This window comes from Felis catus, chromosome B1 (assembly GCF_018350175.1).
Source record: "Felis catus isolate Fca126 chromosome B1, F.catus_Fca126_mat1.0, whole genome shotgun sequence".
In the NCBI taxonomy this organism is placed as follows: domain Eukaryota; kingdom Metazoa; phylum Chordata; class Mammalia; order Carnivora; family Felidae; genus Felis; species Felis catus.
This window is the reverse complement of record NC_058371.1, coordinates 155,782,115-155,926,293: the sequence shown is the minus strand read 5'-3', so window position 1 is coordinate 155,926,293 and position 144,179 is coordinate 155,782,115. Positions and strand designations below refer to the sequence as shown.

Here is a 144,179-nt window from a genome sequence, read left to right as displayed (position 1 = left end):
CCCAATGATGCTAAGGGAAAGTTCAGAAACTAGAAAAGAGAGTTGATACATACACATTTTAATTGCTATCATTTTCATTGATCCACTACTGAAATCTGATCATAATATATATTACATATATATATTATATATTATATATATATATATATACATTTCTAGGACCTTTAAAAGTAAAAGTGGTTTGTAGTGTCATATTAATTTTAAACAATATCATTATAAAAAAGTAACTGGCTATCTCAGAAAGTTATAAAATAATGTACCAATATAAAAAGTTATATTTACAGAGCCTTGTAATTTAAAACCATTCTAGCTTGGGTAGTCAAATAAATATTGGAAAATGAGGAGTCAAGAATTCAAAGAAAAATAGCCAAATCATTGTTCATTTGATTATATTTTCTTGTACCAGGTAATATTTCATGGACCTCTAAGTCTTATATCTAGTCAATAAATATGAATTATTATAAACCATGCTGTAAACTATGTACATTTTATATACTGGCATTTATTATTATTATAATTTCTTACAGTCATAAGCTCCAAGGTGGAGAAGGGTCTTAAAAAAAAGTCAGGAAGTTGTCCAAAGTCCTAAAGTGAATCTCAAATAAAATAATCAAAATCACATTCTTATATAGTTTGTTTTTGTTCAAAGTATCCGATTCTAAGTATGCTTTATGTATAAAGAACTAGAATAGTCTTTAGTTGCAAGAAATTATCTAGTATCTTTTTTCCCCAAAGAGGAAATTATTCATTGGTAACAATGGATTACAATCCTTCAATGAGCTTTCATTCAGTTCTGGGTAGAGACACACCAGAAAATATTCATATATAACAGTTTGTTTATTATTAACATTTGTTTTCAATTTGAGAGAGAGAGAGAGAGAGAGAGAGAGCTCAAACAGGTGGGAGAGAGGGGGTAGCGAGAGGGAGAATCTTAAGCAGGCTCTATGCTGAGTGCACAGCCAGATGCAGGGCCAATCCCACAACCCTGGGATCATGACCTGAGCCAAAATCAAGAGTTGGATGCTCAACTGACTGAGCCACCCAAGCGCCCTGATACTTCTATCCAAAAGGGTTTTCTTTCTTTTTTTTTAATGTTTATTTTATTATTTTTTGAGAGAGAGAGACAGAAACAGAGTGTGAGCAGGGGAGAGTCAGAGAGAGAAGGAGACACAGAATCCGAAGCAGGCTTCAGATTCCGCACAGGCTTCAGCACAGAGCCTGACACGGAGCTCGAACCCACAAACCATGAGATCATGACCTGAGCTGAAATCGGAAGCTTAACCGACTGAGCCACCCAGTTGCCCCTCTGTTTGTTTTTTCATTCTTGTATTTGTGATAGGCTAGGAACCAGCCTGCCTTGGGCCAGATGATGGCATTAAGAAACAAAAGATGGACCTAGAGAACACTGGCAAATCAAGAATGGCAGAACGACCTTACTGGTGATAGGGGAGACCTTTGATTATAATTTGGATTTGCCCCCAGGCTAATAGTTAAAAAATAAAATCAAGAAAAAAAAAAAAAGAAGAGGAAGAAGAAGCAGCAGCAGCCTGAAAGCCCCGCTCTCATGGTCTCCTTTTACATGATAGATTCCCTGGTCTTCAAGGACTGCATTGATGCCTGAACTTGGAGTTTTCCTCAGGAGGAATTAAGGCAATCAGCACAGAGGCTCTCCCACACTTCAATGTTGACCTCTCTTACTTTTTGCCTGTTTAGTGGTTAATTAAAATGAAAGAGAACTTCAACCAAGTATAAGGTGTCATTCTAAGGAGTCTTCTAACCTGGACTCACCATCCTCACCTCGCAAAATATATTTCATAGGCTACTTTACAGCTACTTTGCAATATCTTCAATCAGTTGGGCTTCAGACTTCCTAGCATCTGTTTCCATGACATGACTATGACCAAGGCAAGCATATTAATAGCATCATCTGATCTTGAAATATACCCAAAATCAGTTATGCTTTTTTAAACAATAATTTATAACCCTTACATATACTTACTATTTTCTATGTCTATGGAAATTAACTGGCACTGCAATATAATGTATTATTTATATCGCTCCTAGAATTTAAGCTCCCTGGTGCTTAGATTATAGTAATTTACAAAATTGTCTTCTCTTATATTGCATGACCAATAAGTCATCACAATCCTTCTCTTAAACTTATTAATGTGAAAAATGAAACAGGATAGTAAGAAGTCCTGAGACCTGTGAGAACCAGACTAGGAGAGAAATGTCTACCTTTTGCTCTAAAATTTGCTGTCTGCCAAGACTGGAGTTGAGTATTTGTTTTGTATGAAAAACTTAAAGATTATGAAATTTATATGGAAAATAACCATATGTAAGAACAAACATTAACAACAATGATTTGGTTTGTTTGTTTAATGGCCAGTGCCTGAGATATACTAGAAAACTTGTACATGATGAAGACAGTATAAAACTAAATCAGGGACATAGGATAATCTACTTATTTCAAGTAAGCTCTAGATTTAGCTCCTATTTTTTTTTTTCCTGGCAGCCAAGGCAATAAGGAAAATACAGTAAATATAGATTATCTTGTGGGACAAATGGGAATATCCAACTGCATTTTGAAAGCAAATACATTCTTTGCACTCAAGTCTATGCAGCACCCACGCTTGCTTCCTAATATAACATTATCATAATGAGTAAGATTTTCAGATAGGATTTTGTAATAGATATAAAATCATTTTTCAAAAGGCCACATCTTCTAATAAGCACTGGTATAAAATATCCAGGACGTGGAATGAAATGATACCTCAAGAAGGCCTTTGTATGAGTAACTCAAATAATATCCAGGTATTTTAATTTATCATGCCCTAAATAAATACAAGGGGTGTGTTTAGAAGAACTACTTAGAGAGAATGACATAGTTGATCTGTTCTTTATATTCTCGCTTTCAGATTTCACATGTTTGCACAAAGATTTTGGCAAGCACTAAATTACATGACTCAAGGTCCAATTTTCTATTTCTATAGAATTCTATCATGAAAAATGGTTACAAGAGTCATATCTTATATTTTCATAGCTCTTTAAATTTTCTGAAACACTTTATATCATCTCATCCAAAAAAAAGAAAAAACCTTAGATTACAGACATTTTTAAAAATCTTTTTATGTTTATTTATTTTTGAGAGAGAGAGAGACAGAGTGCGAGTGGTGGGGAGGGGCAGAGAGAGAGGGACACACAGAATCCGAAGCAGGCTCCAGGCTCTGAGCTGTCAGCACAGAGCCCGATGCGGGGCTCAAACTCACAAACCCTGAGATCATAACCTGAGCCAAAGTCGGACGCTTAACCAACCGAGCCACCCAGGTATTCCAGATTACAGACATTTTTATTTTCCATTTTACAGCTGGGAAAACTGAAGCTTTAATAAAGGTGGAATGTCCAAGATCAATTTATTTCTTTAACTGATGTTAGCAGTCTATTCACTGCCTTTTTATTTTTTTTTTCTTATTCTAGGCATGGTGTTTGCAGTGGGGATATATTAATAAATGATGACAAGATAGATGTGGTCTCTAAGCTGGGCCCTGCACACAAATCTCTTTCATCATCCACATTATCTGAATTCCCTCTGTAAGGACCAACACAACCTGCATCTTTAGGCCATGCTCAAACTTCTATAGAGAGGTCTGAAATATAGCACCAAGGAACATTTACTGAAAGTCTGTCTCTACTTTTTCTTATCTAAGATTTAATTATTTGTCAGTTGTAAGAATCAGTCTTGTTGTTCACCTAATTTCTTCACATCATTGTGAATGTGAAAAGCATAATCTTTTGAGGTAGATCCTTATGCTCAAGTATGAGGTGAACCACTCTTACCAACTTTCAAGAGTAGGAGAGTATCCCTTCATATACCCGAGATTCAATGACCTCATCAATAAAAAGCATTTATTAACAATATCTGTCTCAAAGGATTTTCACGATCAGGTTTAATATATTTAAAACACTTAAAACATTGGGCACACAATAAATGTTCATTAAAACGAAATGCTTATTATCACATTAGCCTCTGTCTGCATCATAGCAACACATGGGAGTCTTGGCTCGTGTCAAAATTTAATTTTCTCCAACTCAGCTTAATTACTCAAAATCTAGTCTGCTCAGATGATGAAACACTTCTTCTCACCCCCACACCAGGGTTATGCTAGTGGCCTGCCTTCAGCCACCTGTAGTGAAGCTCTTGGTTATGGAGGTTATGGAGGTGAAGCTCTATGGTTATGGAGGAGGCTGAGGATATAAGGTCTTCTGTCATCAGTTGTCTCTGTTCATGAATGCCTCTGACTCTGAGATGTCCCCTGCCCCCATCCCTCTTTTGGGCTTTGCTACCTCTCTATTTTAGCACCCACAGATTTCCATTTGCTCCCCTTCCATTTTTTTGCTACCCAGAATGAGGCTTTTTTCTAGACAAGAAAAATATCCATCTCATAATGCTAGTTGTAAATCCTCTTCTCACTTTGGGGTTGAATTGTTTGGAGAAAAAAACATCATGGAGACCACTATTTTGCCCTTTCTTCACCCATCTCCAAAATAAAGGAAAGAAGGAAAACACATCCTGTAAAGCCTCAAAATATTATTGGATCTCATAATCCTGGTCCTTCAATGTCGGAGACCCAGTGGCCAAGTGTACCACTCTCTGTGGGTGCTCCACCTCCATTTAAAAAATGTCAATTCCCGACTCTGCCATACCATCTGCCTGCCTATGTCAGGAGCACTGCACCCCACTTACCTCTGAAAAGTCTGGCTCCGAGCAGATATGCTGTGAAGGATTTCTCAGGCTTGACCACAGGCAATCAGGAGGGCATCACCTGGCAGCGCTCCTGGGGAAGATGCCCCCACAGACTTGTGCACCGCGGTCTCTGGAGCTGCATCTGAGGTCTCAGCTAACCCACCCTGGGCGGCCCACCCTTCCGCAGCGCCGCATCCCTAACCCAGGAGCGCCCCTCACGGGCCTTTTATAGGGACCTTCAGTGGAGGCCTCCCCAGGTGCCTCCGCTGAGACCTCCTTATGGGGAAGGGAGTACTTTGAAGCACTTTTCTCCACTCTCAGTGCTTTCCTCCACTCTCAGTGTTTTCCTTCACTCTCGTACTCCGTTAGTCCTTCTCTCTCCCTCCGCTCAGCCCACGGGTCCATTAAATGGCAGGAGACTTTTGTACAGGGTGCGTCGGGAGAGAGGCAATCCCCACCTTGGGTGCTGATCCACCTACTCCCTATCTGGCAACAGTCTATGAGAAAAGGTAAAACACTGTAGGAGCCAGCACTCTCTCCTGTTCAGCCTCTTGCTTATACTATCACATTAAGTGATTAAAGGTGTGGCTGTAACTTTCACTTTGGCTAGTAGCCTTAATCAACTACTCTGATACCTGGCAGCTTGGCTCTCTCCAGTTAAGCCCAACTCTCGACAACTCCCATGCTGAGAGCAGGTCTGGGCTTCTGTCACTACATTCCCTGGACCTACGGTCTTTCTACTTCATTTAAATTCTTTACACCTGCCACTATGTCTATGGCCTCTTCTCCATTTCCTGTATATAAATCTGAATTTCAGTCCCAGGATGGTTTGCCCTTCTCCTCTGAAGATGCCACGGACTTCACCAGTGCTGCCATGAGACTACAATATGTGGGAGAATAAGCAAGGATTTCTCTTCCAATTCTACCAGTTTCATCTATATAAAAGTATATATGCTTTAGATATCATAAAATTCCTTTACGTTTTGAAAACATAGAAAAAATTATATGGGCCGATTATCTGTAGGTAATAACACTTGTTTGTTTCCCTCCAAGGAATTTCTCATGTAGTTTGTTGTGTTGAAATTTACATTTGCTTTGGAATCAGAGCAATGTCAATTCTGATCTCAGCTCTTCCACCTCCTAGACTAATTTCCCTGAGTCTCAATTTTCCTAAATGTAAAAATGATTAATATCCCTTCCATAGGATTACTAAAAGAATAAAGATAAATAAAAATAAATAAAACCAGTAACATACGTAATGTACCTAGGAATGCACTTAGCCCCAAGTATACACTCAACAAATGTTACTAACATTTCTTTCCTTAAATGATGAGTAAACAAATACGTCTAAGAGAGATGATAGAATTTTTGTATGAAGAGAGGAAGTTTCATTAATTTATTATCTTAATAAAATAACTTGTTGATCGATTGATTTTTGATGGCACTCTATCCTGGAGTGTCCATAATGGTGAATTAAGTATAAATAAACTCTCAAATGTCCTTATGAATTAACATTCTAGATAGATTATTTTTCACTGATGCTCATGCTCACTTTGGGTGTTGAAGAATAACTGCCTAATTTTTTTTATTTTTTAGAATTTTCTTTCTGATTCTAACATGGTTACCACTATAGCTACACTTTAAGTAAACTTTAGTTCTTCATAGTAGGGTATGTCATTAGGACACAGTGGGATCCATGCCTTTCTATATGCTATCATATGCAAAAATAGTTTTGGTTCTTTTAGTAGTTATGTCAGGATCTTCAGATATGAATTAAAGGACAGAGTAAGGAGTCACCCAGTTCCATATCATATTAAATTAAAGCATAAAGTCTCAAAGACTTCTTTCCTATTCTGAAACTTGACAGTATTATGATATTTGATTTGAAGACTAATTGAACCCTTAGCCAGCATTATAAAGCTTGACCAAAACACAGGCCCATTTTATGGAATTGATGAAATGTCAATAAATATTCTTATCTGCTCGTTATTGAGATGAGAGAGTATGATAGTCATACTTAGTAGAATTCCACCAACGATATACTTGCAATCAACAATTCAATAAACTTCTTTTTTTCAGTTCATTTATTTATTTTCAGAGAGAGAGAGAGAGAGGAGGGACAGAGAGAGAGGGAGAGGGAAAATTCCAAGCAGGCTCCAAGCTGTCAGTACAGAGCCTGATGCGGAGTTCAAACTCATGAACAGTGAGATCGTGAGCTGAGCCGAAATCAAGAGTCAGATGCTTAACCGACTGAGCCACCCAGGTGTCCCCAATTTAATAAATTTCTTAATAAAAATAACTTGCTAAGCAAAATGATATTTTAATGGATATGCATTAAAATGGCTCTAGAAGTTAATGTAATGTCAGATATCTTTTAGCAGTTAACCCCACACCAGGCCTTCAGCTCCAGGGAGAAAATGGGCTTTCTACAATTACTGTTCTTTGGGTCACACTTCTTTCTTTTATTTTTTCAACAATAGGCACAGTAAAGACTTCCAGTAATTATTGAAGTTTAAGTAAAACCACATTCCCCCTTTTGCTTCTCAAACCCTTCCAATACTTTTACAACATATTCCTTGTGATAATTTTTTCTCTGTTTGAATTTGTGCATTTGTTTCCGTTTTTCTATCTGGACAATAACAGATGTATTTGTAGTAGTTGGTGGGTGATATATACCATCACATCATCTATCTCTAACATAAAGGGATTGTATCCAAGGGATTAGGAATAATGTTTATTAACGTAAAATTAAATGATTTTAATCTTGTTGGTTTACAAAGTAATTCTCCAAGTATTACCTTATTTTTATATTATTTTTATATTGTTTGAAGGATATGATAATAAGTAATATTTACAAATACATACATTGACATGTGTGACCCTCAAGAGATTAATTGATATGTGATGTGATCACACTGCTAATTCATTTATGGAATAACTATGGCATCAAGCACTTTCCACCACCAGACATGGGATGCTGCCCCTGGTATCACAGCATATCTGTAACTGGGAACAGGTGGCTTTCTGTCCATGACCAGGTTGAATGCTCCACTTTCCCTGCCCCCTTTACCAAACCCTGAGTGCTGGTAAAAAGTCGCATATTCATGCTTCAGCTGACATAAAGCTTGTAAGGTCTTGCTTAGGTTCTATGTTGCAGGTAGATTCTACCCAACTAAGGCCAATAAAGTAGAAAATTCTCTAAACCTAAGAAGGGGGTCCATATGCTTAATTGAAAAAAAATGGGGGAAGGAAGGGAGAGAGGGAAGGAGAGAGGGAGAAGGGAAGGGAAGGGATAGGAAGGGAAGGGAAGGGAAGGGAAGGGAAGGGAAGGGAAGGGAAGGGAAGGGAAGGGAAGGGAAGGGAAGGGAAGGGAAGGGAAGGGAAGGGAAGGGAAGAAGTGGACAAATGTTCTCTATAGTTAATACCAAAGCCTGTTTTTTTTTTATCTGAAGATGAAAAGATGAGTAATGGGGCACCTGGGTGGCTCAGTGACTCTTGATTTTGGCTCAGGTCATGATCTCACAGTTTGTGGGTTTGAGCCCCACATCAGGCTTCATGCTGTCAGGGAAGATTCTTGGGACTGGGATTGGGATTCTTTCTCCCTTTCTCTCTTCCCCTCTCTCACTCATGGGCACATGCACACACATGCTCATACTCTCTCTCCCAAAATAAATAAAGTTGAAAGAAGAAAGAAAGAAAGAAAGAAAGAAAGAAAGAAAGAAAGAAAGAAAGAAAGAAAGAAAGAAAGAAAGAAAGAAAGAAAGAAAAGATGAATAATACATCATTACTAGAGTAACAGCAAGCATTTGGGGGTAGGAATGGTACATTACTCATCTTTTACATTACCAAACAATATAATCCTAGGACCAGCACGTAGTTAGGGATTTCCTATAGAATTCATATCTAAGTTCTGTTATTCTGCATGTGAATAAACGGTAAACAGATTAAACTGTATTTATCTTCTTTCTTTTTTCTTAGCGTCTAACTCTATTCAGTTTTCCCATGTTTCTAGATTCTAATAAAAAAGAGCTGATGGGGCTTTCGGTGGCTCAATTAAGCATCTGACTCTTGATTTTGTCTTAGGTCATGATCTCACAGTTCATGAGTTCAAGTCCCATGTCAGATTCTGTGCTGACAGCTCAGAGCCTGGAGCCTACTTGGGATTCTCTCTCTCTCCACCCATCCTTTGATCTCCCTCCCTCTCTCTCTTTCAAAATAAATAAACTTAAAAAATAAAAAAAAGCTGATAGATATAGTGACTCAAAATAGAAAACCTTTTTTTTCCCCCTCTATCATGTAATAACCAGCAAACTAAATGTCTCAGGTGTAATCATTGGGTAATATAGTATTCTTGCCTGGAAGATTGTTCCTTCGTGTCACCGTTTCATTCCAGTTGAGTTTTACTGCACATAAACAGGACTTAAAACCTCTCTCTTCTTTCATTCTCTTTTTTCATCTTTTCTCCCAATATATGAAATAGATAAGGAGTATTTTACACAAAATATTAGTCTAGAAGGATGTCTGATTTCGTTACAAACACAGCAGGGGCTAAAATACGAACAAGTACTCTCTAACAGCCATCCCTGTTGAAGTCTGTACATTATTTTAATGATGTTATTTGTACTCGATCACACCTGAATTCCTTATTCAGAAACTGCCATCTCAATATGTTTAGAACCTACAAAATCTATTTTCTTTTCCCTAAATTACATTTCATTTTTGTACTAACCATATAAACATAATGCTACTACTAATATAACTCTTTTATTATATTAATTAGACTTGCTTGTGAATATATTATGCAATTAAAAACTCTAATATTATAAAAATAATTTTTCCACTAAAAAGGACTTTTTTAAATAGCATTGGCTTTGGAAATAATTCCTAATTACATATTTTGTTGTATGGCTTTTTAAAACCAGTTTCATTTAATAATACTATATGTGGTGGTTGTATTAATCATAATATATATAACAAAATAAATCTCTTAGGTTTTTATATATATAATCTGAAACTGACTTATTTAAGGTCATATTCCATTCTGTCTAATCGATTCTAGTCCTGTTTCTAGTTATCTCACAATACACACTTACCAAAAAGAGAAGAATATAAATACAGCAAGAGAGAAAAGAAAAGAAAATGGAGTAAAGAAAATAAATTGTATAGTCCTACTGTTACATAGAGAGCTATTTAACCTCAGAACCTTCACGCCCCCTGGCTAGATTTCTCCAAGAGACAACATCTTGAAAACTAATTCCATTTCCTTAGAACTCTCTAAAAGCTTCAATTAAATTGTGTACATACTCAGAAGCTGAACCAAAGGTCACCTACCCAAGCAAACAGGGAAAACACATAATTGTAAAACATTCAATAAATGTGTTTTAAACAACTGCAGAATGTGCCAGGTTAACTTCCAAATTATATAGTAGAGTGAGGGTCTAGCCTAGAAAACCAGCACATATTTTGTTTCCCTCCTTCAACCTCCTCCTTTCCAGTCGAGCCTACATTTCTCAATCATTAAAAAATTCCCGTCACTATTTAATGTGCTTCTTTAAAGTCCAATGAATTATGTCCATTAGCTTCATCTAGATAAGCTCATTAATGAATATATTATCATTATAATTGGCCCTGGACTCCTGAAACAAACAAAATAAGTGAAACATTGAATCTTTAACTACCTCATGTTCTATATTGTGCTTGGATTGCTGAAATATGTACCTTTTCATAATCAAACAAAAACTCATTTCAACAAAGTCAGGAAGAAGAAATAATAAATAGATAGGGAGAAAAAATAATAATCTCTTCACAGCAATTGTTTCTACAAAATTTGGAAGATCAGAGAGCTGTCACTTCCTCTAACATTATTTGCAATATTTTTGTAGTCAAGCCTACTACTTATCTACTTTGTTAGTGAAGTATGTGTTTTTGCAAAGCCATGGCAATAAAGACAAAACATAACTATAATGCATCACATTGTAGACCTACAGTTTTATCATCTCACAACATGTGACAATAGAATAGAGCTTATATTTTAGAAAGTTGCATAAGTATGGGCAGTTTTACAAGCAAATATTATACACTTCTCACTGTCTAATAATTAGGAGGGAAATGAAAGAAAATGTTGTTTTAGGAAGGACATTTAAGCAAAATTGTAAAAATAATTATCAAAGCCTTAATATGAAAATGAGAGATCACGTTGTCCTAAATAGATATGCTCAGTTTCTCTGAAGATCTCTGAAGGCCTATGGCCTTCTGTCTGTTAAAGAGTAAAGGATCACACTAGATAATGAACTGGCATGGACTGCTTGTTTCCTTTTATGAAATCAATCCAGAAAAGCTACCGGAGCCAGAGAAGAACTTGGACTTAAACTAGGAATTAAAAGGAACAACAACAAAACAACAAAACCCCAGCAACAATAGAAATGACAACCCCCTGGGGAGACAGACCATTTTCTTCCACTGGTAGGTGCTAGAGGCAGGAAGAATGAGGGTCAGCGGGCCAACCCAGAGGCAAAGGCAACCATCCATGTCAGGAAGTGGAAAGCAGAGTTTTATATTCTGTTTTTACCTCTCTCCAGCACAGACTTTAGAAAGTCATACTGGGCCCTTTCAATCAGACCAACCAACAGCAGCATTCCAGACATTAGCACAGAAGTCCATGGGAGGATTATCAGGTGAGCACAAGTCCTGCTCCCTACTGAGACGAGAAGTTGAAGGATTGACCAGAAAACCATGAAAATTCATTCCTCCACTACTTCCTTTTCAAATATCCAGTATGATTAGATTACAGCTTGGAGACAATACTCCCACAAAGCTGCTTCTTAGTAAGGATTTATAATGATACCTCACTCAAGACAATTTTTGGCAGAGTGTGGCTTTGGAGTCAGCCACTCTGGCACTCGGTGTTCAGTTTTCCCTAAACTCCTTGTGACCAACACGGATAACTCTTGACTTTAGTCCTTCCTAATACACATTGCAGACAGTGTGGCTGATAATTCTCCCTAGAAGGGCATGAAGCCACAGGTCAAAGTAACTGGACACTTGAGCTACATGACTACCTTAAATATGAAGTAACTTACTAGAAAACATATCACTCCGAACAGAGTTACTGAAATGGGCACACAAGTTATTTAAAATAATACGTTTGTACATAAGTGAAGATGGGAGCAAATGTAAATCAGAAATAAATCGCAATCATGAATCAAAAAGAAGAAAAATGGAGTAAAACAAATGAGACAATATAGTGCATAAGTAGTAAGATGCAATCTGCTGAAGAACAAATTAGTGAGTCAGAATATCAGATGCATGAACTCTCCTAAAGGTAGCAGGAAGGGATAAAGAGACATGGAAGGTATACACAGAGAGATAGAGATGCTAATATCAGATAACAGGAGCCCCAGAAAATTAAAAGCATAAAAAAAGACAAGTGAATGATGAAAGATCACAAATCTAAGTGATCTATACATTGACAGAGGGGATAGATAATGTGAAAGGTGAAAACACTAAAGCCCATAGAAAGTGATCACGTATAAAAGTGCAAGGATCAAAGAATGTCAATGTCAGTGGATACAAGGAGACAGCATAATATTCCTCAAATAGTAAAGGAAAATAGTATTGAGCCAATAATTTATAATTTAAATGGGTGGCATAATTGCAGTAACAAAAATCTCTGAATTAGAAGGCCTTAGAAAAGGTGCCATACAGAGACCTGAACTGGAAACACTTGGGAAATAAAACTCAAAAAATAAGAAAACTTAGAAGACTGGTATTTGAACCTCAGACAGCCTGCTTATAAAGTCCTATTCTTTTCACTCTACCATAATGACTCTATATTGATAGTAATATTATCTATTTTAAATGTATTTTTATTTAAAGCATGGTACAGAAGTTTTTAAGTTCTTAGGAGGAATTACATGATTATTTAAAATTTGATCCACTTAAATGACTTCGTTATATATTAATTAGAACACCTTTCACTAAACTGATATGATTATAACATTATGATCCTGGTATAAGTAAGTGTGTGTCTGAGAATGAATGGGAGACCCCCCCAAATAATTGGGGGAGCAGCTAATTTTCCAATTGAACTGACCATAACATTTGTGTAGCCCTTATCATGTGCAAGATATTGTGGTGTATATAATGTGACTGAGGGGACATGATGGTTTTGATGGCACAGTCATAAAAAAGATAGGCTTTTTACCTCTTATTTGTCAGCCCACATAAGTCCTATTCGTTCATCACCAAAATACATCCTAACTACAACCATGCCTTACAACTCCACTGGCACCATTTTGTTCCCTTATCACTGCTTCTATGGTAGTAATCTAATGCTTTTCTGTACATCTACGCATGTTTTCCATCTGTATATTTTTCCTGCAATCAGCTTGAGTGATCATTTTAACACTTTGCTCAGATGGCAGCATTCTCCTACTCAGTCTTCTCCAGTGGCTTTCCATACATTAAAATAAGCATGTTTTACATACACAGCACTGTTCTAAGTGCCAACGTGCACTAACTCGTTTGTTCCTGAAACATACTTAAGATCCTGATAAATAAATTAAGGCATAGAAATATTAAGCTTCATACCCAAAGTTATCTAACCAGTAAGAGGCAGTCAACTTTGAAGTTCATGGTCTTTCCTTCTACTTCAGTTCTATCCAAACTGGCTGACTGATTAATGCATTCTCCTCCACTATCCTGTTACTGCTGCTCTCTTCACATTAGACTCCAACTCTTTGCTGGACACATGGATGCTTCACATAAAAAACACACTTCCAGCCTCTCATGGGGCTAGTTATGGCTATGTGCCTATGTTATGGCTGAAAGATATAAAAATAATTGTTCTGAGGAAGCTAAATGAGAAACTTCCTTACCAGATGTCAAGAAGGTGTCTTTGACTCTTCTTTTCTATCTCCTTATCCTTTCTGATTGTTGGGATGCAGACATACTTGGGCAGTCATCTTGGAGCTGGTGGAAGAGACCTGTACTTTTAGAATTAAGGAGAAAGTCAGAAAGGACCTGGCTCCCTGATCATAACCAGCCCTGGATATTCTACCTCCAGACTTCTCTTACTTGAGGCAAAAATGAACTCTATCTTGCCTATGCACCATTATTTATTTGTTTTTTTGGTCACATGTGGCCAAAACACTCATAACTAAAGAAATTCAAGTGTAAATGTTGAGTATTTAAGTTAGATGTAAGAGGAGTTGAATCCATTTACATTAGATATGAGCTAGCTGTGTAGCACTGAGATATAAATAGCACATAGATTTGTCATGAAATGGATGAATATTTAGAATCCATACAGATATCATTATGATATTTCTTAAACCAATGAAATAAATACACGGATGAGATTATCATGTACAAGATATATGAAAGATCAGGATGTTTGCATTATGTTTTCAATTTCTCAGATAGGTATCAAAGCTAATAATAATAAAATATATACTCAGGACTTAGTATATGCTGGGTACTTTTACACATATCGTAGGGATTGATTTCTTTGATATTCACAACAACCCAATGAGTTAGGTATTACTTTCATCTCCATTTGAGGAAGGAAACTGAGGTTCAGAGAGGTGAATAACCAAAAACTAAAGCATTTATAAGCATTGGAAGTGCAGCTGAGGCCCAGCCCCCTGACGGTGTGTACATACAGGCTTGATGCCTCTGTCAGAGAATGCATAATTCTGGTTTATCATGATTACTTGTTCAGTGTTGGTTTTTCTTTAGTTTGTCATCTTCTCCAAGCTAAGAGATAAGCCTTATGCAGCAGTAACATCAGAGCCAGTAATGTGCCTTGCACTCAGGAGTCACTGAGTAAATGACTTTGAGTGAGCAATGGGGTTAATTGAGGCAAGTATCTCAATTCTCACTTTCTTAACACAACCAAAGCAATGGGTTTTAAAGCCATTTCTATTTTTAATATTAAATGCATTTCCAACATTTACATTGTGTTTGTTTGTTTGTTTGCTTGTTTGTTTTAGGCCATAGTAAATCTATCTGTTACCATCAGTGAACTAACAAGTGACACATGTACTACGCTGCTTGACACAATCAAAAATTATCTTGGGGTTTTCATTTAAGAACATAAATCTATATACATTAAGCATTAAAGTCTGATTTCAATTAAAGCATGCAACTTGAGTATGAGATAGTGTAGAGGAAAAGTTTGCTCCAAGGAAAACCCTGTCAGTAGTATTTCTATGATGCTGATTACTTTTAAAATGTTAAAGCAGCCTTTAGAAGATCATATGTTCAGTTCTGGTTTTGTGGACTTGTATGACATTGGCTTTCTTCTTCTTCTGAATCCATTTATTTTTTTGTTCTGCTTCATGTGGAGGCCACTTCATTAATCCAGGCAAGATCCAAAAGATGCTGGGAGTTTTGCTCATTTTTGCCCATTTATTCAGCTTTACACCCACTTCCATGCATATAGCCACAGCGTCACACAGCTAGATTTTTGGAGATGCCAGTAAATTGCACAGTTGCTTCATAGTAAATAAGAGGCCACATACCACACTCATCACTTCCCCCTCTGCCTTTGTTCACAGAGTTGCATATGTGGAAGCAAAAACAGCCGGTCTGTGTTGTCAAAAGTCAAATGCTTTCAAGCAGTTGCCCTGGCTCAATTCCTACCTCCTAGCAGATGTATGAATATTATCCCAGCCCTCCATTACAAATCAGAAGCTGCATACTGCCAAACAGAGCCAACAAATTCCAAACCCAATTCTAGAAACTGAAGAATGAAAGACTCACAAAATTAAAATAAGTCCAAAATAGGGTTCCCAGCGAGATAGTCGGAGCCTTATCAAGGTTCACCAAACTCATTCCACGTATAAACACCACTAACCAGTGCCAGGGGCTAGGGACACACTAGTGGAATAAAAAGGCCTCCATGACCCTTTCAGAAAATCCTAATAAAGTCCTCATGACCTCCATTTGCCAAAACAGAAGCATGATGAATAAATGCAAAGCACTATATACACTTAGACTAGCAACATTTTCAAATGTGAGCACTAAAGAAAAAAGAAGAAGAAGAAGAAGAAGAAGAAGAAGAAGAAGAAGAAGAAGAAGAAATGGTGGTGTCTGTGTGCCTTAGTCAGTTAAGCGTTTGACTTGGTTTCTCCTCAGGTCATGATCTCACAGTAGTGGGATCGAGCCCCTCATCAGGCTCTTCACGGGGCCTGGAGCCTGCTTGGGATTTTCTCTCTCCCTCTCTCTTTGCCTCCCCTCCCCGTCAAAGAAATAAACATTTAAAAAGGCAAAATGAAAAGAAAAGGTTCACACGGCAAGATTTCCATTTTCCTCCTGTAATGAGTTTGAAACTTGTGAGATCCCCAGATAAAAGACATTTTATTTCATTCAGGCCTGGACTCTTTTTTTTTTAACTTTTCTCGATTTGGATATGGAATATATACCACCAAACCTCCACTGGTATCATCCCATACATACTTGAGATTCCCCAAGAGGACCCCTTTCTAAAGTTTTCTTGGAAGATCCATACCTAGCCTATAGTAGCAGAAATTCTGTTAATGCAGGCTCTCTCCCAAAACTACTGTCTTGATGCAGTACTCACTACAGTTACAAAGTCTTCACCAGCCTCTGAAAAATCAAAATCATGACGTATAGACAAAGTGAGCCTGGGTCACATCTGGAGAAAACAAAACTAGAGGAAGGGACCTCTTACCAAGCACCTACAATGCACCAGCACCATCCTAAGCATTTTACATTCTATTAAGTAATTTAATCCTCTGACCAATGTCTTAATATAGTTGTTATTATTATTGACTTCTTTTTTTTCACAGATGAGGAAACTGAGTCCCAGAAAATTTAAGCTAACGCCTAAGATCACAGCAAGTCGTGAGTGGTATGTCCGGAATCAAATGCAGGCAGTCTCATTCCAGAGCTGAGTCTTTTCACTACTACCTATGCTACCTCTCTTTACTAATGACAGCTAACATTAGTTAAGCACTTTCTAGGTCTTTCCTAAGTGCTTTGCGGAAGTGGGATCATAAGCAGCCATCTCTCTTCAAGCCATCTCTCATCTGCTCAGCAGACTGAGAAAGACACTTCCTGGAAAGTCAAGTCATGTTAAAGTGGTGGAAACTGCTGCAGACACCAATGTATCTTTGCAGGATGGACTTTAGCAATAGAAAGGCAAAAATATAGGGGAGCTGTATTAAAAAGGTATCTTTGGTTTGTATCACCCAAACTTTCAGTTAACCATGTCCCTTACAAAGCTAAGAAAAATAGTACTAGATTGATATTTCAATTTACTATGATTTACTATTTTGTTAATAACTGCTTTATACTACTTGGCAACCCCTTCTTGTATGCCCAGTTTAATATTTAAATATGAAAAGAAAACTACTTTGGGCCATCTGAAGGAAAATTTAATCTGAATGCAACGTGGTTCCTGTTCATTGCTTTTTAAACTGAGTTTATTCAAAAATGATTTCAATCGTTGAGTTCAGAACTTTGATTAAGTTATAATTGGAATGAGGCTATGGATAAGAAATGTCAACACAGGGAAAAAGAGGTGGGTCCATAACTAAAGATGTAGCAGGATTAAAAACTGCTCTTAAGGAAAGAAAATGGTTTTCATTGCTTTCACTATATTAAACTCATAGTAGAAACTTGCTGAGTCCACGACACTAGGAAAGTTGAGAATGAGAACAAGACAGGAGATGAAATTGTTCTGCATGAGAAATAATAGCAATGTGAGGATTTGAATTTGGTAGCCTAGTGGAAATAGCAAAGGATATCAGGTTAGAGAAAGAGGCCCAAGGAGATGGTGAGAAGCTGAGGTCTAATGAAGCAAGAAATTCCCTATGGCATAGAAGAGATGATAAATTTTCAGGTTAGTGGTTTCTATTTGAATTTGAAATTTTCTTCTTCCTTGGGCTCTAATTACCCTTTGCTACCCCTTTGGTAAGTGTTGGTAATATGCAATAACCTTGTGTAATGATTTAGGAAAATGAAGGGAGAAATCAAGCTGTCTGGGTCTGGCATGATAGCAGCTGCAGAAGTTTAGAGTGATGATGAGAAAATGGTGAAGACATGAGGCACCTGGGTGGCTCAGGTCATGATCTCCTGGTTTGCGAGTTTGAGCCCCACGTTGGGCTTGCTGCTGTCAGCACAGAGCAGGCTTCGAATCCTTGGTCTCCCTCTCTCTCTCTGCCCCCCCCCTTTCTCTATTAAAAATAAATAAACTTAAAAAATAAAAAGAAAGAAAAGAAAATGGTGAAGCTGGATGAAGCGTCCTGTAAGTGGAGCATTGTAAGCCCTGTGAAAGTGACTGGAGACATAAAGGTGGCCCCAGAGACTCAGCTCAAGCTCAAATAATCTGTCTGAGAGTCAAATAAGAAAGAAAGAAAGGAAGGGAGGGAAGAAAGAAGGGAGAAAGGGGGAAAAAAAGGAAGAAAGTTATTTTGCCTAGGAAATTTTAATTATTTTCACAAAGGGGCTACAAAGAATGATACACACTCCCCTAACTCATGTCCGTCCCTATGAATAAATATAGAAAGCACCTAAAAAACACCTGCAACTCACAGAGCAAATGATTCCCACAGTAGTTACTGCATCAAAACAGAGACCTAGATCTCAAGCTAGAAATACAATAATCACATTATCATATTTTCTCTAATAAAAACAGTGACCTCAATCTACTGGTTTTATTCAAAACAGAGTGGAAACAATTATTACATTAGGCCTATAATTGTTTATTTTTGTCTGCCAGTAACAAAGCATCATGTACACGAAGGAAACAAAACACATTTTAAACAGAGTTGACACTTTTAAACTCTGGCTGTGCACCAGCTTTCATTTAGTGACCAGGATCCCCAAAATCACATGCATACATGGAGTAACAAGAATATATTTTTGAACTGATGGTGGGGACCTTTTACGCATGTTAGATAAAATAGAGTCATACAGTGCAAACTATTTCTATCTAGGAGATAAGAAGTACACAGTGTTATATTTATGAGGTCATGAAACTAGGGGATATAGACAAAAATCCAGCTTTAAATCATTAATAGTAAAAAAGAAAAGGAAAAAAAGAAATAAAAGGAAAAGAAAAAGAAAAAAGAAGGAAAGGAAAAGAAAGGATGAAGGAAAGAGCTTATTATCTGTAAGTGTTCATTTTTCAGGGCTCATAGCGAGGTAAAGCATAGGCCAAAATAATACATAAAACTACTATGCCATAACAAACAGACTTTTTCAACTCTATGTATATATTAAAATTGAATATCTTAGACTTCACCCACACCCCAGATGGATGGTGTTTAAGTCTGTTCAGGCTGTTATAACAAAAATATTACAGACTGGTGGCTTAAACAGCAGACGTTTATTTCTCACAGCTCTGGAAGCTGGAAAATCTAGGATCAAGGTGCCAGCAGGTTCCATGTTTGGTCACTTCTGGTTCACAGATAGCTCTCTGCTGCTGCGTCCTCACATGGAAGCAGAGGCAAGAGAGCTGTCTGGGGTCTCTTTTATAAGGTACTAAATCCATTCGGGAGGGTTCCACTGTCATGACCTAATGACCTCCAAAAGGCCGTGGCTCCTAGTACAATCACAGTGAAAGCCAATATTTCAACATATGAATTTTGGAAGGACACAAACATTCAATTTAAAACAGATGATGACACATAAATAGACATGAAGTTGTCAGTTTCTAGTGAAGGAACACACAGCTGAGTCAAAGGCCGACCTACCGGGGATAGTGTGACTGCCCATCGCACGGAGGTAAAACTGATTATGTCTGTAATTTAGCAAGGAACCAGGCCTTTCCTAACTCAGTGAAAACACAAGCCATTTGGCGGATATTATTTTCCTTGGAATTTCATGTTATTTAAAAATGAGGAATTATCTCCAGTCCTGCGTCCTCGCCCCTCCATTACTGTAGTGACCGAATGTCACTGCACACTCAATTTCTGAATCTTGAAGAGAGTGTTGAGTACTCATTTCATCAGGAAGACACATAGACACTTTCTTTTCTGGGCTTCAAATATCACATGCTAGCAGTTTTGGATTCATCAACCCTGTTTATAAAACCTATGTCTCACACCTCTCTGTACACATGGTAATTTGGAAATGAAGCATTAGTTCATAACAATTTAAATTTTGTTTTACAAATCCATAACCAAAAATGCTAATGCTGCAGACCTTGTCTCTTCTTCTGTTATATTCAGGACCAGTAATGTATAGCCACTTGGAATAAAGATTTGGTAGTTTTTTGTATTAAGTTGAACATAGACTATCCGATGACACAGACATTCTACTTCTAGATTTTTTTACCCACAGAAATAAAATATACGTGCAGTTCCCCAACGACTTGTTCACAATAATTATAGTAGCTTTATCCCCTATTCCAAAAAGTGTCAACAACCCAATACTATGTGCTACATTCATACAAGAGAGTGCTACTGTAGAATAAAAATAAGCAATTCACAGAGAGACACATTAATAATTTTGCAGAAAAAAAGCCATACCCAAATGAGTACATACCATATGACTCAATTTATATGAAGCCCTTCAGCAGGAAAAATTAATCTATGGTAAAAAACATACGAAGAGTATATGTCTCAGGGGATGGGTTGTATTTGGAGAGGTAAGAGAACTTTCTGAGTAATGACTTTTGTTGTTTACCTACCTTCTTCCCAATAACATATTGTGGTTTTTATTTTTATTTGCTTACTTAACTTACATTCTTACTTACTTATTGTTATCTCTCTCATTCCTAATTCCAGAGCGCGATCTCAGTAATTGTTGAAATGGTAACTCAAGCAGACCAAACATGACTAAAAGAAGGAATTATAATCCATGCTTGGGCAAGCACCTTCTCTCTTGACCTTCCACTGGACACAAAAAAATAAACATTGCCATAGATACTTCCAGCAGCTGTTTTAAGAATATGATGGGAACCAACATAAAAATGAAGTCCACAAGTAGGATGATAGCACAGAGATGTAGAAAGAACTTGGATTTTTGGTCACAGCCCTAACCATTAACTCAGTCAATTCTGGAGACTGCCCTAGTCTGTACTTCTTCACATTGGAACCTTTACATATTCTAAACTGTAGAGCAATTTGAGTGAGATATTCTGCAGACAGCCAAAGCATGCTAAATGGAATGGCTCCATTTTCCATTTGTGATTCTTGTTAAATTATTTCACTAAAAATATTCTAGAACCTGGGTTTGATATTTTATTTTGCCTCATGCAAGATTTCCTCAACTTCGAGGAAATTTACACACTCCAGAATTTTCAATTATGGCCTGACCCAGCCAATCTCTAGCAAAGAATGGGGGGAAATTTATCTCTATAATCCCAAAATAGCTTGTAAATGCAGTTTTCCTGGCCTATGTAAATGATATCTCCATACTTCCATTTGCTCCTGCCAAAATCTCTGGAAATATCTTTGACTTTCTTTTATATCCTCACAAACAACCCATCAGGACATCCTTCCAGGCCTGCCTTCATAATATTTCCATACTATTGTTATGTAGATGAATGTTCTTATCCTTAGGGGCGATACACTGAAGTATTTAGGAATGGCATTTGTGTTTTTCTGTAAAATACTTTTAACTGAGTTGGGCTAAAAAAGAAAACAGTTGAATGTGTATAAATGTATACATACATACTTACATATATTCATAAATGGTTGGCTGGATTTATGACCTGGTTTGTCTGACCTTGAAGCCATTATGCTAAATACTTAATAGAGAGCTTTCCCGGTTTAGGTGAGATATAATGAGGTTAAGAATTAAAGTAATAGAACTATGACTGGAAAGGAGAGGATTGATTTATCATTGGAAAATTTTGAAGAATAGTTAGATATGGAAATAAAAGACGAGTTAATGTTAAAGTTGGTCTTAATGTTTTAAATCAGAATAATTATAACATTGTTGGCAGAGATCACAAAAGTGGAAGGATTAAGAGCATGGGGGTGAGGTTGATAATGATTTAAAACATGTTTCTCAAAATATTCATTCCCGATGAAGTGAAATATAAATTACATCAGGGCATTTGGAGAGAAAAGGTGAGATTGAAGAAATGGATGAGAATAGTTTGAGATATATTAATAAGTTATATAAAGAAAGATATAAAATATAAAATCACTATTACTCAGATAATGTACCTGTGCTTATGTAAAAAGGAAAACCACAAATTTCTTCTCTGAAAGATTATTTGTAAGATGTACGACCTTACAAATGGCATGAATAGAACAAATGATCAATATAGTATTTGTGGTTGATGATGATGCTTTTTTTGAAGAAATATCTATATCCAATATTTAGGACAAAGCTTTACATTTTTTCTCCCAAGAAGTCTAAATTATAGCCATAATTTCTGGGCAATAGATCTGTAGTGATTAGGCGTAAATGTTTTAGATTTACAAAGTTAATGTATTGCTCAGCTACAGTGCTGGGTCGTATTCCCTTGGCCATAGGGAGTGAGAATGTACACCAAATGCTGTTTCTACATACACTGGTGTCAATGTGCCCTTCTTAGTCAAATGTGACATACATTCTGGCTCTTGAACTTGCTTGCCCAGTCCATCTGCCATGATGGCAATGTGCCCATTCACAAGATGCTCTGCCAGGTTTATCTGGACAAAGGTGTAGCCAAGGAGAGGTTAGAAAGGGAGTTTGTTTCACATGCAAATAGCCATACAAAGGGGAAAAAAATGTGCCTGATCTCTGAAGGCTCTACATCTGAATTATGAACACTAAAATCATTTCACACCTCTTGATCAGGATAAATTCTCACCGTCAAAAGGAAGATCCAGTTTGTTCTTCAAAGTGTTAATCCCAGTCTCTTTATTTAAACTGTAGGAACTAACTGCTAACCCTTCAGCACATCATTTTGGACTTTAAGAGCAGTAAGTCCTTGTAAGAGGACTTACTATAAAAACTGTATAATAACATACTATATATAATAACTTACTATAATAATAACTATAATAAAATAAAAGTTACGTAAAATTAGGATTGTTGTAGAAGAGTAACAGAAAACTCAATAATCACAGTCTTCTTGACAGTGGAAGGAGATAGTGTTTAAATTGGGCATTCTACAATCTTTAGCTTGCTCCTTTTGCTATTTATAATTGTATTGGTTCCTCACCTTATTTTTCTATCATATGAGGTCATAGGGACTCCACCACCATAAATAGGTCACACAATTTCCAATGAAAGAATAACATTCACTTGAATAATGTTTTACTGAAAAATCTAGTTGTCTGAGAGATAATCATCATCCCCTTTTCTATCAGGAAAAAAAGAGGTTATTTATGGTATTTGGATATAATAATTATGTAGGTGGCCAGTTACCGGAAATAAGTCATTCTTGCTGGCTTTTCTATGTTTCTATGTTTTCAGTATTACATTCTATAAATTTAGTTGACTAAATAGCTACCTATTTCTGCCAAATTATAGGTTTTACTTATTTAACCATTCTTATTTAACTATTATTTTACTGGTGACTATAAAATTCACCAGAAGCTCTTAGTGCACCATTCAGAACCACAGAAAATGCACCTTCCACATTCTTACTAGCTAGCTTCTTTTCATCTTTCAGAGAACCTCTTCTGACTTAAATGGCTTCTTTTATTATATTATTACATCTTACTGATTTTCTTCAGAGCACTAATTATTATTCAAGCATATATTCATTTGTTTATTTACTTGTTAATTATATCTCTTGCAATAGATTTTAGCTTCCATATCTAGGGTTGATATCTATTTTAATTCACCAGTTTATATGCAGCATCTAACCCAGTGTCTTATGCTCAATAATTATTTCAAATGAATACACATATGAATAAATATGATCTTATATTAAGAAACGTTAATGAGGCTTCTGTCTTTCATTGTTCAAAATTGCTGTATTACTTCAGGATTCTTAGTTGCAGACAACAAAGTCCACTTTAGCTGACTTATGCAAAAGAGCCCTTATTATAGCCTCTTACTAACTCAAAGAACTTTGGAAAAGTCCGGGGAACTGAACTTTATGCTAAACAGTCAAAATGACCCAACTAGAAGATATGCCTAACACTATCACCAGAGATGTCACTGATGCTACCATCTGCTGTTTGACAGTCATGAAAACCAAGTGTTCATACATTCACATAGCAGAATCTTCTTAACAGGCCTTAATAAAAGGCCTCCAAGACAATTCTCATAAAAAGAAACAACTGGCCTTTGTCCCAGATGTTTGTTCTTGCCTTCCTTCTCTCATATATGTGTATCTATTTGGTGGAAGACAGTCTCATTGGAATCCTGACACATTGAAATCTAATAAATATGGTATTTGTTTATTTTTTTAGACTCTAGTTTAAAGGAAGGTATGCTATTAGAGAGACAACATAGGTTGAGGAAGCCAATCTACAATATTTTCCACAATCTCTGTGTTTTGGTACAGAAGAGAAGAGGGTGTAATGCAATCAGAGAAGGGAAAGAAAGCCAATGCAGCTGAGGCACACTAGGGTGACTGAGTACGTACATCTTCTCACTAAATTCTCACCACAGTCCTGTAAATCAGGCAATCAACTATTTAAACCCACTGATTTGACTCTAGAACTGAATACCTAAAAATTTACCTATATTTCTTTTATTGTTACCACTGACTTGAACAACATGAACACTTAGCAATTATTTCCATGTTATATAAAAATGTAGAGACAAATAAATGTCTCGGGACATTAATAACTTAAAAAAAATTCCAATAGTAGAACTCTTTTCCAGGCCCTTAGTTGTCCTTTATTTTAGGATCTAAATTTTTAAATCCCCATTATTATCCATTTGTAACCCCTGAGTAGTCTCACATGATTCCAGAAAATGAGCTGTCAATGTTAGTTCGTCTTGTGGGAAATGGTCCAAAAGTATCCTGTTGGTCTACTTAAACTCAGTCATGCATAATTTACTGGATAATCACTGGTGTCCTAATCAATATCTCTATCTACCTACTCACTAATCCAGTTCAAGAACTATGTGATTTAACATGCAACAGACTCAAGACTAGCCCTTGGCAAAATTGAAATCTGTCTGTGTTACCTTCACTTTTCTCTTTACCAACTATCTTTCCCCAAACTCAGACTATTGTTCTTATATAACTTAAAGAAAAGAAAAAAAAAAAGGACTTCAAAAGGATTTTTTTCAAGTCCTCTCTCTCAAAGTGAGGAAATCAAGGCTTAGAAAAAGTAAGTAACTGGCTTAAGGCCCTTAAATTAAACAATGACAGGGTCAAAGCTAAAACCTAATTTAGGGCCTTCTGATTCCACATTCCATAACACTGCTGATGGTCCTACTCTAAAATGTTCCTAGGATTGTCTGTGAATCCTGGCTGGCTTCATGCTACAAGTTACTAGTTTAAAAAAAAAAAAACACTCTGCCAGTGGGGTGATGGGATAAGTAAATTTCTATCCATTCCATTCAGTTCCAGCTAAAGAAATACACATTTGTCTTTAAGCAGCCAGGAATACTAAAAAAAAAATCACTGAATTTCTAGTCTAGTTCTGGAACTAACCAGCTCTTATCTTGGGCAAGTAATTTCATCTCTCTGGGCCTTAAAAGCAAATTATTTATAAAACAAGATGTTGTAATTGATGGCCTCTAAATTCTCTCCCAGCTTAAGAAATTCACGAAACAGTAGCCTGCTGCTGTATTCACTACAAATGTGACCTCAGGCCAATGATGGCAAATTCACATGTTAGGTACAACAGCCATTTATCCCATACTATCCCAAGACAGTATTAGTTAATGCCTGTCGTATCCATGTAATCAAACACTTTCACTCTCAAAATTACTTTGATTTTAAAGACAAATTTAATCACTTTATACATACATGTAGGTAAGATCAATGCTGTGTCAGACTGAAATATTTACATATCAGACTACTGATAATAATAAAAATGATTTCTTTTTTTAAAATTTTTAATGTTTATTCCATTTTTGAGAGAGAGAGAGAGAGAGAGAGAGAGAGAGAGAGCGTGCGTGAGGAGGGGAGGGGCAGATAGAGAGAGGGACACAGAATCCAAAGCAGTCTCCAGCCTTTGAGCTGTCAGCACAGAGCCCAATGCGGGGCTTAAACTCACAAACCAGGAGATCATGACCTGAGCCGAAGTGGGATGCTTAACCGACTGAGCTACCTAGGTGCTCCTAACAACAATTTCTACACTTATAAGAACAAGCATGATGTCTTGGAACCTTTTTCTACATTATGTCGTGTTATTGCTAAGAGGATGATCTCTTGAGTCAGATTGCTGGATTGACTTACTAACTACCTAAGTTACCAAAAATCTGTTTCCTTACCTAAATAAATACAGACAGTGACAGAGAAGAGGTCTTGTTATAGGATCTAAATTAGAAATTCAGAGCAAGTGCTTCAGATAGTGCTGGTAAATAGAACTTATCAATATACATTAGGTATTATTATTCCCAAACAAATATATGAGGCAGATCACACCAGACCTATTTTTACAGACACTCATCTAAGCTTTCTGAAAGGTTTAAAATCTTACCTAAGAGGTGAAATATTTTCCTTCATTCAACTTTCTAATGAGCTCAGCTCTTTCTTCTCATGGGCTTATAGATTACATCCTCATTGCCTCAATCACTCTTTCTGTCATTTTCCAAATGGCTGCCTCCATTACAATTTAGAGTCTCAGTTTAAATGCCCCTTCTTCAGAGAAGTACTTTCTGATCCATCAATACCAACTGAGCTACAAAACCCAAGTCCTATTACTTTCTGTTACATTGCTTTATTCTTCTTTTTCACAGCATGGATCTCAATGTGCAGTTATTTTATTTGATAGGTTGCCAGTTGGTACACATTTTCTCCACTAGACTAGACACTCAAGAAAGTCGAGAATCTAGTCAATCTTTTTCATTATGGTACACCAAATATTAAAACACAGTACCTGGAGCATAATAAGCACTTTAATAGTTTTTTTAAATTTAATGTTTATTTATTTTTAAGAGAGAGAGAGAGGAGCAGAGAGGAGAGAGAGAATCCCAAGCAGGCTCTGTGCTGTCAGTGCAGAGCCCAACACAGGGCTCGATCTCACAAACTGTGAGATCATGACCTGAGCTGAAATCAAGAGTCGGACGCTTAACTCACTGAGCCACCCATGCGCCCCAGCACTTTAATGAATTTTTAAAAGGAGTTTGGGTGTGCGTTTGTTCAGTGAATAGAAAAATTGTAAGTGCCTAATTCAGGATTTACATCTACGTCTATTCATCTCACGTTCTGTCCACACTATGCAACATGCTTTGGCAGCTCCTTCCTTATACCGCACCTCTATGTTAGTTGATTAACTCAGGAAATCTTGTGGGAACATTAGAAAACCACTAGAAATAAGCTTGCTACTATATTCCTTAAAACACAATTCCTGGGGCGCCTGAGTGGCTCAGTTAGTCCTCTGACTCTTGTTTCGGCTCAGGTCATCAACTCACAGTTTGTGTGTTCGAGCCCCATGTCAAGCTCTGTACTGACAGTGTGGAATCTGTTTGGGATTCTCTGTCTCCCTCTCCCTCTGCCCCTCCCCTGCTCGCTCGCTCTCTCTCTCTCTCTCAAAATAAATAATAAACATTTTTAAAAAACCACACAATTCCTAGTTAATCCTCTAGTCTGTCTACAGATAGGACAAGAAATAGTTGTATTAGGTTTAGCCTCGTGAAGATACCATTTTGTAGCTCAGTATCAGTTAAATAATTTCTAGCCCAGGAGAATTATTCATCCATTTATAAAGATGTGTCTTCTTGGGATTCAATTTTCCACTATATACATAGCTAATATGGTTAGGAAAAGAAAATGATTTAGAGGCAAAGAAAGAACTAAGAAATAAGAACAAAAGGAAATTCTGCAAAGGTGGGTATTTATCACAAGTATCTGGGAATAAATGAAAGAAATTAATTTTTACTAAATCTTACTTGAGATTTTACATCTGTGCAAATGATATTATGAATTATAATTTTCCTTTGTTTTATTCTGATTTGTTTAGGTTAGGTTAAGAGATAATGTCTGTATTAATACTGCATTGATATAATTCAAGAATCATGGGGCACCTGGGTGGCGCAGTCGGTTAAGCGTCCGACTTCAGCCAGGTCACGATCTCGCGGTCCGTGAGTTCGAGCCCCACGTCAGGCTCTGGGCTGATGGCTCAGAGCCTGGAGCCTGTTTCCAATTCTGTGTCTCCCTCTCTCTCTGCCCCTCCCCCGTTCATGCTCTGTCTCTCTCTGTCCCAAAAATAAATAAACGTTGAAAAAAAAATCATTACTATATGAAAGATAAAATGAACTAAGGCAATTATATCTGAATAAACAATATTTAATGACCAAAAATAAGTAATATGTGAGATGGTCATGATTTTACCTCTTTTTAGCAAAAGTTACTTTTGTTCCTTTATTTTTTTAGTAGGCAGTTGGCAACCTAGTTTCATGGTCTCCCAGGGACTGGGTTCTTTAAATAAAGATTAAATTAGATACCGCAGCTGATTCCAGTGTTTAAGAAAATTTATCTCTACATTTTTCCTAATTTTCTACATCATACTTAGTTTAGATCTTAGCATCTTGAATGCTGTACATTTTATATTTTAAACAGATAATTGAATAAAATTGCAACTAAGAATTAATTAACTCTTTGAAATGATCTCTCTCCTTCCTGTTCTTCCATGAATCATACACTGGAAGAAACATCCTTTGCAGGATGGGAAGATGAGCAGGAGAGACTGTTCAGTCAGTTTTCCCATTAACAGACAGGCCAGTTGAAATTACTTCCCAGACTTGATTTGGCCTGCAGCCAGATGGTTGATACTGTTAATAGAGAAAACATCTGTTTACCCTAATGTGTTAGTTTACTGTGCTTGGAGGCCATCAACATGAGCTGCTGTGCACAGGTCTTATGAAAGGAGTGAATATATTTTTTTTTCATTTGGAAGTCAATAACACATAGAGGAATCTTGTTTTATAGTCCCCATATTAGGCCGTGCTCAGACTCTGAAGATAAAGAATTACCGATAAACCCGGGACTCCACAGTTTGCTCATTAATTCCAAATAAGTATTTCCCCTCTTTCAGTCCTGAGTGAAATCAGAAGACTTTATATTCTTATGTAATTAAAATAAAGCAATTAATAAGAAAAACATAGACATTACACATGATTAATCAGCAAATTCAACAAAATCACCTATTATTTAATTTTTCTGTAATTGCATTAGAACAGCAGCCTGGACTTTTTTTGCATCTAAAACAGAAATGCCTAATTTAAATATTTACAGAGGCCTCCTTAAACTCACTGATGGTACCAGTAAGTCATCACTGTGAATTGATGCCTCACTGCCAACTGTACAAATGTGTGAGAAAAAAAGACAAGGAATTAGAGTATCTCTTCAAAAATTTGGAAATACCATGTTCCAAGAAGTTCTTATGAAGGTCATAATGTGACCAAACTCCTGCAGTATGTTAGGTAATTATGCAAACCTTCATAAATAATTATTAGTTATTGAAGTACAAGGAAAACAAGTTTGAGTTTATATGGAGAAGGTCATCACTTAAATGTAGACTGTCTCATTGCTTTGTGGGATAGGCTAATGAAAAATGTACTTGCTCACCACAGCAAGAATCAGGGCATGAACTAAAGCCATAAAACTTTTATGGAACCTGTCCACAGATACCACATTGCTTTCTTTGCCTTTCCTCTTTGCAGTACACTTGATAGGAAAAAGCTAAGTGCGGTACCAACATTTCAAAAGGATTGCTCAAACTTCAGTTATTTTGCTTTGGAGCTGAAGCAAAGAGTCCTTCTGACGGTTTTACTGACTGCAGGTTTGGTGGGAGGTAAAGCCACGCTTCATGTAGTGTTGCAAGTATGAAGTATAAATCAGGTTTCATAAATATGCCCATTTGGTGTACTCAATTGACTGTAAAATAATTATGCTCTGCTGTGTAATTGTTGTGCTGTGGAAGAAAGCAGGACTTCTAAACATTTAACGGAAAATGATTATGCAACCTGAATTAAGGCTGTATTTTCTCCCACCATCTTCTGGATAGCAACAAAAGCATTTTGTAACAACTTCATCCAAAATCTACAGGATGCAAGGCTACCTAGGTATTAGTTGTTGTTTTTCTTTGTGTCTTTTAATAATTGTTTCTGGGTATCTATTTGTCCTCTTGTCCTCCAATTTTAGATCCAGGACATAACTGTAGCACATTTTAGTGAAAGTATCAGAAATTTGTTTTACTTTAGCAGCATTTTACTGACCAACCAAAGGGTGAGATGCAAGGTAAGGGGAGAAAATATTTAGAGAAGCTAAAATATTTTGTTTAGTCCTATTGTTCTGCTTTAAAAAAAAAAAAACACCTTACACTGGAAACTTGGCAGTTTATGTTTCAAAGTTTATGTTTCACCTGTGAAACTCTGGACATATTAAGAGTACAAACATTTCACATACACCTTGAAATGTAGGTCCAATGATACGGGTAGCATCCATTTACCATTCATGGCATAGACTAACAGAACTATTTAGGCTCTGTGCCCTTTGTTATGTCTGTCGAACTAAGGAAAAAAATTATATTAGCAAGTAAGTGAGGATTTTCAATTGTAAAATATTCAGCTCTGTGCTCTTCTCTGTTTATAAGATCAATAAGTATCCATTGTATAAAACATACGGCAAGTTACCCACAGTCTTATTGTTAATACTTCTATTTGCCAAATGTACACTTAAATATGAAAATATTTTTCCCATGTCAAATCATCAAGTTCTGAACATGTGCCAGTCAGTATGTGGTAATGTTTCTCAGTACACTGAGCAATGGTCTGGAAGTGAACCAGGGGGTAGCATGTCCTAGTTTATAAATGCTATAGTCTGGGTATATTAAAGTCCCTTTAGAAACATTATTTCATTCTTTGGCCTTTCATACCTAAATTTGCTATATGTTTTTATATTTTTCACATGAATCTAGAATCATGAATCATTTTTCACATGAATCTAGAAGTAAACTAGGAAAATAGCAACGTGTGACCTCTTCTGTCCATCACTGTTAGTTTCCTTTAAAAAAAAATAGGATTCTCCCCAGCTTAAGTTTATCAATTCTATTTTGTGATCTCTATTACAACATGTTACCAGTTGCAACCAATCTAATATACAAATCTCAGGACTTTCACATTTATTTGTTCCATATACGGAAAACCTATTTCATAATCTTTTTCTTATTGACCTTAAATTTTGCAGTATCTGAGGAACTTTGTCATGTCTAGGGTGAAGCCAGTATTTTCATGTCTAGGTTTCTTCAAAGACCATCACAATCTATGGGATGGTACTTTGAAGTTTATCATTTTTCTAGTCGGCCTTTGAGTCTTCAGGGGCCAAGCGTTTAATATTTCTTTAATCTGGAGCCAAAATGACTTCCTGCTCCAGTGCTGGCCTCAATTATGGTGCTAAAAAATTATCTTCTCTTAATTAAAGGAATCACAGTGCTGTCTTAGAGCACAGAACATTACTTTTCAAGGGGGATGACCATCTTCAGGTAAAAGTAAAATACTTTCTGGCCAGATTTTTGAAATAAGGATAATTTCTGGGCATTTAATATGTAAATAACATAGTAAATATCTAGAAATAATCTAATTAAAAAGACAGAGGCTAAAGATTCAAAAGAGGATGGAGTCAACATATCAGTTCTAAAAGTAATAATTTACTTAAATTGTGCGTTTTTCTGGAAAAAAGAAGATAACACTAGACTATATTTCAGGAAAGTTGATTAGAATTACTTGGTGATAATGCAACATTGCTCCCTCATTTAGACATCATTCAAAAATTTATAGAATGCTTACAATATGCAAAGTATTATCTGGTTGAATGACCAATTTTCCTCATATATTATTCCCTTAGGTGAAATACTTGTCTTTGGAGGCAACTTCATTCTTATAATCTCAATTCTTCAGAAAAGTTCTATTAAGTGTATTCAGTATTTCTGTTAGAGCAGCACTCTCCAATGAAATTTCTGTGATAATAGAAATGCTCTATAATCTATGCTGTTCCATATAGTAACTACTGGCACATGTAGCTATTATGCATTTGAATTGTGGTTAGTACAGCTAAAGAACAGAATGTTTACTTTTGTTAATTATAATTTAAATTTAAATAGTCACATGTAGCTAGTACTGTACTGAATAGTGCAGACATCCATACAAATTCTCAACATATCGTGCAGGCATGATCATTAAGAAAAGTCGATAAAAATATTTTTGTGTGTGCCTACAAGAGATCCATTTTAGACCTAAAGACACCTGCAGATTGAAAGTGAGAGGATGGAGAAACATGCATCATGCAAATGAACAGCAAAAGAAAACCAGAGTAGCAATACTTGACATTGGACAAAATAGACTTTAAAACAAAGACTGTAACAAGAGACAAAAGAAGGGTACTATATAATAATAAAGGGGACAATCCAACAAGAAAATACAGCAAGTGTAAATATTTATGCACCCAACATACAAGCACCCAAATACATAAATCAGTTAATAACAAACATAAAGTAACTAACAGATAATAAATAATAATAGGGGACTTTAACACTCTACTTACATCAATGGACAGATGAACTAAACAGAACATTAACAAGGAAGCAATGGCTTTGAATGACACACTGGAACAGATGGGTTTAACAGATACATTCAGAACATTCCATCCTAAAACAGCAAAATACACATTCTTTTCAAGTGGATATGGAACATTCTCCAGAATAGATCACATACTAGTCCACAAAACAAACTTTGACGAATTCAAGTAGATCAAAATCATACCATGCATATTTTCTGACCACAACATTATGAAACTAGAAGTCAACCACAAGGACAATTCTGAAAAAACTACAAATACATGGAGCTTAAATAACATGCTACTAAACGATGAATGGGTCAACCAGGAATAAAGGAAAAAATGAAAAAGTACATGGAAACAAATGAAAATGAAAACAAAATAGTCTAAAACCTCTGGGATGCAACAAAAGTGGTTCTAAGAAGGAAGTTTATAGGAATACAGACCTACTCAAGAATCAAGAACAATCTCAAATAAACAATCTAAACTTATACCTAAAGGACCTAGAGAAAGAACAACAAACAAAACCTAACACCAGTAGAAGGAAGGAAATAATAAAGATTAGAGTAGAAATAAATGATATAGAAACTAAAAAATAATAGAACAGATCAATGAAACCAGGAGCTGGTTCTTTGAAAAAATCAACAAAATTGATATATCTTTACCCAGACTTATCAAGATGAAAAGAAAAAGGACTCAAACAAAATAAGAGGAGAAATGACAACCAACATCATAGAAGTACAAACAATTATAAGACAATAATATGAACTATGTCAACAGATTGGACAACCTACAAGAAACAGATAAATTATTAGAAACATATAAGCTACCAAAACAGAAACAGGAAGAAATATAAAATTTGAACAGACTGATTACCAGCCAAGGAGACTGAATCAGTAATCAAAAAACTCACAACAAACAAAAGTCCTGGCCCAGATGGCTTCACAGGAAAATTCTACCAAACACTAAAAGAAGAGTTAATAACTTTTCTTCTCAAACTATTGCAAAAAATAAAAAAGAAAGGAAAACTTCCAAATCCATTCTATGAGGCCAATGTTACCTCAATACCAAAACCAGATAGAGACACCACTAAAAAAGAAACTACAGGCCAATATCCCTGATGAACATAGATTTGGAAATTCTCAATAAAATACTAGCAAATCAAATTTTACAATACATTAAAAAAATTATCACCACGATCAAGTGGGATTTATTCCTGGGTTTCAAGGGTGGTTCCACATCCACAAATCAATCAATGCAATACATCACATCAGTAAAAGGAAGGATAAAGACCACATAATCATTTCAATAGATGCAGAAAAAGCATTTTATGAAGTACAATATCCATTCATAATAAAAACCCTCAACAAAACAGGGTGAGAAGGAACTTACTTCAACATAATAAAGCCCATCTATGAAAAACCAACAGTTAACATCATCCTTAATGGAGAAAATCTGAGAGCTTTCCCCTAAGGTCAGGAACAAGACCAGGATGACCAGGATGACCAACATAGTACTAGAAGTATCAGCCACAGCCATCAGACAACAAAAAGAAATAAAAGGAATCCAAATCAGTAAGGAAAAAGTAAAACTTTCACAATTTGCAGATGACATAATACTACATATAGACTACAAAGACTCCACCAAAAAACTGCTGGAACTGATAAACAAACTCAGTAAAGTTGCAGAATACAAAATCAATGCACAGAAATCTGTTGCATTTCTATACACTAATAATGAAGCAGCAGAAAGAGAAATTAAGGAAACAATCACATTTACAATTGTACCCAAAATAACAAAATTAACAAAATATCTAGGAATAAACCTAACCAAAGATGTGAAAGATCTGTACTTTGAAAACTATAAAACACTGATGAAAGAAATTCAAGACAACACAAAGAAATGCAAAGACATTCCATGCTCATGGACTGAAAGAACAAATATTGTTAAAATGTCTATACTCCCCAAAGCAATGTACATATTTAATGTTATCCCTATCAAAATACCAACAGCATTTTTCACAGAGCTAGAACAAAAAACCCTAAAATACGCATGGAACTGCAAAAGACTCTGAATAGACAAAGTGATCTTAAAAAACAAAAAAAGAAAAGAAAAACTCAAGGCATCACAGTTCTGGACTTTGAGTTATATTACAAACCTGTAGTAATCAAAATAGAGTACTGGCATAAAAATGGGCATATGGATCAATATAATAGAATAGAACATCCAGAAAGAAACCTCCAATTATTTGGTCAATAATCTTTGACAAAGTAGGGAAGAATATCCAATGGGAAAAATGCAGTATCTTAAACAAATGGTATTGAGAACACTGGACGGCTACATGCAAAAGAATGAAATTAGACCACTTTCTTACACCATACGCAAAATAAACCCCAATGGATTAAAGACCTAAATGTGAGAAAGGAAGCCATAAAAATCCTAGAAGAGAACACAGAGTAACTTCTTTGACATCAGCCATAGCAACCTCTTTCTAGATATGTCTCCCAAGTAGGGAAACAAAAACGAAAAGCAAATTCTGGAACTACATCAAAGCAAAACACTTCTGCAGGCCAAGGGAAACAATCAACAAAGGTAAAAGGCAACCTACAGAATGGGAGAAGATATGCTCAAGTGACATATCTAGTAAAGGGTTAGTATCAAAAATATATAAAGAACTTATAAAACTCAACATCCTTCCAAAAACTAATCCAAGTAAAAAATAGACAAACAACATGAACAGATATTTCTCAAAGAAGATACCCAGAATATTAACTCACCAGCAACCCTCCAGTCATTTCTAGTGATGAGGGTAGTGGATGTTAAGTCCTCCCTGCTCTTTCAGTGCATCCTACTCTATGTACACATTCTTTGATGTTCCAGGGAAATCATAATTATAGACATGTGTGATATCGTGGACATTGAGACCTCAAGATGTCAAATCTGAAGCAATCAATATTCTTACTCTACCTGTTTTAAACTTTTCTAATGTTCTCTCTTGGCCATCTGTTTTCTGTCGCCGTGAAGGGACTCCCACCAATCCATGTCGCAGAATTGGGTCACTTGATGAGCAAACTTTTCTGCTGACAAACATTATGACTTTGTCCTTGGGAGACAAGTTTTCTAAAAACACTTGGATATGAGATCATTTCTCTTCTTCTGTGGTGACAATTACGTTTTGTTTCATGGTACTTACAGCAACAAGATCCAATGTACCAACATATACAATCATTGGCTTTTTCAAATAAAATTGTGCAAATTCACGGACAGCATATGACCACGTTGCACTTGTCATAATAGTCTGCCTGTCTGGTGCACATCTAATAAAATCGTTATTATCTGGGGTCAAATCCCATGTCTAGCTTCTTGTCGACTTCATCTAATACCAAGTAGGTTATGCTTCTGAGATTGGAACAGTTACTCATTTGTAAATCATTCAGTCTTCCAGGAGTTATAATAATATCTACTCCTTTTTTCAGTTATTGTATTTTTCCATTTCTATCTCCACCACCATATATACAAACACTTTTAAGGCCTTTATACGAATACATAGAACATTCTGCTTCCACATGAAGACCTAATTACCTAGTGGGTGTAAGAACTAACATTCTGGGTCCGTTCTTTTTTTCTCTAATTATGGGCTGTAAATCAAGATGGATAATCCAGGCACTAAGTAGGACAGTCTTCCCTGTTCCAGTTTGGGCTAATCCTATAAGATCTTTTCCTTGTAGAACTATTGGCCATGGCTGCATTGAAAAACATCCTCAAATTTACAAGTAGGACTGGGTATATGACACTTCTGACCATCTTTCAAGTCATCACACATTATATCAAAATTTTCTTTCCTCCAAGTGTCTACTTGCACTTGGACACTGAACTTGTTGTTTCTGACTCCATGTAAAGTTTTTCTTAACTGGAGGTAAATCTTCCCATTCCCTCCCTCCATTTCAAAGTATTTTCTCCAATTTGATCCCAAGCAGTGAATAGCTGATTCTCTGTAACATTACTATCTGTCCTTACATGTCTTCCCACAGAAGGTTGGAATGCAACAATATCAATTCTGGGCTTTGCATTGTAATTTTAGTGTTTTGTTTGTTTGTTTTAAAGAAAATTATCTGTCACTGTTTTGGCTGTTTCTTCATTGCCTTGCTGCCAAAAATTTTGACCTGTGCATGGGGATAATCTTTGATTATCTGTATTTTCCTGTTTGTTGTACTTTGGAGGTCTTTTTTTTTTTTTAAGAGGCTTTTTTTTTTTATTTTTAATGTTCATTTACTTTTGAGAGAAAGAGAGAGAGCGGCGCGTGGGTGGCTCAGTCAGTTGAGCATCTGATTTCGGCTCAGGTCATGATCTCACGGTTTGTGGGTTCAAGTCCCATGTCAAGCTCTGTGCTGACAGCTCAGAGCCTGGAGCCTGCTTAGGATTCTTTCTCTCCCTCTCTCTCTCTGCCCCTCTGCTACTTGCTCTCTCTCTCTCTCTCTCTCTCTCTCTCTCAAATAAATAAACTTTAAAAAAAGAGAGAGGGAGAGACAGAGCGCAAGCAGGATGGGGGCAGAAAGCGGGGGAGACACAGAATCTGAAGCGGGCTCCAGGCTCTGAGCTGTCAGCACAGAGCCCAGTGCAGGGCAGGAACTCACGAACTCATGAACTGTGACATCACGACCTCAGCTGAAGTAAGAGCTTCACCGGAGCCACCAAGGCACCCCTGGAGGTCTCTGATTTTTGACGCACCACGACCAATGACAGCGCTGACCCACACGTGCTTCAATCCAAAGCGGAGTGGCGGTTTGCAGGGGTTCCTCTAGCCGCCATCTCTGTCGCCCCTAGGGGCCCCCCAGACCTCAGCAGTTTGGATCCTCCGCAGGCCTCCTTTCCGGAGGCCGGGTCATCGCCAAGCTTGGACGAGAAGCAACCATCCAGGAGCAGGCGGTGGCGCCTACTTTTTGCCTTGACCTGAACCGGATACCCGAGCAAGATCCGGCTCCTCCGATGTCGCTCCCTTCGACTCTGCAACACTCCACTGAGTTGTGGCGGGTACGTCCCAGCAGGAGCTGCTTGCTGACGGAGCCCACCTGATGCTCTCTCAGATAACATTTTAATTCAGAAACACAGACGACTCATTCATTACGCTTGGGTGTATTTTCATAACATAAAAAGAGATTTACTTGTGGCAAAATTTAAACAATATATGCTTAAGAGAAACTGTGCCTGAGAGAGACTGAAACATGGCTTATCAATGTAAAAAGTCAGTTTTTAATTGTTTTCCTCCACCTTTATTGAACATCAGATACAACCTCAGGGTCTTTGCACTGACTGTTTGCTACACTTTTATCTCCTTATCTCCTTCAAGTCTGCACCAATATTACCTTCTGAGTGAGGTCAACTCTAACCACCTTTTCAAGAGCTAATCTCACTCGTCCCTCAAAATTTCCAAATTCCCATATCCTGCTCCATTTTTCTCCACAAAATTTATTCCTTTCGAACATACTATAAAATTGATTCAATTTATTCATCTGCTATTTTATTTTTGTGTCCTCTAAATAACCTCTAAATGAGATTTGTAAAAGCAAATAATCTGGGTCATTTTTTTTCTCACTGATGTATCACCAGCTCCAGGACATAACCAGGCAATTTGTAGCCCTTAATAAATATTAGCTACTGTCCAAAAGACTTACTGAATTGTCTAACTCACTGATTGGGGGTATTGAACTTTTCTATAAAGGAACATAAAGTATATACCTTTACAGGATATACAGACTTTACAGGATGCATAGGCTTTCTGTTGCAAATTCTCCAAAAAATGTAAAAGCTTTCGTAGCTGGCAGACCATATAAAAACAGACTGTGGGTCAGATTTGGACCATGGGCCGTAATTTGCCAAACTTCGGCCCAATTCGATGTAGAGACGCAACAGAAAAGGACCCACGAGATGATTAGCCCTAGAATTGTTTGTATTTGATATTGTGAACATTTTTGTGATTATATGTGTTGTGCCAACTTCCTTTAACTAAAACCGAAATACTATTGTGGCAAATTCAGTCAGAACGGCTGGAAAGCAATCTAACTTGGCAACCTGTATCCTTTTCATTCCCCAGTCCACCAGAACATTGTTATTCTGTCTCTTATAAAACATTACTATTAAAGTAGTGTTTAGTCCTTAGCTTTTTAATAGATCATGAACCCCACTTAAGAAACCAATAAAGGGGGGCGCCTGGGTGGCGCAGTTGGTTAAGTGTCCGACTTCGGCCAGGTCACGATCTCGCGGTCCATGAGTTCGAGCCCCGCGTCAGGCTCTGGGCTGATGGCTCAGAGCCTGGAGCCTGTTTCTGATTCTGTGTCTCCCTCTCTCTCTGCCCCTACCCCGTTCATGCTCTGTCTCTCTCCGTCCCAAAAATAAAAATAAAAAACGTTGAAAAAAAATTAAAAAAAAAAAAAGAAACCAATAAAGGTTATGAACTTTTTTCTCACCACACGTATGCATATACCCATAATTTTGCACACTGATTTTGAGGGTTTATAAATTAAGTCCGTTTCTTAAGAATCTCTTCTCTTTTTAGATTTGTTGTCTCTGTGGTTCATAGTTGCTTTGTGTATTTAAAAGAATGTAAACATTTGCTTTAAATGGCCTTTCTTTCCAATTTATTATTAAATAGCATAGTAGAAAACGTCAAAGAACTGTAATCAAACATGGTACCTACTAACTCATCAAATACTTAAAAGCATATGTGACCTGAAATGATATATCAGGCAAATAATTCCTTCAGTAATCAGGGTTTCATTTTAATGGGGAACCATTTTTTTCTCGTTGCTTTTATTTGTTTTTACCAATCAAGTCCATAGCATCTTTAGACTCCTCTAGGTTGATAAGATCCACATTCTTTCATTTTGAGAGTTGAAAGTCTTAGTATAAACAAAAGCAAGAGCATAACAAGTGTCAATATTCTTTTGTTATTTTACCGGTGTCACCAAGAAGTCTAGGAACTGGACTTCTCTCTTCTCTAGTTTCCTAACTTGAACCATTACTACTTTCACAACAGCATATTCTATAAAAGAGGTGTGCAAAGATAGCCAGGTGACCAATCTCTGAGTTTTCAGTGTTGAGTTCAGGTCTACATCCATAGATATCATCAGAGCCACAACGCTCCACTGTGGGTAAGGTACTGGCAGGCCGAGAGGGGAATGTAAACTGATTGGTTGCTGATGATATTTAAGCATTGCTTTCCCAAAATAAATTACTTCACAAAAAAGTGTTTAAATAAAGTTGTTTGTAGTTATAACTCTAATAGTAATTCACTGCCATTTAGGCCATTTAGGCTCCACAATGGCAGCACAGAGCCTGCTTGGGATTCTTTCTCTCCCTCCACTCATGAATTCATGAGTGACCAGGAAACAGTGAACTTGCAGGGGTATTGAAAGTCCTCCAGTGTAACTCCATGCGAACATGTTGGTCATGAGAGTATCAGCCGTCAAGTGTATCTCTGCAAAAAACAATAAATGATGAGGGCCACTAATCTAGAGAAATTATCCTTCATTATAGTATATATACACTCAGCGTCCTTATTAAGGAAAAATGCCACACATATTCACTAATGTTAATGGACATCCTGTTTAATAATTCCCAGAGATATAAGAAGTAATTTGACTGCTTAGGCTCAAAAATATATGAGCTAAAAATTATTCAGTTACCTGATTAATCACAGTCTATTTACTGAGGCTTTGAGGGAGGAAATGAAGATAAAGTTGTGGCAAAGCACAGCCAAGATTAACAATGTCAAGGTCAAATTCACATGTGTTGCTTGGAAATGACAGAAGTTACAATAAGAAAAACTATAAGAGAACTAGGATAATGATAATCTATAAACAGATTTAAATAGGAATGGATTGCTGTCAGAAAGAGAAAGAAAGAAAGAAAGAAAGAAAGAAAGAAAGAAAGAAAGAGAGGAAGACAACTGATTTACGTATTTGATGATTCATAAATCCCATTGCCCTTTGTGAAAACATCTCTTAGTCTTCTTTTGTCACATTTTTAGATAAAGGAAAAAAGAAAATATATCCCATTAGCCAAATACTAGATAACATTAACAGATCAGAGTTTGAGATCCATAGCAGTCACAGAAGGGCCCAATAAATTATGGGTAGGGTGACTCTAAACAAGCTATCTCTTCTCTCTTCCAAATATAATAAATTTTTTAAGATCAGAGTGTTTATCACATGAAGTTAATAAAGTAGAAAATGACACTATTTACCTTCATCAAATAATATGTCAAGAATTTACAGCTCAGCTCCTTGGAAATCTGTCTTTTTTAGCCTGGTGTTTTGTGTAACATTTTAATAGCCGGAAGCAAATGGGGAACATAAAGCCTGTGAGGCCAAGAAAAGTTTTTAAAACAATATTTACATTATTTACTGATTTCTTGTGAAATATTATTTTTATATTTAATGTTATAAAAATTACACGTACTATTGAGCAATTGGAAGTGGAAGAGTTGCATGATAAATAACTAGCTAAACCACCAAAAGAAGAGAGAATTGGCAAGATAACGTCAGGAATAAGAGTTGTCATTACTCTAGATCTGTCGACAGATTACTGCATGTCCCCAAGAATACCAGGCTAAAGGTCATAACTCAAAGAATGACAGTTTTTCTGAGCATAAAAGGAGAGAATTTGCCATTCCAGATCATATTAATGATCCATTTAGTCTAGCATCCTTTCTATGGAAGTGGTCATTTGTTTGTTTGTTTGTCTTAAAGGAGACAGGGGAGAGGAAGAGAATTCTTCCAACCTCATTTTTCCATTGTCCTAGAGGAATGGATTCTATCTAAACTCAGTAAGAGAAACATGAATTAACTGCTCCTACCATGAGTTGGGAGCTATCCCTTGTTTTATCTGGCATTGTTGCTTACAGCAACAACATAAAACAAACACAAAAACAAACAAACTTAATCTCTCTTAGTATTATATCAAATCATATAATTATATAATGTTGAACAAATTTTATTTTTTTTTAATTTTTTTTTTAAGGTTTCTTTATTTTTGAAAGAGAGACAGAGTGCGAGCGGGGGAGGGGCAGAGAGAGAGGGAGACACAGAATTTGAAACAGGCTCCAGGCTCTGAGCTGTCAGCACAGAACCCGACGCGGGGCTCGAACTCAGGGACCGTGAGATCATGACCTGAGCCGAAGTCGGCCGCTTAACCAACTGAGCCACCCAGGTGCCCCAAATGTTGAACAAATTTTAAAAACTCTTACAGTTCACAAATATTTTAAATCATTCTTTAGAAATTATGTGGCATTTTTTAAGTTTATTTATTTATTTTGAGAGAGAGAGTAGGGGAGGGGCAGAGAAAGAGGGAGAGAGAGAGAATCCCAGGCAAGCTCTGTTCTACCAGTGCAGTACTATCTAATGCAAGGCTCGAACTCATGAACCATGAGTTCATGACCTGAGCTGAAGTTGGACACTTACCTGACTGAGCCACCCAGGTGCCCCAATAAATTTTTAAGCTTCAGTCTTTTTTGTTGTTAATCCTCATTACCAGTTTGAGTGGTAAATGCTTTTCAATATCAGTTTTATAAATGCAGACACCGAGACTGAAATAACTCAAGAAAGTCTTTACATGTAAATGATATTCTGGCAAGTCCATTTATACTATATTGTTTCAGGATTCTATTAACAGCCACATGATGGCTAAATGCCCACTCAATGGCATTGTAAATGCTTCGTATGGTTAAAAATCTCTTGAGGTTACCCCCCACCCCCAATGCCATCCTGGACATTCATTCACTCTTTTGACATAGCTGAATTTTAGAAGCTCCTTATTTGGAACTATATCTAACCCCTAATTTTAATGTTATCCCTCAGTGTGATTATGGAAGTTTTAACTTGCTTTTAAATAACGTTATTTTGGGGCACCTGGGTGATTCAGTCAGTTAAACATTTGACTCTTGATTTTGGCTCAGGTCATGATCTCATGGTTCCTGAGTTCCAGTCCTGCCCTGAGGCTCCACAATGGCAGCACAGAGCCTGCTTGGGATTCTTTCTCTCCCTCTTTCTGCCCCTCCCCTGTTCATGCTCTCTTTCTCTTTCTCTCAAAATAAATTTTAAAACATAAAATTTTTTTAAAATAGTAAATAAAATAAAAAATAAACAAAGAATGTTCTTGTATATTTGAGCTGCCTATATTGGTAAAGCAATCAGGAATTTTCTGTAAGATTTATCTTAATGTGTACCTTTTTAATATAATGAAATATTTGGTCAGAAATATGAAATTATTTCAAGATGTGGGTAGATAAATAGACCATCTATGTATCAACCATACACTTTAAAAATAAAGTATTATATAAAATAATTAGAAGCCTCTAAATAATTTTGCTTAAGTTTTTCTTCTCCTCCCCAAATTATCTACTCTTCTGTATTTCATGTTTATCATTTGCATGCATTCTGTCATAATTTTAACATAAGCCTATTTATCTGTAAACAGTATTGATTCTTTTATAGGCTTTTGACTATTTTTTAAAAGTATGATATAAAAAATATCATACATTATCATCAATCTCCTTTATTGGCTTAATATTGTGTTTGACATTCCTTTATATTAATATAAATATAAATCACTTCTTTTTGTTTATGCATAATATCCCATTTTTTTCTGTATAACATATATAGTTTAAAGGACACTAATCATGATTGTACATCTCAATGAATTTTCAGAAACTGAACAAATCCATGTAACAAGCATCTACATCAATGTCAGAAGATTACCACATCCAGAAAGCACTTCTTGTGCCCTCTCTGATCACATATCCCCACAAAAGCAACCACTATCCAGACTTCTACCAGGACAGTGTAGTATGACCTGGTTTTGAATATTATATGAATGAATTAATAATGTATATGCTCTTTTGTGTCTGGCTTCTTTTGCCTAACACATTGCTTGTGGGATTCATCAGCATTGTAATTGAAGTTTGTTCATCCTTTAGATTTCTTCTCAGAAATGGCTAATCCTTTATGTCCACAAGTACAACAATTCTTGTTATCTGCGGCAGCTATGTTCTATAAATTTGTTGCAAATACAGAATTAATGAATGTTGATTCATGACTCCTAACAGAAATACAGAGTTAGGTTATTGTGAGTCCCCAGTCTCAGTATTTCCACCAACCCATCAATTCATAATTTCAGTTTAAAGACAGCTTATTTAATCTATTTTGAATTTTTAACATTGAATTTACAGTAATAGCATTATAACTCATACCTGAATGGAACTTATCTAACATACATCATAGCTTTCTTCTACTTTGGAACAAGAGATGGCACTTTAACACTACCCTTAGAAATTATTTCAAACAGCTAAATCACTAACCAAAGCACAAAAAAGTGAAAAACAGAGCACTAGACTGTGAAAAGTATGCTTTTTTTACAGAAGGAGAGCTGAAACAAGGCAGAGTGTCACTTTGTCTAACTTCAACCAGGAAATTTTGCATTAGGCAACTCAAATTTTTTGCTGTTCTGCACATGTGTATATCCCTGAAAGACTATAAAGCACTATGAGTATTGATTTCAGGGTTAGAAATACATTTTACTGACTAGACAAATTTACAAATACAGAACCCACAAATGAAGATCAACTGCATGTTTTTTTTAATTCTACTTCCCAAAGGGAAGATAATTTTTCTGGGTATAGAAATCAAAGACTCAAAAATCTATAATTATTGCTGTATGTCATCCAAACTTTTACTACCATATTAGACACCTGAAACCAGTCCAGACCCCAGTCTTTTTATATTTGTTTTTGTTTGTTGGTTCAATGTATGGGATTTTGTAGGATTTTGGTTTAGTTTACCTGCAACTCCTATTTTACCGTTGCAAAATAAAGACATGTCATTAGTAAATATCTAATATAGCTACTTTTTTTGTAATCCTGCTCAGTAACTAAGGAACAAGTTTGGGTGTTTTATTGTTTTTTGGTTTTGGCTATCATGCAATGTTTCTTCTTATTTATTTATTGGCTATCTTCCTTCTGATTCACTCTTCCTTTCTTATAATTAAATAAATAACAAATTCACTCTTTTAAATTTCATGCATTCTTCTCTTTTAAAATTTATTTCTCTTTTATATTTTTTCCAGTAGAACACAATTTTTTGTTTATTTTTTCTTCACTTTTTAGGATTCTCTGATTCCCTATTGATATCAAGTTTTCTAATTCACAAACCATGTTTTGGTTTATATTTTGAAACAACTTCTATCACAGATCTTGAAGTTATTTTCCTGATATCAAGGGCATGAGCTAAATATCACTGAGAATTAATACTACATCTTAAAATTTTTCCTGTTTTGTCTCAATGGACAGCTTGCTTGGATTGTACAGCTCTATTTCTTAATCTATTTATAGTCATAAAATCTAGGTTGTTTACTACTGATAGATAGTATGAGATCCATCAGCAATTGTGTAAGTCAATTTTTAGTGCTGACCTCTAACCTTAGTGCTATAGACTGAATGTTTGTGTCTCCCACAAATTCACATGTTGAAAACTAAGCCACAATGTGATGGTATTAAGAGGAGGGCTTTTAGGGGCGCCTGAGTGGCTCAGTCAGTTAAGCCTCAGATTCTCTATTTCAGCTCAGGTCATGATCTCACAGTTCATGAGTTCAAGCCCTGCATTGGGCTCTGCACTGACAATATGGAGCCTAGTTGGGATTCTCTTTCTCCCTCTTTCTCTGTTCCTCCCCACCTCATGCGCTCTCTCTCTCTCTCTCTCTCAAAATAAATAAATAAACTTAAAAAAAGAGAGGAGGGGCTTTTGGAAAATTATAACATCATGAAGATGGAGCCCTCATGAATGGGATTAGTGCTCTTATAAAAAAGATTCCAGGGAGCTTACTAGCCCCTTCCACCATGCGAGGCTATAGTGAGAACCAAGAAGCCAGTCCTCACCAGACCTTCAATATATCAGAGCCTTAATCTTAGATTCTGCAGCCTCCAGAACTGTGAGAAATCAATTGTTGTTTAAGCCACCCAGTCTATGTTATTTTTGTTATGCCAGCCCAAAAGGACTAAGACACTCAACATTCAGATATTTCAAAGGCACCTCCAATTCTACATATCTCCTCCAAACTTATCTCTATGTCTACTTCCAGTTATTACCCAAGACAAAAATTTGGAGTTCTGGACATCTCCCTCTTCCTTCATTTTATCTATAACCAGTGCCACAGATATAGATATAGATATAGATATAGATATAGATATAGATATAGAAGATATAGATACAGATGATATAGATAGATAGATTTAATTATTATATATTATATTGCTATTATATATAATTATATATTATTGCTATTACATATAATTATATATAATATTGTTATTATATATAATTTTATATATTATTAATTACATTATTGTATATATTTATTGCCATATATATATACACATATATATGTGTATATATATATGTGTGTGTGTATATATATATATTTTTTTTTTTTTAATTTCAGTTCTTCCTGTTCTTTACCTAAACTTCTACCACTAGCCCTAGCTTTCACTATTTCTTACCTAAATTTTTGGCTAGGTCTATTAATAACTTACTCATTTCCCAGGAATTGCTGTTTACTCTCTCCTTACTGTTCCTGAAGCTCCAGATGTTCTGATACAACTAGTAAAGGCACACAAATGCCACATCACAAGCCCTTGTATGCTCTTTTGCTGGGGAATAAAATGGGCCAGCATCTCTTTTTGTGTCATGTCAGTACTACCCTCTACTCTAACTCGTTTTGGATTCAAATGTAATTAGCTACTAAGAGCTATTTATTTTTTGATTTGTCTATTGAGAACACAGTATAATCTATGAGGACAGACCTACTTATTTCAGAACTACTTTATCACTTTCCTTTCTTCCATTACACCATGTGTCACAGTCTATATTAAATCTATTATTTTTTAACTATTTGTCTTTACCACTACTGTATAATTTTCTTCTTTTTTTTTTTTTTAATTTTTTTTTTCAACATTTACTTTTTTTATTTTTGGGACAGAGAGAGACTGAGCATGAATGGGGGAGGGGCAGAGAGAGAGGGAGACACAGAATCGGAAACAGGCTCCAGGCTCTGAGCCATCAGCCCAGAGCCTGACGTGGGGCTCGAACTCACGGACTGCGAGATCGTGACCTGGCTGAAGTCGGACGCTTAACCGACTGCGCCACCCAGGCGCCCCTGTATAATTTTCTTGAGGACAAAATATTTCCCATTTTCATTTCGGTGGCCTAATTGATGAGCATCAATAAATATAGAAAAACGTCAACTGACAATGAAGAAAATGAGACTGGCACCTTCATAGGTAACATTTGCTTTCTGGTCCTCTCCCACACACCCAAATATAAACAAAAATCAAAAGTCAGCTTCCAAGGATAGCTCTTGTGCAGGTTTTCTTTTGTGTAAAAGTCCCAGAGATTTGATGTTCATATATTAGGACTTACCCAGTCTAATCAGACATTAAACCAGAGAAATAAATTTTAACAGTTTAGGAGGGAGTCTTTATTAATCTGGTTGCCAACATATTACTTATTTCTGATCATCTCTATACAAAGTAATAGATCTTTATCTTTAAAATTTTTATTTTAAGGCATTAAGCCTAAATTTGTATTTATTGGCTTTTTCCATTGTTCCAAGTTGTTTTAATCCCATGGTTTCTCTGGCTTTAAGTTAAAGCCTTATAATGGATCACTAGGTTTCAATTCTGTCCAGTTAGCATTTATGTAGCTCTGGAAGTTGATTTATGTTATTAGAAATCAGCAATGTTCCCAGACATGGTAAATGATTAGGGGCAATAGCCATAGTTGTTCTCTCATATAAAAGAATAAGAGTAAAACTGCAGAAGGCAAGATTTAAATAAAGTAACTGGAAGGACTCTTACTGAGAGTTGTATGACAAAATAGATTTTTATAAACAATTAATGCTATAAACTAGAGTCAAAATTCTGAAGATAATTAAGACTTTGGGAGATTGACAGTTTTATGGAAAATTATGAAAGTACATCTTGAAAACAGTTTCAAGTTGTGTTCATCCTGAAAATGTATTACCTGGAGACGTCTATCTCCTCAAGTCTTGGGAGACTTTTGTTGCCTCCACTTATTTTCTTACCTGTCCCCCCAAAGAATTTTCAACTCTTTCCACTTCAATTGGCATACATTCAAATTAACCTGGCAATAGTCACCACTGATTTCTTTCCACTTTCATATGACTTGAAGACTCTGCTACTCCTGGCATCTTTATCATCTCTTCCTTAAGGAACTCTCATTTCCTAGCTGTCCATGACACCAAATTCTTTCCTTTTTGATTCTCATTTTCATTTTTTAAAAAGTTTATTGATTTATTTTTGAGAAAGAGAAATACAGAGAGAGAGAGAGCACAGAGTGGAGGAGAGGCAGAGAGAGAGGGAGAGAGAACTCCACATAGGCTTCTCACTGACACGGCACAGAGCCCAATGTAGGGCTTGAACTCACGAACCATGAGATCATGACCCAAGCTAAAATCAAGAGTCAGACACTTAACTGACTGAGCCACCCAGATGCCCCAACTCCTTTGAAATGTTTTGATTCATAGGGTGCTGATACTTATCACTTCTACTGATTTTTTCCTTGCCATGTCCATAAATATTGGTATTCATTAATATAACCTTCTCAATCCCTCCTATTTCTTCATTATAATATTCTCACTGTGAAATAGAATTTACTTACACATCTTCAACTGTCATAGCTATGCTTGAGCCTGTCCTTTCACAAAACACATAGCTATACTTAAACTGTCCACAAATTCTCAGCCAAATGACTCACAGTCAATTACAATTCAGCATATCAGAAATTAATTTTCCATCTTTTGGGGGGGAGGCATAACAGTGTGATGATTAAGATCTTGGTTCTAGAGCTATACTCACACATCCTGCTTTTCCATCTACTTCCTTATTATCATCTTGAGCAAGTTTTTAGCTTCTCTGAATCTCAGTTACTATCTCTGCAAAGAGCAGAAAAAATAGTACTAACTTCATAAAGTAGTTGTATGGTTTCAATAAATTAATACAAATTACTTAGTAGAATACATATTAAGAGCCTGATAAAAGAAAGCCATTTTCACTTTTATTGTTTTTATTGTTAAGTTTCCTCTCTCAGTGAAGATCACCACTATATGCCCATTTGCCCAAGTTGAAACTTTGAAGCAATTCTACCAACATCCTCATGGCCCAGATATTCAATTCCTTGCTAAATACTTCCTTTTATCCTTTTAAAGATCTCTTGCATCTATCTTCTAGCCATCCTATTGTTAGTACCATAATTATATCACTTGATGTCAGAACATTTTTTCAAAACCTCCTAATCAGGGGCACCTGGGTGGTTCAGTCAGCTAAGCATTAGACTCTTGGTTTTGGCTCAGGTCATGATTTCATGACTCATGGGTTTGAGCCCCACATCGGGCTCTGCACTGACAGTGTGGAGTCTGCTTGGGATTCTCTCTCTCTCCCTCTTTCTCTCCGTTTTCTCTAATAAATAAATAAACTTAAAAAATAAAAACTTCCTGGTCATATTCTCTGTCCCCATTCTCTCTTCCTTGAGTGTACTATTTCTCAAAACAGAGCTGATTCTATTGATTCTATTACTTCTTTCAAAACTGGTGCCTATTGATTGCTTTTAGAATAAACTCCAAGTTCATAGCATGGTGTAAAGATCACAATCCGATCCATTACTAGCCATCAGCCTCTATTGCTATGTCTCCAGTCCTAGTCACTTAAACACCCTTGTAATTCTATGTGCCTGAACCTTCGGTCTAAACTGTTTTATCTACCTGGTAAAGTTTTATTCATTCTTTAGGCCTTATTCAAAATACCTCTTCTCTATATACCTACCTGACTCTTTTGATCATCCACCCCTCCTCCCTCCTTCCCTTAGACAAATTGCTTGCCTATCTGTATTTTTCATCTTATTAAATGGGTTTTCACATTATATCATCATTATTTATTTATTTATTTTACCCTTAGACTTTGGTCCTCTTAAAGGACAGGAACAATGTCTTCTAGTTTAGTAACTAGTAGTTTGGTACTATATTAGTTAGAGCCGGTTAATTATAACAAAAAGTTCTACATTTTTTTTTAATTTTTTTTTAACGTTTATTTATTTTTGAGACAGAGAGAGACAGAGCATGAACGGGGGAGGGGCAGAGAGAGAGGGAGACACAGAACCGGAAGCAGGCTCCAGGCTCCGAGCCATCAGCCCAGAGCCCGACGCGGGGCTCGAACTCACGGACCGCGAGATCGTGACCTGAGCTGAAGTCGGACGCTTAACCGACCGAGCCACCCAGGCGCCCCAAAAAAGTTCTACATTTAAATAATGTCTCAAACACAATACAGGTTTGTTTCTTGTTCACAAACAATTTCTATGTCAGTAGAAATGTTCTTCTCCACACATTGATTTAGGGACATGGATTGATGGTGTGTCTGGAATCTTCAACTCATGGCTATAAAAGCTGGTCATGAAAAAAGCATCCAACTGACAAAAAAGGAAGAGCATGTAAGCCTTAATAGAAATATCTTCTTTGTTGAAATCACAAATCACTACCGCTCACACCATATTGGCTAGAACTCAACCAAATGGCCATACCTAACTGTAAAGGAGGCTGAGAAATGCAATCTGTCTGCCAAGGAAGAAGAGAACAATAATTCTGGTGTGGAGCTGCTAGAATTTAATGCCACAGACATATGGCAGACACAGGGAAAGAAAGTGAATTGAATGGCAAACTAATTCTTGGAATCAGAATTCTCTATGGAGCTTTTTTAAAATACCAATGCCTGAGCCACTATCCTAAACCTTTAATATCTAATATACAGCTATAAAGTTAAGGAGTCTGTATTTGCACAGATAATTTTGCTGTATACGAAGGGTAATGATTCTACAGGTAAAAATTAAATAGACTACTTACTGAACAGCCCTTATACATAAATGGGAAGAATTCTTATGGCACAGACTAAAGTAGAAGATTTTTTAAAATAGGTTAAATACTAAATAGAATAAAATGGTTGACCTATCTCATTAAAAACTCAACAAAATGAATGTTATACTCAACCCTTTAGAAACTCTACATTGTTTTGCACATTTTCTTAAACTTCCACCTATAGTACATACATATTACATATGATCAACTAAACTATAAACTCTCTGAGGACTTTTTTTTAAAATTCCCTTTTGTCCTCTAAGAGTATCTCCAGCAATAATTAGTGCTTACTTGGGATCAATAAATATCAAAGGATCAAGTTCTATCATTTGTCCTTTGTTTTCTAACAGGCTTGTGTAGAAGACTACGCATCAATTAGTGAGTGACTTGAGAAAAAGAATGAGCAGCTTTACTTTTTATAACTCTGGTTACATTATTTATGTACAAATGAGTCCTCATGTTTGCTTCTGCTCTAATCTTGTATGCCTCAATCACTTCAGGCAACCTAATTGGTTTATAACCTGTAATCAATTTATCCATTCACTATCCAATGCGAAAATGTTTATTCACAAGTTGCAATAAGTAAAATCATACAGAACACCAGACTATGCTATACTACTACTCTGTTCCCTGAATTCTCTGGCTTTCTGTCAGTTACCTCCAATAAATATGGAATCCAGACAGATATGAACACACAAAAATGCAATGGTTTTTAAATAATAACTAAGTATAAGATAGTCTATGTGTAATCCAAATAATTTTGCTCACTATACTGAAAACCATGAATCAGTAACTGGTTTATTTGCAATAACAACAGTGAGTTATTTGAATTTTTGAAGTGATTATTTTATTTTCATTATTATGAGCTTATTTCAAAGCCTTCAAACAGTATTTCTTCACATGGGAACATTTTACTCAGATCTATACTGCTATTTGGATTGGTCTCAAACGTACATAAAGATGGGGTAGGTCAGGTCCTTTGTGAAAACACTGTTAAAATATACTTGTTTCATAGAGATGTGGTATTGATTTGTCATTGAAACTTGAAGGGTTACATGGCAATGGATTGCTACTTTTTGTCTAGATGGTACTAAAGCTGTGGCCATGGAAGCACTTTTTATAAAACACTAGATGTTAACAATAATGAAAATGCTAAAGGAAATTGTAAAAAGATTACTGTAATAGAAAGAGGAGAATCACATTTATTGTTCATCTATGTACCAGGCTTTAGGATACTACTTTGTTTTGTGTTGTTTTAAAACTATTGCAGTTATAATGAAATGGACCAAAAATATTATCTAGGGAGACCAAATCAACACTGTGTTGAAACATCAGAGAGTAGAAAAACTTTGGTCAGTTTCCTCATTTAAGATCCAGTTTTCAGCTTTGCACTTCTAGAAATGCAGCGATTGAACCGAAGAATTGAACAAGTTCACAGAAATTAGTTATGAAAAAAAAGTGCAAATGGCAGATAAGTGTAATAATATGCTAAAACAATATTGTTTTCATTAACTATAGGTACAAGCATACTATAACAAGGCAATTAGATGATTAAAAATTATTTTTCAGAATATCATATGGTATGCATGGATGCAATATTGTTTCATATCTTACTGGTGCATGTACTTATAAAAACCATCAGTATCTACTAAAACTAATCATATGTGTACTCAAATAAGCCAGTAATTTCTTCTTTAGCTATGTACCCAACAAAATATTTATGTATATAATCAATAATAACAACAAAATGTATAAGAATATTCAGAGGAGCAGGGCACCCAGGTGGCTCAGTCAGTTAAAAATCTGACTCTTCATATCAGCTCAGTTCATGATCTCCTGGTTGTGAGAATGAGCCCCATGTCAGTCTCCATTCTGAGTGTGGAGCCTGCTTGGGATTCTCTCACTCTCTCTATATATATAGCTAGCTCTCTGCCCCTCCCCCACTCATGCTCACTTGCTCTCTCTCTCTCTCTCTCTCTCTCTCTCTCAAAATAAATAAATAAACTTAAAAAATATATATTCAGATCAGCCAAAAACCGAAAACAATCCAAATGTCCATTAATAATGGAATTAATAATAGGTAAATTGTTATATTCATACAATGGAATATTATACGGCAATCAGATGAACAAATAATTTACTACATGGAACACCACAGATAAACTAATAAACATATAGCGAACAAAATAATTGAGACATAAAAGAGGACATACTGTATGATTATATTATATAAATTTAGCAACAGACAAAATTCTTGCATGATAGTGAAAGGATAGAGATTCCTTTGAGAACATGAGTGGTCTTCTTGTGAGCTAGTAATATTTAAATTCTTGATTGAGATTCTGAATATATACACATACATACAATGAAAATACAGTAAAATGTTTTCATCTGTGAACATTTATTGAGTTAAACACTCAATGATTTGCAGATTTCTCTATATACGTCAATAATATGCTTTAAAAATTTTAATATCTTGGGAGCATGTGGAAGAGGGAAGAAATCCACATAAAACAAGATTGGCCTTGAATTGATAACTGTTGAAAAGAGGTGATGAATGTAAGCAGTTCCCTTAGATTGCATATGTTTGAAATTTTCATATTAAAAATACAATTGAATTTCTAGAAAACTATAGTAATCTTTTGAACTTCTGTTAAGCATTTATCTAAGTTTATATACACTATCAAAAGCACCACTTATTTAAAAAATGATGGATAGATATCATAGAATTAGAAACTTCTCTTTAAAAGATTCTGTTAAGATAATGAAAAGACAACACTAGCAGAAAATATTTTCTAATCATATATTTGATAAGGGATTTATCCAGAATGGATAAATAGTTCTCAAAATTCAATAATGAGACTATAGACAATTCAATTGAGAAATGAGAATAATATTTGAACAGATAATTCAGCAAAGGTAACATAAGGATGTCAAATAAGCTTATGAAAGGATGCTCAACACCATTAAACATTAAAGAAACATAAATTAAAATCACAAAAAGATACCACTATACATTTATTTAAAAAGCTTAAATTTAAAATATGGATTATACCAAATGTTGGTAAGGATGTGGACAATTAAATTTCATGTGTGTTGTTGGGTAGAATGTAAAATGTTCCTACCCCATTTGGAAAACACTTTGGAAGTATGTTAAAATGTCAAATATATGCCCAACTTTTAACTCAGTATTTTCACTCTTAGGCATTTCATAAGAAAGGAGAAAGCATAAGAGTGTATAAAGACTTGTACATAAATCTTCATAACAGGTCTGTTTCTGATAGTCAAAAACTGAAAACAACACAAGTATCCACCAACAGATAAATGGATAAAAAGATAGTAGTAAATGCGTACAATGGAGTATTCCTCTATTATTTAAAAAAATGAAGAGCCTACATATGCAACATGGATAATCTGAAAATAATTATGGTAAGTTTAAAAAAAAAGCCAGGCAAAATGAGTAAATTCTGCATGACTCCATTTATGAAAAAATATGGTAAATTCAGACTAATTTATAGTTACAGAAAGCAGAAGAGTGCTTGGTGATTGTGGGTAGGAGACAAAAACAGAAGAGAAGGATTATAAGACACCATGGAGAAACTTTGGGGGTGATGATTATGGTCACTATATTCATCATGGGGGTGGTTTCATGGTTGTATACTTATACCAAAACTTACCAAATAGTACTTTCTAAATATGTGCAGTTTTTAGTATGTCAATTACACTTCTATATACCTTTTAGGAAAAAGAAATAACTGCACGATATGTTACTTATTTTTCTAGTATGATCTTACACCACACGCATTTCTTAATGCAATAAAATAAAATAAAATAAAATAAACTTCAAATACTTAGCTATTTAACTCAATTACAATGAAGCCTGGCAATCTATACCTACTTCTTAACAATCTACACATCTTCAATGCCCATAATATTCAAGTCCATTTTTATGGGCCATCCAGAAAAAAAAATGGAACTAAATTCTTCTTATTTTAATGGTTCAAATAATTCTGTGGATGCTTTTTCTCACGTCACTTTTTTTCTGTTAAACAAAGGCTTAAAAACAGGGATGTCCACTTGCCACTGTTATTCAACATGGTATTGGAAGTCTTAGCCTCTGCAATCAGAAAACACAAAGAAATAAAAGGCATCCAAATCAGTCAGGAGGAGGTCAAACTTTCACTCTTCACAGATGACATGATACTGTACATGGAAAACCCTAAAGATGCCACCAGAAAAACTGCTAGAACTGATTCATGAATTCAGCAAAGTTGCAGGATATAAAATCAACACACAGAAATCGGTTGCATTCCTATACACCAACAATGAAGCAACAGAAAGAGAAATTAAGGAGTCGATCCCATTTACAATTGCACCAAAAACCATAAAATACCTAGGAATAAATCTAACCAGAGAGGTGAAAAATCTATACACTGAAAACTATAGAAAGCTTTAAGCTATACTACAAAGCTGTAATCATCAAGACAGTATGGTACTGGAACAAGAACAGACACTCAGAGCAATGGAACAGAATAGAGAACCCAGAAATGGACCCACACACGTATGAGCAACTAATCTTTGACAAAGCAGGAAAGAATATCCAATAGAATAAAGACAGTCTCTTCAGCAAGTGGTGCTGGGAAAACTGGACAGCGACATGCAGAAGAATGAACCTGGACCACTTTCTTACACCCCACACAAAAATAAACTCAAAATGGATGAAAGACCTAAATGTAAAACAGGAAGCCATCAAAATCCTCAAGGAGAAAGCAGGCAAAAACCTCTTTGATCTTGGCTGCAGCAACTTCTTGCTCAACACGTCTCTGGAGGCAAGGGAAACAAAAGCAAAAATTAACTACTGGGACCTCATCAAAATAAAAAGCTTCTGCACGGTGAAAGAAACAATCAGCAAAACTAAAAGGCAACTGACAGAATAGGAGAAGATATTTGCAAACAACATATCAGATCAAAGGTTAGTATCCAAAATCTATAAAGAACTTCTCAAACTCAACACCCAAAGAACAAATAATCCAGTGAAGAAAAGGGCAAAAGACATGAATAGACACTTCTCCAAAGAAGACATCCAGATGGCTAACCGACACATGAAAAAACGTTCAACATCACTCATCATCAGGGAAACACAAATCAAAACCACTATGAGATATCACCTTACACCTGTCAGAATGGCTAACATTAACAACTCAGGCAACAACAGATGTCGGCGAGGATGCAGAAAAAGAGGATCTCTTTTGCATTGTGGTGGCAATGCAGGCTGGTGCAGCCACTCTGGAAAACAGTCTGGAGGTTCCTCAAAAAGCTAAAAATAGAACTACCCTATGAGCCAGCAATTGCACTACTAGGCCTTTATCCAAGGGATACAGGTGTGCTGTTTCGAAGGGACACATGCACCCCCATGTTTATAGCAGCACTATCAACAATAGCCAAAGTATGGAAAGAGCCCAAATGTCCATCGATGGATGAATGGATAAAGAAGATGTGGCATATATATACAATGGAATATTACTCGGCAATCAAAAAGAATGAAATCTTGCCTGTTGCAACTACGTGGATGGAACTGGAGGGTATCATGCTAAGTAAAATTAGTCAGAGAAAGACAAGTATCATATGACTTCACTCATATTAGGACTTTAAGAGACAAAACAAATGAACATAAGGGAAGGGAAACAAAACTAATATAAAAACAGAGGGGAACAAAACATAAGAGACTCATAAATATGGATAACAAACAGAGGGTTATTGGAGGGGTTGTGGGAGGGGGGACGGGCTAAATGGATAAGGGGCACTAAGGAATCTACTTCTTAAATCATTGTTGCACTATATGCTAACTAATTTGGATGTAAATTTTAAAAAATTAAATTAAAAATAAGTAAAAAAAAATAAATAAACAAGGGCTTAAAACTGGAGAGTAAAACTTGTTTAGAATTGAAATCTTCCATTGTGCCTAACCATTGAATTATTGTTATCTAGGCATTTTCATTTCCTTTGATAAATCTTACTTACATGTGGATTGTCCACAATTTTATTCTCAAATATATCCTTACCCTCAAGTTTTAAGGAATAGCACATTATGCCCTTATGTACTGTCAAAATATGTGTAATTTAAACTTCACAAACTCTGAAGTAGTTATTATAACAAACTTTTTTCTGATGAAGAGCTCAGATTCAGAGTTAAAGCAATTTGCCTAAAATTACACACATGTTAAGTTGCTATGCAAGGACACAAGCCCAGCTATGACATTTTGTCATATTATACCTCTTACCAACAAATTAAAGTTCGGGCACCTCTAAGATGCTAGAATTTTAAAATTTATTTCCTCCTTCATATCATTTTCTCCCAGAATAAAAATTATTTTAAAGTGACCCACATCTAAGGGCACTTACATACTACTGCATAATGTTTTGCAGTTAGAAATTCAGTCATTGACATAGGTAGTGTGTTACAATACGAAAAAATTGAGATTTTCAAATCAGACATATGCAAGTTCAAATCTAGATTTGGCCACTAACAATGAATATATGAGTGACCTTAGGAAAGTTATTTCAAACCTCTAGATTTCTATTGCCTAAATCTATAATACTGCAAAATAAAACTTACCCCACTGACAACTGTCAAGTTTCCAGGTAATGTAAACAGAGCGTGCAGCATGAAAGCAGTGTTCAGTAAATGGCTGTTGTGAAAAAATGGGATTGATGAGTAAAGATACTACTACTTTAAAAGGCAGTCATTAAATATTGCTACTACTTCATAATTTACATTTCTGAAGACATATTCTGAAAATACATTGTAAGAACATTGAAGAGGGTGAAAAACCTAAGCTGCATGTAACACGCATACACACACACACACACACACACACACACACACACACCCTTATTCTTTATAGTAGAACAAAGATATTTTCCAAAGAAATATTTGGACATTTAGAAGACTCTTCAGATGTGAATCACCACACTCCATTAAATCTACATATTTATTAAGTAAGGTTAAAAAGATAGGATATATCAAGATCACGTTTTCACAACCTCTCCACCATCCAAAGCTACTTTGTGTGGCTTTGGGCAATTTACAGCCAAGTTTCCACCTATTATAATATGAAATAATAGAGCTAGATGTTCTTTAAGTTTATATTCAAACCCAAAAATTCTATCCTGACTATATTACTCTAATTAAATAATATAAAATTAGCACAGTTTTGAGTATTAATTTCATTCCACAACATTAACACTGTAGGATGATAAATTAATCTATGCCAACCACATTCACAGTGCTTATTTTTGTAGAAATATAATGAATCACGTTCACTGGCTTTTTCAGGTTAGTCGTTACAGGCTTACTACTGTGCTGGGCAATTTTGAGTTTCGTTCTTAATTTTGCAGTGCACAAGCTCAAAATTATCAATTCAGCCAAAAGAAATCCCAAATTCCTGGGATTAGATGCACTCTCTACAATTTAAACTCTGCAAGAGTTCTCTTTTCCTCAGTAGCAATTTTTCTCTGTGGTAGCATTGCCAGTAGCATGCAAACAACCTTGAATAAAATAAACCGTCTCTGGACCCCGTGTGCTCCTATAATCACCACCCCGTTTCTCTTTCCATTGATCCCAGAGTCGCTTCCCTGTGTTTACATTATTTGGCCAATCAGCAATATTAGGCACTGCTGGTTATCCTTTCTTTCTTGTAGCTTTGTTTGTTTTGTTTTCTTTTGTTTTCCCTCCATATATTCAAGATACCTCTTTCCTAGTTCTCTTCCTTCTTTACTGCCTACCATTTCCGAATCTCCTATTCTGGCTTCTCCACTTCCACTAGACTTTTCACTGGATCTAGAATCCATGATTTTGTCCGTATATTCATTGACAATTTCATTTAGCTCATGGCTTTAAATACAATTATGCACCTTTGCCCTCTAAATGTATGCATTCAGACTTGAGGTCTTACTCAAACTGCAGATTCGTACACGGAACTATCTACCTGATATTTCTACCTGGGGTTCTAATAGGCATCTCAGAACTAACATATCTAGAGAAAAACTGTTCACCACCCACTGACCCTACTCTCAAGCAGTTCTGATGAATTTAACCATTCATCATCTTTTCTGTTGTCACCCAAGTCATCGTCTTTCATCTAGATTATTGCAACAAACTTCTAATGGATCTCTCTGCTTCCACTCTTGCCCCTTTCCAATCCATTCTCAACAGAGCAAACAGAAGGATTTTTTAAAATATAAATCACAGTGCTTTGTTCCTCTGCTTAAGAACAACCAAAAGCTTCCCTTTACACTTAGAATATAACATAGGTACATACAATAGACCTCAGTATCTACCCCTACCAACTTCTGACCACACCCACCACCACTCTGACCCCAACTCAGTACACTATACTGACTATCTTTCTGTCCTTCAAATATAGCAGTTTCATTCAAATCTTAAACCTTTATTCTAAGATATTTGAATGGCTCACTCTTCAAAATTCAGGAATTAACTTTAATGTTGTCTTCTCAGAAAGGCCTTTCCTGCCCACTTCATCTCTAGCACATCATCCTGTTTTACACTCAAGATACTATACTAATTATTTTGTATTTATCTGTTTGTTGTCTGCCTTGCCCACTAAATATAATCTTTACACAGAGCTTCTTCTATATAACTCAATTTTTTATACATAATGCTTAAAACAGTGTTTCCCATTAGGAGACTTTCAATACATGTTGAAGGAGCAAAGTTAAATTTATGTAGTTGTAGCTACTCACAACAGGGATGAAATGGCATCAGATATTTAAGTAGAGCTTAGATCATTTCTTCAAGAAATTAATAAAACGGCAGCTTGGCTTAGGCTGAGAAGCTTTATGTAATTTAGTAATAACCAGAAATCAGTAATTTTCATACCTATGGACAGCATAGCAGTTATCAAGCTTGTATCTTTAGGATTTATATATATTTCCTGACTAGTACATCTTTCCCATACTGAAGTAACTCTACCATGTAAGCAGTGACTGAAAGCAATAGGTATTAGGGTAAAGGCAGTGTCTGGAGGCCAGTAATTGTTGGCCTGTTAATGTCAGCATATAACTGTGACTTCTAAGTTAAGTCTGTGGCTCTAACTTAATTTGAATGGGAAGAACTAAATAAGACCAGTCAGTATACCCATTTCTGCACAGATTACACTGATGGGTTCAGTTTTGGAGAGCTCTAGACACAGGCCTGACAGTTCCATTATTTCAGAGATATATGTGGACACAACACCAATCCTGGAATTTGAGATTAGGACATGTTTCCTAGGCCAATAGTCAATTTTTTTCTTTTGTTTCTTTTTTTAATCTAGAATTGGATCTATAATTTATACCTCTGCAGTTGTATTTTTAAGAATTACTGGTATGGTAGGTCACTGTTTCCTTAGGAATATTCTAAAGGGTTACCACAGTTAAACTTAGGTATTGGAAACCATATGTGTTCAGTCCTGTGTCTTTAATGAGCACAGACAAACCCCTTCCCTGCTGTGTAATTCATAGCCACACTAGGCAAAGGAAAACACAGACAGGAAAAGGTTAGTCTTTAGTGACCTAAATCTTCCAAGTACTTGCTTGAGTGGCAGTCATGCGACAGAGGTTGCATCCCTGAGGATTCAGGGACATTTGCCTATTTGTAGATTATCATCCCTGTGGATAGCTCACTGCCAGACCACCATTTCAATAAGTATAATAGGGCATAGATACCTATCTTTTATTTTCACAGAAAAATTCTTTCTCTCATTTTTTTCTTCACCAACAGAAAGATACTGCTAATGACAGAGTTCTTGAACAAGTCTAACCTCATTTATCACTATATCTGCTCTCATTCGATTTATTTAATTATTTTCCATTTTGCTAATTGTGACTATCCATAGTACCACAATTTATCATATTTCTCTACTTTTTAAAAGACTCATTTATAGTTCTTGTTCTTTCATGGTTTCTTATTAACATTTATAATTGCAGCTGCTTTACAGGACCTTTCATATCTTCTTTCTTTCAAAGTGTAGCACCATTTAGCTTTAGTGTCCCCTGAACCATTTTTTTTTCTAATTTTGCTATTTCATGTTGCCTCTGTAGGTATATTTTAATCCAGGCTTTTATACAAGGGAAATTTAAACCTGTCATTGATTTTCTGTTAAGAAAATAATGACATAAACATGACCTTGTAGAAAAGTAAAAGAAGATAACTTAAATGTTTTATTTAATAATTAATAAATGCACTGGATTCAATCAAATGATTTGAATTAAAAATAGACCCTAAATAAATACATAAATAAAAACTAAATTCTGCAAAAGAAATATAGGCTTTGCAGAACTCAGCATGAAAATTTTCTAACTTCTCATTTATTAGCTTTTACCCACTTCTATATTCAAGAAACACATCATTCACCCATGAGATATAGGATGCTATTTTAAGGGGTAATTAAAATTAAAGATGAGTTTCTATATTAAATATGTAATATCTTATAGATGTGATAAAGATATAGAGCAATTTCAGGAGGATGCAATATGCCTTAAGAATTCAGCAGACATTTCTTCTACTTAGGAAAACCATGGAAGACTTTTAGGAAGGGTGATATTTGAGTTTGGATCTTAATTGAGATTTAGAGTATTTGCATAATAACTAACATTTACACCCCAATAAAGCATATAAGCAGAAAAATGTAGGATGTGGTTTGAGGATAGTAATATAGTAGGGTTAGAGAAAACATAGTAGGGTTTGATGTACAACCAAGCCTAATTGTAAGTTGGGCTTCCATCATAGAGAACCTGAAGTGAAAATTTATCCCTAATATGCAATAGGAAAGCACTCAACAATTTAAGTTTGAGAGAAATCTGATTGACTGTATTTCCTCTATAATAGCAAAACTAATCTTATAATGGAAGGCACTCCAGTTATAAGACTATTACAATGGACTAAGTCAAGCTTGAACTAAGGTGGCAGGAGAGGATATAGAAGTCAGCTTGATTTAATGCTAACTTTAGGAGTTAGAATAAATATACTGGTAACGAATGAAATTAGAATAAGGCTTAAGCTAAAGCAAATCCAGGATTCTGCACCCAAGTAACTAACAAAAATTAAAATGATGATATCAAACACTTACTGTGAGGCTGCTAAATTTTAAGTTCCCCAAATGTATTCATTTATTTAATCCTCAGACCATTCCTATGAAACTAAGGAACCAGTTTCCTTCCTATGAAACTAAGGACTGCCATTAACAGAAATTAGAAAATTTGATGGGGCAATAGTTTTGGAGTGAGGGATAATGAGTTTCATTTAATATTGTGGTTTTAGATACAATTTTAGTCAAGACAAAGTAAGTGATGCTGCAGAAAGTTATCTCCTGTATTTTAGAAATCAAATACAATAAAGGCTTATTTTTCACACTCATTAAATGTTCCACATGGATTGTCTATGGACTCTGCTCATACAGACCTAGGCTGATGAAGGTTCTGCCATCTCAGCTGGCATTTTCAACATAGCTCCTCTGACAGCTCCACAGAAGGAGAAAAGGAGACTAGAGTAACCTCATACTCTTTACTGCATCAGCCCAGACAGGACTGCCGTAACTTCCACTCACAGCTTTTTGTACAGAACGAATCACATGGCTTAAACATAACTGCAAGGGAGGCTGGGATATGCAGGGGAGCATGTGGATTACTTGGCAAGCATTACTATCTCTGCCACAGGTACCATCTGCTCATTTAAAAGATATAGTAGTATAATAGAACTGGGATCCAGAACTAAGTGTAGAGTTCCAAACTATTTTTCCAGTCATGTGCTAAATTATTTACAGGTCATAGATTCCACTATTTTTTTAATTGTACTTTTGTCTTCTACCATGCGATTACATTTGCTGAAAATTCCTTCCCTTCCTTATCCTCCTAGTTAAACCATACTCATTCTTCCAAATACAATTCAATACATTCGAGAAACAGTGCTGTGGTAATCAGCTATCTATACTAAAGAGAAAGCAATCATCTGAAATACAAATAGATTCTGGGTAAAATAAAGAGTGAATATAATTTTAAAAGACACAAAATGCTAGAAGAAAACATACTATTTTGAGTGCGGGTATAGGAAGAATCTCAAAAAAGATCAATTGATTCAACTACATAAACATAAAATTTCTAGACATAAAATATATTGGAAGATTTTTAAAAACAAGTAAAAATACTTGTAAAAAAAGTAAATATTAAAATATTTTACATCTCTGACCCCAAACTACAAAGAACAAGCCAATTCATAAAGAAAATATAAATAACCATAAGAAAATTTTAGAAATAAAAAATCACTAATTATTAAAGAAATCATTTTAAATTATTAAATAACTCTTAAAACGCAATAGCAACGAGGTTTATGTTTACATTTCTAAAATTGGCACTCAAAATTCTAAACATAAGTTATGAAAACTCATACTTTTTGTGAGTATCATTAGTAGGGAATATTTCTGGAAAGTATTAACTAAGCTCATGAACTCATTCCACAAATATTTGTATACCTACTCTGTACTTGACACTATCATAGGGATTTGAGATACGTCAATTAAAATAATAGTAATAGTAGTAAAAGAAAAAATCCTTGCTTTCATGAAACTTACACTCTAGTTGATGTCCTAGTTTGTTTTGTTTTGTTTTGTTTTGTTTCAAACGCAGATCCTGAGTTTGAATGCAAATAATTTATTTAGAAGTAGATGTTTTGGAAGGTATAACAGTAAGCAATTGAATTAGGGATATGAAGGCAACCAATCAATGACAAATTGTTATGTCAATTATCATAGTAAGAGAGTCAGTATTGGGAGAAACTCAATATTAAATATTAATATTAAATATTAAACAGTCTTGAGAATTAGGCACAAAAGGCTTGAGAGAGCTGGCATAATTGCGGACTAACTCATGGAAGTTGTTTGAGAGCTTCTTTTAGATTGTTACTCTCTCCACATATTCAGTCTACCACACACAGAACAGTTTTCTACAGATCCAGAGGGAAACTGTCAAGCTCAAAGATGCAGAAACTGGCACTTAGGTATGAGCAGGAATATAGTAAAATATCTGCTAGGTATATGTAAGGCACTTGCAGGTATGCTATACTAAGACAATAAAGAACAAACATTTTTTTTACAAGTTAGCTACAAGAACATTAGAAGGTAACAAATGTTGTTGGCAAAAAGAAAAGACATGGAATAAGATAAGAGGGATTGGTACATCCAGGCAAAGGAAAGACCAGTTTCCACTATTAAGTAGTTGAACAGGGTAAACCCCTTTGGGAGGATGAGATGTATATACAGATTTGAAGGAGGAGGGCGAAAATCAACCAAATATCTGTGTGAGATTATTACAAGCAGAAAGGACATCCAATCCCATTGGATTTTTGCCTGGAAAGTTTGAGAAACAACAGTGAACCTAATGTAACTGGTATTATAGCCACAACAGAAAGAGAGGTAATGAGTTGGCTTGGGAACGATAGTATGTGAATTAGGTAGGATCCTAGAGACTTGTAAGGCCTTTCACTGTAATTGAAATGGGATCCAGAGCAAGGTTTTGAAAAGAGGAAGACATAAAATGTTTTCTGTTTCAAAATGATTGTTTTAGCATTTTCATTTCTGGTCATGAGAAAGTAACTGGTGTCAAACTTACCCTGCCAGAATAAACAAATAAGACAGTAGACAAAATAGACAAGGTAACTGTTTTCATAATTGGAGAACAGACAGCCCAAAACTGTGATCCTTGAGAACAAAGGAAATTTACAAGCTCACATAAAAACACTTAGAAATAGATTTAATGAATGTCAAGCACAGCCTCTACACTAAAAACTACAAAACACTGGTTAAAGCAATTAAAAGAGGCCTCAATAAATGGGTAAATATACCATGTTCATGGATTTTAAGACACAATATTGTTGTGATATCAATTTCCCCAAATTGATCCATATGTTTCAATATAGTCCCAATCAAAAGCATAATAAAAATTTTGGTAGCCACTTAGAAGCTAGTTCAAAGTGTATATAGAAATGCAAAGATCTTGCATAAACAAAATTATTTCTTATAAAATTTCCCCAGCTTTATTGAGATATAATTGACAAAACATTGAATGAGTTTCAGGTGTACAACTTGATGATTTAATAAATGAATATGTTGCAAAATGATCACCACAATAAGGTTAATTAACACATCCATCATCTCATGTAGTTACAATTTGTATTGTGTGTTGAAAACTTTTAGGATCTACTCTCTTAGCGACTCTAATATACAATACAGTATTGGTAATAACTAAAATCACCATGCTGTATATTACATCCCCAGAACTTATTTATCTTATAACTGAAAAAAACTTTTTTTTTTATTTATGTATTTATTTTGAGAGAATGAGAGAGAGAGAGTGAGCATGTGTGCATGTGTGGTGCACATAAGTGGAGGAGGGCCAGAGAGAGAGGATGAGAGAGAGAGTCCCAAGCAAGACTCATGCTGTCAGAGCAGAGACCAACTCAGGGCTCAAACCCATGAACTGTGAGATCATGACCTAAACCAAAATCAAGAGTCAGAGACTTAACCGACTGAGCTACCCAGGTGCTCCTGGAAAAACCCTTATTTAAAAACAAAACAAAACAACAACAACAAAAAAACATTTGAAAGACTTTCACTGCCTGATTTCAAGAATTTCTAAAAAGGTATTATAATCACACTGTGAAATACTGGTATAAGGAGAGAAAAATAATTCAGTAGGCCAAATAAAGTTCAGAAATGGAATTTGCAGAAAGTTCAGAAATGCAATGCAATTCATTGGGGAAATGGAAATCAACAAATGGTACTGAAACAACCGGATAAACATATAAAATGAGATACATAGCAGGAGCTACCTCACACTATACACAAAAATTATTTTGAAATTGATCACAGACCTAACCCTGAAAGCTAAAAGTATAAACTCCTTGGTACATTCATGAGAATATCTTAATGGTTATGAAGTAGACCAATATTTCCTTGAAAGGACACTGCAAATCATAGCTATAAAAGTTATAAATTAGGCTTGATCAAAATTAAACACACAAATCTCTCTTGAAGTATAAAATGATACTACTTTGGAAAACTAAAAAAATTTGTCACCGACACTGCACCTTAATAATTTCACTTGAGTATTGACTTCAGAGGAATTAAGACACCTGCACACAAAAAAAGAGTTGCACAAAAATGTTTGTAGCTGCTTTATTCATAACAGTCACAAACTGGCAACTACCCAAATGCCCAACAAGTGGATAAACGATATATGGTGGCGTATATAGACATTATAATACTACTGAGCAATTTACAACATGAGCTATTAATCCAGCCAATACCATGGAAAAATCTTTAAAATAATTATGCCAAACACAAAAAAGTAATGAATCATCATTGTGCTTGAATTATATATGCAATAAGAAGTCGGAAATGTCTGTGATGTAAATTCTCCTTAATTACAGGTCTACACAAGAGAAGGAGAAGATGACTCTGAAGTAATTGAGAATGTTCTTTCAGATCAGATTATTCAAGTACATTGTTTCTCAACTCTGCAATTATGATGTCATAGAAAGTATTAAAACTGCCGAAAAGAAGAGTAGAGTTATACATTTTGTTGTTGTTATTGCTTTCTCTCAGCATGGCAATACTTGCCAGACTTCTGCAGTGTCTAAAACTAATTCTGCCTCCTGAATGTCATTTAGGGGATGACTCAAGGGACATCTGTGCCGTTCTGCAGTTCTGAGTGCAAACCTGATGGTATTAGAGAGAAAGTTGGGGAAAGCCAGAGCAGCCCAAAGAATCCTAAGTGTTGAGTTTGGAAGTTTTTGCCTTTCTTGCTGAGATATATATGACTATTAACTCATTTCACCACAATTCATGATTGGGGTGGAGTTTTTGTTGAAGGCAGAGGAAGGTGTGATCTACTTTGGCTCATGAGCCTGTGATTCTCTGGCATAGTTCTTATCACAAACCTAAATTCCAGATGGACAGTGTGACATTTTTATAAAAAGATATGGCTGCTGAAGTTGGAAATAGAAGTCTCTAGTAAAGTCTTATTTAGTGTGTTCAGATTTGGGCTTAAAAGGGGCAGCTCTGTTAGGAATGAAAACATCCTTTATATCTATTGTTTCCAATGTGTTCAATATGACCTGAACTGGGTGGAGCTAGAGTTGATGTAAATGATTCTAAACTCCAGGGACAAAAGCCAACAAACAGGATCTTTGGATCCTCCCAGAGGGTCCACACAGAACATATTCCTCACTAAGATCGAAACTTTTCCTCGTATTCTGCCTGGTTGTAATAACTCTGAATAGGGATTAGAAGATCAATGGAGACTGTTTCAGGTATATTCTGTGGCTCTTCCTTCTGAGTTCGTCTCCCACTGAGAATCTTAATTACTCTTAATTACAGAAAACTTAGTCTGTCCACCATTCACTGTATTTCCCAATTGAAAAGCTTTATTATGTAAAGCTTTCAGAAGAGACCCACATAATCCGGAAATGTAGGCAAATATGACTCAGCTCTCTAAAACTAAATTCTTGATGGGGGAAAAAAAAAAAAAAACTCCCCTGGAAAGAAATAAGAACCAATGCTGCAGCTACCTATAAAATCTGGGAAAGTATGTTAAGTGGGTGTCCTTACAAGGAGTTAGATGAAACACAAACTGTGAACACAATGGGGTTTGCTTTTGATTTCCATGTAGTTTTAGCTGTTGCTATTTTTAGCCCCACAGGTACTTGCACAGGTGCTGCATCAAGGAGCAGCTGAACTCGGAGGGGTCCATGGTTTACTAGAGTATATCGGTAAGAGTATATTTCCATCAACAGACCTTGGAAATTTCAAGGGCTTATGACTGTCAGTAGCCATGTTGACATTGCCCAAGACTGCAGAGACAATCTCATCAGTCTTCTGATGCTTCTCTCTGTTGTTCCATGTCCACTATGTCTTGGGAGTGCAAGGCCATTGTCACTGGTGAACGACATTCAAACTGACTTACTGTTTTTCTGCTGGTATTTAGACTTTGACTTCCCTGTATTATTGCCAAAACACAGGTTTCTTCTATGTGTCCCAGTGTATTCTGATGTTCAAAATGACCCAAACTGGAGAGGTAGAAAAAGTGGGCAAAGAAGTGCATCAGGCTATAAAAGACACTTTTAACTTTATGACAAGGGGCTGCAAAGTTCATCAGCGTCATCCTCTTTTTTTATAACTCAATCTAAAAACTTTATTCCTCACCTAATACAACATTCTACAGAGTTTTAATAATTAGAAACCTAGTGCCGTCTCTTACCAGTCTCAAAGCCTCTACCCCCCAGCAAACCTTAACTAAATTTCTACCCGTCCCTCCCCTAATGAAAGTGTGACACAAAATGATTATCATTCTCATTCTTTCTGTTTCTCTCCCTTTCTTTCTCGCTTTCTGCATCTCTTACACACCTGCGCAATCCTGTTCAAAAAGCTAATATTTTTTCTTGAATATTTGTACTACCGTAGCAGTGGCACCAGCAACATGGTCCTAAAAAAAGGTACATCTAGGAATACACATGTGAACACATCTCAATCATGTCCTTTCACTATGAAAATTAAGATTTTGCTCGGTTTTTGCACTTACAACACCCAATTCCCAGTGGCATTGTTCTGGTTTTCCTCAAAAGGTGGCGGCAAACACAATGCTATCCTCCCTTCTATTAACTGCTCAATACTGTGCTGGGCTGACATAGTCCATGAGGGTGGGGATGGGGAATGGTGCCTAATCTTGGCCAGTGTGGATCCCATTACAGGGGATTAGGTTGACACTAATGGGCTTGATTCTGCAGCCTGTTCATCCTGTCTGCCAATAGTCAGAGTGAGCAGCCAGAGAACAGCACATCTGAGTGTCTGTGCCAAGACAACTGCAGTAACTGAGGCTTGCTGCTATCAGAGCCCCCGCAGAATGGAGGCAGAAGGGAATGCGGACAAGAGGAGAGGGGAGGCCAGCAGCAGGGGTCTCAGATTCGCCTGGCAGGAAGAAGGGACATAGAATGTCAGGTGACGTGCTCTGTTGTCAGCGCTCCCTGTTTAGGAAGAGTTGATGCTCACTCAAGTGTACCCCTCAGGCTATAAAGGTCGGTTTACGGGAAAGCCCAGGATTATCACAGATTCAATAAATAATGTTTTCTGCTATGCTTAAGAAGAACTGTTTTCTACATTTGGTGTGTTACAGATAGATGGCTTTCATCTTTTTTTTTTTTTCTTGGCACAAAACCTGACAAAGAGGTAGAATTTGTGCCCCAAATGGAAAGTTTCCTTCCACATGAAATTTCTTTGGTGCCAGCTGGTGCAGCCACAGCTGATATTCACTGCAGGTAATAAGAGCCGATTCTCAGAAGCAAAAACAAGGGACAATTAGGTCCAAAAGCAGTTTCTAAACGTCTAGTCCCTCAAACACACAAAGAGGTCACAGAATCATTGACAATATATGGTCCTTGATTTATTTTGTAAGACAACAAGGGGAGGCTTTTACTCAAAATCAGAGAACCAAGCTAATAGTCTCTTGATTGGAAGATTGGCACTTTCGTTTCTGTTCCTTAGATGTCTCTATATTGTCCCACCTGTTCCACCTTGTTGAGAGGTTAAAACTAGCACACTGTCACGTTAATATTGCTTCAAATATTAGAAATGATCATTTTTAATCTCTTTAAAATGTTTATTACATGCCAATTACAAAGTGCTTCAAGTTTATTATTTTTGTATTTAATTTTGGACCTAAATATTTGCATATTACTTTAGTCATTTTCTTGAAAGTGCTATACAAATTTGTCAGCCTCCACTCAAATCTTGGTGTCAGTAATTATGCCCATGACACAACACTTTTTTTTCCTTACAATATCGAGGCTATCAGTATTATTCAAGGATAACTGTGTAAGATGAGGCAAAGTACCTAACCTCCAGGGACTAGCAATCCAAATGGGAATTTATGCTAGACTAATGGTTCAAAATATATATGTCTATACGCACCTGAATACAGAGAGATGTTAAATAAGGCTGAATTTGTAATTCCTACACTTGAGATGAGAAGGAATGAACACAGTCAACAAAAATTTAATGATGTGCCTAGACCCTTTTTTATACGATTTAATTTTCTTAATTATACACACTTAAATATTTACTAATGTAGCAATCCTTATCCCTCAAAATATTTTTAGTTAGATGACTTCCTATTTTTGCCAAAAAACGTATCATGTAAGTAGGGCGAGAATAACTATTTTACTGTTTTAGAAGAAGAAACACGTTCAGAAATACATTCAGAAATATCCCTCAGTACCGATTCCTTTTCTAATACTGTAATCTTTTCATCATGTTTTCTTCTGCCCTGAACCCTTATTATCATGTCACTCATTACCCTCCCTGGTCTGCAACCAAGAACCTCACCGGGCAATTCAAGAATATACAAATGTGTGGCTAGAATGAGATCACCATTAAAAAAAGAGGATTTGTTTTGTTTCATTTTTAACCAAAGAGCTGAAATTTGTGCCTTTGGGATCCACATCAGAAGGCCACTTAACTCCTTCTTCCCATAATTCTAAGGGCTCTTTTAGAAACTGAAATATAGCCTGAAATATGCCTTAGACATTTTAATTAGCCAGTGATTCAGTCCTTCTTTGTTAGTCACAATCCAGTCCGGATGTAGAAGTCGCATAAGCTATGTGAACAGAGAGTATTTCACATAAATAAGTGCTCACCAGGTATCAGAGAACTGAAAAGGAAAAAAGAAACATGGAGGTTTCAGGAAGTAGTAACTGCAGGAAGCTAGTGCTAACCCAGGGCCCGGAGAAGAAAAGGACAAGGTTGATATTACTAAAGTTTAGAATCTTGGCGAAGGGGCCCAGCGGGACTGTGAATCAGATCTCTGCAAAAGGATCAGGGTTCCAATATTATTGGAGCCTCAGAGGAGGGACCCTAAGGAGTTGGGATTCAGAACTCTGAGAAGGATGTCTTTAATGAGACTGGTTCTGCTATTGCTGGAAAATCTGTAACTCAGAATTGGCTTCTTCAACTGTAGCAAACTGCTGCCTTTAGGTGAAGAGATGTTGCATGGTAATATCCTAAGTCTCTTCCTCCACCTCCAACCCTCTAGTCTCCCTGTGTCACCCCTACTGGCAGAACTTAACAGGAACTAGCTGGCAAAGGAGAAAACCTAGTTTCCAGGGTTTCAGCACCAGCTTTACAAAGCAGAGTATGAAAGGGTGGTTTGGAAGCTGAGAGAAAACAGTTTAGTAATTATCACACATACAGAGGGCATAAAGAAGTAATATAGATCTTCTGATAGTTTATTTTGCCCGTGTTTATTCTCCCAATTTCACAGAGGGGGGCTCAAATCTGAAGGTGCATGTTTAAGAACACAAAATACTTATTAATGAATTTCAAGTGGTTCTCAAACCTGGTAAAACATTATTAACCCCTGAAGCAGTTTTTCTAAAAAATGCCAGGGCCTACTCTGGACAAATTAAATCAGAATTTGCAAAAGCGGGACCTAGATATTAGTTCCTTTGTTGTTGTTTTTTTTTTTTTTTACTTAGAAGGCTATTTTCATGTTCAACCAAAGTTAGAAATTATTGGTAATAGTAGATCAAAAGAAGAAATATAGATTAGCAACAGAAATAAGACCTCAAAAATAAATAATAAATAATTCAACCTCCACAATAAAGAATTCAAAGTGTATACGGTATTATTTTTTTTATCCAACAAATTGGCTGTATTTCTTTTTGATGTAATCTTGTTTTATTTGCTGAATGTTTGAAAACAGATACTCTCATCCATTGAATTAAAAGTTAAAATAATATTTGTGAAAGATGTTTAGTTGTTTGCTTCAGGAGACAAACCTTCATTACATTTGGTCCAGAAATTCTACTTCTAAGAATGCATTCTAAAAATGTCCATTTATTTATTTATTTACAAAATATTACCGAAAGACTACTATGTTCTCAATGCTGTTATAAGATATAGGAACATGGCAGGAGACAGCAATGTCACTACTAATATAGGGTTTGTATTCAAGAAGGCAGAGGCATAAAAAATGCATAAACATATACATAATCAGATAATATAGTACTTTAATGAAAATTAGTTCAAATAATGGGTATAGAATGAAATTACTTTAGATAATAGTCAAGGATGGTTTCTGAGGAGCTGGTATTTAGAGTCAAATCCAAACAAATCTGTTATAGTTGAAGTATAGGAAGAAGTTCAACGTGGCCAAACTCAACAAAGGGCAAAAGAGGTGAGAAAGAAAGTCAGAGTTACTCAGGAACCCGTTCAAGTAAAGCCTCAAAGGCCACAATAAGGAGTTTGAACTTTATTTCCAATGAGAAATAATTTGGAGAGTTTTAAGAGCAAAGTGACACAATCTAACTTTGGTTTTAAAATGTCACTCTCAGTTCTTGGCGGGGGGAGGCGGGGGAGAAAGGGGTGGTAGGTACAGAATTAGGATGACTGGTGAGAACAGTATTAAAATTATCCAGGTACAGGCCTTCTGGCTAGTTCAGTCAGGAGAGCATGTGACTGTTGGTCTTGGGGTCATGAGTTGGGCCCCACATAGGGTGTAGAGATTATTAAAAAATAAACAAAAAAATAAAATAAAGTTATCCGGGTGGGAGATGAGAGTGGTTCTAGCTAAGTAGTAGTTATGGAGATGTAATAAGTGGATAAACAGAAAAGATAAATTTGAGGTAAAGAATTGGATAATGAATAAGTAAAAAGGAAAAATACCTAGTTTTTTGTTTTGTCTTGTTTGTTTTAACTAAGATGAGATACTAAGGCAAAAAAAAACTTAGGGTGAAAAACTTTTAAATGCTTATTGTAGATTTTGTTTGGGAGCAGATGCCAGCATAATGGCTGGATAAAAGAATCTATCAATGTAGGGAGTAGATTATAAGTATGTATCTGGGGGTCCTTACCAAATAATGGTAATCAGGGATGCTAATAAATGTCTTCACAAGGTCACTCATTGGAAAGTTTTTTTTAATGGAAAACTGAAAATAATATGATAAAGATTAGTGAGGGAATATAGTGTAGATAAAAAGAGAATCAGATTGACTTCTGGTCTACAGCTACCATCACATTTTCTCTACTTAGACAAAGTTAGAGTCGAATAACACCCTTGTGTGGCTCTGAAGTCACATATATGATTGTGACTAAGAAAGAAATCTATGTGGCTTATTAATGTTCATTCATGATCATATAAAGATTAAACAATAAATGCAGAGACACCCATGATCCGCAGGAAAAAGTTTTCTGTAAACACAACTATACTCCATATACTAATGCATCATAATTAGAAAGATTTTCATTCTTTCCGGCACATCTTGGTTGAAGTTATGATCCAATCAATAGCAGTTAATGTCACACTATTTTGGACTTTAAGTATAAAATATGGGCCCTTCTATTTGTTTATATTTAGATCTAATTGTTCAATTCTGCCTTCATCTATTACTCTTTATTTGGAATTACTCGTAACAAAAGCTCTCAGATGAAAAGGATTCACTGTGTAAGTGCTAGTGTATATTTCCTGACACCAAGCAACAGACAATAGAGTTCTCACATGTGTTTTTGTTTTTGTTTTCTGTTTTTTTTAGCAGCTTGAAACAACGCAAATTTCTTATCTCACCTTTCTTGAAGTCAGAAATCTGGTTTTGGCTTGGCTGCTTTCTCTGCTCCAGGTTTCATAAGACTGAAATCAAAGTGTGGGCCAACTGGGCTCCTTGGAAGACTCTGGGAAGAATCTGCTGCCAAGCTAACTCGGGCTGCTGGTAGTATCCCTTTGCTCATGACTGTTTCTTCACTGGCTGTCAGCTGGGAGTCCATGTCTGTTCCCGGAGGCTACTTACATTCCTTCTAATGCTTTCCATGCAGTCCCTCTCCAGCAGTTGATTGAATTCCTCTCATGCTTCAGAGCTCTCTAATTTCCCTTTCTGACACATATCTGACTGACTTTTTTACCTTTCCCTTCTGCTTTCAACTATTCATGTGATTGCATTAGGCCCACCCAGATAATTCAGGTTAATCTCCCTGCTATAAGGTCAGTTGATTTTGTTTTTTAATAATAGTAATGTAATTCACCTTTTTTTACTTTAAAATTCACACCTGACCTCAAAAGTAAATTACTTACCAATTTGAAACCAATCTAGTTGAAGTAAATTCAATGACTTCTCAATTACACATTTCTAATGATTTTCTTTCAGCACATGCCAGTAGTTAGATAAGATTAACCCACATCTTAATGCCTATATCTGCTTTTATTTTTATTAAACTATTCACGTGAGATCATTATTATTTAATTATTTTTATATGGATGTCACAGCATAATAATAAATATTATAAAATTCTAATATGGACCTCTTCATCAATGAGCTATTACACATACAAGTCTTTTGTCTCTCCTAATGTTTAGTAGCTGTGGAGGTGGAAATAAGTTTGCATACTCTCCCAACACTAACCAGAAACGATTTACGGTAAAATACTTTGTATTAGCCTTATTTCAGTCCAAGTCAGTACTAACTTTTCCCTGATTAAAATATCAATACAGACTTTTAGAAAACAGTCCTAGGTCACATTTTCCTCCAAGCATAGACTTCTAAAGAAAATAAAGAGAATATATACCTCTTGCAGAGAAGCAACCTTCAAAATCAATAATGAATTAATAACAACTAGATAGTAATAGAAATAATGAGTAAAGAAATAAAATAAAGCATGACACATCGGAAGCAATTCAGGATATAAAATAGAATGATGTTTCTTCTGATAGCTTTTTATTCCCCATTTTCCCCAAGATGCCCTAAATTAATCTTAATCTCGGTGAAGACAGTGGGAAAACAAGAAGAGAAGGACAAAGTGAAAGTTTCTTATATATTTGGTATAGTTTAGATGGCACAGAAACAGGAAAGACGGGACAAATTTCTAATTGTCCTATATTTGGAAACCTTGTGCATTACTGGTGGGAATGTAGATTGGTGCAGCCCCTATAGAAAGCAGTATGAAAATTCCCTCAACAAAATTAAAAATAGAGCTACCATATGATCCAGCAATTTCACTTCTGAGTATTTATCCAAAGAAAATGAAAACACCAATTTGAAGAGATACATGTGTTCCTGTTTTATTGCAGCATTATCTACACCAGCCAAGATACAGCAGTAACCCAAGTGTCTACTGATACATGAATGGATAAAGAAGATGTGGTATATGTGCGAGTCAATATTACTCAGCCATAAAAATGAATAAAATCTTGCCATTTGTGATAACATTGAGGGACCTAGAGGGCATATATTAACTAAAATAAATCAGACACGAGGCACCTGGGTGGCTCACTCAGTTAAGCAACCGACTCTTGACTTCGTCTCAGGTTATGATCTCACAATTAGTGAGATTAAGCCCCAGATTGGGGCTCCATGCTCACTGTGGAACCTGCTTGGGATTTTCTCTCTCCCTCTCTCTCTATCCCTCCCCTGCTCACTCCTTGGTGTGCACATGCACATACGCTCTCTCGTAATAAACAAACTTTAAAGAAATTTTAAAAATGAAGTTATTCTCCATGTTTTTCAAATGAGCTTTTAAAAACACAATAGCTTCATTAATTAACTTGAGGGATCATGCATTTTACTTTAAGTATCATATTTCCTCTAACTTAAAAACTATCTTTCTAAATGAAAGCATTTGAATTACAAGCAGTAAAAAAGAAAAAAAAAAAAGTAAAAGTGACCTCACTATGTAAATAGAACTATCCCTTTCGTTATATTGGCCCTGCTTCTCTATCACATATCCAATATATGATAGTTTTCCTAGAGATACTTTTACATATTCTTCCACATACTAAATAAAGAATGAAAATTCTTTATCAACTGATTCAGAAAGGAAATATGATACTCTCTTCATTATATTCAAAATATTGAGAGATTATCATTCATGTATATGTACACACTATACACTAACTCTCTGAGCAGCTCAGTCCCACAATTCTGTAATAGTAATTCTTTTTTGTAATTTTTTTAGGTTTATTTATTTAGTTTGAAAGAGAGAGAACGTGCACACAAGTGGGGTAGGGGCAGAGAGAGAAGGGAAAAAATATCCCAGGCAGGCTCCACACAGCCAGTGTGGAAGTCAAAATCCGATACTTAACCAGCTGAGCCGCCCAGGTGCCCCTATTAATGGCAATTCTCGTCAATTTTTCTGTAGTTTAGTAAAAATTCTGATTCACCACAGGGTTATGAAAACACTGTCACAGTTCTCTTAATATAGTGTTAAAAAGTTCTTGATATCTAAAATACCCATAGAATGCAGAAAAAACTGCTTTTGGTGTTTCAGAGCTAATTTCACCAATTCCCAAACAGAATGAAACAGAATGGGGGAAAACAATTCTTCCTTAACTAAGCATCAAACTCTTGATATTAAAAAAAGAGGTGGGGGTGGCACCTGGGTGGCTCAGTCGGTTGAGCTTCTGACTTTGGCTCAGGTCATGAGGTCATGATCTCGCTGTTCGTGAGTTCGAGCCCTGCCTAGGGCTTTGTGCTGAAAGCTCAGAGCCTGGAGCCTGCTTTGGATTCTGTCTCCCTCTCTCTGCCCCTTCCCCACTCATGCTCTGTCTCTCAAAGATGAATAAACATTAAAAAAAAAATTTTAAACTTATAGAAAAAATAAATGACGTTGGTGGGGGTGCTGCCTGGGTGGCTCAATTGGTTAAGGGTCCACCTCTGGCTCAGGTCATGATCTCATGGGTCATGGTTCAAGTCCCAAGTCAGGCTCTGTGCTGACAGCTCAGAGACTGGAGCCTGCTTCGGATTCTATGTCTCCCTCTCTCTCTGCCCCTCCCCTGCTCATGCTCATCTCTCTCTGTCTCTCAAAAATAAATAACCATTAAAAAATAAAAAATAAAAAGAGGGGCGCCTGGGTGGCGCAGTCAGTTAAGCGTCCGACTTCAACCAGGTCACGATCTCGCGGTCCGTGAGTTCCAGCCCCGCGTCAGGCCCTGGGCTGATGGCTCGGAGCCTGGAGCCTGTTTCTGATTCTGTGTCTCCCTCTCTCTCTGCCCCTCCCCCGTTCATGCTCTGTCTCTCTCTGTCCCAAAAATAAATAAACGTTGGAAAAAAAAATTTAAAAAAAAAATAAATAAATAAAAAATAAAAAGAGAGAGAGTAACAATTTAAGTAAACTTTCAACGCAAGTAAAATATTTATTTTATTCATTCACTTGTTGAACAAAGTCAGTAGTGACTACCGAGGTTTTTTCGGTGCACAATGTTATGGAAAACACAAAATAGAAGAAATGTCCTATTCTCAGTTTAAAATCTGCCTGAAGAATCAAAACAGTGGAACATAAATGAATCAACTGGAAAACAAAACAACTGACACCGTAAAAAATACACATAAATGTGTATGAAATATCAGATAAATTGTGGCTATCGCAGACTGAAATTCAAGATAAAATGATTGGGGGCAGAAGGAAATGTAATATTTATTCATTCATATAACCTACCTCATTAAGTACAATTTTGATGATTGTTGGATTTTTGCTAACCCCGGATAATACCAAACTGAATAGAAAGTAATATCTAATTTATACATGTAAACTAATTCTTTTTTTTTAATGTTTATTTATTTTAAAGAGAGAGCAGGAGAGAGGCAGAAAGCAAGGTAGACACAGAATCCTAAACAGACCCCAGGCTCTGAGCAGCCAGCACAGAGCCCAATGTGGGGCTCAAACTCACGGACCATAAAATCATGACCTGAGCCAAAGTCAGATGCTTAACCAACTGAGCTACCCAGGCACCCCTTGAAGATACTTTAAATGAAAGAGATTTGACTGGCAAAGCCCACTACACATATATAATATGGACTTAGTATGCATAATATATTATATGGAATATATATAATATGTATATAATATGGGCCTAATGCCTTCCATTTTTCTGCTGCAAATTCACTACTGATATTATTGGCAATTCTTTCACCTTCTATTTTCCACTGATAAGTTTCCTTGTTTTGCCACCTTGAAATGGTGGCATTAGGAAGACATGACCATTGTTTTATTTGGATGTAATACATCATATTTCCATTGAGATATTTATCCATGGCATTTATTTATTTGTTTATCCATGGGAAATATTTTCACAGAACATTGGGAAGAAACATTTGGGGGAAACATTTAGCCCCCAGAGCAGAGCTGCAATGAGACAGGCAGAGCCATTTTTCACAATCGCAATGGGAATTATACCCAGTATATATGTGATACTTGGAACACATAAACCTATGCCAAAACCTCCCTCTATTCCACTCTCTACCCCTGAGCCCCCCAAAACCCTAGCATATTTATCTCTTTTCCCTTCTTCCCGTTTCCAGAATGTATGTTGCTTTCACAATTCTAGCTCAAACATTCCTGTCTCATTTAAGGGCTCAGTACCTAAGCAAATAAGAAGAGTATAAAAGAGTGAGAATCATAACATACTTGAACCAGTATGCTTTACAAACAAAGACGATATTCCTTAATCGGAGGGACTTCTGGTATTTTAACATGATTCAGAACAATTAGAGAATATCTTTATGCAAAGTGGAGATTATGAAAGAGTTGACACTTTATAACTCCTAAATTATAATTTCAATACAATTTGGGGTTCCTGGGTGGCTCAGTCGGTTAAGCGTCCGACTTGAGCTCAGGTCGCAATCTCGCAGTTCATGAGTTTGAGCCCCGCATGGAGCTCTGTGCTGACAGCTCAGAGCCTGGAACCTGCTTCAGATTCTATGTCTCCCTCTCTCTCTGCCTCTCCCCCACTCATGCTCTGTCTCTCTGTCTCTCAAATATAAATAATAATTTTTTTTAATGTTAAAAAAATAAAATAAAGTTAAATACAATTCAGGTTTCATTTTCTCATCGAACACATTGTTCAGTACTATACACGTACTTTCTCCTCATAATTATCTTAGTAGCATTTCCTTTTCTCTAGTTTACTTTATGGTAAAAATAAATTATGTAATACATATAATACACAAAATATATGTTAATAACTGCTTGTGTTATTGGTAAGGCTTCCAGTCAACAGTGGGCTGTCAGTAGTTAAGTTTGGGGGGGGGAGTAAAATTTTATATGCAGATTTTGACCTGCATTGTTCAAGGATCATAGCCTTCAAAAGGAACCAATTCTGCCAACACCTTGATCTCAGACTTCCAGCCTCCAGCACTGTGAGAAAAGAAATTTCTGTTGTTTAGGCCAGTCAGGTTGCAGTACTTTGTTCAGCAGTCCCACAAAACTAATACAGTTGGAAATATTCCCAAAATTGATCTCCTGATTCAGTACAATTCCAATAAATACCTCGGCTGCTTTTTTTTTTCTTTTTCAGAAATTGACAAACAGATCCAAAAAGTTTATACAGCAATTCAAGGGGTACAGTATATCCAAAACAATCTTAAGAGGAACAAATTTGTTTCTGGTCTCAAAACATACTACTATATATATACTATATATACTATATATACTATATACTATAATAACAATGTGGTACTGACATAAGAATGAATATATAGACCAATGGAATAGATTAAGAATTCAGAAATAAATCCTTAAATTTTGGCCAGTTAATTGTGACAAAGGTGACAAGATAATCCAAAGGGGAAAGACCAGTCTTTTCAACAAATGGTGCTCTGAAAACTGGACATCCGTTTGCAGAAGAATGAAGTTATATCCCTTCCTTAAACCTTATACAAAAATAACTCAAAATGGATCATGGAATCAAAAACAAAAGCTAAAACTATAAAACTATTAGATGAAAACGTAAGAGCAAACCTCACAGATTAGGTAATGGTTTCTCAGATATGACAACAAAAACACTAATAAGAAAAGATAAATTAGATAAATAAAACTACATAAAAATTTAAAACTTTTGTACTTTTTTTATATTTAATCTTTTCACGTGTATACATCTCTCAGATTATTTTTGATCATAGCCAAAAAGTTATTATGCACAAAAATATTTAATTACTCATCCCACCATCACAACATAATTATTTTCATCATAACCTCTAATTTTAGGTGTATCTATATAAGGGAAATTATGGTACATGCAAGTCGATATTTTTGTTTTATATTTCCATTTATAGTATGTATTTTTGTCATCATAACAACTGTAATGAAGTGAACAAAGAAACAGAAATAACGGCCTAGTGGTTGGGTCTTTTTAATCATGTATCTGATAAAGGAATTGCATCTACTGTATATAAAGAAACATTGCAACTCAACAATAAAAAGACAAATAACAAATTTAAAAATTGACATTGAATTGACATTTCCCCAAAGAAGATATACCAATGACTAACCGGCATTTAAAAGATGTTTAACATTATTAGTCACCAGGGAGATTATATCCAAACAACAATGACATGCTACTTCACATCTACTAGGATGAAAAGACAGATAAGAACAAGCATTTGCAAGGATGTCGAGAAATTTGGAATCCTCAGACATTGCTGATGGAAATATACAAAGCTGTTGATGTTTTGGAAAACAGTTTTCCAGTTTCTCAAAAAGTTAAACATAGAGTTGCCATATGACCTAGCAATTTTACTCCAAAGTACACACTCAAAAGAATTGAAAACATATGCCAATACAGAAATTTGAACATAAATGTTAATAAGCAGCATTATTCATAATAGCCAAAAGTGCGAAAACAACACAAATTCCTGTCAATCTATGAATAGATAAGTGAAATAGGATATATTCATACAATGGAATATTATTTGGCCTTAAGAAGGAATGCAATTCTCATATTTGCTACAACATGGATGAACCTTGAACACATTGTGATAAATTAAAGAAACCAGACAAAAGGACTAGGACTATGTATTACATGATTCTACTTATATGAAATGTCCAGAACAGGCAAATCCATAAAGACATAAACTTAGATTAGCATCTTTAGGAACCATAAGAAGGGAGGAATGGGGAATGACTGCTAATGTGTGATGGGTTTCTTTTGGGGGTGATGAAAATGCTCTGGAATTAGATGATGATAGTTGTACCACTTCATTAATATTCAACACATGTACATTTTAAAATAATGCAAGTGAATTGTACACTTTAAAATTAATAATTTTAACAATAAATAAACTCTTAAAAAATGCCAGCATTGGGCACTACTCCAGACTCATGAAATCAGAAGTTCTAAAGGTAAGTTGATTGTTAATTATTTTGGCAGCTCTTACATAAAAACAAAAGGTTACAAGTAGTTCACTTCCTCATAGCCAAATGTATAGGACTCCTAGCTCCATAATTACTTTGAGACATTTCTTTTCTATATGAAGATTATTTTTTAAGTATTTGTTTAAATTCCAGTTAGTTAACATACAGTGTAATATTACTTTCAGGTGTTTGACATAGGGATCGAACACTTCCATACAACACCATGTGCTCGTCACAGCAAGTGCATACCTTACCCCATCACCTATTTCACCTACTCCCCCCCCCACTTCCCCTATGGTAACCATCAGTTTGTTCTCTATTATTAAAAACCTGTTTCTTGGTTTGCCTCTCTCTTTCTTATTTTTCCTTTGCTTGTTTGTTTTGTTTGTTAAAATCTACACTGAGTGAAATCATATGGTATTTGTCTTTCTCTGACTGACTTATTTCGCTTAGCATAATACTCTCTAGCTCCATCCATGTCATTGCAAATGGCAACATTTCAGCCCAAGTGTCCATCCACTGATTAATGCATAAAGAAGATTTAGTGAGATGTGATGTGATATATATATATATATATATATATATATTTCACATATATAATTTATATATTATAAATATACTTCATATATTACATGTATAATGGAATATTACTCAGCCATAAAAAAGATTGCTGTTTTCATTTTAAGGGAGAAAGGGCTATAAATGCTCAAAAATGTTCAATTACTCACCATTCCACCATTATAACACATTATTTTCATTTTAACATTCCTTTCAATCCTTAACCTTTTCCATATAAGGGATGTTATGATACAAATTTTTTATGTTTTCATTATTACATGATTATAATGTAATAAAATTAAATAAATTATCCAGTGCTAATTAAGGTAACAATACTTCAATGATAAAGATAATGCTAAAACTAGAATCTCAGTACACACAAATTTTCTTTCTGCTATTGACTTTTTTTTTTTTAAGACTATCTTCCAGAAGTGGGAATTTGGGGCTTTAGCATTTGTATGGTATTCCACTCTGCTTTTCAGAAAAGGTAGCACTAATTTTGTTTTAATGTTCGTTTGTTTATTTTTAGGGGGAGGGAGCAGCAGAGGGAAAGGGAAAGAGAGAATCCCAAGCACTGACACTGCAGAGCCCAATGCAGGGCTTGATCTCACGAACCACGAGATCATGACCTGAGTGGAAAGTGACCCAAGTGGTCACTTAACTGACTGAGCAACCCAGGCACCCCAAGGATGATACTAATTTATGTTGGTGCTTATGTAAATTTTTTTTTCACACTTCACAAGTGTGTCATTTTATTATGGCGAACATTTTTTTTTTTGCAAGTTTAATGTTATAACAGTGTTTAAAGGTCAAATCTCTATTCTTTGTTGTGTTGTTGTTGTTTACACAGGAGTGAAGTTAGGCCCTCCTACAGTGTTACTCATCTAGTGCCAGATGATAATATGCAACCACAATAGTAGGTTAATTAAACTAGCAGTACTCCAGAATAATTTTTAATACCATCTGTTTGGGGAATCATCACAGCTGAACCTTCCAACCTACATACTACATTCACAAAACCTTCATTAATGGGCCACATTAAATTTATTTCACAGCCACCCTGTGACATTCACAGAGTAGTTCTGAGTAAAGTTATAAAAACTGTAAGGATCGATATATCCTATAAATGATCCCTTCCCACTTAGTGGCCCTCTTTTCTCCTCACTCTATTTTTTATCTTCATTTTTTTTATTATCACCAAATAATACATATTTATTATAACACAAAAAATAATGCAAAAATATATAAATCTTTAAAATCATTTATCCATCCCTGTTATTCAGTCAAACCCCGACTTTATGATAACCAATATTAACAGTCTAGTGTGTATCTTTCAATTGTTTCCTTATGTTCATGCAAACATATATTGAAATGTTTAACATCTTTTCTTTTTCCTCTATGACTCCTGGGACTCTCATAATCATTCCACAAGTTCCCACTAAAAAATGTCCTCCATTTTTTAAATTTACATGAATGACTAACCACTTAAGATATTAATCTCCCAGTAATAATTATTGTTAACAGGCCAAAAAGCTGTAAATAGAAATTAAATTCTGACAGCAGAATTGCAAGCATCAGTCAGTGGAAAAAAGAAGATTGTGGACAGTTGGACTCGTGGAAGGGGCACTATGTAGCCTTCCTAAACCTCAGAAATATCTTTGAGTTCTTAGCCTTTCTTACATGTAAGGCAGTCTTTAAGCAATTCTTATTCGTTAAGCATACACGATCTGGAAAGTTTCAGTTTACAGAAAGATGTTGATATAATCTCACATTCACATACATACATAGACATGTACCCAGTTACTCTTTCATCCATTGCAGAATATACTAGTCCTTGCATGTTGCTGAAGAGCTATACACGCTCATCAATGAAAAGTGTCTGTTGTTTATGCGTTGACTTTTTATATGAGGACAAACCAGGTGGAAAATAACATGTAATGTATTAAACAATAAAGATGATTATGAAATAATAGAAAATAATGAGGAAAGAATGAGGTAACACAACAGCAATGTTTAGGCAACTCCTCTCACCCCAACTGCCCCAGGTAATATGTGGGAGAAAGGAATGCAGGCAATATCTAAGGTTTGCTTTTGTCTGGATCTTTGAAGTTCACACCTGCTTGTTATACCTCTATTCATTGAGCTGTAGAGCTTAATTGAAGCACTTACTGGGATTAGAGAAAATATAAAACTTAACTAGACTACAATATTAATATAAAATATTAAGTTTTCCTGTAATAAAATCAAAATTTCAAAATACCATTGGAAAAAAATACCATAGTTCTAGAAACTGTAATAGAGACAGTTTAAGTATTGAAATAAAATCTTACCAAGTGTCATGGGAACATTGTTTAGAAACTCTCAAGATAGATAATCTCAGAAGAGAAATGATTAACATTTCAAACATTCCTCTAGAAATATTTTTATTTATATTTCTTTGGAGAAGAGAGACTTCATGAGACTATTATTGTGCCCACATAAAATCAACATGAATTCTTGACATAAAAGGTAGCTGAGTTCACTTTGGTTATGCATGTTTACATTCTAAATACTGAAGCAACATTTCAGCACTAAGAGTCTATGATTTAATTTTGTGAATTACTTTGTGTATTATTTCTCTAAAATATTATTGGGTGTTTCAATCTTGCATCCATGTTCTTATCTCTCTTGCTTAACACAAACCTATTCTGTTTTAAGGAAACTAGTAGAAATCTTAGTCAAGTAGGAAAGCCAAGGATGAAGACAAGAGAAACAGTACAAAAACCCAGGTTTGAGGGATGAAGTAAGATCCAAGACATTAAAAGTGTTCATGAAATTAGCAGCTGAGGATTTTGGAAATAAGTAGGAAGAACACAAACCAGAATAGGGTAATAGTTAATATTGGTGATCCAGAGCATTACAAAAGAGGCAGAAGAAGGATTTTATTGTCTGGCAGCTAACCGCCCTGGGATGGACCTTCAAGGTTAACATAGCTATAAAACTGGATTTCTATGTTAGATTAGGGCACTATTTGTGAATATCCACTATTAGGCTTACTCGACCTAATATTTTACAGTCATTAGCATATTAAAAATTGATTTATTATGTAATCTTTGGAAATGGGACACAAAGTATGTCGTAGAGGTAAAGGTTAGAGCCAGAAGATAAATCAAACATACATAAAGTGAGATACCTAAAATCTGGTACCTGGCAATTCCTGGGGCAGCATAAGGCAATTGGTATCTCAAAGGACAAAATGCAGACATGATTAAAGTTATCTTATACTGAGCATAAATATATATTTTACTCAATGTAGATAATAATAAATTTTCTTGAATATTTTTAGAAGTGAAAATGGTCTTAATAAAAATCTCATCAGATTATAAGAAGAATTAGGGAAAATAATATTTTTAAAACATGAACAAATTTTCTAATATTTTTTTAAATCAGGTGTCAGATTTAAATATATCCTCATATTTTTGGAACATATCATAAAGGTTTTAAATATCATGAATTGTTTTCCAAACAAAACAAATAAAAATATGCAGATAATCTAGTATAATTCTGCCTAAAATTAGTGAGTTCATGATTTGATGAAATATAAAATTCAACTAGAAGATACATGTCCACTGTCTTTATGCACAAAATTATTATGAGCATTAATGCTTCACAGGAGATATAAAAAACCATTATTTCCTGATAAAATACATGTCATTATCTAAATTTTAATTTATTCTGATCCATGGGAGGGAAATGAACACCCAGAGGCCGATGAAGAATTACAACAATTAGAAATGTTAAAGTTTTGACATGGTTATTAGATTTTAGACAATAATGAATGGACCACTATGATGACAAGTATGATTTGTTTAATTTCTGAAGCAAAATAAATATTAATTATACAGTTCAATTTTTAAAATTGTTAAATATTTCTAGTTTTGATAAGCTAAAAAGCCTGCATATCTGAAATTACAATTTCTTAAGTTTAAAAGATTATTTCAAGAAATTCAGCTGTATAGCCTTTAAGAAAATAAGTTAACAAGAATTGCAGTTTAATATGGTTAATAAATAAACTGTATTTATCATACCAAGGAACTACCTTGTCACGCCTAGGAGCAGATCTCAGTGAACTGATCTGAAGTACTAAAAAGCAGTTGGTTCTTTTATAAAGGTAAACACTGCCCTTGACACTGCCTTAAGCTATTTGCTTAAAACTCCTCCTCTTCACAGTTAGGTCTAAGTAAGCCATAACTAACCCTTGTTCCCATTATCACAATTAGAGACATTCGATGTAGTGAAAAGGGCACTGAAAGGAAATATTGGAGAAACACCTCAGTGCAGGTCATTGCTTATTATAAGTTTTCTGTAATGCTTTGGTCACATCACCTAAATCTTCAAGTCCGATTGTTTTCATCTCAACAGTGAGTGAATTGGGTAACAGAATCTATTCATATTCTTCTAGCCTAACTGATAATGTACTAACTAATGAAAAATAACTGTGATAGACTGCTACTTGATTTAATACTCTATCATACATTGATGCTCTAATAAATCAACCAAGACAGTTGGTAGTAGATACAGTGTAACGTAAGACGTATGCTTAAACTTTAATAGTTGTTTAGTATATTTTAACTATATTCAACTGTCAGCTTTTGTTAGAAATATATAGCCCTAAACTTTTTTTTTTTAATATCTAAGACAGAGGTTAAAAACCAACAACCAATGAGTTAAACCTCTTTAGCAGTTGATGTCCAGTGTTCCCTGTGCTTAAAAGAAAGAATACATCTTTTTTTTTTAAGTTAAGAAACCTATGATTTAAATATCTGAATATCTAATTTCTTTTTTAAAAAAATGGAAGATTTAGGAACACTGGTCCACTCATTAGTGGAGAGAAACAATTGCCTGTTGGTGACTAGCTGGGGCCCTTTGACGGGGCGCCCATTTCAGCCCCCCCCCCCCCCAGTCTCACTTTCTCACTTACTTTGTAGGCTTTTGTTTTTTAAATCTAAATCTCTCTATTTCAGAGATTCATCAAAGGACTAACTGAGTTGTGAAAATAAAATGAGACTTGGTCGACAGAGAGCATTTCTTTGGGGAGAACTATTCTTCAGGATTTTGAGCAGAATTCTTGAAATCAGTAACAGTGACTATTACCTTTTGCTATTTGCCACCAAGAAACATATCCTCCTAGTAGTGTGCCATCAAAATGTCTTCCCCCAAATATGTGCAAACAAAAGGGAGTCTGCCTATTTTTTTAAAATTTGTTGGCTAGAATATACACCCAAGCCGCATACAGTTTTGAATTGTAGCTGTAAAAAATTAGCTGCGTGAACAGGAACCAAGAGACAGACTGTGCACTATATTTCCTGCTCATATGTTGTCTCAGCTGTTTTGCACTTTACAGTTTCAGCTGAAGAATGTCCATTTATCACGTAATGCTAATCAGTTATCATTCTACTCTACATTTTGTACAAAACGTTGCTGGGAAGTCTGTTCTGGATTTGATGGATAGCCAGAATGGGACAGCACATAACCAAAAAAGGCATAAATACTCACAGATGTCTGGTCATACAGATGAGTTAAAATCAAAGAAAATTAGAGCTGGGTAAGACAGACGTGATCATAGAGCACATCAGGGGAGCATAAACTTGCTTTTTCTTCACCTTTCTCATCCAAATGGGCTTTCTTCTCATTAAAATAAATATTCAAACCAGAAGGTCTTTCATTTGTTTCCTTAAACTAGTAGGTTTTCCCCCAAAATGTAAACCCTGCATCAAGAAGACAAAAAGCAGAAATCCTTTTTATTACCAAGGACTTCCAAAAGCTGTCCAAATCTAAATTAGAGCATATGGTGCAAACTCCCCCTTCTTATATCCTTCAATATTCCCTACACCACCCCCTCATCCCACTATTGTTCTGGTTTGGGAAATCTGTTTATATTTTCTTATTCGAGAGCCACTGAATAAAAGTCATTTTTGCTGTGCACACTAATTGGCTAGCTAAAAGCAGTAATTTTCTGTTTTCTTATTTCATCAATGGTTTTGTATTTTTGTCAAGCAAAATCTGATTATTACAAATGTTTCTCACATATTAATTTTTATTGTTGAATATTATTATTCTCATATGTTGTTATCTGTGTGTCAGCCTTTTGTTTGTTTATTCCAGTGGTGTCCTTTTCACATTGCTTACCAACCATTACTCTTATAGCCACCTATGAAACTATTCCACATTAACTAGACTCAACCAGATCTTATTTCTGTATGTTTATTACTTTTGTCTATAAAAATAAGTATTGTTGTTTTCTTTTGTATTCCTTTCATGAGTAAAAATTTAAAACTAAAGAATAGCTGTTCTTTATTGTTTTGTTTATTTTTGAGAGAGAGAGAGCCTGCACACACGCGCACGCACACATGCATGCACGTGTGCATGTGCGCTCATGCATGGGGGAGGGCCCGAGAGAGAGGGGGACAGATGATCCAAAGCAGGCTCTGTGCTGACAGCAGCGAGCCCCGTTCTGGCTGCCAGCAGCGAGTCCCACGCAGGGCTTGAACTCAAGAACCATGAGATTATGACCTGAGCCAAAGTTGGGGGCTCAACTGACTGAGCCACCCAGGAGCCCAGGAATGGCTATTCTTTAGTTAGAAGACAACAGTGGTTTTTTTTTCTTTGGCATCGTCCTGTCACATTAAAATACTTCAAAATGCAAGGTAGATAGATTTTATTTGGATATTCTGTCATACAGTTAATTTTCAGTTCACCCATAAATATAAAGTTGGCCCTCTTGAAGTTGTATTGTTTTTTTTTCCATTTTTGATTGACTTATAATATTTAACTAAATAGAAGATAACTTTAAAGTACTGCACCAATTTGTCTAACAAATGTCAAAAATGCCAAGATTTCAAATCAAGTGATGACGGCAATCCAAGGAAAAGGTTTGGTGATTAGGGGAGTTCTGCAGATTGAACTCCTCACACTAGATTTTTTAAAGCTTTTTTGTCTTTAAATGTTTTATTTATTTCTGAGACAGAGAGAGACAGAGCATGAGTGGGGGAGGGACAGAGAGAGAGGGGGACACAGAAGCAGAAGCAGGCTCTAGGCTCTGAGCTGTCAGCACAGAGCCCGACGTGGGGCTCAAACTCACAAACCGTGAGATCATGGCCTGAGGTGAAGTCGGACACTTAACCGACTGAGCAACCCAGGCACCCCCTCACACTAGATTTTTAAAGGGCAGTTTGGTAACTTCCATAGGCCATTAATAAAAACCAAGGTAAGTGTTGTGACAGAGAATTCTCAAAGTAATCATCCACTTCAAATTGATGTCTTCAGAAATAATTTCTAAGAATAGATTTTCTAATATAAATTTCTCTATGTTTTATTTTAAGTGCGAATTGCTAGCAGGAAATTGACTTTAATTTATATGAGTATACTATCTTTCCAAAAACAAACGAGAACATCACATTATTAAGCAGAAAAAATGCACCATTCCTCAATTGAAGCAGCCCATTTCTCACATATATAACCACTAATTCTATTTCTATTTTTAATAGAATTGTACAGTTGTTGCCAATACATTTGCTAAATGAGTTAGTAAATAAAAACCAGTCCCCCCTCTTTTAAATTCAAATATCTAAAAAAAGATAAAGGGGAAATTATAAATTATAAAATGCTGACGTCATGTTCTACGTGGTAGTAGCAAACAAGAAACATAGCAAATGGAAAAGAATCATATAAAAATCTAAAATAAAAAAAATTAGACTCATCTTTTCAAAATTTAAAATAATCATTTGATGATTTACATATATAACTCTAAGACATAGCCTGCTTCATTTATCCATCTAAAATTTTTATTTATTCAGTACACAAATATTGAGTAACTCATGTCTAATTCACTAACATGTGAAAACATGTTATTAGGACCTAGTATCCTAGAGTCAAGGCAAATTAATTTTAGCTTGATTTAAAGCCACAGAGAATATACCTTATTGTTCCCTGTTTGAGAAAGAATAGGTTTGGAGCAATCAATAATATAAATTCAAGATCAGTATTAATTCACTAGACCTGGATATGTGACCAATAAAGCCTAGCAACACAATTTCTTATGCATAAAGGAGTGCAGTTAACTTCATTTGTCAAAACTTGGAGGAAAAATAGATACCCCCAATGCTTCATAATAATGGTTTTTACTGTTTTGACAAACTTCTTAAATGTATTAATTCATCATTAATTTTGTTCACCAATGTTTATGGGACACCTAAAATATGGCATGTTTCTGTGCTAGCTGTGACAAATAAGTATAAAGATACAACAAACTACAGAGAAAGACAGAAAACAGGCAATGTCAGTATAAAGTGATGAATTAAGGGAGGCATCCCAGAGAAGATGGGGGGGTGGGGAGGGGCTATGCTTAGGGACTTCAGGATTTATCCTGAATGCAATAGGAAGGCACTGAGGGTATATAAGCTAGGAAGAAATTTAATATATTTTGTATTCTTAAAAGATCACTCTTAAAGTTTGAAAAAATGGAAAATCTAATAGAAAAACATAAGACTAATGCAAGAAGACCAGTTGGAAGATTCTTTCCAGAAATAAGATGAAAAAGAATTAGTGTCTGGAACTAAGGCCATGATTATAAGGATGGAAAGAAGTGATTTGATAGGAAGTAAGAGATAGAAAAGATATGCTAAAGTGATCAATTTGATGTTGAGGTCGGTGAAGAGATTAGAACTGGCATTGAGGAATCTGCACATGATTCAAATTCACCCTATGCAAGACTCATTCATTTCCATGAATAGTCATCACATATATTTATAATTTCTACCAAATTTTTATACCAAAAATTATCTTACTAATGTGATATATAATTTATTCCTCCTCCAAATTCAGATATTGGTCTACATTTATGCATTCATTCAGTTATTAACTTGTGAAGCATTTATTAAGAATTTTCTGAGTGTTCCACACTGTATTAAGATAAATAGGACATAACCTGCTGAAAAGAGATAGAAGAATGGAGGGAAAAGCATGAGCAATTGTGACTAGAGGGGCCACATGTACAATGAACTAAAATAATGTAGTAGATTAGAACTGAAATTGAAAGGAAATATGATGCAGAAAGGAGCTGCTTGAGAGACCATACTGAGACCTCTATTCAATACATTACTTACTATTAATCTAAGAAAAACTGGTAAACTTAAAAATTTTAAACAGGAAGAAAAGTAGTCCCATTACTATATTTGTGTTTTGAAAAGGTTATTCTGACTGTGGTGTCAAAAAATGGATTCGGGTTGCTAGGATATAAATAGGAGAGTGCTTTTTTAGGAGATATATTTAATGGTAATTAACAGCAGGATGATGAAATGAAAGATGCGGAGAGAAATAGATGAAGATATTTAGGAGATAAAAGCTACAAAGCTTGGGAAAAATGTAAAAGGAGGGACAAGGGGAGTATATAGATTTCTATCTTATTCTGTGGATAAAAGTACCATTCATTGAGTAGGTAACATTAGAAGGGAGGCAATTTCATTTGGGGAAATGAAACTTCACATTTCTAAGGTTCCTTTGAAATCTACAATATGAAAAGTCTTCCAGACAATTGGATATGCATGTGTGTTCCAAATAGATTGGTATGCCAGACCTGAAAAAGGTAAGTGATTCTATTTTCCCTGTACAGTGGAAGATAATGGAGCAGGAATGGAGCAGAAAACAAAGGAAGGTGGAGTTTGTGAAGGGTAAAAAAGTAAGTTTTTAAATAGTTGGATGACTGAATTGGCGAGAGAAATCTAATAAGGTTGACAGTCATTGTGGACGTAAGTATCACGCACTTCTAGTGGAATTTGTTTTCACTGGAATTTCTCTTTCCATGCTGGGATATAGACAACATATAGCTGGGTTCATCCATAGTAGGGGAGTTGTCACACAGGTACGGTTTTAAAAAAAATGAGAAACAAGACATTTGGTATATTTGTAAGAGTACAAATGAAATTATGAACCATGGAATTTAATTTGGATAAGGAGATAAATGAAGAAGAAACCTGACATATTGGGGAAAAAATAGAGTTATAAATGTTTTCTCATGATTCTGAGAAAGAGTTAAACTGGCAGTCGTAGAATATGCAAGGTGGAAAAGAGTGAAATCACACACTTAATTGTGAGGATAATGCATGTATAGGTGATGATACGGTTTAAAGTGTGAATGTGGAAGAGAGAAACCAAAGAAAACAAAGAAATGCATAGAGAAAACAGATTATTGGAGGGTGAGACATTGAGGGTGGCTTTGGAATTATTAAAGATGAGAACAAGTCTTGTAAATAAGGAGCTTACATTTTTGCTAAATAAAGAAGAATAATCAGGTCAGAGATTGTCAGTAACCAAGAGAAAAACATGATAGTAGAAGCTTGATTTCCAAAGGTGCAAGAATGAGTAGAAGGGTGTTATGAACTGAATTGTCCCACTCCCGTCACTAATTCATATGCTGAAGCCCTAATTACCAGTACCTCAGAATGTAACTGTATCTGGACATAAGGATGTTAAAGAGACAATTAAGGTTAAATGAGGTCTTTAGAGTAGGTCTTAATTCAATATGACTGGTGTCATAAGAAGCAGCAATTAGGTCACAGATGCCCACAGAGAGAAGATGATATGACGATCCAGGGAGAAGACAGCCATTAATACGTCAAGGAGAGTGGCCTCAGAAGAAACAACTCTCCTGACACATTGATCTGGCACTTCTAGCCTCCAGAACCATAACAATAAATTTCTGTTGTTTAAGCTGCTCAGTCTGTGTTACTTTGTTATGGCAGCAAAGGAATATAGAAGAATTCGAGGAAGAATGGCCGGGAAGCAGCAATAGAGAGCTGCCAACCCCTATTCTTGGCCCTGAGTTCATGGAATATCGTAAAAGAAATTACACCTACTTAAAAGAACTACAGAGAAAATTAGTTCTCAATAGGGGAAATGACCCTCAATATGAGTACCTTTCTATTTCCAATAACTAGAACTCAATTCCAAGAAAGAAAGCAATCAAAAGAAATCAAACTCTCCTCACATCTGAGGTCAGGATATAAGCTGGTGTGCATCAACACTTCTAATAGACACTGCTAAGTACAAACTAAGTAGTTTAATTAAGTGCACTCTTTAGATCAATCCAGATTTAGATAGCCAGTTTAGATAGCAGCTGGTCTGGCATAGAATGAGAGAAAACCAACAATCTCCATCTTTCACATTTCTTCTATTTTCATACTGACTAAATCATGGGATACATTTAAAACAAACAAAAAATGTGTTACACATTCTCAATAAGAATAATGGGAAAGGGAAATAAAAGTGAATGCAGACACACTAATTGACCTGTGGAAAGACAAATGTTCTTAGGGGAAAGGAATTCTTAGATGCCAAGCTAGACAGACATGAAAAGCAAACAATGAAATACCAATTACAAATATTTTTAAAGAAGATTATAAAAAAAGTTAAGATATCTTAATTGTTTTCTTAGACCATGTGCCCAGGATTGAAGAAGATTTAATAGAATGTGGAAAGATTTCATAAAGTAAATTGAACTGATTTCCCAAGAGGAAGACAAGATGAAGAAAATATTTAGGCTGTCCTGAAAAGAAAGAGTTAATAATTGATGCAGTTGGGGAACTTATTCTTCATGAATGGCTCAATTTCTTTAGATGTGAATATATTTGAAAAAGAAAGCTAGAAAGATCAGATAAGAATACTTCAGAAACCATTTAGTAGTTTCAAAGGAATCAAGTTATTGTACCTGGGAAGGCGGTTCTGCCCTGTGTTTAGGGAAGGTGAAAAGAAAATTCAGGTAAGATTAAATCGACAAAATAAAAAAAAAAAAAAAGAAAGAAAAGAAAAGAAAAAAAGAAAGAAAAGAAAAGAAAAAAAGCCAGATGAAATCTTATAAAGTCTTTTATAAAAATCTATCTCCTGTGTGAAAATGCCACAATCAGGAAGAGGGTAGTGGGAAAGTGTTTCATTCTGTTTTATGTTGTTTGTTTGTTTGTTTGTTTGTTTGTTTGTTTAAATTAACAGATGATTTGGAGAGACCTCCTAGTCCTTGGCTCTTGAAGAAACTGAGGCAAAATATAGAAGAGTATGCTCAGGGAATAAATATCTAAACCTGAAACAAACAAACAAAATAATAAAAAATAAATTCTACCAGCAATATGTGTTCTTCCTATCAAAAACAGAAAAGAAACATGTGCAATTGAAAAGTAGTTATTTTTTTTTTAATTTGAGCTTTTGGGAGGATTGGGGTTAATCGGGAAAACTGAAGAGTTAAGAAAAGGAACCTTGGCTTTAGAAAGTAAAGGAAGTCGAAAGTGTTTTCCTCATTTCTCTGAAATGACTCATAAAAGATACTATGGCTTGGAAAATTAAAAACTCTGAAAGGAAGCACAATATGTGGAGCAGCCAAAAAAAGGTATTTTTTCATCCCCTGAGTTGCTGAACATGTAAGTTTAGAAATGTCAATAGCAGCACCTGAAATTCAGATATCTATTAACAATGGCTCTCTCATTCATTCAGTGAGGATCCCAGAAGAAAGTCTTCTCAGAAGGTAGCAGTGATAGTCACTATAGCACAGAACAAAAAAAAAAAAAAATAGGGCATCCCATCTGTGTTGAAAAAATACAGACAAAAGCCTAAGTTTGGTCATGTGTGGAATTAAGGCAATTGATGTCAGCGGACTTGACTGCTACAAATGGAGAGTGCCCTATTTACAGTGTAGGTAGAAGCTCTAACACCAGGAAGCGCTGGCAATAAAGCCAGCTTTGGAGTGGGAAAGTGATGCAGAACGGTTTTTATTTCCTATTCACCCATGGGAATTTCGGAACAGTGAAAAAACACAACAGTTTGGAGATGAGCATTTATTCCCTTTCGGAATGGGAGAAGGTTTAGCATATAAACGAGACCTCTGTTGCTGAAAGGGTTAATCGGTATGCACGAATTCAGGGTTTAACAGCTTTGAAATTTAATTTCTCTAATTATGAGGGGAATTTTAATTTTATATTATGATTTCTCTCTGAAAATGTAATAGTGAGGTTTTTTTTTTTTTATGTTTATTTATTTTTGAGACAGAGAGAGACAGAGCATGAACGGGGGAGGGGCAGAGAGAGAGGGAGACACAGAATCGGAAACAGGCGCCAGGCTCTGAGCCATCAGCCCAGAGCCCGACGCGGGGCTCGAACTCACGGACCGCGAGATCGTGTAATAGTGAGGTTTAAGTCATGTTGCCAATGGCCCTTTTACATGGTATACATTGGATTTATTTCTGGGCTCTCAAGTTTTCTGGGGGAGCAAGACAGGTAGTAGGACTTCAAAAGCTGAAATATTTAATCCAATGGGGGTTAAATGTTCACCTAATATATAATACTTTTTGAATTGATATAATTAGTCTTATTAAGTTCTGTTTCAAAACTTCTGAAAAGTAGACTAGACCTGTTACCCACTTTTGTGTTCTCAATACATACATTTCTTATTTATATTTATATGTATCTATTTGCAACAGGAAAAAAAAATACTGGAAGAGAATGGACATCTTTGAGGATGTGCTTCTCTAGACCTTGGACATTCACTGGTATTTCAACATGGATTATGTGAAATTAAGTAGTCAATATCAAAGTATTTTTATAATCTCAGAAAGACAAGGAAAGGTATGTAGAACAAGTCAATTTATAAAAGGGCAAGAAAACTGAATGTTGGCTAGTCCTCGGTGAAGAAGAAAGAACTAAAAAGGAGATATGTGGTGGTGTTAGGAGAAGCTTAACTATTGTTAAGCTCTTATTGTTATTATTATTATTATTATTATTAATTTGCCTATGTCCCAATTTTTCTTGGTAGCTAGGCTTACCATGTAAGTCTTGCAACATTCACAGTAACCCTTAACAAGCCAGAATGAAGAGAATGGACTCCTGGTATGAAAATAATAAGCTGATATAGCTCTAACCTATATATCCCACACTAGTAGTAAAATTATGTAAATTGATGTCTTGCTTTTGTACCTGTTACTGGAATGGAGCATCCAATTCCTGGCATTTTTCTGATATCCAAAGTTAGCACATGTCACATCTGCAGGCAGTTTCAACAATAAAACAACATCAAGTAATGTAATTACTGCATTAAAAAAAAACTGAAAGAGGGGTGCCTGGGTGGCTCAATCAGTTGAGCGTCTGACTTCTGCTCAGGTCATGATCTCATGGTCTGTGAGTTCAAGCCCTGTGTCGTGCTCTGTGCTGACAGCTCAGAGCCTGGAGCCTGCTTCAGATTCTGTGTCTCCCTCTCTTTCTGCCCCTTCCTTGCTCATGCTCTGTCTCTCTCTGTCTCAAAAATAAATAAAAACATTAAATTTTTTTTAATAAAAAAAGCTGAAAGATACAATTTAAAATCTTACAAAAGCAAATAAAACGTAAAAAAAAAAAAACTGTCCCACCCAATTACTAACTTCTTCTTACAGTTATGTTCTCCTTCCCTGTTTGTATCTTACTATCAAAAAAAGTTCTATTATCTAGGGGTTCCTGGGGTGACTCGGTAGGTTAAGCATCCAACTTCGGCTCAGGTCATGATTCGTGTTTTTTGAGTTCCACCCCGCGCATCAGAGTCAGAGCCTGGAGACTGCTTCGTATTCTGTCTCCCTCTCTCTCTGCCCCTCCCCTGCTTGCTCTCTCTCTCAAAAATAAACATTAAAAGATTTTAATAAAAAAAGTTATATACCTAAAACTCAAAGCAAACTTAAACTATGTACTTGTAACTAAAAGCTAGCCTTTCACTTCCTGTGACTTCCATATTTTATGCATTTTCCTTTTTTAACAAGTGGCTTTCATTTGTGCTAAATGACTAAAATTAAGCTCTCATTATAAATCACTTGGTGTGTGTGTGTGTGTGTGTGTGTGTGTGTGTGTGTTTAATTTAATGCATAGAGTAGTACTGGGTATGTAAGATAAAATATTCTGTTCATCACAAGGCTTTTAAAAGCCACTGGCTCTAGAGTAAATGTTTAATACTTTTGTCTATATGGCAAATAACTTTGACTAGTGTTAATAAATGTTATAAATATCTTCTCATGAACTAGTCTTTAAATCTGCTTTACCATTCCAAATTGTCCAGATATGCAAAGGATTTCTTATTTGGAATATAATACTGGGTAACTATCAAGCTGCCTATGATGTAGCCAAAAAATACAAATAGTTCCACTTACCAAGGCCTCTCTTGAGGATTTTAAAGACCACAATTTGCTGCCTTCTAATTCTGGATTTCTGGCATAAAAATAAGACAACTTTGGAATGAGGGGGGTTTATAATCTATCTGTAAGGCTATTGCCAGAAAATAAAGCATATTCAATTTCATTTAACATTCAAAGTGGCATTGCTTTATGAGAAATTTAGTCTTATGAAATTATATGGCAATGTTTTGTTGAGTTTGAATCCTGTAGGAAGAGATCATTGCACTATACATTCATTTGTCTAATTGAATATTTTCCACTGACAGTCAAACTAAGATTATATTATTTGGCCAACAGCCAGATATAAACTTTTGAAGTATTGTGTCACATTCAGAACCCTCCAAGATTGCACTAAACTTATGAAGCCGAGTCTTGCAAGACTGACATGGGCTCAGGAAATCCACTGCTGAAACTTAATGACCTGTAGTAACTTCTGTGTTCTCAAAATATGAGCTACGTGAGTCTGGACAAAGCTATTTGCTGTATCAGGAAAATATTGTTAGAAGTACATTCCAATAATTAAAAGAAAGTCTGAATTTTTCTCTTAGATGCATATTCCTGAACCACAAAAACATACTCATTGTACATACACATATCCATACCCATATGATGGGTGGAGTGTTACATGTGGTGACGTCAAAATATCTGTGTGTTTGATTCATCATATATTTTAAAGTATGCGATACACACACACATATTATATATATATATATATATATATATATATATATATATACACTCACACACACACATATATATAAGCATGTACAAGCATAGATAATTCTGGATAGATACACTAGAACACTAGAAATCATTACATAAAAAGTACTCTGAGAAGTGTGACTGGGGAGTTGGGGATTTAAGAGAGAAAATTTCATTTTTCACCATATGCTTCTCTGAACTATTAATTTCATTTTGAGCAGCAATAACAATTTTATAATTTTAAAAGCTAGTTATAAATATTTACATCTGAGATTAAAGAAAAGATGTTATTAATCTTGACTTTAGATAAATATACAATTAATTTTCTATAAAAATCAAGAAAAATTAATTCCCAATAAAAATTTGTCATATTTACAGATTGAAACGTGCTCAACAAGAAATTCAGTCTGATTTTTTTTATGTTGCATATACACCCTTAATACAGATGTAGCTCTTTTTCAAAATTTTATTTGAATTTTATAGGCTATTTAACCCAGAGAGCACAGACTCACACAAACAGACATACTAATGACAATGTTCTCCTGCTCTAGCTAATTTAGCCATCTTTTCTAACAGTGACGTAGTTACTTTTGATCAACACTGGAACTTTCATCCCTTGCAGAAGACTCACAAATGAATTAATGAGGGATCTCCAAGATCAAATTATTTTAAGTAGTCTAAGGACTATTACCATAAGAATCTGGCACAAGAGGGATAAATATGGTCTGCATTGGGCTACAACCGGTGAATTCCAGCAATCTCAAATACTTTCCTAAAATACCCTGAAGGGTAGGGTGCAGACAGAAGTCAGAGGGGTGTGCCATTATTTCATGGAATATGCTGTTTGCTTTAAGAGGCCAGTGAAGGACATAAAAATGATTTCCCTTCAGATAATCTGTGAAGAGATTGTCCAAAGTACAGTGACAAGAATTGAAGAAGTGATACCTCATGAAGGCAAGGAAACCAGACTCCATCATGATCCTTTGCCACAAGGTTATAGTCCACCAAAACTCAACCTGGAAACTAACTCTTTTGGTAGACCCCAGAATCTCTGTATCAGGCTGGTGGTTGACTCTGTGATTAGAACATTATTTCCAACTAACAAGACTACAAATTTATGAACTTTGTTTTTTTGTTTTTTCAGAGAATCCCCATATAAACCTTATCTCCCTCCTCACGGTTTCCCCTATTGTTAACATTATGCATACTGTGGTACATTTGTTACAATTGATGAATAAATACCGATACATTATCATTAGCTAAAGTCCACAGTTTACATTAGGATTCACTCTGTGCTGTAGTTTGATGGGTTTTGACAAATGCATGATGTCATTTATCTACCATTACAGTATCATACAGAATAGTTTCACTGCCCTAAAAATCATCTGCGCTGCACCTATCCACTCTCCCCTTCTCCCTCTTTCCTCCAAACCTCTGGCAATCACTGATCTTTTTACTGTATCTGTAGTTTTACTTTCCCCAGAGTGTCAGGCAGTTGGAATCATACCGTATGTAACCTTTTTAGACTGGCTTCTTTCCCTCTGCAAATATGCATTTAAGCTTTCTGTGTCTTTTTATGGCTTAATAACTCATTTCGTTTTATCGCTGAATAATATTCAATTGTATGGCTTTGCCACAGTTTGTTTATGCATTCAGTTTTAGAAGGACATCGTGGTTCCTTGCAGATATGTGCACTTTTAATAAGTACAATTATCTTTCTGCCAGCCCTTCTCTGAGTTTAACTGGTGTTTCAAGTGGGTGATCCACAGCTACATTATTCTTTCTTCCTGCCTTTTCTTGGGAAACTGAGTTATAAAAGATGTAGCTTTAGTTTCTCACATCCAATATTGCCTGTGTTTACATTATCCTTTCTGTTTTTTGGCACCTTCTGAATGAAACGGTATCGCAGGATACACTTGGTGCTCCACAGACCACTTCCTGCATCTTAACACTTTATAGTCTATGCCTGAAATGGGGGTAGATCTGCTCCTAAAAGTATTTCATGGAAAGAAATAGAATTCCTAATATTACCTTTGGCTTTACAGATTTAGATGCATCATCCATCTATGCTCATGGAAACCATAAAGACGCGTCTTAAACTTGGAGATCTTAAATCAGGAGTGTAGAATTTGGACCCCAAAAATTCTGGGAGGGAGAAATAGAAAAAAAGAAACAGCATAAACTTCAAGTTTCTCATACAGATCTTAAATAAAAGAAGTTTGGAGCTAATAGCCCTGTGCAGAAAGTGGATCAGATGATATTACTTATTTACTCTTTAAGGAATATATATGAAACAAGCACATATTTTAGCACCAGCCAAGTTCCTTAATAGGTAAGATTCTTTTTGAAGGTATAGACCATTGTTAATATTGCTCTAGATATTTTATTAATATTAATATAAGTACTAAAATAATATTTACTAATTTTCTATGCAAATTAATTTATTAAGACATTTTTAAATTATTTTCATAAGTAAAGTTATATATTAATAGTAATGTCTTCATATCTGAATATTAAGACATTATTATAACTTTAAGTTTTTGTGTATATCTAACCTCTAATTTGAAATTTCTCACAGGATGATGTCAGAGAATTCATTTAATAAATATTGATGACTTATTTATCCTTTTGGTCTTGCATTTAAAATCTGCCAAGCAAGTAACAATGGCTTATATTTGCAAACTGAAAATTTCCAATTGTCAGGAAATCACAAAAATATTTATCTGTTCATATCTTACTTTTGTATAGTATAACTCAATAATGGGCAATTAGAGACAAAAAAAAAAAAAACCCACTACAACACTGGGGAAAAGGCTGTGGTAGGCAGAATACACACACACACACACACACACACACACACACACACACACACACTCCACCCAAATAAGTGATAAAATCTTAATTCCTTGAACCTATGAACATGATACCTTGTATGGCAGTAGGGACCTTGTAGATGTGATTAAGTTAAGGATCTTGGAAAGGGGAGAGTAGGGATGCCTGGATGGCACAGTTGGCTAAGCATCTAACTTCAGCTCAGGTCATGATCTCAGTTTGTAAGTTTGAGCCTCGTGTAGGGCTCTGTGCTGACAGCGTGGAGCCTGGAGCCTGGAGCCTGCTTCGGATTCTGTGTCTCCTTCTCTCTTTCTGCTCCTACTCCACTCACACTGTCTCTCTCTCTGAAAAAATAAATAAACAATTTTAAAAAAGAAAAAAAAGAGAGAGTATACTGGTTTATACAGGTAGGCGCAATAAAATCACAAGAGTCCTTATCGTAGGGAGGCAAAGGGTCATAGTTTAGAAGGGAAGTGTGAAGATGGAATCATAGATGAGAATGATTGGGTCACAAGCCAAGGAATGTAGATAGCTTCTAGAAGCTTCAAAAAGCAAGGAATATATTCTCTAACGTCTCCAGGAGAGCTCAGCCATTAATTTTAGTTCTCAGCAATTAATTTTAGTCCCGTAAGACCCATTTTGAATTCTGGCCACCAGAACCGTAAGATAGTAAACGTGTTATTTTAAGCCACTGAATTTATGGTAATTTGTTATAGCAGCAACAGAAAACTAATAACAAAGAATAACAGCTTCTGCCAGTTATCTCCTTGTTTCCTCTCAGAATCATGGTCTACTCTATTTCTAGCTCTTTTTTCTCCAGCTTCTAAAGAAAGGTAGCCAACTAAAGGATGGGTGGGTGACTAGAGACTGGGAGAAAGGAAGGAACCAAAGGACTCTACTCTCTGATTAAGGAGAGTTCCTTCCAGGGCATTCCTCCTCTATGATGCTAGCATCTTGCAGGATGGTTCATCCCTATTTATTTAAAATTAGAATTAACAATTCATACAGCCCAGAAAGATGAGACCAGGCATTTTAAGGCACTTATAGATTTGTTTTAGTACTAGTTTATTAGCTGTCATATAATTGTATACATAATTATGTAAAAATCTGTAATTTTAAATAATTTTATAAATTATAAATTATATATATATAAACGTAAATTATAAAAATTATAATCCCAAAATCAGATGCTTGTGCTACCTAATGTTGGATTTTTATAATTTGTTACTAGTTCTCAGCTCACATTTTAGCTTGAAATTTCCAACGGCCCTTCCCAATTGGAGCTGAGTTTTCACAATCTGGCCCATGCCATCTCCTTTCCATTGTCACACCACATTTCAACAGACCACATCCTCCTCAAATTTGACTTGGCCACACTATCGGGCTACCAGTCCACTGAACGTTACCTCCAGCTTTCATTCCGGGTGTTCTATTAAGGCGATTGGTCTTAAAAGCTATGACACGTGCAATTTTTTAAAAAGATATAGAGATGTTTCTCATATTGTATAAGCTGTTAATAAAAGTCTAGAGCAAAATACCCATCAATCTCATAAAATTATGATAAAGTGATGCAAATGTGCCACTAAATGTTTCTTGATATTTTAATAGATAACTATTAAATATGTGTTCTAATAGACATTTTAATAGAAAACAATGAAGAGCAACATCAGTTAAATTAAGAGAGCAGTAAGTCTGTAGATGTCAATGAGTTGTCCATGTCCTACATTTTTAAGCTTGTTTGCCCTGATTTTTTAAAATACTAAAAAAAAATTTCTTTGAAATATCAATAATTTTTGAGTAAATTTTTATTCTAAATATTTTCAGAAATTTTTACAAAGGAAATATTTTACCAATAACACAAATGAAATATTTCTACCATATTTTTCTACCATATAAAAGCATTTTTTAAAAGTTAATATTATTTTATTTTTCTACTCACAAATGACTAATAGCCTTACCAGATATGAATTAAAATTCTATAATATCTTCATAATATGGAAGAATGCATTAACTCACAGTCCAAATATGTCATCAACACCCTCCCCACTTCCTCTCAAAGTGAACTCGGGTTTCACAGTAGTATACTCTCACAAATTATTTTTTTCCTCCATAAGCCTATATGAATATATTACTTGCAGGCAAAAATAAAAGTAACATTGATCTGTATTCAATTTGAGTCCAATTGGAAAAAAACCTCCAGACAAACAGTATTGCACAATTTGCATAGTGCTTTTGGAAAAGCAGCAGGATGTCCAAGTATGATTGAGATTGGTCCCCTAAATCACAAAATTACATCAACTCCAGGAGTTATGGTTACTTTCATCAGAAAGGTGAAAGTTGCCTGCTCAGTCAGATTACTTTCAGCAATATGCCAGAGCTTGTTGGCCATATGTTTCAAGTTGTAAGATGTCCTCTTAGAGTTATGGATGCAGTTTTGCACTCAGGAAAATGACAGATTTCCCTCCCTTGAAGACATTAACTTTATTCCACTTTGTTCTAACACTGTGTGCAGACAATGAGAATGATATAGTAGTCCCCTGTTTTCTCAATGAATATAATTCAAGATGAGCCTATTGCTACATTCTCACATGGCTCCTCTTTGACCTGATGAATTCCAACTTACTCTCAGCCTTGTTTTCTACCAGTGTTGTCTCACTTATGTCACTCTCTTTCATTTCTTATTCACTCAGTAATAATGAATTATTCATTTGATAAGAAAAAGTATTATTTATTATTATTGCATGGTAGCCATATTAAATATACACTTAAAGTAAATATTAAATATAATTAAATATAAATATAAATTTAAATATAAATACAAACTTAAAGAGTCAACTAAAAAACACAACTTATAATTGTTCTCATACAGAACACTGCACTGATAATGAAAGTTCAAAATATGTCAATATTTTAATACCACAATGTACATTTATATATTAATCCACAGAGGTCTCTTTCTTTCCATCCTAAATGATGAAATTTTTTCTTTAATCCGAATGTACTTTTCCTTTACTTACATTTTAGGTCTTTAATTAGTCATCCTTAAATGAACATGCACTTAAAGATTTCTTGACCCCAAGATCATGCCAGCTACCCAATCTTTCTATTCTACTTAAACATCTTTTTTTCTTGCACTATTCTATAAATTTTGCTTCTTTGATTCATGTCAATTAACAAATATATTTTTAAAATAAAAAATAAAATTTTATTTCTTTACTAGACTGAAACAAAGATCTATCTCCTTTTCTTTTTCTTTCCATCTTTTATTCAAATATAATTAAAAAAATGAAAATTCCATACTAAAGTGTGCAATATAATATTTTAATATGCATATACTCTATTTCTTTTTCTTAAATCATTTCTATTTATTAGTCCTTATTTTATTCATTTAAAATCATAAACAGCTCAAGAGCACAATCATATAGTGATTTTCCCCAGCAAGTCCTGTGTTTCAGCAGATAGTTAATCAATGGAGTATGATCATGATGAAAAGCAACCTTTAGAAGAAATATTGAGTCATCCTGGAGTATCAATTCATTTTATTCAATAAGTACTGAACACCTACTAGGTGCCAGGCACTGTCAGAGTCATGGTAAATATGGCAAAGATGCCCCGCCATCACAGAGCTTACATTCTTACATTCTTGTTGTAGAAGACAGACAATGAACATAAAATGGATCATATAAAATCATGATGGAAAAAACAGTTCAGAGAGTAATACATGTTAGAAGAACATAAAGCAAGATGTTGTGATAGAAAGTGAATGGGATTGGGATGCTACATTAATCTGAGGATGAAAAGATGCTTCTCTGAGAAGATGACAACTAAGCTGAAGCATGAATGATACAAAGATGTCAACTATGCAAAGACCTTGCAGATGAGCATAGAGATAATAAGAAAGCTAATAGAGAGAACCTAAGGCAATGCTTTTATTTTTTTTTTAATTTTAGATAGGGAGGAGAGCATGAGTAGGGGAGAGAGGCAGAGGGAGAGAGAAAACCTTAAGCAGGCTCTACGCTCAGCATGGAACCCCACAGGGAACCTGATCCCAGGACTCTGTGATCATGATCTTAGCCAAAATCAAGAGTTGCTTGCTCAACAAACTGAGACACCTAGGTCCCCCAGCACTGTTTTCAAAACAGCAACCAGGCACAAAGCCAATATACAAAAATCTGTTGCATTTCTATATACTGATATTGAAGCAGCAGAAAGAGAAATTAAGAAAACACTTCCTTTTACAACTTCATCAAAAAAATAAAATACCTAGAAATAATTTAACCAAGGATGTGAAAGACCTGTACTCTGACAACTATAAAATACTGATGAAAGGAACTGAAGATGACACAAATAGAAAGATATCCTATGCTCATGGATAGGAAGAATTAATATTTTTAAAATTTCCACACCATCCAATGCAATCTATAGGTTTAATGCAATCCCTATAAAAATTTTAATGGCAATTTTCACAGAAATAGAATAAATAATCCTAAAATTTGTACAGAACCACAAAAGACCTCAAATAACCAAAGCAATCTTGAAAAAGAGGAACAAAGCTAGAAGCATCACAATTCCTGATTTCAAACTACATTACAAAGTTATAGCATCAAAACAGACTCATACAATGCAAACTGGTGCGGCCACTCTGGAAAACAGTGTGGAGGTTCCTCAAAAAATTAAAAATAGACCTACCCTATGACCCAGCAGTAGCACTGCTAGGAATTTCCCCAAGGGATACAGGAGTACTGATGCATAGGGGCACTTGTACCCCAATGTTTATAGCAGCACTCTCAACAATAGCCAAATTGTGGAAAGAGCCTAAATGTCCATCAACTGATGAATGGATAAAGAAATTGTAGTTTATATACACAATGGAGTACTACGTGGCAATGAGAAAGAATGAAATATGGCCCTTTGTAGCAATGTGGATGGAACTGGAGAGTGTGATGCTAAGTGAAATAAGCCATATAGAGAAAGGCAGATACCATATGTTTTCACCATACGTTATGTGGATCCTGAGAAACTTAACAGAAACCCATGGGGGAGGGGAAGGAAAAAAAAAGAAAAAAAAAAAAAGAGGTTAGAGTGGGAGAGAGAGCCAAAGCATAAAAGACTCTTAAAAAACTGAAAACAAACTGAGGGTTGATGGGGGGGGGGGGGAGGGAGGGGAGGGGAGGTGATGGGCATTGAAGAGGGCATCTTTTGGGATGAGCACTGGGTGTTGTATGGAAACTAATTTGACAACAAATTTCATATAATAAAAAAAATTAATTAAAAAAAAGGAAGAGAAAAAAAATCAGCCCACATCTTTGATGAATATGTTAAGCAGCTGCATAAACTCTGATCAACCCTCTTCTGATCTCATTATTACAGCAGGAAATAAACCCCTTACTCTGAGCCATTGTTTAAAAAAAAAACAGATTCATACAGTTATAAAAACAGACATAAATCAATGGAACAGAATAGACATCCCACAAGTAAATCCATGCATACATGGCAATTAATTTATAACCAAAAAAAAAGAATATACATGGAGAAAAGACAGTATCTTCAATAAATGGTGTTGGGAAAAGTAGACAGCTACGTACAAAAAATGAAACTGGACCACTATCTTTTATCATGCACAAAAATTAACTCAAAATGGAATAAAGACTTGAAAGTGAGACTTTCAACCATAAAACTCTTAGAAGAAAACATAGTAAGCTCCTTAATATCAATCTTGGCAATGATTTTTTTGGATTTGATGTAAAAAGCAAGGCAACAGAAGTAAAAAAAATAAACAAGTGGAACTACATCAAACTAAAAAGCTTCTGCACAGCAAAACAAAACATCAGTAAAATGAAAGGATAACCTACAAAATGGGGGGAAATATTTGCAAATTATGTATCTGATAAGGGGTTAATATCCAAAAAATATAAAAACTCATTTGGGGCACCTGGGTGGCTCAGTTGGTTAAGCGTCTAACTTCAGCTCAGGTCATGAGCTCATGGTTTATGAGTTTGAGCCCTGCATCAGGGTCTGTGCTGACAGCTCAGATCCTGGAGCCTGCTTCTGCTTCTGTGTCTCCCTGTCTCTCTGCCTCTCCCCTTCTCGTTCTCAGTATCAATCTCTCTCTTTCTTTCTCTTTCTCTCTCTCTCTCTCTCTCTCTCTCTCAAAAATGAATAAAAACTTTAAAAAAACTGAATTAAAAATGGACAGAGGATCTGAATAGATATTTTTCCAAAGAAGATATACAGATGACCAACAGGTACATGAAAAGGTGTTCAATCAGCATCGCTAATTATCAGGAAAAGCCAATTAAAATCACAATGAGTTAACACCTCATACCTGTTAGAATGGCTATTACCAGGGGCACTTGCGTGGCTCAGTCAGTTAAGCATTCACCTTCAGCTCAAGTCATGATCTCGCACAACATGGGTTTGAGCCCCACGTCAGACTCTGTGCTGACAGCTCAGACCCTGGAGCCTGCTTTGGATTCTGTGTCTCCATCTCTCTCTGCGCTCCCCTGCTCACACTCTGTCTCTCTCTCAAAAATAAATAAACATTAAAATTTTTTTAAAAGGATGGCTCTTACCAAAAATACAAAAGATAAAAAGCATTCGTAAAGAAATGGAGAAAAGAAAACCCTTGTGCATTCTTGGTAGGAATGAAAATTGGTGCAGCCACTATGGAAAACACTATGGAGGTTGGTCAAAAAATTAAAAATGGAACTACCATATGATCCAGCAATTCCACTTGTGGATATTTATCTGAAGAAAATGAAAACACTAATTCAAAAAGATATATGCATTATTTACGATAGCATCACTATTTATAATTGCTAAGATATATTAACAACATAAGTGTCCATTGATGGATGAATGATCAACAAAATGTGGAAATCTATTTAGAATACTATTCAGCCAGAAAAAGAAAATGAAATCTTGCCATTTATGACAACATGGATGAAACTTGAGGGTATTATTCTAAATGAAACAACTCCAACAGGGGACAAATACCATATTATCTCACTTATATGTGGACTCTAAAAAATGTTTTTTTGATTAAAAAAAAAGAGCTCATTTATACAAAAACAAAACAAAACAAAAACAGATTGGTGGCTGCCAGAAGTCAGTGGAGGGAAGGGTGTAAGAAAAAATGGGTGAAGGGGGCAAAAAGTAAAATCTTCCAGTTATAAAATAAAGAAATCATGGGGAAGTAATGTACAGCATGGTGACTATAGTTAATGATACTGTGTTGCATATTTGAAAGTTGCTAAGATGGTAGATCTTAAAAGTTCTCATAACGGCACCTGGGTGACTCAGTCGGTTGAGTGTCCGATGTTGGCTCAGGTTACGATCTCATGCTTCACGAGCTCAAGCCCCGTGTCAGGTTCTGGTCTGACAGCTCAGAGCCTGGAGCCTGCTTTGGATTCTGTGTCTCCGTCTCTCTGCTCCTTCCCCACTCATGCTCTGTCTCTCTCTGTCTCAAAAGTAAAATAAACATTAAAAAAATAAAGTTCTCATCACAAAAAAGAAATTAGTGACTATGTATTGCCACAGATGTTTACTAGACTTACTGTGATGATTATTTCACAATATATACAAATATCAAATCATGTTTTACACTGAAACTGATATAAAGTTATATGTCAATTATAGCTCAATAAAAAAATAAACACATAAATGAAATAAAACAGCAGCCAAACAGCTCTCCCTGCAGCCTAGGAGGCAGGGGAAGAGTGACAAAACAGTAATGATTTCACTTACATGTGGAATTTAAGAAACACGACAGGAGAACATAGGGGAAGGGAAAGAAAATTAAGATAAAAACAGAGATGGGGCGCCTGTGGGAGGCTCAGTTGGTTGAGCGTCCGACTTCAGTTCAGGTCATGATCTCACAGCTCCTGAGTTCAAGCCCCGCGTCAGGCTCTGTGCTGACAGCTCAGAGCCTGGAGCCTGCCTCAGATTCTGGGCCTCCCTCTTTCTGCCCCAACCCACTTGCATTCTGTCTCTGTCTCTCTCAAAAATAAATAAATATTAAAAATTTTGAAAAAAAAAGAGAGGGAGGCAAACCATAAGAGAATCTTAAATACAGAGAACAAACAGAGCATTGCTGGAGGGCAGGTGGGGGGGGTGGTAAATGAGTGATGGCCATTAAGGAGGGCACTTGTGATGAGCACTGGGTGTTGTATGGAAGTGATGAATCACTGACTTCTGCTCCTGAAACCAATATTGCACTGTATGTTAATTAACTGGAATTTAAATTAAAATAATAAAATAAAATAATAGTAAGAGTGGAAGAGTAACTAGGTAGGGCTCCTAAAAAGGCTTACAGTGCATAGTAAACAGTTAGGTTTATTCTACATGTAATAAGAAGCCTTCAATAAAGTGAGGTGACATGATTTGACTTCCTTTAAAAAAAATCAATGTTTATTTATTTATTTTGAGAGAGAGAGGCACAAGCAGGGGAGAGGGGCAGAGGGAGAAAGAGAATCCCAAGCAGGCTCCATGCTCAGTGTGGAGCCCAACGTGGGGCTTGATCTCATAAGTGGTGAGATCATGACCTGAGCAGAAATCAAGAGTCAGTCACTTAAGGGACAGAGCTACCCGGGGGTCCCTTGACTGAATTTTTAAAAGGATCACCAGAAAATGAAAGATATGCAGGCAAGATTGAAACAAGCAAGTCAATTAAGAAGTTATTATAACGACCAAAAAGTTTAGTTATAAGAGAGATTGCAAAAAATGGAGAGGTACAAATTATATTTCATTGCAATGCTCTTGCAAACTCTAAGTCGTCAGCACTGGGCTATATTACTCTCTACCTTTGAAGACTTTCATTGGTTAATATGTCAGTAATTCCTCTACATCCTAAATGAACCCTTTTTGGTTGTCTTATTTATCCATTTTCTTCCCAGTGAAACAGTGGAATACTTGCATCATAAAATTATGTTTTAAAACTGCATCATCCTGATATAAGCATTTTGTCCTTTCTATAGATATATGGAGTCAGTTAAATAACAGCAAACCATAGGTTAAGAGCAATTAAAAGGGGAATGTCCTGCTCAGTCTCAGCTTCCAAGTGTGGAACTGCTATCATATCTACCCACATTTTAGAGCTGTGTTTGAGACATGATTTTATCTATTTTTAGGTGTACTTTCATGTATTTCATATACAATCAGAACCCTGACTCTTCCTATTAAGCTAATGTAGTTATTATTGAATAGTCTTTTATAAAAAAGAATATTTTCTTTTAAATTTGTGTTTTTGGTAAGAAATGGGTCTGAAAGCAAGATGGTGAAAATAGTTTTTTTCATCTAACAGTCAAACTGAAGATAATTGTATTGATTTAATGTGGTGACATCAAACTGAGAACAAACTGAGGGCTGATGGGGGGTAGGAGGGAGGGGAGGGTGGGTGATGGGTATTGAAGAGGGCATCTTTTGGGATGAGCACTGGGTGTTGTATGGAAACCATTTTGACAATAAATTTCATATATTAAAAAAAATGTGACATCATTATGCCTCCAAAACACAGGATTATTAATTTATAGTTTTGTGGAGGAGGAAATTAATTGTTCATATGTAAACACCACCCATAATCTTGAAAATTTTTCAATTTTTTCTCAACCATTTAATTTTCTTCTGAGGTTAGTTTTTTCTTTGAACTTATTGTTTTAGGGAAGACTGATAAATCAAATATTTGATCTTGAAACTAGCATGAAGTTTCCAACTTTCATTCAAATCATCCAATCTCATAGGACAAGACTGGGGAAAGGAGACAAGCCTGTATAATGCCTAAAGCCAAGACCCTCCCTGACATTCACAGTGATAACTAAACCAAAGGAAATTTCACAGTCCTAGGGATGTGACATTGAGTAGGGTGGTGCATTTGGGAACTAGGGACAAATGAAGAGGAAGGGCCTTTGTAGTGAAGGACAACACAACTGGATTTAGTTACAAAGCCCTAATGAAGGCCAGGAGCCCAGGTGGAGGTCAGTTCTAAGGAGCAGTAACAAGTTATATGACAAGATTTCCATGGCTTCCTCCCTACTGCTGCAATAAAGAATTTGTTGCAGCTAAAATTCAAACAAGATTAAAGTATATTTGACCTTCTCTGAGACCCATAATCACCCTATTTTCCCTGTCAGATACTCAGAACTCAAATTCTTTCATCTAGCCTTCCTGAGTGTTGACAGATGGGGAGAAGAGACATCCCCCATTCTTAAGTTCCAGTCACATGCAGATCTGGAGGAAAAAAGGACAGTAGCAACCACACAGAACTGCTTTCCAATGTGACAAACACACCAAGTTAAGAGCCATCATCTGCCTTTGTTTCTGCCCTGAATTTTAATAAACAAAACTAAGAGTTTTGCTCATCCACCATGGTTGGTGTTGTATGCTCATTCTTCTGAAAGAAATGTTAAGAAAGAAAAGTCACAGAATAGGCTAATTTTCTGAATATGCCTTATTTAGAAGGGATTCTGGAATATGTCTATGACTTGATTTCTGCTTCTAATTCACTCCTGAGTTGAGGGAAGGGGAAACAAATGCTTCAACTTTTCTTTTTCTCTGGTTGATGTCAGTGGGAAAGGAGCCTTTATAAATGTCTACGGCAAATTAGTTGCTGACACAATGGTGATGAAAGTTGGTCTTGTTTTATGGCAATACAAAATGAGTTTATAAAATTACAAAGCCAGTATTTACTAATGGTAAGATATAGTACAAAGGTGTATATAATGTTAAATAAACATTCTCTATCTTCCCTATTTCCTTCACATGACCTCCAGTCACATAATGGTAGCCTTTAATAACACCTCCTAGTGTGTTCTTCCAGAATTTTGCTATGCATGGTCAACATATATAGGGATATTTTTCTATTTAAAGAATGATATTCAAAACAATACTTTGAACTTGTATGTTCACTGATAACATTTAAAAACATAAATGCTTCTATTAATTGCCAAATTAAAGGTTGCATTTATTTATAGCTGTATCAAAAGACAATGCTAAAAACTCACAAATTCATTGAAATATAGGTGCTTTCAATATTTAAAACTATTTATAAATTTCTTAAATTAGTAAATAATTGAAAGGAAAAATAAAAGAAATTTGAACTTTTGGCTCAGAAAATAACAAGGAAGAAAAAACAAAAATCCAACCCTTCACTCAAAATATGTCTATATATTGGCAAATTTGGAAATAAGTAACAATATGGAACTTTTAAGAGGAATATTATTTTTACTGGGATTGAAAAATAGTTAAATAGAGATATTGGCTAAATGAAGTGAGGAAAAGCTAATGACTCCATTGGTTAGATTCTCTTAGTCCGTAAGTTACTCTCCAGAAATTTAAGTGTTTTGACAGGAGCATAAACTCAGCATCCTGCAGCTGGAACATAGTCCCAGGAGCAAAATTTACACACAGAATTTCTGGCTCACCATCAAGAAAACTTTTATCCAAATAAATCAAAAAAATTACAGTGCTGGAAGGGACAATAGAATTCCCAAAAGAGATATAGCCCATTCCCCTACATCGAGACATTCCATACCTTCCAAAAGCATTTACCTTCCTTGCTTTTAAAAATCACCAGCATCAGTAATTCTCCCATATCTTTGTGTGATGCAGTCCATAACCTCAAACCCTTATGGTTAGAATCGTATGGTTTTCTGGAAGTCTAATTGCAAATTATTTCAGCCATAATTCAGTCAATTCATCCTCCACTGTTAATGAAAGAGAACGGAACACAACCTCGCAGTTCATTTAGTCTAAGAAGATTATTAGCATGTGTTAGTCTGCAATATTCTCTAGAGAAATATTTTTTCCAGTTTACCATCATGCACCTAAAAGTTTTAGCAATGGTTTTGTAAAAGCATCGGCATTATTTGCATGTGCTCCGCACAGCTGGGTGAAAACACATTTTTGATCACTGTTCTAGTATCCCTTACATGGCAGGAAGCAGGACAGAGTGTATAAAATGAGAGATCTCATCCTTTCCTGAGATCTGTTTACTCTGCGGTAGGGAAGAGGTAAAAGTCATTTTGAAATGTTTGTTTGTTGCTGCCCCAGAAGAAATAGGTTTGAAATAAAATAAAACAGCTGAAGAGCCTTCATTCTGAATGGAATGTGGATCTGTTGGTTCCAAAACAAAAATCTTACAGAAGGTCCTTAAAGAGCAGCCAAACAAACCCCAGGAGGAAGAAGGCACAGTGGGATAAATGTGTGTTCTGCTAAAGGAAATACATTGAAAAACGGACTTGTAAGTGGGATAAAGCCAAGAAGAAAACATAAAGTATTCATGGGTTGATTTCAGGGAATTCAAAGAAATAAACTTTTATGTGAAGTTGTAAATGAGCCATATGAAGGACCAGGGAAATGGAGAAAATGATCAAAGGAAAAAAGAAAAGGTACCTAGGATATTAACCTTGCAGAAACAGCCTGTTTGATTTAAAGAACACACGAAAACGATCCAGAAAGCAAAGGCAGAAAATGAAATGGGGACTACAAAGGGCATTGAGATAGAGAATAAAAGGTTTTACAGATAAATAAAGCAGCAATAAGCTTATGAGGGCCATGGTTGCCTCTTGAGAAACCAAAAGGCAACTGGGTAATGGAACAGGGAGATAGCATGGGATGAGTTATCCCTCCTTTCTCCATCAGAAAGCAGAAGAAAACAGCTGAAAGTAGATTCATTTCTACCAAAGGCAATGAGATACTAAAAAAAAAAAAAAAAAGGAAATTGAGTGTAGCTCAAAAACATGTTAAGAAAACCAATTCTTAAGCCAGCTGAAACTAGAAACCTAAAGAGACTACTAGTGATAGAAGAAGAAATAAATACTTGCATAAGCTGACTAGTCCTGGAAAGCCAAATGTACAGTGGGTACAGTACAACTTTACATGGGCTAGCAATTTTCTTCCATTAAACAGTAATATTTTTAGATACAGTATGAGATGTGTTACTGTATATATATAAAATGAAATATAATTTCATTTCTATTTGAAAGAAATGGAAATAAAGAAAAGGTTGATGAAAACATCATTTTTGAAGTATCCACATGACATAGTTTTACTTCAGATTTTGTACACCTCTAACATCTTGCACCATAGCAATGGTATAATCTCATGACAATCTGGAAAAAAAATTAAATTATCAATATAGTTCTTGTAGAAATATTGTGGAGACATGCTTACTAAATATCTTTGCTAACTGCTTGCTAACATCATTTCTATTATGCTAAATTGTTTAGAAAATTTCTATAAATATCTGAACACTTTCTGTTCCTCAGCGTTCCACTTTAAATTCGCTGCAAAAGTAAAGACAGTCAACATTTTATGTCAGTATGGTGAGTTATATAGAAGCATATTCACACATTCATTCCTGTCAAATGCATACAGATGACCAGAAAGAGTTATGCAGTTAAATCTGAATAGCAATTGCAAAAACAAGAATAGACAGCTTATATGCACAATCTCTAGTGCACATCTCCACACCCTCAAATTCTCCGTATCTGATGGCATTAATATTATCCTTCTCATTTTAGAATTAATTTTCTACTTTAAATCCAGTGCTGTGTACAACACTTGCTAGACCCAGGTCACTGAACCTAGATATGTAAGATTATCTCCATTCCTTTGTATCCACCAGAAGGAAGAAAGGGAAAGAAGTTTACAGGCTCTCAAGTTATTACCCCTTTTGTAGATTGAAATTAATTTATCACCTTATTGTTACAACATACAAGTCCAAGAAGGATCTATTACATGGTATTCTCATATTTTAAAAGTGTCACATCAATTGTATTCTCTTCATGACACTATGAGAATACTTCAGATATATACCAGAGTTAACAGAAAACTTGAGGAAATAACTTTAATGTGCTCTTCTGAGTGTCACCTCAACTCTCAGTAGAACATTACCAGAATGAGTGGCTTTTCTTTAGTAGTTAGTTTTACAAGCTATAGAGAAAATGATTTCGATTGCAGCATAATTGTAATAGGAACACAGATAGGAGGACATTAGTTCTTTCATCTGTCAAACATGAATAATTTCACTAAGGCTTAGAAGTGTTGCACTCCAAGAGAAGACTTCTGTTGACCATTCAATCTTATATTATTTCCCATCAGTAAGTGCTCTATTAAGGTAATATGGTTTATACAATCTACACTGCAGCACAGTGTTGATTTTAAATTGATTCAATTGTATAATGCATACATTACCAGCAAAACAAGTATTCCAAAAGGGAAAGACTGATATAATGCAATGCCTTATTGATATAATTAACAACATAAACAATTTACCCTGCAATATCTAACCATGCAGCTAGAAGAGTCTGAATATATAAACTGATCATCTTCTGTGATGGATGATGAGAATCTGATTTCTGCCAAATACAGCATTAATTTCAGTGCCAAAGTGACACATAGTGCCAATTCTTTAGTAATATTTACTTGACAATTAGCTGACTATCAAGAATATAAAATGGTTGAGGAAGGTGTCTCTTTTTCAGTGAATAGTGTCATTCAGACTTCTCTGAATTTACTTTGCCTTTTAATCAACAAGTTTAACTCCACCTTGTAAATTAAATATCAGAAATGAATTAAGATGTAAGGTATCTTATTCTCATGTCTTTCTAGCCTCAATCAACTTAATAGGATACGACATAAGGCTGACCTTGTCAAATTACTTCAAACTTAGAGAGATGAATTTTTAAAAACAGGGTTTTTTGCTAAAACTAGTTTATTTGCTATTAGCAAAACTATTTAATATCATGGTGAAGAAAAAACAGTAATTTCTCTTTGCAAAGTATCTTTGCAAAGTATATTAGAAATAATACTATCAGTTAAAAACAAGGGCAATAGAAATTATCTTATTTTTGTATTAAATTTTACTTCCTTTCACTAGATTCTAGATTACTCTTAGTTTCTAAAGATATATATTTAACTAAATATGTTATTAATTTTATATAACTGCTACCTATGTACTGATTCACCCCCAAACAAGCAAGGCAAAAACATTACCACAGTTATCTTTTAAAGCCCATGCATGTTTACAGTGTGAAGAAAATACAGGGTCCAAAATATTTTAGAATCTGCCCAACTGATGTGTTCCACATGGTACGAACCATGTTTACTATGTACTCTGTGAAGATGCCAAATAGTCATGGACTGAACAGAAGCAGATATGTTATTTTAATAAGACAAATTCTAAATAATTCCTGTGATATTTCTAAAATTAAAATCACTCTCAAATGAGAACATCCTCCATTGCCTTTGACATTCCAAAGGCTAAGTTCAATATTTTGCGTATGATGCTCAGCGTATAAAATTGATGAATAGAAAAGACCGTATCTGCTTTTAATACCAGAGGGGCAATTATCGTGGAAACTCTGGTTGGATACATAGATAAGACTAAGAGAAGGTAGAGAGACACCTAGGCAGTTTCAAAAACAAATACTGAATAGATAAATACATATACAATTAAAACTAAACCCATAGAAAGTGTCTGGCAATGCTAATGTTTTCCCAGAGCTTTTTGGTTAAAAGTATTCATTTAACATAGGTCCAACTTTAAATGCCAAACAAAGAGAGTGACATTGTTTCCAGATGTAGCTTTTAGCAGATCATGTCTTGAGTAATTAAGTGCAGTCAGATCTGAAAAGACTAGTAATTGAAGCAGCATAGAATACAATTTATTGCCAAACAATTCCAGACAGTAGGAAGAAAGTAGAATTAAAGTGCTTCAAACATGAGACTCCATGTTCTTGGAAGCTGATTTTATGCCTTGAAGTAACAACATTCATTTTCTTTTAATATGCAAATACACACATGCATATGCACACACACGCGTGCACACACACACACTAAATAAATAATAAATGTATTTGACTTTAAGAGATAAGGGAAGTTCCTGGAAATATGTATCATTCACCCCCACCTTGGGGGCTATCCATTGCTTTAGTTTTACTTTGTTTTTATTTGTTGTATATATATGTGATATTATTTAGGGCAGTTAATTGCACACATAATGAAAACTCTTTAGATGCCCAATTAACCCAGCCCTACTTAGTCCAAAGGACAGACAGTTTGACTCCAAACATGAACATCATCAGCTCTTAGCTCTCAGCTCTGATGTGCTCAAAATAGTTTACGCCCAGGTATAAACTGAACCATCAGAAATAGGACCTCAATCCATTAAAACGTCAGAAGATCAAGTTCACAGTGAGACGATGGCTACATTTCCAAGTGCAGAGCCTGCATCATTGTCAGAATCTCAGGATTATTTAGGTGCGTTGATTTACTAACATGGCAGCCAACAAGATTTGTGTTCTTGGACATTGATTTATAGATTGAATTCATTGTGTGCCACAAACTGTAAATAAGGTCTACTTAGAAACAAAATTTCAAAAAGACCACTTTTCAATATCAAAAAAACATACAAAAGTCCTCAAATGTATTATTTCTGTTCAGTAATGGATGTGAGAGCTGTAGGCCAAATCTGTTTTAACACATTCTTACTGGACTAAAGCGATGAAAATAGATTTTTCTATTCTTTATAACTGTCATTTCTCACTTTGATGCTTTTGAAAACACAACTGACCATAATATGTATAAGAAAAATTTTCCACTTTATTATACTCTTAATCTTTGCTACATTTTTATAATTAAATACTAATATCTCTCTATAAACTTCTGGGAAATCTAATCTATCAAAGGCCAATGTATTATTTCTTCTTATAGATGTAATGATTTCAGTCCAGTTGGGCTGAGTCTATATTCAATTTTTTTCACATTCAAAAGTATTGGGAAAAGGTTAAATTTTAATTCTTTCCTGGAATTTAAGTTTTGCCTGGTATTGTGGGCCAACCATATGCATTGTTTAAATAATAAATATGGATTTGAGCATTTTTATATTTGTCTCTCGTACATAAAAGATGAAGAGGTTAATTCATACTTGTCAACACAGTAGCCATTACCTATATATTATGAGTTGAACATTGCAAGCAAAATGTACATGAGTGATATAACAAAAATTATCTATTAGAGTACATTTGTCAAAACTGTTAAGGAATTAAATTATTCATTTAGCAAAGCCTTAATTAGAAATGAAACAGCACCGGTTTTAGGCAAGAAATAGATAGGAGAAACATGATTTGCCCTTTATTTCTAGTATACTTTTGTTTTCATCTAATAGCATTCCTGCTCTTCTAAGGGAAACCGTTTTCTGTACTTTAGCCTTACAAATGAGCATATGACCTAAGGCTGAGAGAAGACAAGTATTCCTTGGGGAGGTTATTGGCTCAAAAAAGGCAGGTAGCCAATGCAGGTGCATCACAATCCTCCTTGGTCCAGTTCACCTAAGATATTCAATAAACTGTTTTTTGTTTTGTTTTGTTTTGTTTTGTTTTGTTTTGTTTTGTTTTGTTTCTCCTCATATTACAAGCTTGATAGTATGTAACTCTTGGGGAATGAGAGAATTTTTATCTCATCATGGCAATCAAGAGTGTCCAACAGGTGAGGAGAAAAATGGAACACTGGTGCTCTTTGAGCCCTGGATCCAGGCATACCAGAATTAAATCAAACACTGATTTATCTCATTATGTGAAACAGTAAATGTCAACTTATTTTCTTTTTGTTAACTAGAATTGGGTTAATTTTTCTTGTAACTGAAAGAATTTTGTCTTATACTAATATTAGAATATGTGATATCTAAATATCAGTTCCACATCCTAATTGGACCATCCAAAATTCCTTCTTACTTGTGGCTTTGCTGATTACTAAGTTTACTGGGGGCTTCTTTGATATGCTTTTTGGGTGGGATACATTATAAGACAAAAGGAATTCACCCATCCCATAATAATTATTGATTGCTGACCAGAAGCCAAATGAACAACACCAGCGTGGCCTCCAGTTTCAAAGAGCTTACATTCCAGTGAGGAAGATAGACCAAATCAAAAACAAGCAAACAAAAAAAAAGTACTAATTTTGTAAGTTTTATGAAGAAAACGTGAAAGAGCATATTTAAAGAGGAAGATCAGCAAAGATCTGTCTGAAACATTCATACGAAGGATGAGCTAAAACTCACCATTTGGAAAGAGGAGGAAAAATATTCCAGGTAAAAGGAATAATGTATGCAAATATCCCAAGGCAGAATAGAGAATGTCTTGTCCCAGAGCAGGAGAAAAATCTACTTGACTGGACACAGTCAGCAAAAGAGAAAACAATAGGAAAGGACGATTTTGGAAAGCGAATGAGGGTTCACAAAACAAACCGGATTTTGAGGATCATCATTATTACTTTGGAATATTTTCATTCTTAGTACATTGCAAAATTATTGAAGATGTTTAAGCATGTAATAACATGATTAGATTTATGTTTAATAAAATCACTGCTGATACTGTACAGGTGAATTTCAGTGAGTAAGTGTAGGGATAAATGAGGCAAGTCAGAAAACTGTTACATAATCTAGGTGACAGATGATAGAATAAGGATCCTAGAATAAGGAAATAGTTGTGCTCTATAGGAAATATCTTGAAGATGAAATTAGTAGGATGTGTTGATAGATTGGGATATTAGAAGACAGGGAAAGGACCTAGATTTCTAACCAATGTAATTATGGGGTTGCTGGTATCATTTACTCCCATAGATAATATGCAGTGAGGGGAAGATTCGGCGTAAAGAAGTATGTAAGAGAAACATGAGAGTTTTAGACACAGTAACTCGGAAGAGTGTATACTTACACTGATTGCTTACCAGAACCAAGTAAGCTCAATGTTTATGTTATGGTGAGGAAAAGGGATTCCTGAGCGACTCAGTTGGTTAAGCGTCTGACTCTTGATTTCTTTCATTCATGGGATCATGTTCATGGGATCAAGCCCCATGTAAGGGCTCTGTACTGGCAGCCCATGTCTCCCTCTCTCTCTGCCTCTCCCTGACTTGTGCATGCACTCTCTCTAAATAAATAAATAAACAAACAAACAATAAATAAATAAATAAAATTTAAAAAAATATTGTGGTGAGGAAGATTAAAACAATACAAAAACAAAAAAATGAAATAGCTATGAATTTTGTAAGTTTCATGAGAAAAATTAAAATTTGTAAGAGAATGAGGAGTGGACAGGTATGGTGAGGGTCAAATTGAGAGACTTGGCCTGAAGATATAAATTAGAGAATCATCAGCATGAAGATTATGTTTGACTCTGTTGCACTGAGATCACACTAGAAGAAGGGGAACACGGATCAGAAGAAGGGCATAGAGAATGCAACAAAGAGACACTGAAAGAATAATTAGCTTCTCACATGATGGCTAAAGCTATGCACTCAAGTTTCCCTGAGTTTCTGTCTGATAATTCAGAAAATGATAGTCAAAAAGTAAACTTTTTTGATAGAGCTTCAGTCATATTCCATTGTATTTTCATACTGTTTAATCCTTGCCCAATTGGAAGGTACACCATATGTATTATTTTATTATTTATACCTCTTTAACATATCAGGTCTATATGAATAAGGTAGTCATAATTTGTCTAAGAGTTCCCAACGTGTGAGAGATCAAGAACCAAAACAAGAACTCTGACATCACACTCTAATGTATTCATTGCCCAGATTCCATATATTTTTGAGCAGTTTTCTTGCCTCTATTAAAGACAACTAGATAATATCTCAATGAGTAGTATGAAAGTTCACTAAGCCTTTGTGAGATACCACTGGTTGCTTTGGATATTTACTTAGGAATTATTGTGAATCATAGACTTAAAACTGATCGATGGCTTGGTTTCTGAACGTACAATAATTATTTGTGCACTTTTGGAAATATGACCCTTCTCACTGAGTGGGAAAACCACCATATATATATATTGCCAGTATTGATTCACACTTACAGAATCTGTGCCCTTCACTTTAAACCATGAAAACTAAGGCACAGAAATATTGCAGACAGGTTTGAGAACGAGATTATATATGTGGTGAGAAATATATTTAACTTTACAATGTGTCACCATTTAAAATACGTATCATTTTAAGCAATACCAAGTTTGAACATAAGCTATTTTATATACAAACCTATAATATCTAAGAAGCCATTTAGAAGATATAAATACAACTGACTATTATCCCATGTATATTATTATAAGATAAAATATTTTTTCTTCCTTGATATCTCTATCTTTCTATATAAGGCCATTACTATAATCGCCTTTAGAATAAATAAATAGTAATAACTCTAGTCTTAAATGCACTAATTTGCTTTACTGTAGAATTATACCACAAAAGCTTGATAGTAACTTTTAAATTGAATCACACATATTATAATTAATTGGTAGATTCTCATTATAGATAAATTCATAAAACTGAAGCTGAATTAAATTATGTTTTCAGAGAATGCAAAATAAGTTTTTTTGCTCCCATAATGTTGGGTGAGGTTTTTTTAAAGTACATTTTTAAAAGTGAAGCAGAAGATATTTGGGATGAATTTTGAGGATTTCTTATCCACCTTCCCCCTAAAATGAAACTGACAAATGGTAGGCAGTAATTGGCTATTGCTAAATTTGCCAAAAAAAAAAAAAAAGTTGATGATGAAAGAAGTTTTCACTCTTAAAAAAGACTTATAGAGAGTTGTGTTTTACTTAGGAAGGTGCTATATGTTATCACTAACTCACTTTTATTGCTGTCTATATTCTCAAAAAGTCAACAGAGACATTCCAATCAAGTACGTGACAATGATTGTATTTTGCACAAACATGTCTATGTTTTGTTTTCTGGTGAGCAAAATTCATAATTGTTTAACTCTCATTACACATCACCCAAAAGCTTTATCAGAGGTTAGATCTGATAAAACATGACAATTGAGTATACTAATATATGATGTCTATTCCTGAGCCAGATTCTGATTAACTAGAGGTAGAAAAGGTTCTTTGATATGCATCCTGAGTACAAGACAATGTCAAAGTAAGTTTCTAAGGCAGATTAGATACTGCTATGAACACCAATATAAAATCCATAATGCTTTAAAACATTATAACAGCACACTGTATATTGTTTTTCATTTCATGCTCCTTAAACACTGGACTCATTTTCTGAGTCAATCTTCTTCACTCCTTTATATGCCTTTGGCAGATATTGTTTTTCTTCATGCTATTTACAAGCTGAATTTCCTTGCTTGTCTTTGAGATTCTCAGGTTTCCCCCGCCCCTTTGGTTTCCCTCTGTCTTATTTTTTTTATTATTAAAAAAATTTGTTGAATCAAGTATATTTGAGCTTGTGTAATAAAATGCCTTAAATATCTTGATTATAAATAGATTGAAACCCAAAATAATATATGAATATATTTTCAATCTATAAATACATTAATAAGGTACACATTTAGGCATTTATTCTAGATAGCATATAAATATATATCTATACATTTTGCTTAATTCATCTTTCTCATCACACTAACAAAGTTTACTTTAAATCTCTTATGCAAAATCCATTTTCTCATTTTATTCTCATCAAAATAAGCATTAATTATTTATGCTATGTTAATAATACTAAATTCCACCTATGCCTTTTGTTCCATAGCAGTATTATCTCTGAGAATTTTGGCTCATAACATGGGGTCCATAGGAAAATGCTAGATGCTGCTATAAGAGAGAAAAGTTTGCAGCAATTGGCACTTCAAAGCCAAGATGAAACCTTTTAGGGGCTTATCCAGAGTAGGTACTCAATAAATATATTATTATTATTATTTATTACTATACACACACTTTATGTTTTATAATACTGTGACAGACACAGTGCATATTTTCAGAAAAAAAATCCTTATTTGTTATTTCACATATTTTTTGAAACTTTTTTGAAATGTAGAGGCAGATAACCTACCTTATCCTGGTCCTCTATTAATTCTCCTCAAGTGCAGGGACAATAGCATAGCCAGAGAAGTATCTCTATCACCTAATCACATGACCAGTTACATGACAGTTCAAAATCAAATAAATAAATTTACTTGAGGACGCTAACACATAGGAAAAATAGTTTTGTTCATGGTCACGCTGTTTAAAAAAAGGAGAAAGCCAGAAGGTGATTACAGAAGTGCAGACACCCTACCTTTCTCTCCACTAGACACCCTACCTTTCTCTCCACCCTACCTTTCTCTCCAGTTATTTATCTGTGGGGAATGGGCAGGAAGAATTCATTGCCTAGCATCTGAAAATATATATGTATCTCATGTCAAAACCCAAGAAAAATGTAAAACTGTGTTGTCAACCTAAAAATCCAAAGTTGAATGCTTTTTGTGCTGTTATCTCCTGCTGAATTAAGAATACCTTACCAAGGAAATAATTACTTGTTTGGGGATTTGCTTCAAGTTAATCAATCTGCTCCCAGACTAGCTGACCAAGGATGTGTCTCTAATTGTGAAGCATGACAGCAGTCTTTGACTCTACAGTGGACTGAAACTCTATGGCTGTATTCACATCTCCAGTAGGGTCCATGCTACTCCCATTGGCCGTCCTGGGATTGTTGAATTCATTAGAAAGTTGAAACACTAAGAACAATCACTCTTTCCATCACTCTTTGAAGACACAGCTGTCATCAGGCATTAGAGAATCTACTATCCTATAGTTTATTTTCTTCTTATTCTTATTGTGACGTCTCATTCATAGAAAATAAAGTTATTTACTGTTTTTCTTGCTCAAATTATACTTCAACTGTTATTGGTTGAAACCTGAAATTGACATTTTTAAGGGCCAAAAATATAGTTTAATCTAAGATGTTTACTTAGTAACAGCTGTACCTGCTGATTCAACACAAAGATTCACTTCATATGTTTCATACAGTCATTGTTACAAGCATACATCTGAAATAGACTGCCTGGGTTCAAATTCTGGGTTCCCTACTTATCCACTGTGACTTTGAGTAAAGTGCTTGATTTACTATGTGTAAATTTTTTATGCATCAGTTTCTTTTAAAATGAGAATAATAATAGTCTTTACTTCATAGGATTATTTTTTTTAATTTTTTTTCAACATTTATTTATTTTTGGGACAGAGAGAGACAGAGCATGAACGGGAGAGGGGCAGAGAGAGAGGGAGACACAGAATCGGAAACAGGCTCCAGGCTCTGAGCCATCAGCCCAGAGCCTGACGCGGGGCTCGAACTCACGGGCCGCGAGATCGTGACCTAGCTGAAGTCGGACGCTTAACCGACTGCGCCACCCAGGCGCCCCCATAGGATTATTTTAAATATTAAATGAGTAAACATTTGTCAAACATTTAGAACAATACCTGGATTAAAAGTATTTGTTAACATGTGCATGTGTGTGCGTGTGTGCATGCATGTGTGTGTGTGTGTGTGTGTGTATGTGTGTATATGAGAGAGACAAAGAGGTAGAGAGAGGGAGAGAAAGGGAGAGAGAGAGAGAGAGAGAGAAGGAGAAAGAAAAAGAGGTTACATATATACATATAATATGTAATTCATTTCCAGAGATATTAACCCCATTTGATAGATCTAAAATTGATAACTTGACGATGAATCAATTAACCTACTCATTCATCAAATTTATACTGACACTTTAAATTCTAAATACCATGATTACTAAAATGTTTTTACAGAGTAGTGGTGCAGTTAAGATATGTATTTTTTAAGCTAATTTTATGAAGAATATGAGAAAGAAACACAAAAAAACAAAAAGTAATCTGAACTGCAACTCAGAAAAAATATTTTTGATGACGGGTACTGAAATTCATGAACTTTCTATTATCACACAATTGTCAGAATATCTGCCTATCTATAGTTGGCACAATCTAAATGATTATTAAACAACACAGAAATCTGAGGGAAAATTGGGCTTCCTGGTAAAGGCCATTTTTGTAAACCATCTCTCTACATGAGAGCAAGGTCAAAGACTAGGAGAAATCATGTGGTGACATCCAAACTGTGATGTTCCAGCTTTTTTCTTTTTTCTTTTTTTTAGGATTTTCTTTTTAAGTAATCTCTATAGCCAATGTGGGGCTGAAACTCACAACCCCAAGATCAAGAGTTGAACACTCCTGTGACCGAGCCAGCCAGGTACCCCTCTAGTTTTACTTTTCTGTCTATTCTGATTTATAACTATTAATTGAAATGAGATTTCTAAAAATCTACACATTTACAAGCAGTGTTGTAAGGATCGAGTGAACATTTTTATTTAATTCGCCTTGAAGTGATCATTTTGCTCTAATTTATTAAACTATAAGGATGAACTCATATCTATTAGCTTAAAACAATAATAGGCAAGATTCTGGAAGAGTGTGTGGGACAAGAAACGTTGCTGAAACCATTTTTTGGAAACTATTGTCTACCATAGTCTATTCTCTGGTCATAATAATTTACATCCCCTTCATGTGCAAAATACAATCATCCCTTCTTCAAGATTCCACAAAGTCTTATCCCATTATGGTATTAGTCTGGACTGAGGTCCAGGATCTCATAATCAAAATCAGTCCAGTTATAGATGAAACTCCTCAGGTATAATTTGTCTAGTACAGCTTCTAGAGAATAATTCTTATTGACCTAAAGGACTGTAATCTGAACAGACAAGTTATCTGTGCTCCACAACACCATGTGTCCCAACACACCATGGTTAGGCATGCTATAGATCCTTTAGAGTTTTTTTTTTATTTTTGAGAGAGAGAGAGAGAGAGAGAGAGAGAGAGCAAGTGGGGGAGGGCAAAGAGAGGGCAAGAGAGAGAATCCCAATCAGACTCAGAATTATCAGAGCGGAACTCTATGCAGAGTTTGAACCTTGAACCATGAGATCATGACCTGAGCCAAAATCAAGAGTCAGATGTTTGACTGAGCCACCCAGGAACCCTTAGATCCTTCCGTTTAAAAAGGAGAAAAATCTAAAACACCAAGGAATCACAGGTCCATATAAATTCTGAATTCCATCTGGACACACATTGCCAGAAATGATTCTCCATGGCTCTTGGCTTTGCCTTCTAGGTTTCTTGTAGCTTCTTCTAAGGCATTCTTCATTTGTCATAGGAAAAAAAAAATTGTTGGTGTTTGCAAATTAATGTGTTTTTTAGCCTGATTCCTACCTACAGAAGTTTGAGGACCCAAAGACATCGTTTATTTTTTTATTTTAAATTTTTTTAAATTTTTTTAAAATATTTATTTACTTTTGAGAGAGAGAGAGAGAGAGAGAGAGAGAGAGAGAGAGAGAGAGAGAGTGCAAGTGGGCGAGTGGCAGAAAGAGAAGAAGACAGAATCTGAAGCAGGCTTCAGGCTCCAAGCTGTCAACACAGAGCCTGATGTGGGGCTCAAATCCTTGAACCCTGAGATCATAACCTGAAAGGAAATCAGGAGTTGGATCCTTTACTAACTGAGCCACCCAGATGCCCCTCAAACCAGTCCATCTTAAACTTACTTATCCTACCCACTCCTTCCTATGGAGGAGTCTCTTCCATAGATCCTTACGGGGGAATCTCCACATCTTGCCCACATTTTCTCCTTGCTCCCTCTGCCTCCAGACAGATCCTATGTGGCTTTCTGTGGTATGGTTGACCCACTCCTTTTACAAACTGTACGTATAACAATGTTTTCAATGACAGCCCTCTTTTGGCCTTGCCATACCTAAATCGTAATAAAATGTATATCTAAAAATCAGTTACATAACAAATCATATCAAAGGTAGTGACTTACTTTAGCTTATAAATTAGTAGAAGAGCATGTGGGACCAGAATAGTGAGGAAGACATTTCTGAAAAATAAAATCACCCACAAGGGTCACAATTTGAGAGAGAGAGGGGGGAAAAAAAACTACACTAAACCAAATCACATTTCTTTATTTCTCTATGCTGGTAAGTCTACAAAATAAGCCAAACCAGGTATCTGTAATACTGTTAAAATTTGAGTTAGAGTAAATTAATTTAGTTCATGAGACACTCACTCCTCTTGTCACTACTTCATACACTTAATGTTTCCATTCTGGATGTTTTAGTCCACAATTTTGACCTGTACAAACGTGTTATGATTTGTATAGACTAGGAAAACTGCCCCTTTGCCACTTACACCCACAAAATGGGTGATGAATAAGTTTAATTTTTTTATTGAATCTTCCTATCAAATTATTGTCGTATTTTATTTTTTAACTACCCCTATAAATTCACAAATACTGATTTATCATCCAACTTTGTAAGAAAATGGGATTCAATATAATGGAGTCTTTCTGATAATTAAAGTTTTCACCTCCAGTACCATCCACTCATTTATTCAACAGCTGAGAATAAACAGTGTATAAACAGTGTTTTTCCTTACAATTTGGTACCTAGGATCTTAGGGATTATCATAGATTTTTATACCAAATTCTGAATTCACATTGAAATTTACGTATGTCTGATTTTAAAAATAGTGGTTTGATGCTGTATATTTTAAATTGAATTTAAATTAATTTTTCCTGTTGAGGTTGGGAATTGTATTCTATCTCTTGAAATAATCAAACATCCCCTGGGGGTATTGCAACAGCAATCAATTAAACATTCACAGAATTACTATTCTAATAAAATTCTAATTAGTTTCTATCTCTTCCTGTCTTAAGTGGTTGCTGGTGTTATCATAGAATTATCTAATAGTTTCGGAGATTTTTATTTTTTCATATACTCAAGAAGAAATATCTGGGGGAAAGCAATGATCTGATTAGGCATATGATACATACTTGAGAATTCTACATTTATAAATTGTTTACTTTCAATAATGAATGTTAGAAATACCCATTTAATTTATAAGATTAGCTTATAAATTTGTAGCTAAGTGAAATAAAATTGAAAAGAAATTCAATAAAGTTGAAAAGAAAGCTTTTTTGTTATTATTTCTCTACTCAAGTCTGAAAAGATGGTAATGCAATACCTAAATGCCAAATTCCTATTTGGAGTGAATAAAAACACCTAAGGAGTCTTGAAATCATTGTAAGAACTCTGAGTTAAGTCTACCTACATACACTTTCTTTCATATAACGAAACCGATCATCGCTGACCTGTTACTGGAATTTCCTGGTGGTATATGGAAGATTGCATTGCTGTTATTTTGAAGTATACCCTGAAGAGGGGGAAGAATTTTTAAACAACAGAAATCATTAATTTAATGTGTAAAAAATAATAATGTAGGCAGAACATGTAATACTGAACTCTCACCTGCAAAGAGTAAACTGAGAGAACATTTGGTATACCGCAAGTCACGCTGAAGAATTTCACACGATGTGAGCTCCATAGAAGATAATGAGTGCAAATCATGAGAGCTGTGCAGAAAAGTTAACTTACCATGTCAACAGGAGAACATTTGTTCCTTTTATGCAGTATCAGCTTTGCTTCGGGCAATTCAATGCAGAGCAATTGATAAATCAGCATGTATTCAGGCACTGCTTTGAGCGAAGTATTTACATTTTTATTTCTGAAGCGGTCAAATGTAGCCTAATATATTTTAAAAGAAAAATCTCATTTCCACGTGGTTGGACCATAATAGTTTCCTAATCGGTTAGAAAATTCTAAACTGATGATTAATCTATATTTTGAAACACAAAAGAAACATAATTAATAATAATGATTTCAAATTTTTTCTCTCACATTTTTCTTGAAACCCTCCTTTTGTTATGGCTTTCTCGAAACTGCTCTTTCCGCTTACTGGATCTGTACTATTACTCTGCTGCCCTTCTTTTTCTCCACTGAATCTCTTGGCTCACTTACTTCAAATCCTCAAAGGAGGATATCTTTGTTTTATGTTGACATGAATAGGGACACCATTCAGGGAGGCAACTATATACAACAGACATTGTCTTTCAAGCAACCTACAGACAAAATCCAAAGATATTAAATTTAGCAAAAGATTCAAAAATCCAACTAGCTTACTAAGTCTCATGATCATGTTAAACCAAGCACTCTTCAGACCCAAAATTAACATCAATCTAGGACTTAAGTCACTTTATATTATGGATTCATAGAATAATGTTCAGCATAAGGAGAAACTATTTCCTAAATTATTTATAAGGAGTCTGCAAAAACTAAAAGCATAGATATAAAACTGAGGATATGCAACTCAAATGTAATCATATAACTAACCTACAGCTGCAAGAACTGGAAAGAAACCAAAATCTTACACCAGAGATGAGATGGCTTTGAAAACAAGTGCAATGGAAGATATTCTACTGGCACGAAACCAACTTACTGCAACAGATAATCTAAAGAAATAACCATTGAGAAGTATGTCTCTACCAAAACTAGAAACAAGCACAAACTTTTGATGCCAACTATTCCAGATGTCCACCCACAGGCACAGAGCCGCAAAATCAGATGGTATGACCTGAGTGCCAGAGAAAAACCTTAAAAAACACCATGAACAGAAAAAAAAGGCAGTTGATCTTAATGCCATACAACAGATGGCAATAAAATGTAGAAACAATTATTTTTCACACCTTGTGCCAAGGTTGGAGACGAAAGGAGGTAAAAAAACATTCTCATTTGTGGTAAGAAAGTATATTGTTGTCAGGTCAAATCTAGAATATTCTGCAGTCCTTTTCAAAATAGATTACAACACTGAGAACTAAATATTTTAAACCAGATTATACATTTTAATTGAGCAAAATTATATACAATGAGGTCACATTTCTTTTCCTGTAACCAATACATTTATAGGATTTGATGCTGCTTGGAAAACCCTTTCTAAAATGTAACAAGTAACACAATGAGAAGAGAAATGTATGGAATTTACCGTATTAATGGGATAGATGATGGAATTTTTGATCAACATTTTACTTTTTTACTTCATAATTTTTACAACTTATTTATCACTCATCATATGCAGAGCTGAGTACCAAGATTTATGTTTTCCTCATTGTTCACTTCAGGTGGGCAATGCCATAACACAGGTGCAGATGGTGTAAGATTATGGAGGACCAGTTTTAACACCAACTTAGTGTCAGTTGGCAATATGGATTGACAAGATCATACAGCTTATTCATAATGACCCAGATTTAAGGAGTCCATGAAATCATTTAGTAATGCCCAGAGTACTTTGGCACTCGGATACTACCTTCCTCATCTGTTGGTATGAATTCAGAGAAGGCAAACTGATGATGATATTACTCAAAGTAAAATGAGAATAGAAAAGCATATGTATAGAACAAGTGGACAAACACATAATGCAGACCAAACAAAATGACAAAGCCTTTTATCTGTTGCTTTGATTATGTGCCATTGTTTTCCAATGTATTTTCTTTTTTTTTTCAACTTTTTTATTTATTTTTGGGACAGAGAGAGACAGAGCATGAACGGGGGAGGGGCAGAGAGAGAGGGAGACACAGAATCGGAAACAGGCTCCAGGCTCCCGCGCCATCAGCCCAGAGCCTGACGCGGGGCTCGAACTCACAGACCGCGAGATCGTGACCTGGCTGAAGTCGGACGCTTAACCGACTGCGCCACCCAGGCGCCTCCCTGTATTTTCTAATTAGAGTGTAATGACAGACAGTACATGAAGTCCTTCCTATGTACCACACACATTGTACGTGTTCTCTTCATGCTCATAAATCTTTCTGGAAGAGTAACCAATGCTTACTCAGGTAACAAAAATCGACTAAAGCAACACAACCAATAAGCTTCATGACAGAAATTTAAAATTATCTACACGTCTCATTAGTCTAAGGAAAACCCAGGAAAAAGTAAGGAAGCCTCTATATACCTAACTCCCAAATAATGAATGAGGTTCGCTGTGTTCATTCTATCTGCAGCATGTTGTTACAAATCATTATGACATCCAATGGGAATTATAAATTTCTTCCCAAATATTTTAACAGGTATCAATATCAATGATTTGTTAGGATACACATTATTTCAAAACTGAGTTTTTTCCTTGAACACTTAATTAGGCCAGAAGGTTGATTCAAACGGACTGAATTTCTAAGCTACAAGGCAACTAATATTTTTATTATCAAAAGTATTTCTCTGGCAAAATAAACTAATAGTGATGCCCCAGAAATGCTGTATGTGCAACTAAATGGCTTATGAGCAATTTCATGCTGTAATTTTTTTTGTGTGTTTTTAATATGTCTTGGTTTATTTCATATTTTGACATCTTAAGTAGCTTTGCAGGTGTGCAAATAAAAAATGCCTTATATTACCAGGCAGGTAATATAAATATGTCAATAGGCTGATATCATACAACAAGGAGTGGTAGATACATACATCAAGGTCTAAATAATACTATTCAAGGTTTTTTTAAATCATTATTCAGAGCATTAATAATATAGTGTAATACAATATTCATGCACATACAAACATTTTACACATTCCATTGGAATTAGGCTATTTTACAGATGTAATATAAATAAAATGACCATGAATTAATTTATTCATTCATAAAATATATATATTAAAATTTTACATTCTGAAGTCTATGGTTCCTGAAAACCTATCCAGAAAGATGATTATGTCTTACATGAAGCTCCCACAAATAATTTAAGAATCTCAATACTTTACGGAAACTTCATTGATTACTATTTGGGACTTAAAGCATTATGCTTTCATTATATATTCTATATATTATATAGTGCTATAAGCATCATAAACTCCCCCAAATTGTGACAACGCATTTAAACATTTAATTGATCATCTACTATGGTATTATGCAAAGGATCAAGCATCCGTGGATCCCTGTAATTTATTAACAATAAGGTGATTGATCATAACATATATTCTCTAAAATATAATTTGTTCCAAGAATTGAATGTCAGTAACTCTATTATGGCAATGAACAGAATGTATCAGACGATAGTGAATAGCAAATTTTGAATGCTAAGTTAGAAGTAATTATAATCAACTAGTCACGTCCTACTAGGTGCTATTTTACTATATATTAATTTATAAAGAATTCAGTTCAGAATAGGGAATATAAGGTTAGGAGGATATGATCTCCCTGTTGATAGCTCTAACCAGTAATTGAAGCCTGCTTCATTCTGTACCATCTGTATACTCCATTTGGTCATAGAACATAGAAAGCAGAATCGGACCCTTAAGCATAGATTAATCAATGCTACTCCATGGTCTGTCATAATTCACTGCAGTTACAAATGTTATGGGGGAAAACTGGTATAAAATTACTCTTTCAAATAAAATACAAAGAGAAATATAATTTATAAATTTTAAAGAGTAATAGTGTAGAACCATTAGGGCCATTTCTGGCTTGTTAATGTCTGATCTCTAAATTATTGGAATATTTTTTCTGGTGTGTTCATTTTGTGTTTTTACGAAGTAATATTTGTTTTTATTTCCTTCCCCTTTCTTCCTCTATTTCCTCCCTCAGCCTGGATGCCAAACAATGCAATCAAGTCTGTTCATTTTATTAGTTGTGTTGTTGTTGTTGTTGTTGTTTTCCAACTTCTGGTACCAACATCAGCTGTATAACAAAGGAAAATAGAAAAGGTACCTAGGAAATTGGCATTTAATCCCCTCTTTTGGAAAGCTCTCACCTACACCTTCACTATTTCTTACAAGAATAGTCAATTCTCTGCAAAAGCCCAGCACTTGTAACTCCTTGCATGTACCCAGAACAGAACAGCTCCTAAGTATAGAGTTTTACTTGGGATGTTGTGAGAGACAACTGCTCCCACTTGAGCTATTCAGAGATGACTGCAATTATTAGTGAGCTTGTAGGACTCAAGGAGTTGCAATAATGAAAGCACATTCCATAACAACTCGGAAAGTGAAAATATCATGGAAATTGTCTTGCTCCCCCGTCCTTTCGAGCCCCTTGGGGATTTTTGGTCAAACACCATTCCTGCTTTAAAACATTCCTCCCACAGACCAATCACCTGGATAATTGCATTTCCACTCTGAAACATGTAAGGGGGAAAAACAACAAAAAAATAACACACAATGACACATAGTCATTAAAAGAAACATTTTTTATTTGATTTCATATGTACCTTACATATTTCTAAAGGCCTTGGATCTTGAGTTAAACTGCACTGAGCAAGCACCTTTATTATCACCAGTTGTGTATGTGTGTGTGTGTGTGTGTGTGTGTGTGTGTGTGTGTGTGTTGTCAAGGCACTGAGTATGATAAACTCCAGTAGGTAGACTGAAAGGCAAAAAAATGCAATTTCTTTACCTTTTAAGTCTTGGCTGGATAACTATGAATTGAGAATTTATCTCTCCCACCCTAAAGAGGCATAAATAAGAGTCCTGACAAGGGGAAAGTACACAAGACACCCCCTCACAGGCTGAATTCCTTTCCAGCAAGGTCTTCTTTGTGATTTTTTCTTTTTAGTCCAGGTGCAAGCTATTACCCTGTTTGTGACAACAAAACATGTGATCTTAGCCTGAATATTTACAAACGAGTACAGGTGGCATTACAAAATAGACTTTGGAATAGATATTAGAAAGCAGAAAAACAGCAGTCTGTCAAAGAGATTTGCTTCTAAATTGTTTTACTTACAGTTACAATCTTTTGTCATTCAAAGACCATATTTTCTGCCTGAAACCATTATCATTATTGTCAACATTATTGTTACATAGTATTATTTATCTTATTATTATGAAAATGTTCACCAAAGCCACCATCAATTGTTTTCATTATATTTACACAGGTAAAAAAGGAGTAACAATGTAATAAAATCTGAAATTAAGGCAGACTTTAATGATTAACCCTTTTGCAAGTCTACTGACTTTGAATAGAGCTTTGCTTCCATAAAAATGATTTGGGGATATCAACACAAAAAAAGAGATAGGTATCAGAAAAATGATTTGAAAATGAGGATCAATCAGTAATCTAAATCCCTTTTATATCACCTTTTATCTCATATTCTTCATCCATTGAGCCATATCATAAATGTCATGTATAACAAACTGCCTGACGGTCTCCCTGGCAAATAGTCATTGCACTACAGATACTAGTTTTTTGAAGTCATGTAATTTTCCCCCCAAAGAGTTATTCACATATATCTAACTTTGGTTTAAAAAAAACAATCAAGGGGCGCCTGGGTGGCGCAGTCGGTTAAGCGTCCGACTTCAGCCAGGTCACGATCTCGCGGTCCGTGAGTTCGAGCCCCGCGTCAGGCTCCGGGCTGATGGCTCAAAGCCTGGAGCCTGTTTCCGATTCTGTGTCTCCCTCTCTCTCTGCCCCTCCCCCGTTCATGCTCTGTCTCTCTCTGTCCCAAAAATAAATAAACGTTGAAAAAAAAAATTAAAAAAAAAAAATCAAATGTTCTTTTTTTAAAAAATTAAGAAAGGTCACAAAAAAGGAGACAATGGACATATCTTGGTGTTTTATAGTATTAGATGAAGATTATGTAAAACTGAATGTATAGTCGACCCTTGAACAACACAGGTTTGAATGGTGTGATTCCACTTATATGTGGCCTTCTTTCAATAAATGTATTTTTCTTCCTTATGATTTTCTTAATAACATTTTCTTTTCTCTATCTTACTTTATTGTAAGAATACAGTATGTAATACATGTAACGTATAAAATATGTGTTAATCAATTGTTCGTATTATCTGTAAGCCTCCCAGTCACTAATAGGAATTAGTAGTTAAGTTTTGGAAAGTCTAACGCTATACTTGGATTTTTGTCTGTGCAGAAGGTCAGTGCCCCTAACTCCCATGTTGTTCAAGGTTCGGCTCTATACTGTCCAACTCTGACCTATAAATTTTTAAAATTTCTTTAGTGTATTTTATAAAATGTTTGTGGTTTTTTGAAGTTACAGTTTCTAATGGAAACAGTTTTGGGGTAAACATGTTAGAACACTTCGCTCTTGAATGTTTAAATCAACAGACTATACTACTAAAGATGGGCATATCATAGTTCATAAAACTATTTGTAAAGTGAATGAAATAATGTAGATTAGTCCTAGACTCAAAAATTTCTTTTAAATTGTATTTAATTTCTAGCTAAGAGAATTGTTTTTGAAGATACTCCACTATTCCAAGACCATCATGCAACCTTTCAATATATCTTACCTTAAAAAACAACTTGCATTTGAGCAACTTTAAGAAAAATTATTTTTCTTCAAACACTGAAAGAAATCAACACTGCAGAACTCTTTTTATAAAATATTAATTGAAAATAATTTTTAGGGCCTTGGAGCAAGACTCTTTAAACATAAATTTCCAAATTTTGTTATAGCAAGTAAACACTGAGTTTGAACTCATAAATAAGTAAATTAATTAGTTCAGTAATGTTTTTAAATTTTTGTTTAATGTTTATTTATTTTTGAGAGAAAGAGACAGAGCATGAGTGGGAGAGGAGCAGAGAGAGAGGGGACAGAGAAATGGAAGCAGGTTCTAGGCTCTGAGCTTTCAGCACAGAGCCTGATGCAGGGCTCGAATCCACTAGTGGTGAGATCATAACCTGAGCCCAAGTCAGGTGCTTAACCAACTGAGCCACCCAGGTGCCCCAGTTCAGTAATGTTTTTAAAGATCAACAGTATTGTTTAATTTTAAAATGTCCTCGAAAGAGTTATTTATTCACTTTTTCACTATTTCTTCATTCTTCTTTTCCATAAAAAATATCTACCAGATTTTTTATATTTCTCCAATTGGTATGCAAAGAAACCTTTCTAAATTCACAGCTATTCAAAATTTTGAAGATCTGCTGAATAATTCAAGATGATAATGTGTGTTCATGTGTCTTTCTTATGATTTTGAAATATAAATATGAAATATATGGCTCATAACATCCATAAAAATTGAACCCAAATCAGGGGATAAAGAGTGTTATTAAACTTGGCTAATTAGAAAGATCTTTTTTTTCCATGATACTTAAATACAAGGAAAAATGTATTAAATATGTGATATTATAAATCATCTATCCCAAATGAATCTGATGACTAAAACATTGCATTAAAAGCTAAAATCAGAGACTATGACACTTTTTAAAATGTAGGAAGATTCCAACTTATCAAACTATAGTTAGTTCATCTATCAATAAATGAAATAAATCTCATCAGTGTCTCCATAAAGACAAAGACTATGGCTTCCACTTAGATTTGTTATGTTTCTTCATTTCATAAATGCATGTGTACTACCCACAATTTTACACAAAACCACCACCACCTTTCACCATCTCTAACTCCCTTCTACCACTATCATTTTAAAAATACTTTAAGATGGGGTGCCTGGGTGGCTTAGTCAGTTAAGCGTCTGACTTTGGGGCAAGTCATAATCTCAACGGTTTGTGGGTTCCAGCCCCACGTGGGGCTCTGGGCAGACAGCTCAGAGCCTAGAAACCTGCTTCGGATTCTGTGTCGCTCTTGCTCTCTGCCCCTCCCCCACTCAGGTTTGTGTCTCCCTTTCTCAAAAACAAACAAGCATTAAAAAACATATAAAATAAAAATAAAATACTTTAAGAGACTATAACCTTAACAGAATTTTAAAAGAATATCATCAGTTGAAAATATCCACATTATCTGTCATTATTCAAGGATAATGTAAACAGAAGCTAATAGTAGAGTTATATTAATAACAACAAGAGGTATAAAATTATAGTAACCCTAGTATATCTCCCAAGGGAATTAACATTACTAATTCAATACTTTGGTAATACTGTAAAGATCATTGAATTAATACATGAATTATAAGAAATACTGATTATAATAAAAGTAAATCAACTACTGTTATAATTTTAGATTACTTGTAAAAGATGAGTCTTTTATGATAAATATACCCTTCTGCTATTTAGTAAGTTCAAACACTTCTCAGTTGCCTGTTTGATGCCTTCTGCTGTAAACTATTCTTGTAATAATATTGACAAATTTAAAATAGTCACCATTAAAGTTACTGGCTGGTTGTGAGAATTTATTATGTGAAGTTATTGAATATATGATCATTCATCTATCTATCTATCAGTATTTTGCTTTATTTCAAAATTCATTTTCTCAGAAACATAAAGAATTTCCCCAATATGCAGAGTTTGGAAATGGAATTAAATATTTTTTTAAAAAAAACACGGTAGAAAATTTTCCTTATCTCATTGAATAAACAAGCCACGGTAATAACTTGACATATGCTTGTATTGTTTAAAAATGAAACAGATGGCAAGAATTTTTAACTCTATTCTTAATTAATGAATAAAAGTAGGAGAGTACATAAAGAGATAAATATTCCTTGATCTCGCAAACTGGAAATATAAAACAATGACTGTATTTTTTACAGATTGTTGAATAGCACATGTTGTGTTCTCGGTTACAGTCCGAGATCGTGCATTTTGTCCCTGTTATATAAGGAAAACCCCTTTCTGAGGTGAGGTGAGAAAACTGACAAATTCTTGAAGAAAGCAATGCTTTGGCAGTATTAAATTTAATCTGAAGAAGAAAATGACCTAAAATGCCTATTTGCCAATTTCTAAATTCATACTCCTACTTGAACAAAGTAAAAACATTTCAACAAGGACAATGTATAAAATCTAGCTACAAAGTAAAATTATCTAATGATGTATATATACGTCATCTTCTAAATGAGCAGATTTAATATCAGTTAGCTTTTTGCTACAAACCGAACTTCGGGGGAACTCAGTGGCTTAAAACAACCTTTAGCTCACTATTCTGTAGGTCAGCTAGGGCCAGGCACAGCTACGCAGTTCTTTTTATTTCAGCTGGGCTCATTCACATGTCTGCAGACATGAGGTAGTTGTGCTCATGAGGCTTAACTGACTGCTGCATGGAAGACAGGGGAGTCTGGGCAATGGCAATCTTATGATCCGGCAGGTTTTTGTTTCAGCCTTGTTACTGTGGTAGCTGGACAGGTTTTCCAGGGAGGTTCTTGTGTGTAAGGCATCTTGAGGTCTATGCTTAGAAACGGCACAGTGTTGCTTCTGCCACAGCCTCCAGTCCAAAAAAAGTAACAGTGCCAACTCAGATTCACGGAGTGGAGAAATAGACTCCAAAACATAAAAAGCAAGCTACAAAGTCATAGTGCAAGGAGTGTGGTTACAACTACAGAAAATTTTGTGGCCATTTCTTCTGTAAACTACTATGGTAGATTACACATGTTAACCACCCCATGAGGACTTGCTGACTGAATAATGAAGAGCAGTAAAAATTCTCCTCAGTAAAGTAACATCTTCATTAACTAGGTATGCTGTAGGTCATAGAAGTTGAAAATACTTTGTGGTCATTCTGTACTTATATAGATAGACTGCTTTGACTAAAATGAGTATTTGTTTGCTTTTTCTAATATTGTTATTGCATACCTTTTTTGCTGAATTTCAATTTTCTGAACTTTTAATATAATTCAGTTATTACTGAAGAATATAGTCTTTTACGGGAGCCTGGGTGGTTCAGTCAGTTAAGCATCGAACTTTGGCCCAGGTCAGGATCTCAGGGTTCGTGGGTTCAAGCCCCACGTCAGGCTCTGTGCTGACAGCCCAGAGCCTGGAGGCTACTTTGGATTCTGTGTCTCCTTCCCCCACTTGCACTCTGTCTCTCTGTCTCTCTGTCTCTCTCTCAAAAATAAATGAAAACATTAAAAAAAGAATATAGTTGTTCAAATTCCTTTTTCAATAAAATTTTCAAACACTTGTTTTATAGTAATTGACCTCATTAAATTATTTCTGGCCTTTAAATAGGTTTTTTTTTCAGCCTAATTTTATCAAACTAAAAACATAAAATTAATAAGAATTAAAACTGATTTTATGTATATAAATAAGACAATTGCTAACAAATATAAGAAGTTTTACATTAAAAACCTTACGTTCAGGCAAGATTTCAACATCTATATTTTCAACTACATTTTCAACATCTATTCTTTTCTCTCTTCAAAATAAGAATGATTTGAATATGTCTTTTTTATCCAAATTACATCTTCATTTCTGCTGATATATTTCTGTAAAATGAAGAGGACTCTGATAATAAGTTTTAAAAAATAACAACTGGAAATCATCCCAAATTAAACATCTGCCCACATGCAACACATCTCAAAGAAGAGGCACAGATCTGTGAAGGCAGAAACAATGCAAAGATAATTAAATATAGAAGTAATTTTCATAGGAGCTTTGAAAATTTGGCTATATATGACAATGTAGACCTCAAAAGTATGATGGTAAATACTTGTTCAAATGCAAATGTGAAATGCTTTAGTTTAGAATGCATGCAGAATATAGACTTGATTTTGGCTGGCATCCTACTTTGGTAGGTCCACATGGTAAATTAGGTTCAATCTCATAATTGCACTTGCAAGTTAGCATACCAGTACAAAAAGGTCAATGCTAGGTTACTGTTCAAGCACAGATAAGTTGCAAGGTTTGATGGTCTCTTAGCCTGCTCCACTGTGAGACGCGATTAAAATTTCCAGAGCACAGCATTATACAGAGCTCAATCAGAAAAAGGGTAATGCCCCTTTGAGGAGTTAGCTCATTTTCTTTTTATTGGTTGTAATGTGTGTGGTGCCAATCCACTGGTTTCATCTTCGTTGCTTTAAAGAGAGGCTCATCTAAGTCAACATATAAATTAAAATGCAACTATGTCTACTGAGTTTTTTTGGATTTTGTCTATAAGAAATTTTAGTTATTAATCTATTTGTTTCATTTCATTGCATTGGTGCCTCACAGCTGCCTCCTATACCTTAGAGGTAGAAGAAAAAATTTGAGATTTCAAAGAATCTGAAAATTCTCCACAAATGAATCCATTTGAACTTAACTCATATTAGGAGTGACAAGACTATTCACAGTAACTTTTAAGAGATATTATATATGCATCCTATTAATATCATTCAGAAGTCCTCCCTGGCTACACATAAACAATTTGTGTGTGTGTGTGTGTGTGTGTGTGTGTGTGTGTGTGTACACATCAGCATACAAATCATACAGCATATGCCCGTTATCTTGCTCCTTCACTATAGTTATAGACTCAAGACTTCATCATTACAAATAAAAATCTTCCCTCTAATTTAAGCAACAATGTATTTCATTTACAATATCCGTGCAAAATAATATCTTTCTACTTGATCACTCCATTGAAGAAGTTGGTGGGTTTACATAAGTGAAGAAAAATGGCCTTAACATTAAATGAAACTATCTGAAAAACCCACATAGGAAAGTCAACCTGTGAGTAATCATTGAATATATGATTACTTTTTTTCAAAGAAATTGGAAAAGTCAATAGTTAATAACCTTATTCCATGTGAGGGTTCTTATACTCAGAAGTGTGATTTCTCAAAGTACCAAAGAATAGAGCATCAAAATCTCCTGTCTAATCTCTTCACTCAGACTCATTGTCACAACAATTACAGTGATTTACAATTTAATTGTAATTTATCAATTACAATTGATAAAGGTTGCTTTATCAATGTCATCTATGCTTTGCTTTTGGCCAAGGCTCAGAATTACTTTACAGCAACATTACTTAACATAAAATACCAACTCAACAGCATCTTAATAACAAATAAGAGCATATTTAAGACAGAATATGTATTATTTTAGTTTCTAGAAATTATGATAGTCCATATTTTATTTTCTTTTTTCTAAGTTTTACTGAAGTATAATTGACAAATAAAACATAACTTATATTTTAAATATTCATTTTCTCAAACAGGGAATGTTTTTCCAAAACATTTTAGAAACAGGGTCTTTAATGTTGAAATGAACTATAGATAGTAACTCCTTGACTCTCCCATTCACTCTAGTGTTCCCTGATATATGACCTTTTATGTGTGCTTTTAGAAATCATCTGGGAATATAAATTTATTATTTCATCTAGGAAGACCACGTAACTTTCTTTCAAGTTCTTATATTGATTTAATCTTCCTCATTTTAAGCCTAACCCACATTTAATAGTTCTGCTGTATGAAACCAGTCAGAATTCTTTATTCCTTTTCCACATGAACTTCTTTCCAAATATTTAGTAGTATATTAACAAGAACAATAATAACCACAATTTACTGAGCACAATGTTCTAGGAATGGTTCTATAGGTTTAGTGCATATCTTCTAATGAAAGGCTAACAACAACCCTAAATATTAGACCCAGTTGCTAATGCTGTTTGGAAGATATGGGAAAATAGGGGAAAGATACTGAGGTTATCTACCAAAGGTTAAGTAATTTGCCCAGTGGCACTGGATTAAACCCAAGAAGCTTCTTGCACAGCTCTTCAACTATTGTGCTGTAATAATACAGCACTCATATTATCTTTCCTTCTCAAACAAATACATTTAATTAGGTCACTATATCAAGAATTAGAGCATCGTCACTACCCTTTGTATTTTTCTATTTATAAACTGCAGCTTTTCAAAATTGAATACAATAGGTCAGATGTGGTGTAACTGTGGCAGATCCATGACGATTGATTTTCCTACTTCACCTAAGGACTATTAATGTAGTATTAATACTAGTATTAAGGTAGTTTAAGCCAGCAAAAGCTTGGGAAGACAATACTAGCAATGTTATTGCTTTAGCGGAGCCAAAGAGAAATACAAAAACTCAAGACTCATTCACACAAACTTTTGCCAATCAGATCTCCCTCTCTTTACTTTGTAGATATAACATTAAACCTATGTACAAAGCTATACATTTATACACAGTAAATTTGTCCCATTCAATTTAACCTGTCAAAAGCCTTTTGAACTCTGTTCTTTCATCCTGTATGTCAACTATCTTTTTAGCATTATATGGTTTATCTTATTGTTGTTATCATCAAACAATTTCTGTTCATCAATATTTCATTTTTGAGCTAAAACAATGTTTTCGGTCTAATGGTCAGCCTAAGGTTACTCAAATATCTTATATTTATTCTCACAAAAGCAGTCAGGCAAAACTTATTAAAACTTAAAATAGTTTTGAAAACTCATTTGCCTTTCAAACATTCACTTTCCATTAAAATTGCAAAGGAATTGCAAAGGAATTACTTGGTAAGGATTCACTTGCTTTCTGACTTATTTACCTATTTTCTTCCAATTTATGAGATTCCTAGATGAAGAACAAACTTTTGCTAGCAGAGAATAAATGTAGTTTCACTTATAAGCAGGAAACTCTTTTTTCACATGTGCTGTAATAGGAAAAACATAAAAGAGAATAAAGTCACCATGATTGGAGAAATTTCGCTTATTTTGTTGTTGCAAACTCTGCAGAATTCCCATTGGCACAGTCATTTTTCTTGAAGTCACTTGGAACTTCGATTGTTTCTACAGCTTCCTTCTGGGATTATTTAAAAATGCATATGAGAAACTTTAAAAAGCAATGGAAAAACAATTTAAACTAATCAGTGTCTTTATTCAGTTAGCATTACATTTCCAAAGTTTTCCTATAATACTTTCAGAAAACACATTCATCCTGGTCCAGTGATAATTCTTGGTATTCACCAGTTAGAGAAAGAAAAAAGTCAAATATACTACAGAAAAATATAGAGTAGTGCAGAAAGACCAGGTTTTTATTTTATGTGAACCTGGAACATAAGAATTTCTATTCTGATACAGAGATCTGAAAAATAAGTGAAAATACAAGTTTTAAATTAATGTATACCAAGAGCAATCTATTCTTTGGTAGAAACTAGACTTGTGTAAAGCCTTTAATAATATAATTAAGAATTCAACAACGCCTCTCTATGTAATTCACAGCTCCAAATGTCTACAGCTCTAATTCTGACCTTTCAAAACCCCATTAAGCTATGTAAATACAGTACAAAGAAATGTGTACTGTGCATAAACAGTATTCTAATGTCAACCAGACAAGGACACATTGCCTCACTGTTGTCCCCAGTGCTTATAAGGGCACTGTTGAGGCATTAATACATCCTTGCTATTGATTTGTATATGACAGATCTACCATGGGACTCATGTTGTGGCCTTTCTGTTCAATATGTGGTTCGAGGGTGACCCTTACTTACATTATTCTGATATATTAGACACATTGTGATGGTTAATTTTGTGTCACCTTGACTGGGCTAAAGGATGCCTAGATGGCTGTTGAAACATTATTTCTAAGTGTGCTTATGAGGGTGTTTTTGGAAGAAATTAGCCTTTGATTCAGTAGACTGAATAAAGAGATTTGTCCTCACAAATGTAGGTGGGCATCATTTAATCCATTGAAGGCTGAAGAAACAAAAAAGGTGAAGGGAGAATTTTCTTTTTCTCTTAAGTTGTTGATGCCCATCTTATTCTGCCTTCAGATATTAAAGCTCCTGGATCTCAAGTCTTCAGATTATAGATTATAGATTTTATATTATAGATCAAACTATACCACCAGCTTTCCTGGTTCTTCAGTTTGAAGATAGCAGATTGTGGGATTCCTGGCATCCATACTTGTGTGAGCCAATTCTTATACTAAATCTCCTCATATATATCTATTTATGTCTTATTGGATCTATTTCTCTGAATAACTCTAGCACAGATATTACAAATACTTTTGGCAGTTCAATGAAAATAATAACAATTAATTTTTTTTGAAAAGAGAAAGAAAATAAAACTTAAGGTCCAGGACCTCATATTAAATATGTGGTAGGAAAGTGCTTTATTAGTTTCCTATGTATATATTTTTTAGAATCCACAATATTCACTATAGAAACTAAGAAAATATAAATCACTTCAATTGCATCAACCATCAAAAATTTTCATTGATATTTTGGTATTTACCTTGCAAAGTATCATGTGTGTATATAGGGTGTGAATGCTTATATGCTTCCAATTATATAAACACATACCTAGGGGCACCTGGGTGGCTCAGTCATTTAAGCGTCCGCCTTTGGCTCAGGTCATGATCTCATGATTCGTGAGTTCAAGCTGCATCAGGTTTGGTGCTGTCAGCTCAGAGCCTGGAGCCTGCTTCAGATTCTGTCTGTCTGTCTGTCTCTCTCTCTCTCTGCCCCTCCTCCCTCCCCCACTCTCTCTCTGACATAAATAACAATTAAAATTTTTTCCATTGACATTTGGTATTTACCTTGCAAAGTATCATGTAGGGTGTGAATACATAAATGTTTACAATTATATATAAACACATATCTAAAATAAAAAGGAATCAAGCACTGAACACGTTTCAAAACTTGTTTTATTAACAATATATTGGGAACATATTTTATGTCAAGAAATATACTAAAATATCTACTAAAACATCACTGTGATGAATAATCAACATATTATTTTGTGTGTAGTCCAAATAAAACTCCTTCTTACCCATGCCTTAAGGCTTACCATGTTATGTGATGAATTTAAAAGAAGCAAAAGTAGAATTTGTTGAAGTCTTGGCAAAGAATGTAAAGAAAACACCACTTATCCAACTGTATTAGTTTTCAGTCTCTGTGGAACAAATTACTATATATGTAACAACTTAAAACAACACTAACTTATTATCTCATGGTTTCTGTGAGTTAGGACTGTTAGTTAGCTGGGTTCTATGCTCAGGGTCTCCAAAGCTGACATCAAGGTATCAACCAACCTGTGTTCTCATCTGGAAGCTTGACTCAGAAAATACCTGTCTCTGAGCCCACTTTGGTTTTGGCACAATTTGCCTCCTTGGAGGTATGGGAGGGAGGTCTCTGCCTTCTTGTTAGCTGTTCTGGGGGTTACTCTGAGGTCCTAGAGACCACACATTGTTCCTTGACACATGATCCTCTTGGACAGTTCAACACCTGGTAATTCATGTCCTCAAGGCCAGGCGGAGTGGTCCTCTCCAACTTCTGTGTTTACCAGCCAGAAAAAACTCTTTGCTTAAAAAAAAAAAACAAAAAAACAAAAAAACAAAAAACAACTTACCTTGATTAGGTCAGGGTCAATCTGGAAATGCTCCTTTTTACTGTACAATATAACATAATCAGGAAAGTGATATCTCATATTCTCAGGTCCATATATATTCACAAGGAAGACATAATACAAGGGTAGGGTTGCTGGGTATAATCTGAGAATTCTGTCTACTACATCAACATAAATGCGACCAGTAGTTGCTCAATTATTTGGAAATAAGTTTGTATACATATGCAACAAATAAGTTTATATCCGTTTGCAATTTTACCTAAAACAAAAATAATCATATTTATTCACCAACATTTTGATATGCAGGTATATTTATTAACAAATTATGCATATGGGGCACCTGGGTGGCTCAGTCAGTTAAGCATCCAACTCTTGATTTCAGCTTAGGTCATGATCACATTGTCTATGGGTTCAAGTTCCACATTGGGCTCTTCACTGACAGCGCCACTCCAAGTGGAGCCTGCCTGCAATTCTCTCTTTCTCCCTCTCTCACTGCCCCTCTCCTGTTCATGCTCTCTCTTTCTCTCTAAATAAATAAATAAATATAAATAAATAAAACCATGCATATATCTAGTTTTGAATGCTTTCAAGGAGAAAAGCTTATGACTCACATTTAAAATTGTAATCAGTATTTCCTTTTTTACCCAGATTTTTTTGAATTTATTATTTATTTTCCAAAAATTAACTGGTAGATCTATATAACAAAAAACATG

The 144,179-nt window shown here is 35.2% G+C and overlaps 2 long non-coding RNA genes and 1 pseudogene across 3 annotated transcripts in view; all 3 read right to left on the bottom strand.

The window, feature by feature from the left end:
• Nucleotides 1-33,093: 33,093 nt before the first annotated feature.
• Nucleotides 33,094-36,415, bottom strand: LOC101082310 (annotated as a pseudogene).
• A 2,685-nt stretch (nt 36,416-39,100) lies between these two features.
• Nucleotides 39,101-100,060, bottom strand: LOC109499454. Of its 2 annotated transcripts, XR_006597070.1 has the most exons (6): nt 99,923-100,060; nt 99,027-99,140; nt 86,621-86,832; nt 56,929-57,001; nt 40,588-40,702; nt 39,101-39,819 (listed from the first exon to the last, which is right to left on the bottom strand). It is a non-coding gene; the product is annotated as an uncharacterized LOC109499454 (long non-coding RNA). The 2 variants fall into 2 exon arrangements; XR_002156729.3 differs by lacking the exon at nt 86,621-86,832.
• Nucleotides 100,061-142,962: 42,902 nt separating this feature from the next.
• LOC123385058 overlaps nt 142,963-144,179 on the bottom strand; it is a 6,492-nt gene continuing 5,275 nt past the window's right edge. The window contains exon 2 of the long non-coding RNA XR_006597069.1: nt 142,963-143,423. This is a non-coding gene — a long non-coding RNA (uncharacterized LOC123385058). The remainder of the gene's footprint in view (nt 143,424-144,179) is intronic.